This window comes from Ctenocephalides felis, unplaced genomic scaffold (assembly GCF_003426905.1).
Source record: "Ctenocephalides felis isolate EL2017-DRISC unplaced genomic scaffold, ASM342690v1 CF-g0.4_SCAFFOLD_01886, whole genome shotgun sequence".
Classification (NCBI taxonomy): domain Eukaryota; kingdom Metazoa; phylum Arthropoda; class Insecta; order Siphonaptera; family Pulicidae; genus Ctenocephalides; species Ctenocephalides felis.
The window spans coordinates 123,419,968-123,536,883 of record NW_020538040.1 but is presented as its reverse complement, the minus strand read 5'-3'; the positions used below and the strand labels follow the sequence as shown (position 1 = coordinate 123,536,883).

The 116,916-nt window shown below is 29.9% G+C and overlaps 4 protein-coding genes across 4 annotated transcripts; 2 read left to right on the top strand and 2 right to left on the bottom strand.

The window, feature by feature from the left end:
• Positions 1–4,422: 4,422 nt before the first annotated feature.
• On the top strand, positions 4,423–7,691 carry LOC113377072 (probable actin-related protein 2/3 complex subunit 2). The gene is made up of 8 exons (XM_026617252.1): positions 4,423–4,725; positions 5,353–5,446; positions 5,896–5,995; positions 6,089–6,275; positions 6,469–6,689; positions 6,808–6,899; positions 6,968–7,077; positions 7,254–7,691. Exons 1-8 carry the CDS (start codon positions 4,652–4,654, stop codon positions 7,279–7,281), a joined length of 906 nt encoding a protein of 301 aa, XP_026473037.1. The 5' UTR covers positions 4,423–4,651; the 3' UTR covers positions 7,282–7,691.
• Positions 7,692–18,844: 11,153 nt separating this feature from the next.
• On the bottom strand, positions 18,845–23,694 carry LOC113375852 (transmembrane inner ear expressed protein). The gene is made up of 3 exons (XM_026615802.1): positions 23,571–23,694; positions 19,009–19,161; positions 18,845–18,939 (listed from the first exon to the last, which is right to left on the bottom strand). Exons 1-3 carry the CDS (start codon positions 23,692–23,694, stop codon positions 18,845–18,847), a joined length of 372 nt encoding a protein of 123 aa, XP_026471587.1.
• A 9,445-nt stretch (positions 23,695–33,139) lies between these two features.
• LOC113377008 (UPF0047 protein YjbQ) lies at positions 33,140–36,736 on the top strand. The gene is made up of 4 exons (XM_026617162.1): positions 33,140–33,576; positions 34,346–34,400; positions 34,487–34,568; positions 35,219–36,736. The coding sequence occupies exons 1-4, from the start codon at positions 33,417–33,419 to the stop codon at positions 35,432–35,434; spliced, it is 513 nt and encodes a 170-aa protein (XP_026472947.1). The 5' UTR covers positions 33,140–33,416; the 3' UTR covers positions 35,435–36,736.
• A 4,677-nt stretch (positions 36,737–41,413) lies between these two features.
• LOC113376974 (uncharacterized protein MG328) lies at positions 41,414–115,190 on the bottom strand. Its single transcript, XM_026617114.1, has 10 exons — positions 115,120–115,190; positions 59,475–59,694; positions 54,041–54,250; positions 53,695–53,863; positions 51,807–51,980; positions 45,293–45,451; positions 42,946–43,099; positions 42,392–42,608; positions 41,970–42,135; positions 41,414–41,589 (listed from the first exon to the last, which is right to left on the bottom strand). Exons 1-10 carry the CDS (start codon positions 115,188–115,190, stop codon positions 41,537–41,539), a joined length of 1,593 nt encoding a protein of 530 aa, XP_026472899.1. The 3' UTR covers positions 41,414–41,536.
• Between the last annotated feature and the right edge of the window lie 1,726 nt (positions 115,191–116,916).

The following is a 116,916-nucleotide window of genomic DNA, read 5'->3' as shown; positions in this document are numbered from 1 at the left end:
AATTTATTGATACGATTCTAAGTAGTTTATAAGATATTTTAATATTTTATTGACCTATTGTCTTATGATTGTTCAAAAGAAATTTGATACTAAATGAAAAACAAATGTTTTATAAATACATTTTATATATTTATTTGCAATATATAAGGTTGTCAAATATCTCCCTTCCGCCTTTTTGTATTATAAACCAAGAGCAAAAAAGCGGAAGGGAGATATTTGACAACTTAATATTATCATCTAACATTTATTACTATTATTATTTTTATTATTACTATTATCTTACTATTTCTATTATTGTTATTTTGTTATATTTTATTATTTTTCTAGTATTATTTTATTATTCTGAAATTTTATTTATATTATTTATTAATCTTATTTTTATTATTATTTGCTTATATTTTACATTAAATCATATTACGGATATTATTTTCATGTAAATTTTATCCTTTGCTCTTTTATTTATTTAAATTTATATTATTATTTATCAATATTACTTGATGTTAATAAATTAGCAGTTGTAATAATTATTGAAATTAAAAAAAAAAACTAACATTTATTAATAAAACATTTATGAATTTCTTTGTTTTTATGAAATTAATTACAATGAATTGTATATTGCATACATGTTAAAATAATAAAAAATTAAGAAAAATTATAAAAAATTCAACGACTCTTTGAATGGATTAATTGATTATTTTTTGGGATAATACGGACAAAATGACACGATGTTGTTTTTCAACTTCCCGTAGGGCAAGTTATAGTAATCGCAAAAAAATCGAAAATGAAAATTTTTATATATCTTTACGTTTCAAAGGTTTCTGAACATTTTGGCATACCTTAGAAAAAATGGATGTATGTGTGTGTGTGTGTGTGTGTATGTATGTATGTATGTATGTATGTATGTATGTATGTATGTATGTATGTATGTATGTACGTGTGTGTATGTATGTGCGGATACAAATTTTCGTCGACGATTTCGGGAACACGGATCAACCGATTTGAATAATTCAAAAAACATTCGATTCGTATTGATAAGGAGACGTGCTGATTAGTTTTTGGCAGAGGCAGGTCTAGCCGTTCCGAAGATACGGGGCAAAAAGTGCCGAAAACGGTAACTCAGTTTTTAAGAGAACGGAGCGTCCGATTTGAATAATTAAAAAAACATTTCACTTGTATTGACAAGATGAAGAATCGATAAAATTTTCATGAAGGTAGGTCTAGCGGTTTCGGAAATATGGAGGAAAAAGTAAAAAAATGAGCCATTTGGCGGTCAAAAATGATCATTGGGCATATGCACATCAAATTATCAGATATTTTATAGAGATTTTAACAATAAGTATACATTTTGTTAACATTCCTATGGGTTCCGTACCAATGCTTATGCGTTAGACAGCGACGCGGCGCTTACGCGCTTTATATTTTGTCCCTATGCAGATAAAGCAGTACGATTGCTTTGAAAAAAAGTTCAGATCTTCCACAATATGTCAAAATAAAGAAAAAAATTTTTTTTTTCAAAAAAAAAAAATTAATTTTTTTTTTTTTTTTTTTAATTTTTTTTTATTAAAAAGTTATTTTTTGTCCAATTTATAGTTTCTCAAAAATCTTATTTTTTCAAAGTAATTTTTTTTCAAAAATGTTAATCGTTTTTAAAAAAATAATAATTTTTGGTACGGGAAGTTCCAGCAATTTGCCTTAAGGCACGATGCCTTAATTGCCTTAAGACAGAATTCCACTTACAGCTAGTTATGATATTTTTTTTATTGAATGACAATATAATTAGCCTCAATCGTTTTTATACATTTTAGATTCATTGATTACCAGTAACATAGTCTTTTAATTAAGTAGTCACTATAATAAAATATTTATTAAAGAATAGTGCAGCTAATTGCAAAAACAATTTTTATGCAATTTTGTTCATTTAGTTCGACGATCAACCGATTTGGCTGATTCAAAACACAACCGATGTCTATTGTTAAGGAGACGCGCTAACTAGTTTGGCAAAGGCAGGTCTATTCGTTTCGGGGCAAAAAGTGCCAAAAATAGTAACTCAGTTTTTGATAGAACGAATCATTCGATTTAAATAATTCACAAAAAAACATTTTATTTACATTGATAAAACGAAGACTTGAATAAATTTTTAGGAAGGCAGGTCTAGCTGTTTCGGAGATACAATATAAAAAGTAGAAAAATGCCATTTGGCAATTGAAAATGAGCATTAGATATATGCACATCAAATTATCCAACGTTTTATATGAGATTTTAATAATAAGAACAAAATTTGTTTATATTTCTATGGGTTCCGTACCAATGTCTATCCACTTGACTGCGACGCGACTCTTGCGCGCTAAGATAATTTGTCTTTAAAACAGCTACACAAGGCGTTTGCTTTGAAAAAAAGTTAAAAAGTTTCAACAACATTTTTTTCAAAAATTTCAAATTTCTTAAAAAAAAATTTAAGTTTTATATTTCGGTACGGGAAGCAATTTGCACGATGTCATGCGCCATTAGTTTACTTCCCGAAGGAGAAGTTTATGTTTTCATAAAAAAATCCGATCGCTAATTTTATGTTTTCTCGACGTTTCAAGCCATTCTGAATCGAATGAGACCAAATTTGGAAAAAATATGTGTGTGTGACGTTTTCTCAAAACCAGCTGAACCGATTTCAAAAATTTATAAGCCATTAGATGTATCGCGATGAGGACTAGCTTTTATCAATTTTGCGCGACGATCAGCCAAGCCGTTTCTTTGTAAATAACAGAAAAGTGAAAAAATTTTCATCCAAGTTTTAGCCCGCAGTTCTGAATCGATTTTGAAAATTCAAAAATTGTTCGAAAGATATTAGTTGGGAATGATACTGATTAGTTTTAGATGAAAATCTACCGAGCCGTTTTCTTGTAATTAACTGTTGAAAAAAAAATTTAAGTCGATTTTTATGGAGCTTTTATTGGCGATATATACCATGGTCTTATAGAACTTACTGAAATATTACGGCCTTACGACAAGTAGTTTAATTTTAAAAATTCATCAAAGTTTGAGAAAATGAGGAATGTTTTTAATCACTCATAAATTAATTTATTTTTTATTGATTAAGTCGATTATTTACACATATCGGGAAGTTCATGTATTTGCCTCAAGGAAAAATACCAATACCTACTAGTTTTTTCTTGTTCTCGAATGAACTACTCTTTAGCTAGTGAGAAATAGTACTATCATAGTACATAGTACTGTACTGTGTATATCACTTTGTCACTCAATAAGTAGGGTAGAGTGGGGCTTGAAGATAAAAATTGATCTCACTTGTGAGGTAAAAAAGACCAAGTGACATTTTTTTTAAAATATAGGTCTACAATAATGAATTACTTAGGAATTTTACTGAATACACCAGTTAGATAATTGTTTGTTTGATATATGTTATTTGTTTTGATGTAGTTGGTTTGGTTTTCACAGTATAATTGCTGAAAGTCAAATTGGACCTTTGTGTCTCGCCCTCCCCTAGATCATTTTGTCCGAAAGTAAACAAAAACCAATAAATAATCAAAATTCCGTCGTACAAAATCAATAGTACTGGCATAAGTTTATTGATTTTAATATAAATAATTAAAAATAACTATGAATAAGTCCCAAAAACAGCATGATAAAACCACCCTCAAAATAAACTTTTGAAGGCGCGATGCACGTTTGAACTGATTACTGCGATAAGTCTATGACAATAACGCTCAACGTCTGGTAGGATTGTGATGATAGCTTTCTCTGTGTTTGCGAAAACGTTGTTATAACTAGCTAATTTTTAAATAAGATCACTGTGTCATTTTGTCTATATCTGATATTAAAAGCAGCTTCAATTATAAGAGTGTAACAAAAAAAAATATGAAGCACCCATAACACTTCCCGTGAGGTAAGTATAGTAAGTACAGCTACGCAGCGCCGGCAGCTTTAAAAAAAATTTCAAAATATAAAATAAACTCAAATTTTTCAAAAAAGTTAAGTTTTTTCAAAAATTTCAAATTCTCAAAAATCAAATTTTTCAAAAGTTTTCAAAAAAAATTAAAGCTTTTTCTAAAAATGTAATTTTTGGTATGAGAAGTTTCAGCAATTTGCCTAAAGACACGATGCCATGCACCCCTAGTTTTGTGTCAATAAATCTTACGCTAAGCGAAAAAAATTCAGAAAATTCGAAATCTCATACATATTCATAATGCTTGAATCCACCTGAATTTCCCGATGCGATGAGTATTGCCCGAATGGATCAGTGATCCTGCTCGGGTATCGTTCGGCGTGGTTCGGCGCTCGGATCGGCGCTCCGATCGGCGCTCGGATCGGCACTCGAATGGTTGCTCGGAGGTCGGAGCTGCGCTCGGCCCGTCGCTCGTCGTCGCTCGTCGTCGCTCGTCTCTCGCTCGTCTCTCGCTCGTCTCTCGCTCGTCTCTCGCTCTCATCAAAGCATTCATGTGTCATAGGCGTTGCGTGTGTGTGTGCGCGTAGAATGTGTGGCGGCTCGAACGTCATTTTGTGGTCATTCTCATGACTAGTACCGCTTGGAATGGATTTGAATAAGTGAACGATAGTATTTATTTCGCGAAAGTTTATAGCTTTTATTAAATGTCTAAATTTATGAAATAATAACAAATAGTTAGTGATTATTGTTAATATAATGATCTTACTGGAGATCAATAATAGGATAATAGAGGAAACGTTGACACTTAAATACAAAAATGCTTTGGCCGGGTGAGTGCAGATTTCATTCAAAAGCTAGCCTATAAAATTTTTTTAAATGGGTTTTGAGATTTTTGAGTTTTTCAATGCTAATGTTATGTGAAAATCTAATTCGATATGTTTTTTCATGTGAAAAGTGATTAATATAGGCGAGTGAGCGTGTGTTTATCACATTTTTATCTTCTAGGAGTGTCATGCCAGATATTGAATATACGTGACAATATTTTCAATTCAAATCTCTCCAATTTGCTATTATTTGATGAAACTTATTAATATTCATTATAATTCGCACATTTCCGAAGTATGTATTGCATACCAGAAACTTTTAACCTTAATAATATAAAACAGTTATAATTTATCACTTCCTCTTAATTATGTTCTGAGCATAAACTTTCATTTCGTAAATAACTCTTTATTAAAATATTATTTTACTTGTTATTTGTCATTCTTTTTATTATAAATATTATATGCCCATAATGTGCAAGTATATAATATGTAGAAAATGTCATTTGCAAAACTTTAATCAAAAGTGTTAAGTTTAAAGTGATCATTATTTTTACATTATAATTCAAAACCATTTTAAATATTATTTGCATGTCTGTCTTTACAATTTAGCATATATTCCTTTTAATTTTACAGAAATAAACAGGAATCGACAGATCTTACAATAGCAGATTTTGATGGTGTATTATTTCATATTGCAAATTTAAATGGAGAAAAATCCAAAATACGGGTAAAAATAATTGATTTGTTGCAATATCATTTTGGTTTATGCATTTTCATAAATTAATTGTGATAGTTCTGCTAATAGTATAATTAAAAATATTATGGAGTTCTATTATGCATGTATTTTTGAAGTCTGTTTATATTCTTATCTGCAATTTTTAAATACAATGCACTTGAAAAGTTTTTAAAATAGATTAAACTGTCAATTGAGATAGTGTTTTTTATAAAAATTGCGTTTTTCTGTCGATAGTACACATACAATCATAAATTCATTTTATTTTATATATGGTGACAGACATAATGTTATCATGAACACAATGTTATAAAGTCTTATACTTTCTATTTTCTATATCTTACTTGCACACAAGAATTTCATATTACTTTTAAATTTTTGATTCAAACTAATTTACCAAATTTCGTAATATTTCTATAATCATATCGGTGGAATTTATCTAGGTTAGTATATCATTAAAATTCTATAAACAACTGCAAGAGCATGGGGCTGATGAGCTTTTGAAGAGAGAATATGGAGATCTTTTAGTGGAACCGGAAGATGGTATGTAATGAATGAAATTAGAAATTGTATTTTCTTATAACTGATTAAACTGATTATGTTATAGAATTAATTTTCTCATTTTCATTATTTTAGGATACAATGTCTCATTGTTAATAGATTTAGATAACGTACCTGGAAACTGGGAAGAGATAGTACGAAAAGCTGGTCTATTAAAACGTCATTGTTTTGCATCCGTTTTTGAAAAATATTTTGATTTTCAAGAGAATGGAAATGATGGAGAAAAGAGAGCAGTTATTGATTATCGCAGTGATGAAACTATGTAAGTTAAGTTTTATTACAATATTATTTAATTGTATATAAACTCGATTCAAACTCTGGTCTTAGATATCATTAGTTATAACAAAATAAACAATGATTTTATGTTTATTGCAATCAAGATTTATATCTTTTAGTTCAATTCAAAATTTACATCAATTTTTTGTTATTTTTAATGAAATTGTTCTTATTATTAGGTACGTTGAAGCAAAAAGTGACAGGGTGACTGTTGTATTTAGCACTGTGTTTAGAGAAGATGACGATGTTGTTCTTGGAAAAGTATTCATGCAGGAATTCCGAGAAGGTAGAAGGGCATCACATACAGCGCCCCAAGTATTATTTTCTCATAGAGATCCTCCACGAGAGTTAGCTAACACAGATGCTAAAGTTGGTGATAATATTGGTTACATTACTTTTGGTAAATCATTTTGTGTATTTATTACTCTTAATTAATATTTTATTATATTTTTGCAATAGTATAAATCTATGTATTGAGTAAATGGTGTGATTATTTTCCATAAAATTGAATGTTTTAGTGCTTTTCCCAAGACATACAAATAAAGCTGCACGGGACAATACAATAAATTTAATTCAAATGTTTCGGCACTATTTGCATTACCACATAAAGGTATAAATTTCACACATAGTCAGTACATCATTTTTTTAAATATATTAATTATACCTTTTTTTAATTAGTGTTCCAAGGCATACATACATTCTCGTATGAGAGCTAAGACGACTGAATTTCTGAAAGTTCTTAATAGAGCTCGACCTGAACCCAAGAATTTGGAGAAGAAAACAATCACGTAAGTAAATGGAAAATATGTTATTTTTCACACATGTACAACACTAGTTTGCAATCGAATATGCAAATATGCAATATATTTTCTGGTTTATACAAAAAAATTACTAGCTGTATTTGTTAATAATATATTTATAATAGTAGTATTTGGTAAATTAATTGTTAAATTTTTCATTGCAGAGGGCGAACTTTTATAAGAAAAGAATGATCGCTGATGTAATATAGTAAAAGAAGTATATACCTAAAATTAATTAAAACAGTCGCAACGGATTAATGATTTAATATTAGGATATTATTGAAAAGTACTACATGGCCAAAAATATGAAGTTTTATCTGCTTTCCCATGTTAAAATATAGCACAAAAACTAAGCGAACAGTGAGCAAGTAATACTAAAGAAGTAGACTAGCTATAAATAGAGTCAGTCACTTTATTTATAATCGCATATACTCTCATGAAAGAAGTTTAATGAAATTCAAAAATGCAAAATCATTTTGTATTTTTTCTATTGAGGGTTATGTCTTTGAATTTTATTGATTGAATTTGCTTATTACTTACCTTTGTCTTATTCAAGTTTTTTTTTCTAAATTATAACTTAACAAACATCAAATTAAGAAGTTCACACCTTGCCTAAATTTGTACTATAGCGATTGGCTTTATTCGATTTATAAATAAATTTTGTCTTTGACAGTGATATCATGCTTTTAAAACATCAAATTTATACAACATGAATTTGCATTGGCGGTTTTCTTAAATATAGTTTTGAACATGACAAATTTTATGGAAATATACCATTTAGTATTTTTGAAATGTGTTAAAGTATTTATATGTAATCCTTTATATAAATGAAAGCAATAATATATTTTTACATATTTCAACAAACAAAAGTTAATGTACTAAATTTGTACTATATGCTGCCACATTGTTTGTTTGAAGTGGGCATGTATGTGATTTTCTACAGAACTCATAAGTTTGTATCAAATTATTCTAATCTCCTAAATATTACCTTTATTAAATTATTTACATCTGGAGTATTATATTTGTAAGTGATTTTGCATGAGTCATAGAAATTAGTATTTGCATTTTATTTAGCTTACAATTATTTTAAGAATCAGATTACAGGGGTCGATTAATTAAAGTGAATGACTCTTGCATTGCATTTACTGATTGAAACTTCTTTATACAGAGAATGGTTGGATGTCCACATTTAGAATAAAAATGTGTGTTTTATCATGTGCGAATTATTTATATGTGAATGTTTTAATACCTCAATTTAAATATACAAAAGTCATAATATAAATTAGTCACTTTACTCCTTATAGAAATCTTACAGGAAAATTATATTTGTTTACAATTATTGCAGTCCTTCTCTCAATTAAATTACATTCTTAATTTTCAAAATTGTATTTGTCATTACTCAAAGCACACCTTATATTGTGCCTTACATATAAAAGTTGGCTTGAGATATATATTATGACGAGTGTATATAAAAATAAATGCTTGTATGTAAGAGTTTTGTACTTCCAAAATTTTTCAAAAGGTAATCCTTTATATTGAATTATTTTAAGATTTGTATTTCATATAAGTTACAGCTCAATTGTATATTTTAAATATACCATATGTTCATATTTCAAATGCACATAGACTTTTTATAACTAAATATATAATATCCTTACGAGACTTTCAAAATTAATATATAGAAATCAAATGTTATAACTCTTTGTAAAAGCGAATAGACAGTCCTGTTTCTGATAAACCTTAGATATAGGGTATAATAATTCTCTATTAATAAAATGGAATCCAAATGTGTTATATGTATAAATGAAACATTATAGTTTGGTAGAGTTTCTAAAGCGCTTCCTGATTACTTATCTAGTTCACTTTGATTGGAAAATTTTAATATCGCATGTACAATAATGTTGTATATATTATAAACATGATATGAGTTTTATTAGCACAGGTGTTTATGTTTATTTTGGATGTTTAAATTTATGTATATTACTGACTCACTAATATAATTCAGTTATTAGTTATTAAGAATTTTTAATACGATGTATTACAGCATTTATTAACACAGGCGATATGATAAAACACTGTTATAAATAAACCAATTTTAAAGTAATTTGTGTTTCTGTTTGAGTATTAGGTCAAAACGTATTTTTCTTTTATTTGTTTTATTTTGATAAATGGAAAGGCAATTTGCATTATGGCAAGGATTTTGTTAAAAGTGATCCAATTGTAATAGATAACAAATAATTTTAAGGCACTATAGTATAAAAATTAAATCATATTTCAATGTATGAGTAGAAATTGTGTTCTTATTATTATTGCACATTTTTATTCTCGTGTGACAAGAAAGTTTTTGCTTATGCCTGAAAATTATAGAATATACTTGATATTATTCCTAATTTAACACGTTGATGTCATATCGAAAATATTTCACACGTGGGGATCGCGGCTAAAAATTGTCAATGGTATGGGATAAAAAAAATAGAAAAATATATTAATTTAAAAGAATGTCATGTCGAATTTACTGATTATGAGTCTGATGATTAGCGAATGGACTACTGAACGTAATTTTAATATAAACCATTTCCATCTGTCTAGTGCTAGTGTATAATCGGTCCGGGTCACACATATCGTGTGCCACCGGTAGGCATGCGAACATGCACGTGTTAAAATGAATCACAATGAAGTATCAATTAGCAAAGCCATTAAAGCAAAATCACTTACATTTACACGACTATTATACTTTTTGATAAATCGAAAGATTTAACTATTTTTTCTCCTTTTCGTCATTGTTTTCCTTTGCGGCCAGTTTAACAAACGATGCCAGTTTGTTACGATTGTTTGGTCTGTTAACGGAATGGGGCGGATCCTCCATAGAAGAACCTGCAACGGCAATCGTTAATTGCATTGGTAATTTAAGGTAAAAAATGCATGTTTTTCTTAAATAAATAATGAAATTTTAATTAGACACTATATGATTTATATTTGTTCATCTATGATAATAAGATAGAATTTGCTAAAGTTTTTCATAGCCGTATTATTAAAACATGGTCAGAACACTCAACTTGTTAAAAGATTATTACAATATATTACGTTACAATTATTACAATATATACGTTAAGTTTATTAAAATATTTTGGTCGTACGTACGTTTGTACGTACGTAAACATTTAGTAAGGTTAAGTTTTATGAAATTTATCATTATGTTTCATTATTTTAGTAGAAAAACTGAGATATAATATATTGTTTTTGAAGAGCATTAACTCTAAATCAAGGTGAATTCTGAATTGAAAAGGTATACTGTTAGCTATTTATTAATAATTCGCAGGTAATTAGCGCATCTAAATCCAGTTGTGTTGTCGGGCTGAAACGCACCGGAACGTCGTTCCGGCAAATAAAAATTAAAAGGAATCGCTACATACAGAAAGTGATTTAATAAGTGAATTTTATAAATTATAATGTAACTAATTTTTATTAAACGTTTCTATTATTGTAATAAACATACATGTTTGTGCACAAAATGGGTTTTGTAATGATTTTTGTTTCTTACATTTTCGAACGGAACCGGCATAAACATGAGAACCGTTTTTTTAATTTTAGCGTTCCTGTAAAAAAATATTAGCTCAACACTATACTGTCTAAATTTATAGATTTGCATACAAAATATTGAAGTTGGCCAATAGAAAATGTTTGCTTCGTGCTGTATTAGTCGATAAAATATATCTATTGAGTAATTTTTATTAAATCTATCAATAATAAAATATCTGCATCATTCTAAGCAATCGAATATTTATTTGAGGAAAAAATTGCAATATTTTAGTTATTGCCCGCGCAATAACTTTGTTGTTAATAATTTTCAGAAGCAGATTTGTTATAAACTTTTCATAGAGTAAGTTATAATAATCGCAAAAAATCTAAAATTAAAAATTTTGCATATCTTTACGTTCCATAGGTTTCTGAACATTTTGGCATACCTTACATACGTTCTCTCAAAAAGCAGGTACAGCCGTTTCGGTGATACGGAACAAAGAGTGTTTGAGTTTTTGAGAGAACGGAGCATCAGATTTAAATGATTCATTTGCAACAATTTCACTTGTATGATGGAATGAAGAATTTTGGGAAGACATGACCAGCGGATTTGAGGATCCAGAGAAAAGTTAAAAAAATGCCATTTGGCAAACAAAAATAATCATTAGATAAATGCAATAGAAAATTTAATAATAAGTACAATATTTATTTCCATTTCCATGGGTTCCGTATCAAGAATTATAATGTTTAAATTCTACTCATACAGTTCAAATAAATGTTTTCGATATTTTCAACCGACATGAATGGGATTTAAAATGTCCAAGAAATTCCAGAATTTTCAAAATTTTCAAAAAAATCTAATTTTTCAAAAAAGACTATTTTTTCAAAAAGTTCAAATTTCTCAGGAATTTTTTTAATTCTTCAGTTAAAAAAAAATAAAAACGGTGCGGAAAGTTCCAGCAATGTGCCTTAAGGCACGATGCCATGCACCACTAGTTAACTTATCGTAAGGTAAGATATAATAATCGCAAAAAACTCGAAAATATTTTTTTTATATACCCTTATGTTTCAAAGGTTTCTGAACATTTTGGCATACCTTAGAAAAATTGGACTTGTGTGTGTTCGGATACAAATTTTCGTCGACGATTTTGGGAATACGGATCAACAGATTTGAATTATTTAACTAGCTGTAAGTGGAATTCTGTCTTAAGGCAATTAGGGCATCGTGCCTTAAGGCAAATTGCTGGAACTTCCCGTACCCAAAATTATTATTTTTTTTAAAAACGATTAACATTTTTGAAAAAAAAATTACTTCGAAAAAATTAAATTTTTGAAAAACTATAAATTTGATAAAAAATTACCATATTTTGAAAAAAAAAAATTTATTTGAAAAAAAAATTTTTTTTTGAAAGAAAAAAATTTTTTTTGAAAACAAAAAATTTTTTTGAAAAGAAAAATGTTTTCTTCATTTTGACATATTTTGGAAATTCTGAACTTTTTTTCAATGCAATCGTACTGCTTGAACTGCATAGAGACGAATTGTCACAGCGCAAGTGGCGCGCCGCCGCCTAACGCATAAGCATTGGTACGGAACCCATAGGAATGTTAACAAAATGTATACTTATTGTTGAAATTTCTATAAAATATCTAATAATTTGATGTGCATATGTCTAATGATCATTTTTGACCGCCAAATGGCTCATTTTTTTACTTTTTTCGTTAGATCTCCGAAACCGCTAGACCTGCCTTCATGAAAATTTGAACAATTCTTCATCTTGTCAATACAAGTAAAATGTTTTTTGAATTATTCAAATCGGACGCTCCGTTCTCTTAAAAACGGATGTACCGTTTCTGGCACTTTTTGCCCCGTATCTTTGGAACGGCTAGACCTGCCTTCGCCAAAAACTAATCAGCACGTCTCCTTATCAATACGAATCGAATGTTTTTTGAATTATTCAAATCGGTTGATCCGTGTTCCCGAAATCGTCGACGAAAATTTGTATCCGCACATACATACACACACGTACATACATACACACACACACACACACATACATCCATTTTTTCTAAGGTATGCCAAAATGTTCAGAAACCTCTGAAACGTAAAGATATATAAAAATTTTCATTTTCGATTTTTTTGCGATTACTATAACTTACCCTACGGGAAGTTAAAAAACATTTGATTGCTATTAATATGAAGACGTGCTGATTAGTTTTTGGACAAGGCAGGTCCAGCCGTTTCGAAGATACGAGGCACAAAGTTTCAAAAATCGTAATTCAGTTCAGATATCTCATTCTTTCAAAATTTTCAAACAATTTTAAGAATTTTTTAAAAATTATAATTTTTGGTACGGAAAGTTCCAGCAATTTGCCTTAAGGCACGATGCCAATGCACCATTAATTTATTAACTTCCCGTAGGGCAAGTTATAGTAATCGCAAAAAAAGAAAATTTTTATATATCTTTACGTTTCGGAGGTTTCTGAATATTTTGGCATACCTTAGAAAAAATGGATGTATGTGTGTGTGTGTGTATGTATGTGCGTGTGTGTATGTATGTACGGATACAAATTTTCGTCGACGATTTCGGGAACACGGATCAACCGATTTGAATAATTCAAAAAACATTCGATTTGTATTGATAAGGAGACGTGCTGATTAGTTTTTGGCAAAGTCAGGTCTAGCCGTTCCGAAGATACGGGGCAAAAAGTGCCGAAAACGGTAACTCAGTTTTTAGGAGAACGGAACGTCCGATTTGAATAATTCAAAAAACATTTTACTTGTATTGATGAAGAATTGATCAAATTTTTATGAAGGCAGGTCTAGCGGTTTCGGAGATCTAATGATAAAAGTAAAAAAAATACCATTTGGCGGTCAAAAATGATCATTAGACATATGCACATCAAATTAGCAGATATTTTATAAAGATTTTAACAATAAGTATAAACATTTTTTACATTTCTATGGGTTCCGTACCAATGCTTATCCATTAGACGGCGGCGCGGCACTTGCGCGCTTTGACATTTCGTCTCTATGCAGATAAAGCAGTACGATTGCTTTGAAAAAAAGTTCAGAATTTCCAAAATAAGTCAAAATGAAGAAAACATTTTTCTTTTCAAAAAAAAAAATTATTTCAAAAAAGTAATTTTTTGTCAAATTTATAGTTTCTCAAAAATCTAATTTTTTCGAAGTAAAAATGTTAATCGTTTTTAAAAAAATAATAATTTTTGGTACGGGAAGTTCCAGCAATTTGCCTTGAGGCACGATGCCAATGCACCACTAGCTTATTAACTTCCCGTAGGGCAAGTTATAGTAATCGCAAAAAATTCGAAAATGAAAATTTTTATAGATCTTTATGTTTCAGAGGTTTCTGAACATTTTGGCATACATTAGAAAAAATGGATGTATGTGTGTGTGTGTGTATGTATGTATGTACGTGTGTGTATGTATGTGCGGATACAAATTTTCGTCGACGATTTCAGGAACACGGATCAACCGATTTGAATAATTCAAAAAACTTTCGATTCGTATTGATAAGGAGACGTGCTGATTAGTTTTTGGCGAAGGCAGGTCCAGCCGTTCCAAAGATACGAGGCAAAAAGTGCCGAAAACGGTAACTCAGTTTTTAGGAGAACGGAACGTCCGATTTGAATAATTCAAAAAACATTTTACTTGTATTGATGAAGAATTGATCAAATTTTCATGAAGGCAGGTCTAGCGGTTTCGGAGATCTAATGATAAAAGTAAAAAAAATGCCATTTGGCGGTCAAAAATGATCATTAGACATATGCACATCAAATTAGCAGATATTTTATAGAGATTTTAACAATAAGTATAAACATTTTTTACATTTCTATGGGTTCCGTACCAATGCTTATCCATTAGACGGCGGCGCGGCACTTGCGCGCTTTGACATTTCGTCTCTATGCAGATAAAGCAGTACGATTGCTTTGAAAAAAAGTTCAGAATTTCCAAAATAAGTCAAAATGAAGAAAACATTTTTCTTTTCAAAAAAAAAAATTATTTCAAAAAAGTAATTTTTTGTCAAATTTATAGTTTCTCAAAAATCTAATTTTTTCGAAGTAAAAATGTTAATCGTTTTTAAAAAAATAATAATTTTTGGTACGGGAAGTTCCAGCAATTTGCCTTGAGGCACGATGCCAATGCACCACTAGCTTATTAACTTCCCGTAGGGCAAGTTATAGTAATCGCAAAAAAATCGAAAATGAAAATTTTTATAGATCTTTACGTTTCAGAGGTTTCTGAACATTTTGGCATACATTAGAAAAAATGGATGTATGTGTGTGTGTGTGTATGTATGTATGTACGTGTGTGTATGTATGTGCGGATACAAATTTTCGTCGACGATTTCAGGAACACGGATCAACCGATTTGAATAATTCAAAAAACTTTTGATTCGTATTGATAAGGAGACGTGCTGATTAGTTTTTGGCGAAGGCAGGTCCAGCCGTTCCAAAGATACGGGGCAAAAAGTGCCGAAAACGGTAACTCAGTTTTTAAGAGAACGGAGCGTCCGATTTTAATAATCCAAACAACATTCGACTTGTATTGACAGGATGAAGAATTGATCAAATTTTCATGAGGGCAGGTCTAGCGATTTCGGAGATCTAACAAAAAAAGTAAAAAAAAATGCCATTTGGCGGTCAAAAATGATCATTAGACATATGCACATCAAATTATCAGATATTTTATAAAGATTTTAACAATAAGTGTAAATTTTGTTTGCATTCCTATGGGTTCCGTACCAATGTTTATTTGTTAGACGGCGACGCGGCGCTTACGCGCTTGGACATTTTGTCTCTATGCAGTTAAAGCAGTACGATTGCTTTGAAAATAAGTTCAGATCTTCCAAAATATGCTAAAATAAAGAAAACATTATTTTTTCCAAAAAAAATTAAAAAAAAAAAATTTTTTTTGAAAAAAATTTTTTTTTAAAAAAAAAGTATTTTTTTGTCCAATTTATAGTTTCTCAAAAATCTTATTTTTTCGAAGTAATTATTTTTTAAAAATGTCAATCGTTTTAAAAAAAATAATAATTTTTGGTACGGGAAGTTCCAGCAATTTGCCTTAAGGCACGATGCCTTTATTGCCTTAAGACAGAATTCCACTTACAGCTAGTTAACTTCCCGTAGGGCAAGTTATAGTAATTGCAAAAAAATCGAAAATGAAAATTTTTGCATTTCTCGATGTTTCAAAGGTTTCTGAATATTTTGGCATACCTTAGAAAAAATGGATGTATGTGTGTGTGTGTGTGTGTGTGTGTGTGTGTGTGTGCGTGTGTGTATGTATGTGCGGATACAAATTTTCGTCGACGATTTCGGGAACACCGATCAACCGATTTGAATAATTCAAAAAACATTCGATTTGTATTGATAAGGAGACGTGCTGATTAGTTTTTGGCGTAGTCAGGTCTAGCCGTTCCGAAGATACGGGGCAAAAAGTGCCGAAAACGGTAACTCAGTTTTTAAGAGAACGGAGCGTCCGATTTTAATAATTCAAAAAACATTTTACTTGTATTGACAAGGTGAAGAACCTATAAAATTTTCATAAAGGCAGGTCTAGCGGTTTCGGAGATCTAATAAAAAAAGTAAAAAAAAATGCCATTTGGCGGTCAAAAATGATCATTAGACATATGCACATCAAATTATCAGATATTTTATAGAGATTTTAACAATAAGTATAATTTTGGTTTACATTCCTATGGGTTCCGTACCAATGTTTACGCGTTAGACGTCGACGCGGCGCTTACGCGGTTTGATATTTCGTCTTTATGCAGTTAAAGCAGTACGATTGCTTTGAAAAAAAGTTTAGATCTTTCAAAATATGTCAAAATGAAGAAAACATTTTTTTACAAAAAAAAAATTAAAAAAAAATTTTTTTTTCAAAAAAAAGTAATTTTTTGTCTAATTGTTTGTCAAAAATCTTATTTTTTCGAAGTAATTTTTTTTCAAAAATGTTAATCGTTTTTAAAAAAATAATAATTTTTGGTACGGGAAGTTCCAGCAATTTGCCTTAAGGCACGATGCCTTAATTGCCTTAAGACAGAATTCCACTTACAGCTAGTTTAATTTCATTTTTCGCAATAATGGGTTTCAGATGCCATATAGGTAACTTTGAAACATCGGATTATTTCTCCTTACAAACCCTGACCAGCTGGTTTCAGAAGATATTTTAAGTGAGTACCTCCATTGTCGATTCGTCAGTAAATTCAATGCGTGTCGAGTTTTCGTGTCTAATGAGGTGTATTTATTTCGGCGCTTTTTATCTTTAGCACATTGCGTGAGACGTGGTTTGTAAACTGTCACGCTGTTCACCGCAATCAATATCGGTAAAACACACTGAATATTTTAGATTACTTAATTACCGTTTTATACACTTAATTTGAAGAGATTTATCAATGATGATGTATGGATGATTTTCAATAATATATGACTAAAAATGTAGCAACGTAAAAATTCTGTAAGTTTAAATTAAACGTACAGAACTTTTACATTGCTATATTTTTAGTCATATATTAAAGGGCGCTTGCTTTAGAGGCTTCGAAAAATCGCTTTTTTGGGGTTTTTAGGGAAAGAAATAATTATCTAATTGGAACGAAACTTTCAGATTTTATAGTTATGTGTTTCAACATTCTTCTCAATTTTTTTCATTAAAATAAATGTCATAATATGCCGGGTAAAAGCATTTTGCCGAGGCGTCACGAGCGTGCATGTGTCCTGAATACAATCAATTTGACCTGCTTGACGCTTGCTCACTATTTCCTCTGTAGCTCTGAAAATAATTTGAATACGTTTCTGATATTTTAGGGATATATTCTTGGCTAGTTTTGGAAGACATTTCTGCAAAAAAAAAACGATTTTTTGCCTTAAACTGTTTAATAGTATTAATACAATATTTATCGCAGAAATATCTGGATACAATAGAAAGTACAATCATAGCATATTCTTCAGATTTTTTTGTGTTGTGTGAGGGTTTGGATAAAAAATATAAACAATGCATTTATTGGACAAAATGGTACGGTGGTCTTACTTAAATAGTGGATAACATCTACGCGACTGTATAACGTGAAGAAAGCCATAATTACAATCCTGTCAGATTTTGAGCGTCATTATCACAGTCAAGAACAAACAAAAATAAATTCTGTCAAGTTATGTCAAGGGTATATTTGGCTTTTAACTTCTACTCAAAGTCTACAAGAAATCATTGCTAAAACAGACCAGAATGAGATTCACCGGTAAAAACAAGAGACTTGCATTTGTTGCAAAATCCTCTTTTTCTGTTCTTAGCTTGGCGAATGTTGGTTACGATGTAAGACTTTGGGTCTATGGTTCAAGTGCTAATGACCCAAAGACAATGATACGATTTCTTTGTGAACTGTTTTCCTAAAAATTAGTATTGCAGTATAGTATGTCCTTACCCTATATTTCATTTTGTTCGTACTTTGTGGAATTCTAACGTCGCTTGTTCAAATGCCAAGTTGAAACCAAAGAAAGTTTTTGATAAATAAAATAATTATACTCAAAATATTTAAATAAAACACTATTCATATTATAGAATTAATAATATACATTTAAGATTATATTATATTGATATACAAATTCCATTATTTTTCATTTAACACGTTAATCGCCACGATAATATCAGAAAAAATCATGTGGTCATGTGCTCTGGTAACTTTATTAGATAAATACGTTAAAAATGTATCAAGAAAACTTAATGTATCAAAGAATTTTTTGCCTGATTCCTACAAAAACGCCATCTTTTATGTTACAGATATATGACTGGCGTGGTTCTATAATTATATTAACCCTTTGTCCTCAAATTAAATTTGGAGATGGATACCATGCCATTCGGACTTAATTTCTGTAGATAGTGAGTGAACAAAGGACCGGAAAGGGTTAACTTTTTTTTCTTGACTAGCCGTGTCAGTCTTATATCTAAACCAAGAAATTTTTAGGTTTTGTTCTTGGTAGGCCAAGCTTTCGAAACATACTGCAAATAAAACGTGATTGACATAGCCTTCTACCAAATTCCGTATGTCAGATACATATACTCGTATATCGTATGTTTAACATCACATATGACTGATATATGAACATTGACGTTTCAAAGAGTGTTTTTAGGGAGGGCAAGAGATTTCAGTTTTCGTTTAAAACATTTAAAAGAACTGTATCTTATCTATCTGTTTTTATTGAACCCTAAAATTGGACATATAATTTACTTACTATGCTTTATTGTTTGTATGGAGCTGAGAGAACCTTGTCCAACATCGCTGTTTTCTCTCGTAAAATCTTTTTGAACTCTTTCTAAAGCTATAATACAAAAATCAAAATTATTTATATGAATTTAATAAAAAAATTCTATTATCATATAAATATAACCTCCTTGTAGATCCATGTCATCTAACTCTGCGTTTTGTATTCTTGCCAGTTGTGTTCGGAATTTCCGCGCCAACTTCTTTCTCTGGTAATCGGCTTCGATGTCCTGTTTAGTGCGAGGTATTCTGAAACGGACGCAGCAACATAACATTACCACTGAAATATAGAAGAAAATAGACAACATAATAACATCGACTGGATAATTATAATGACAATTTTTTGCTTTGAAATTTTATTATCGCAGGTGACGAAGTATATAATATAGTAACATTAAATTTCCTAATGTTTGTTCATATTTAGACAAGAAATCTCGATTAACTTCTCGTGACGATAAAATAAAATCACTAGTGCATAATGTCTAAAAACAAATTGCTGTACCTTTCCGTACCGTAATTTAAAATTTTTAGGAACTATAAAATTTCTTGAAAATTTTGAAAAGAATTTTTTTTGAAGTTTTTGAATATTTTGTATTTGTTTTAAGACTTCTGATAATTTTGATTTTTTTCTTAACTTCCCGTAGGGTAAGTTATAGTAATCGTCCAAAAATCGAAATCAAAAATTTTTACATTTCTCGACGTTTCGAAGGTTTCTGAACATTTTGGCATACCTCAGAAAAAATGGATGTGTGTGTGTGTGTGTGTGTGTGTGTTTTGTATGTCCGCGTTTTTTCGTCCACGTTTTCCTATTGATAGGGAGATGTGCTGATTAGTTTTTGGCAGAGGTAGGCCCAGAGGTTTTGGAGTTACAGAGCTAAATTTAAAAAAAATGGCTGTTTTTGAGAGAACTAAGCGTCCGATTTAAATGATTCAAAGAACTTTCTGCTTTTTTCAACAAAACAATTGATTTTGGAAAAAAAAAATTTTTGTTTCTAATTTTTTTTCAAAAAAATTTTTTTGTAATTTTGGACTAAAAATTCAAAAAATCACCCAAGCTAAGCACAGTCTAAGCGCCACTCTGGTAGAAATGTTTACGCAAGTGCGTTTAGACTGTTTGTGTACTGGAGCACTTTTCCAATTTTGTGAAAATTATTGAAAAATGTGAAAATGCCGCCAAACTGAGCACAGTATAAGTAAAAATGTCGCACAGAATTATTTGCAAATGCGTTTAGACTGTGACTATGCGGGAGCACTTTTTCAATTTTGTGTAAATTTGGCAACTATTTTTTTTTGGAATTTGATTCGAAATGAAATGACGATTGTTAATGTTCTGGAGATCATAAATTGATTAATTTATAATTAACTTTCCATAGGGTAAGTAATCGCAAAAAAATCGAAAATGAAAATTTTTATATATCTTCACGTTTCAGAGGTTTCTGAATATGTTGGCATACCTTGGAGAAAATTGATGTATGTGTGTGTGTGCGTGCATGTGTGTGTGTTCGGATACAAATTTTCGTCGACGATTTCGGGAACACGGATAAAGCAATTTGAATAATTCAAAAAACATTCTAGCCGTTCCGAAGATATGGGGCAAAAAGGGCCAAAAACGGTAACTTAGTTTTTAAGAGAACGGAGCGTTCGATTTGTATAGTTCAAAAAACATTTTACTTGTATTAACAAGATGAAGATTTGATCAAATTTTCATGAAGATAGGTCTAGCGGTTTCTGAGATCTAGTAAGAAAAAACTAAAAAAAATAACATTTGGCGGTCAACAATAATCATTAGACATTAGACATATGCATATCAAATTATCAGATATTTTATTGAGATTTTTACAATAAGTATAAGTTTTGTTTACATTCCTATGGGTTCCGTACCATTGTTTTTCTGTTAGACAGCGACGCGGCGCTTACGCGCTTTATATTTTGTCTCTATGCAGTTAAAGCAGTACGATTGCTTTGAAAAAAAGTTCAGATCTTCCAAAATATATAAAAATGAAGATAACATTTTTTCCAAAAAAAATTTTTTATAAAAAAAATTGTTTAAAAATTTTTTTTTAAAAAAAAATTTTATTTTCAAAAAAAGTAATTTTTTGTCCAATTTAAAATTTCTAAAAAATCTTATTTTTTCGAAGTAAATTTTTTTCAAAAATGTTAATCGTTTTTAAAAAAATAATAATTTTTGGTACGGGAAGTTCCAGCAATTTGCCTCAAGGCACGATGCCTTAATTGCCTTAAGACAGAATTCCACTTACAGCTAGTTTATTTTTTTTTTTGTATATTTTAAAACTTTGATTTTCTTCAAAGCGATTACGCTCCGTAGCTGTTTTAGATATGAAATATCGAAGCCCGTAAGCGCGGCGTCGCAATCTCTAACGGTTGAACATTTTAATCTTGGTGTCATAGAAATATAAACAAAATTTGAACTTTTTATTAAAATCTTTAAAGTGTCTGATAATTTGATGTGTACATGTCTAATATTCATTTTTGACCACCAAAAGGCATTTTTGTTAAAACTTTTTTCATTGGATCTCCGAAACCGCTGAACCTGCCTTCCCAAAAATTTAATCAATACAACTGCAATGCTTTTTGAATCATTCAAATCGGACGTTCCGTTCTGTCAAAAACTGAATTGGCATTTTTTGCACTTTTATCTCGTATCTTCGAAACGGCTGGTCGAATTCTTAAATCATTCAAATCCTAAATCCATGCTCTCAAAATCATGATCAAAAATTGTATCTGCACATACATACGCACACACAAATACATTATATTTTTCTAAAGTAGGCCAAAATATTCAGAAACCCCTAAAACGTAATGATATGAAAAAAATATTTTCTATTATTTCGCAATTACTATAACTTACTCTGCGGTGGTAAGTCAATAAGAAAATTTACGAATGACCTCTTTCACGGAGCATTCTGTTTCTAGTTTATATATTATATTATAAAACGCTTGGTGTATAATAATTTACAATAATCATAGAATAATAGTCAAATTAAAAATAATGCAAATAAAAATAATATGATAAAATTTATTCATTTACCTTATTGTTATTAAAAAAAAATACTTTCCGATAATTTATTGCCGCTTGCCGTTCCGATTTAGCACGGATTTCATATAGCTCTATTATAAAAATATTACAAAATATGATTATAGAGTATAATCAATACTTTTACATTAATATTTCATTTGATTTGATAATTAGATTTTTAGCGATAGGCACACCTATCTCATCAACGCCTCCATGATTTCCATTCGCGCCATGCAAACACGATTCTATTGTATGTAGTGGTCGGCGAATTCTCAGGAATTTATTAATCGATTTATAGTGACGATCAGCCATATTTAATAAGTGTGATTTTCACCTCTAATCTATTTAAAACTACTATTTTTACATTTAAAAATCGATAAGTACGATGTTATTATCCTTATTTAGTCGATTGATTTGTAATAAAATGTCAATTGTGATAGTCAATTTTAATCCCATGTCTAATATGGAATAATAAAGTGTAATATTTGCTACAGTATTTTATAATTTTTCATATTATTTTTCATATATAATATGAAAAATTATAGTCTTAAAACTAGGAACTGCCCAAGATTTTTTTTGTTAGATGTAGGGTAAAGCGGAGTTTAAAGGCCCGCGGGTTAAAAGGCCCACCGCAGATATCTTAATAGCAGGTAAAGTTAAAGATTTTTTAACAACGATTTGAAAGTAGAAAGAAAAAGATAACACTATAGCCATCACCTTGATTCTTACGACGTCGCCTTCGGTAGATAAACGGCAATGTTTGAGAATCTATGACAAAAGCATTTTCTTTTGTTGTTAGTTTATTTTTTGTGAGCCATGTGGTTTAGTTTACGAAACCGTAAAATAATTGTTAAGTATGCGTTATTTAATTTTTGTCCCTATTACGGCTGACAATTGTAAATCAACAAATTTGCTAAATGTCTGGACAGTTGTAAATATAGCAGTGAATAAAAAAAATAATTATTTCATAAGATATATTGTTAATTTTAAGTTAGATTCAACAGTTTTTTATATAACCTTTATGAAAGCTCACATGTGGGTGGGATAAAAAGTACCATCTGATCCCTGACAAGGGTATAAACAATAAAAGATAGTAAAGAAAAAAGTAAATTGGGTTAAAAATACAATTTTACAAGAGATACGTCAAATAAATTGTTATTCCAACTCTGCTGATGATTATTTCTAGATCTAGGGTTTATAGATATATACTACTATTACTAGATCTAGGGTTTATAGATATATACTATAAAAGTTTATCTCTGTAAAAAATGTATCCATAAAACTTATATTTTGCATTGGTTGAATAATATAGCTATTATTTTGTAAAAACCCTTTAAAATTAATATAAGACATTTGACCTGTTTGCGCATTGACTGTCCCATTTCACCCCGCCTGTGGAGTAAAAAGGACCAGGATTCAAATTTTGGAAAAACAGCAAAAAACACAATTCTACAATGATGAATTAGCCAAAAGTTTATATATGTTATTTAATATATTGTCATATAATTGGCTTGGTTTTCACAATTTAATTGTTTAAAGTCAAATTGGACCTTGTGCTCTATCCCTACCCTACGTAATATTTTACATAATCCTGAAATTTAATTAAATATACCAAAAAAATGATTTGAGCAAAAAAAATTTTGTTTCCTTACCTAAGCTCAACAGCGCGGAGAAGCAAAAAAATAGAATGTGCCAGACTCGGAAACCAGCTATTGTTTGTTGCTCTAACCAAGCTGGCTCACCATTAGGAAGAGTCGTAGATGATGCTTCGGCCATTTTTCAAGCTTTTATAATATTGTTTTGAATAACGCGTCACAGTTGTAAAACTATTTTAAATGTAATTTATCAGTAGTCGTTTTAGATTCTTCTTAAATCCTAAAGCATTATACACCCAAAACAACACCTTAATCGAACTGTACTTAACTAAATGAATTATGATCAAAATATAATATTTGTAACACCTTTTGATGTTTTTTTCGTATTTGAGAATTTCATGTTTTATTCTGGATTAGTGAAAGTTAATATACAATTAAAAGTTGAATTAAAAATTTCATAATATTTAAAGCACTTCAATTTTTCACCAAACTAAACATTGGTTAAATGATGGTTATTTTATTTTGAATGGTTTATGAAAACGACACGTTTAGTCTACTTAAGTTATAATAACATTTCGTTTAGCACAATTATACTTTATGAAATATTAATTATTTCAAAACTTCATAAAAATTTTATTCACACAGACAAATCTGTTGGAGCGGCGGGTCGGGACTGCGTGTGCAGGGCGCCTGATGCCTGCGGCTTGTGGAATTAATTCTTTATACATCATTCGTGCGAGTAAATGTTATATCACATTTCGGGCTGATAAAGGAGTGGTGCTATGTCAAACGGCACCCTCGCACAAGGAGTGTCTTAGATAGCATAACCCACCCGCGATCATTTGACACGCAGAAAACACATAATAAAACAACACGTTATAAACTGAAACTGACTTATTATTATATTGAACTGTCGCAGGTCGCAGATGATTAGCAGGATACAACTAGCTGTAAGTGGAATTCTGTCTTAAGGCAATTAAGGCATCGTGTCTTAAGGCAAATTGCTGGAACTTCCCGTACCAAAAATTATTATTTTTTTTAAAACGATTGACATTTTTAAAACAAATTTACTTCGAAAAAATAAGATTTTTGAGAAACTATAAATTAAACAAAAAATTACTTTTTTTTGAAAAAAAAAATTTTTTCAAAAAATTTTTTTTTTTTTTTTTTTTTTTAATTTTTTTTGGAAAAAATAATGTTTTCTTCTTTATTTTGGCATATTTTGGAAGATCTTTTTTATCAATCGTACTGCTTTAACTGCATAGAGACAAAATGTCAAAGCGCGTAAGCGGCGCGTCGCCGTCTAATGAATAAATATTGGTACGGAACCCATAGGAATGCAAACAAAATTTATACTTATTGTTAAAATCTCTATAAAATATCTGATGATTTGATGTGCATATGTCTAATGATCATTTTTGACCGCCAAATGGCATTTTTTTTTACTTTTTTCGTTAGATCTCCGAAACCGCTAGACCTGCCCTCATGAAAATTTGATCAATTCTTCATCTTGTCAATACAAGTCAAATGTTTTTTGAATTATTAAAATCGGACGCTCCGTTCTCTTAAAAACTGAGTTACCGTTTTCGGCACTTTTTGCCCCGTATCTTTAGAACGGCTGGACCTGCCTTCGCCAAAAACTAATCAGTACGTCTCCTTATCAATACGAATCGAATGTTTTTTGAATTATTCAAATCGGTTGATCCATGTTCCCGAAATCGTCGACGAAAATTTGTATCCGCACATACATACACACACGTACATACATACATACATACACACACACACACACACATACACACACACACACACTCACACACACATACATCCATTTTTTCTAAGGTATGCCAAAATGTTAAGAAACCTTTGAAACGTAAAGATATATAAAAATTTTCATTTTCGATTTTTTTGCGATTACTATAACTTACCCTACGGGAAGTTAATAACACTCAATGACACTGCTCCAGAATATTACACCGGCATGACACGTCTTAAACATGAAATTTTTTATTGTTCATTAACTTGGGTGTAAGTTATAGTAATCGCAAAAAAACCGAAAATGAAAATGTTTATATATCCTTACGTTTCAGGGGTTTCTGTACATATTGGCATACCTTAGAAATAATGGAAGTATGTTTGTGTGTGTGTGTGTCTGTGTGTGCGTGTGTGCGGATACAATTTTTTGTCGACGATTTCACGAACACAGATCAACGGATTTGAATAATTCAAAAAACATTCCTACTGATAAGGAGACGTGCTGATTAGTTTTTGGCAAAGGCAGGTCTAGCCGTTTCAAAAATACCGGGCACAAAGTGTCAAATGTGGTATTGCAGTTTTTCACGAAAATCTTGAAACTGGTGAAATTTTTGTCAAGGCCGGTCTAGCGCCTGCGGAGATCCATTAAAAAAAGTAAAAAAGAATGTCAATTGGCGGTCAAAAGTGATCATTAGACATATGTACATCGTATTATCAGATATTTTATAAAGATTATAATAATAAGTAAACATTTCCGTATCAATGCTTTTACGTTAGACGACTACGCGGCGCTTACGCGCTTTGTTCATGTCGACTCTAGATTAGCTATGCAACGCGATTGCTTTTAAAAAATGTTCAAAATTTTACAAAAATAATCAAATTAAAAAAAAAAGTTTCAAAATTTTTCAAAAAATTTTAGTTTTTTTATAAAAAATATTTTTCGAGCATTAGATACCATTCACTTGCACTGATGGAATGAAAAATTTATTAAATTTTTTCGAAGGAGGATCCAGCGTTTTCCGAGATGTAAAAATGTATAAAAAATGCAATTGGTGGTTAAAAATAATCATTACAAATAATTATTATTGATTCATATACAAAAGGTAGGCGGGTAGACAGATAGATAAGTCTTATCGAGTTACATCGGATTTTAGATATTTGAAATTTGTGCAGCCGTTTTAGAGAAAACGTCGTTCTAAGGTCAAATTCCGGGTCACATATACACAAATCATACTTTTTATCTTTTTGCTAGACTAAGAATTCTAAACTTGAGTTTATATTTTCGCCAGAGAGTCTAAAATGCTAATTTTATATTTTCTTGGCGTTTGATGTCATTCTGAATTATTTGAGACTAACACTGGAAAAAGTGTGTGTTCGTGAGTCATATTTTGACATTGATGTTTTCTCAAAAAAGTGCCAAACCGATTTCAGAAATTTAAAAACCATTCGATAAAACTTGATAAGGAAGAGCGTTGATTTGCTTTGCGGGATGATCTGCCGAGCCGTTTCTTTGAAGACAGAAAAGTGCAAAAATTTTCGCCCACGTTTTCGTAAAAAATCTTGAACCAATTTTGACAATTTAAAACCCGTTATTAATAAAGTGAATCGTATTGTTATGTTTTTTGGTAAATATCTGAGATCTCTTTTTCGTAATAAACTGGTGAAATATGTTTTTGTTTAGTGCTAATCACTTCTTGTAAAACAAGTTTGCCTAAAAAATCTTAGCTGTTAAATACTTAATTATAAAGAAAAATCTCGATTGATCATCTCAAAACTATGAAATTTTATCAAACTACTATCTTTTTTTTTCATTGGCCTCGCTTACTCGAGCATTTAGCCACTTACATTATTCTACAATCATATCCTATACAATCTTCAATATCATGCTATCTTCTTCATATTCTTCATATACTTCTTAACTTATCTTCATTCTTCTTCCTTCTTCTTCACTATCTTCTTTATCTCATTTAATCTTAATACACTTCCTTTTCTTCTACTATATTTCTCATTTCATCTTCTAAATTCTTCTTACTTCAATTGATTTTAATTTAATTTCTAATTCTTTAATTTTTATACCTCGTTAATCGTAGCTGGCTAATCTCGCCACTACTACTATTAAAAATTTTTAATTAGTGGAAAACGCTCCGGTGAAAAAATTTATATAAATCTCGCAAATCGCGAGTTGAAAGGGTTATAAACGGTCATACAAATCGTCTAGGATTGCAAACTTCTTATCCAATATTCAACTTCTTCATTAAGTTAAGCATTAGATTTTTGCGATAGATTACAATGATATACGATTAAAAGGCAACTAATTTGTTTTTTAAGAGCTTTTTTCACTATAGAATTTTAATGTACAATTGTAAATTATTACTAGATATCATGTTAATGTATTAGTTAATTAATATATTTTTGGTATGATGCATTTTAGTACATAAATCAGCTAGCAAATAACTCAATTCTCGATAACATTTCTAAAATCCGTTAAGATGTAGAGATAATAATACGTGTCGAATTTATTTTATAGGCTTCATCATTTTCAGTAGAGGAGACTGGGTGCGGTTGTGTCACTTTTTTATCAGCAATAATTTTGTTAATTTACCAGTTAGCTGGGAAAAAGGTAAATTAAATGGTAATTTGAACATTTGTCTACGAGGCAATACTAAATTATCAGAAATATGTAATACAACACAATATAATCATTTACACAAAGCTTATGAATGTAATATAACAATATATTATATAACAAAATATATTTTTTATAATATATTTTTAAACAAGAAATCTTTGTGAATTTTTTTGTTTTCTTGTATTGAATTTTCCTTTCCCTTACTCTTTTGTATTTTGTCTTAGTTTATTTAGATTTTTTTATCTGTTTAAATTTCACCCAAAAAAGAAAAAGAATTATATGTTACAAGTCACAACATATACATAAAATAAAACTAATTGCTGAAAATTAACTGCTTGTTAACTTCCCGTAGGGTAAGTTATAGTAATCGCAAAAAAATAGAAAATGAAAATTGTTATATATTTTACGTTTCAGAGGTTTCTGAATATTTTGGCATACCTTAGCAAAAATGGATGTATGTGTGTGTGTATGTGTGTGTGTGTATGTGCGTGTATGTGTGTGTATGTGTGTGTGTGTGTGTGTATGTGTGTTCGGATACAAATTTTCATCGACGATTTCGGGAACACGGATGAAGCGATTTGAATAATTCAAAAAACATTTTGCTTGTATTAACAAGATGAAGAACTGATCTATTTTCATAAAGGCAATTCTAGCGGTTTTGGAGATTTAGTAAAAAAAAGTAAGAAAAATGCCATCTGGCGGTCAAAAATAATCATTAGACATATGCACATCAAATTATGAGATATTTTATAGAGATTTTAACAATAAGTATAAATTTGGTTTACATTCCTATGGGTTCTGTAAAAATGCTTATCCGTTAGACGGCGGCTCGGCACTTACGCGCTTCGATATTTCGTCTCTATGCAGTTAAAGCAGTACGATTGCTTTGAAAAAAAGTTCAGAATTTCCAAAATATTTCATAATACACTTTTCTTCGAGAAGTCTTTTTTTCCACAAAAAAGTAAATTTTTGTCAAAAAATTATAGTATCTAAAAAATTTAATTTTTCAGAATAATTTTTTTTCAACTAGCTGTAAGTGGAATTCTGTCTTAAGGCAATTAAGGCATCGTGCCTTAAGGCAAATTGCTGGAACTTCCCGTACCAAAAATTATTATTTTTTTAAAAACGATTAACATTTTTGAAAAAAATTTACTTCGAAAAAATAAGATTTTTGACAAACAATTAGACAAAAAATTACTTTTTTTTGAAAAAAAAAAAGTTTTTTTAATTTTTTTTTTTTGAAAAAAAAATGTTTTCTTTATTTTGACATATTTTGAAAGATCTAAACTTTTTTTCAAAGCAATCGTACTGCTTTAACTGCATAAAGACGAAATATCAAACCGCGTAAACGCCGCGTCGACGTCTAACGCGTAAACATTGGTACGGAACCCATAGGAATGTAAACCAAAATTATACTTATTGTTAAAATCTCTATAAAATATCTGATAATTTGATGTGCATATGTCTAATGATCATTTTTGACCGCCAAATGGCATTTTTTTACTTTTTTCATTAGATCTCCGAAACCGCTAGACCTGCCTTTATGAAAATTTGATCGGTTCTTCACCTGGTCAATACAAGTAAAATGTAAATGTAAAATCCGTTCTCTTAAAAACTGAGTTACCGTTTTCGGCACTTTTTGTCCCGTATCTTCGGAACGGCTAGACCTGACTTCGCCAAAAACTAATCAGCACGTCTCCTTATCAATACGAATCGAATGTTTTTTGAATTATTCAAATCGGTTGATCTGTGTTCCCGAAATCGTCGACAAAAATTTGTATCCGCACATACATACACACACGCACATACACACACACACACACACACACACATACATACATTTTTTCTAAGGTATGCCAAAATATTCAGAAACGTCGAGAAATGCAAAAATTTGCATTTTCGATTTTTTTGCGATTACTATAACTTGCCCTACGGGAAGTTAAAAATGTTAATCTTTTTAAAAAAAATAATTTTTGGTACGGGAAGTTCCAGCAATTTGCCTTAAGGCACAATGCCATGCGTCCCACTAGTTTACAGTTACAATTACAGCAAAATAACAAACAAAGTGGTCTAACTGTATCTGTATATAGATAACAGTTATTATTGAAACAAATCGAACAAGTAAACTTACTTTTGGCTCTTCAAAAGCAATTCGGTCTACAGATCATGTTATTGTAGGGCGCTGACTCAAAGCAATAATGGAAACTTGTTCGAACAAAGATACTTAATCTTTCTTCTATTGGACCGTATATCAAATTTAGTATATTTTAGCTGTTATGACGACTGTCCCTACCGTAACCTGGCACAACCGACACAAGTCTCCCTTATTGAGCTGAATGGTTATAACTAAATTGAGATCAGTGGCTGATCCAGCATTGTCGCCGGGGGGTGGGCGAGTTTCCACATAATTGAGAGGTTTTTATAGACCTTAATGAGTATGAATCGAACTTTTATATAATTTTATCAGTTTGTTTTTCACTTTTTGAAGTAGAAGTTTATGTTACCGCCAGATAATCTAAATTACTAAAACTTTGTGAGTTCTCGACGTTTCAAGTCATTCTGAATCGTGTGAGACAAAATTTAGAAAAAGAATGTGTTTGTGTGTATGTTGGCCAATTTTTGACGTTTTCTCAAAAGCTACTGAACCGATGTCAAACATTTAAAAGCCATAAATATAAGCCACACCTTTCTTAAATGGAAAATGCAAAATTTTCCATCACGTTTTACCAAAAATACTTAATCAATTTTAATAATTCAAAAACTGTTCGTAAGATATCAGTTGGAAGTAGTGCTGATTCGTTTTTGGTAAAGTATTTCTTTGTAATTAATTGCTGAAATTGCTTTTTTGACGTTTGAAGTTTGAAACTTCATATGATAATAAGAATCACGGTCTTAAAGAACGTACTAAAATATTTGGGCCTTACGACAAGTGCTATAATTTTGAAAGTGTATCAAAGTTTGAAAAAATTAGCTGCGTATTATTGACGTGAATCAAAGTTTGGCCATTCGTCGACGTTTTTCTCGGCTAAACCGATTTTAAAACTTACCCATTCGTTGAAATCGCACAAACACTTACGTTGATTAGTTTTTTGAGATAATCGGCTTTTCTTTACAAATGGAAAAAAATTGCAAAAAATTTTGTCAATATTTTTGTATAAAATTCTCAATCGATTTTAAAAATTCAAAAACTATGCAAAAATTGTTTGACGAATAAATAAATCTTTTCACGGCGATAGAGTTCTTTCTTTAATTGAACATTCTAAAATATTAAGGCATGTGGTATAGTTATGATAAATAAAATTTGAATTAAACGGCCGCGCTTTTAGAAAATACTTTGTGTTAGGCTCATGTTCGGTTTTCACTAATGTGTAATATTTAAACCATTTATCGAAAATAACTAACATATTTGGAAAATTTGTAAAAAAATAAATATTTGTTTATTAGCAGATGTCAGAAAGTCCATGCCTTAAGGCCACTTACACTTATTATTAGTTTAATTTTCCGATTTTTCCAAATTTTTCGTTTGCAAGTTTCCTAAACGATAATACCCAACTCTCAACTCAGAATAATGTATAAGGCCAATATTTGCAATACGATTACGAAACCCTTAAATTTTAGAAGTTTTACTCCGTCATTTACCTATATTAATTCAATTATCATTATAATTGATATAATTATAATATATTATTACAAAATGTATGTGGTTACATAATATACAGGGTGTCTCAGACCTTGACGTCAAGCCGAAAAGGGGTGATAGTATTGACCTTAACTGTCCTGAGAAAAATTAGAAAAAATTATTATCTCACATTGTTTGAAAATTATGAGCTTTTAAGTGCAACCAAAATATTACCATTTTTTGGTTATAGTGATTAATTTTTATTAATTTCGTTCATTTAAAAAGAAACACAGTGAAAAAAATTACACAATTTTTCCAAGTTTTTAAGAATTGAAAGTTTTTTTTGAACATAAATTTAAATTTTTTTAAGTCGGTCAACTATGAGACGCCCTCCTTCAAAAAAGTACTAAAGTGTATTGGCAAGTTTGATCAAAAGTTAGCGCATTTAATCAGAATTGTAAAATACTCGATCATTAACTTCCCGTAGGGCAAGTTATAGTAATCGCAAAAAAATCGAAAATGAAAATTTTTATATATCTTTACGTTTCAAAGGTTTCTGAACATTTTGGTATATCTTAGAAAAAATTGATGTATGTGTGTGTTTGTGTGTATGTATGTATGTACGTGTGTGTATGTATGTGCGGATACAAATTTTTGTCGACGACTTCGGGAACACGGATCAACCGATTTGAATAATTCCAAAAACATTCGATTCGTATTGATAAGGAGACGTGCTGATTAGTTTTTGGCGCAGGGAGATCTAGCCGTTCCGAAGATACGGGGCGGTTAAAATCTCTATAAAATGATAATTTGATGTGCATATGTCTAATGATCAGTTTTGACCGCCAAATGGCATTTTTTTTTTACTTTTTTCGTTATATCTCCGAAACCGCTAGGCCTGCCCTTATGAAAATTTGATCAAATCTTCATCTTGTCAACACAAGTGAAATGTTTTTTGAATTATTAAAATCGGACGCTCCGTTCTCTTAAAAACTGAGGTACCGTTTTTGGCACTTTTTGCCCCATATCTTCGGAACGGCTAGACCTACCAACGCCAAAAACTAATCAGCACGTCTCCTTATCAATACGGATCGAATGTTTTTTAAATTATTCAAATTGCTTCATCCGTGTTCCTGAAATCGTCGACGAAAATTTGTATCTGCACACACATACATACTACGCACACACACACACACACACACACACACACACACACATACATCCATTTTTTCTAAGGTATGCCAAAATATTCAGAAACCTCTGAAACGTAAAGATATATAAAAATTTTCATTTTCGATTTTTTTGCGATTACTATAACTTACCCTACGGGAAGTTAATAAAATCATTATGAAGTAATTTTATTGTTGGATTAGTGAACAAACTAAGTTTTAAACTCCGGCTCTGGAGGGGTCACGACTCCCCACAACTGATTGAGATTAAATTTAAATTGAATTATATAAGAAGATTGTACGTAAAAGCCAAAAACGTAATAATATAACGTCCAGATATGGCGCCGATAGGGTCTTTGTCGTAGACGTAGAGCCCGTAGAGCCAAGAGCAGTGTCCAAGTGCTTAGTTGTGACTCAATAGCGTGATATCCAGTGTTTGTTATTGGTGAAAAAAGCGCGCGCGGTGCCTGACATAGCGCCAGTTGATATTTGCATCAAAACACCCATCTGGTGGCACATTAGCTAACTGCTGCCATTTCACATTCCCCTATTAAGGAGGGTGTCGAATCATTAATCTAACCTTTTAAATAATACTTTATTTAGCGCTCGCCGTCAAGAAATGCTCGATTCGTGATGACATCGTACATATTAGCTTTAGTTTAAGTGCAGTGTTATTGTGATTATGTGGCTAATCGAGTCAAAATCGGTAAAATAAGTGCACTGTTTTCAACATGGCTTCGTCGAATCGCGGGATTCAGATCGGCTCGGCGTGGTTTCAGAGGAAAATAAACTTACGACCTCAGCACAGGGGCGTACATTTAGTGACAGAAGAAATTCTTAGGCAAATGCCGGAATTGGGACAATTCTCGGTCGGCTTGTGCCATGTACAAAGTGAGTTGAAAACTGTGTCAAATGTCTTCTTTCATTTGCATACCTTTCAACCCAGGAATGATAGCGGGATAAAAATTTACTCTCTATATCAGTAAATCGTATTGGCATTTGGATAATAACCATTACCCGATCCTTATTTTCGACGTGTACCATTGTCATGTGCTTTTTATCAATTGGCCAAAAATTTGAGCAGTTCATACTGTCTGGTTTAATCACGACTTTTCAGTAATTTTTTGGTCCAATGCAATTTTTATGATTGGCATTAAATATTCTTTGACAGTATATTGCTAAGTGATGACATAATATTGTATTATTGTTATTGTTACAAGATAATAGAAATCACCACATATTACAAACTAAAAATGTCAAAAATTCGATTGTAATGTTCATTAGTTTAAAACTAAAACGTTAAAATTTGTTTTTATTGTATGGAAATTAATACATTTTTGCTTTTTAAATTAACATATAGCTATTTTTTGTGGCAGTGCGATTTCAATATGATAGGAACAACTAAGTTCAAATTTATTTACCGTCTAGTAATGATTGTCGTGAGTCACGTATAATGCATTAAAGCAATTTTTTTAAATATTTTATTTCCTATTTTCATGTTAAGAACTCAAAACATGTATTAATGGTAGTTTTCAAATTCTTACGACACAAAACTCCCAGAAAATATATTTGTACATCTGTATTCTAATCTAGAACAAGTTTGTTTGTATGCCTTAATAATTTATCACAAAATTCTTATGTTATATTATTTTTATTTTAGTTTTGCACACATCAGCAAGTTTAGCTTTAAATGAGAGTTGGGATCCCGATGTCAGGTTAGTATTTTAAAAAGGCTGCTGATAGAAATGTCAATAGTCGTATATAGTTTAATAAAATTTATTAATTTCATTTTTTTTAATAGGGATGATATGGAAATGATGTTAAACAAAATTGTGCCCGAAGGATTACCTTATAGACATTCTTGTGAAGGACCTGATGATATGGTATGTGAGTTATAGTTTGTTACTTGTTATGCATAATGTAAATTAAAATTTTTCAGGATTTTATTTATTTTTAAAGTTGATAACATGAATATGTATGAGGTAGTTTTTTTTTTGTTGTTTCCTATGTATTTCCTATTTAATAGAATTAAAAGTACACACAACTTGATTAATATCATTTTACAACTGTTGTATCATATTTCTTTTTACTGATCAAAGGGTGATGCATGCCATATTTTTTACCTTAGCCTTGCAAAAACGTATTGGAGTGAAAGATTTGTACTTCAGAGGATAATGCGCTATATGTTATTAGAATAAACTTGTTAACATATTTCCAAACTGTTTTCTAAATATTTTAGAAAATTGTTCATGTTCAAAAAAACATAGCATAGAAGTTATTCCATTGCACCATCATTAATAATGAGAAATGTATTTTTAATTTGTGTTTTCACAAATTTATATATTCAGAATTTAAATATGTCATACCTATACTTTCTTTATATTGCTCAGAAAAGAAGTAAATAAATATTTCTAGCTCTTCTAAATAAGTTACTAATTATTTACTTCAATTTTTAATCAGATATCATTTAAATGCTGCTTAAACATTATTTTGATTATAACTTTATTTAATGGATTTTTAAACCTATTACTAGCCAGCGCATGTAAAAGCCTGCTTTCTGGGATCATCACTGACAATACCAATAGCTGATGGCAAGTTATCCCTGGGTACATGGCAAGGCGTATGGCTATGTGAACACAGAGACCATGCAGGATCTCGAAAACTAGTCATCACTTTAACGGGTTGTGCGCGAGATTCCGCGCGGTCTCCCATGTCTCCTGTTTCACCAATGGCAAGTACGTCCAGTTAGGGACACGCCCCCTCGGATAGAGGGCCTCCTTCTAGGGGGCACTCACAGCCACCCTCTAGACCACCGTCCTCTAGAGCTAGGAAGAGGTAATTAATTATTCAACAGATCAAATTATTAGTGAAGATAAATTTTAATATCGGCACATGTGTAAAATCTTATTAGATGAACAAAATATTAGTGAAGATACATTTGATTGTCGACATATGATTGTCAGTGTTACAGTTAAACAGCTATTGATTACCCTTAAAAACCTGATTTGTAGTGATTTATTGGCTTGCCTTTAGTTAAAATGTGATAGGCTTTGTGTTTGCGGGTTGCAAAATGAAAACATTGACTACTAAGTGGTTTTCAGAATAGAATCTTTGCTGTAAATTTATCTCATGGATCAGTCATTTAGCATTAGCTGAATATGTCTGAAATATTGTTTAATTTCCAGCAACATTAATTATTACTAAAGTCGACTGAAAAATAATCTTTGTACTTGTGAGGAGCATTTTATAATGCACCAATTTGTCGACATAACACTTGTTTTAGTTAATGAGCTTCAACTACAAATTTTAATTTTAGTACATTCAATTGATATACATACAGTTTTAATCATGTTGTACTATACATATTAATTTAATAACTCTGTGATATTCAGAAATTTGATATTTGAAAACATGATATTTTATTTAAATTTACCTTGAAATGAGTTGCATTATTGGATTTGTCATATCATAAGGAGTTTTAATCTATATATTCTTTGTGTACTTAAAAATTCTGTGCATATCACATATCATTGGTGTGATTTGAATGGTAGCAATATTTTTTTTTGTTTTCCGCGAGCTCAACGTCTTATCCAGTGTCCATTACATGTAGGATGTCCGTCACCCGTACATTGAAATGTGGAATATTATTTCAGTAATGTTTGTATAGTGTTTGAAACATTGTAACATTAACAGAGCACAAATTAATATATGAAGAATGAAGTTGCGTAGTGGTTTCAAATTGTGACATGTATCTTGACTGCAATTTGGCTTGATCTTTAAGAGTGGTTTGTGGTTCCTTGTATAACGTCCATGAGTTAGATTTCGGATTGTCTTTTAATTCCAGCCATTGTAATTAATTTATCCTAGTGATAAATAAAAGTTTTACTATTACAAACAAAAATAATTGATACACGTCCATCATACTTAAAATAATTTTATTACATGAATTATTTCAATGTTGCATCATGCTATTCAAAATTTATCTGAACAAAAGATGACATTGAGAAAAATGTTATGAGCGATTTAGCAATAAAATCAAGTAGAATTCTTTGCTGTCAGGTCTTAATTTACATTCAGGTCTTTCAATATTTGTATAAGAAATAGAAGTATTTATATGAACTTATATAGAGTGCATATAATATATGATGTATCCATTATGATATTAAAAATTAATAATACATTAATATTATTACATATGATTGAAGTTCATATAATAGATACAGGAAGAAATTCAAACAAATGTTTGTGTGAACACCAATTATATAGTAATAATACACTTGTAAATGTGGCTTCTTACTAGAAATATCCCAATGATAACCTCATTAAGGTGTTGACACCTTCTTGACAATTAGACCAATTATTCTATTTTTAACTACTTTTTATGATGAAGGAAATACACATTGTGATTATATCTTCAATGCCATATGAATAATATAAGTTATTATAGCCAGTTCACATTGGCAGTTAGATAATGTGATGATTCTAATTTGTATATAGGTATGCACTTGTTTTTAAAATTATTAGGATTTAGTTTGATACGAGAGTGCATGTGATGTTTGAATTTTGTTACTGCCATGTTATGTATATTATCAATAAGAAACTCTATTTAATTGATTTTTGATATATTATTTTGTATTGTATTGCTCTTTTATATTCAATTCAGTTGAATCGATATTAATTCACATTGAAATATGAGCAAAGATCTATTTCAAATTCAAAACATGCGTGTATAATATATATATATATATATATATATATATATATATATATATATATATATGTGTGTGTATATGCAAGAGGCTAATGGCAAAAATGTTAGTTTACAGATAAGATATGGCTAAAATGATAATTGAATTAGTAACCAAGTGGTCATTGAAGTATATTAAGTTTTGATTTGATTTTATGAATAAGTTACTTTACATCACCTCAAAAAAATTGTATGAGCAGTACAGTGTTATATTCTTCATTTGGCTTTTGAGTATGCAAACAACTCTTTATATTTCTCATGTTCAGTATTGAACTGATTATATACCTAAATTGCCATCAGCTTCCTAAAATTTGTGTTATTTTCACTATAATCAGTAAATTTTAAACATAATTTTTACAGCAGTTACGGAATAGTATTTTAATCATTTTTACTCTGAAAAAAAAAAAAAATGTAAATAAACTAAAACTATGAGTGGGGTGACTGTTTTTCACTAGGTGACTAAATAAAATAGTTTTGTTGTCAAATAAAATTTTGCCTGTGAATTAATTTGCACTAAAGTTGAATGCAACCATTTCTTTATGTACAGATAGTTACAAGCGCATAGTTTAGTCCTTTAAAATGTTTTTGAACATAGGTATGAATCAACAATTTGAAATCATTGAGTGAACAAATATTACAATTATTAAATAATAAATGAAAACACAACGACAATATGTAAATAGATCTACGTTAAATATGGATAATTAAAGTAATGCTAAAAAATGAACAAAATATGGTTTGTACATAAATTTTATGTAAATCGTTTAGAAGTTAAATTAACGTTATAAGTAGTTTATTGCTGCAATCAGAGTTGTTTTTATTTTAATTGCCCATTTAATGTTTGAAATTATTTTATATTATCAATAATTTGTTATTTAAGAAAAATTATTTGTTTCTTGATTTTGTTGGTTTCTTTTTTCTTTAATTCTGTTTTTATACTAGATTCAATCATGCTTATCCAAAGTGTTCTGGCAAATGGCCTATGTAAAATTTTGTAAATAACTATACATTTTAATAGCACTTGCAATTAGTATATTTTGTGGATTTATATGGTATGGACATATGTATGAAACAACAGAGAATATTTTGGATAAGTAATGCAAAATGTTTGAATTGTTATGTTTGTGTAAACCAATTAATCATAGTTTTGTGATATAATAATATTCACACAGCAAACATTTTTTGTTGATAACGATTAATTTTTAAATTATTTTAGTAAATAGTCTTACTATTTGTCAGCGTATGAAGAATCTATATCTATTCGAATCAACAAAAAGCACAAATAAACAATAGTATTTGGCACAGACTTGCAAATTCACTAATTATTAGAGGTAATATAAAAATACAAATGCCTCGGGCACAAAGCTTGTAATTCAATATGCATTTTGGTACATAATACACAATTCTTAATACAAAGCATATATACATACATACATACACACACACACACACACACACACACACACACATACATACACATATATATATATATATATATATATAAATTATAGAAAATAATGAATTTAAATTGAAGTTAATTTAATATTTTTAAAATTTGCTAATTTGGTATCTTTTGCTTTATCACATATATTTGTACTTTATTCTTTTCTTGTATTATATGTTATGACTGAATTTCGAGACAAAATAAATTTAAATTAAATTAAATTAAAGTTTCATGATGCATTTTTTAAGATAAGCAGATTTTATGATTTGTTTATATTATACCATATATGTTCACACATCATTCATACGTACACTTACACATTGTACAGTATACACATACATACATGTATGCATGTATGTGTATATATATATATATATATACATATATGTATATATGTGTATTTTAAGAATATATATGTATATATGCTTTTGCATAAATATGATTGCAAATATGTACACTAGATTGAAATTATTTAAAAAATTTAAAATTGTAGACTGATCTTATATACATATATCTACATATTAAATAATAAAGATAAGGGAATGACTTATTTCATATTTGATATTAGAAATTCGAAAGTTAGTTTTAGAAATCACGCTATGTAAGTTTATTATCAATATCAGGCAGCTACCTCTTAGATTGCAGAAATTTTTATGCCATTATCTTACAATTACATGCTTTTCTGACTATGAATGTGATTTCTTTCGTAATTTTTAAAAATCGCACTACCCTTTTTTTGTGTATGGTCTCTAAGCTTTTATCAAAAACTGAAAATTTTGTTTAAATAAACCTAAGATTATTTTCAGGGTAATCATAGATGTCTGAGCTACATCTTTTCAATGTAATTTAAGTTTTCTTTTACTAATGATTTCTAAGGTCGGAATTACTAAACATTTTTTTTATGAAATTACCAAAAAAGTGACAATTTGGGAAACAGAAAACTGCTTTGTCCGTAAACCCGTTTTGTATCACTGCTATCAAATCAAAGCTGCATTGGTTTTGTATTAGTGGTTGTATTTTTTTTAGTGTACCCTTTAGAAGAGAAGAGTGCATGAAGTTGTTATATGATAAACCAACTCAATAATAAGCGTTTTAACTATCTATTTACTCACCCCTGTTCTGTTGAATAAATTGTATTTAGATTATGTACAAACAAAATTGATGGTTGTATCATATCATGTCACCACTAATATTTTGTCAAATAAATCTGAACATTAGTTTCTACAGTAGCATAACAGCTCCCAACATACTATAGTCGCAAACTAGTGTTTTATTAAGCTAGCTTATTTTATTGTCGAAATAAGATTAAATTTGTATAACAAGATTTACCTATGAACGTTGATAATTTTATATTTCGGGAACAGTTTGATTTTTATATAGTGCGCGTAAGAAATCGTGAAGCAAGATAAGCTTAATTATAACTTCGTAATGCATTCATCTCTTCAATCGAGCTGATAATAAATTAAATCGAGTAAACCAATTCAAGTCTAGTTTTAATCTCGTGATCGGGGTGTACCGGCAAATTGGTGGGTTGGTGTCAATCAATTTGTTATTTGCAAGTCGGCTAAAGTGTGTTACTGCCACTGCCAAGAAAACAACACCCTCTGCCAATTCATTAAATATTTATTGCACTAACAGCGATTATTTATCGGACATACTTCCAAGTCAAAGTTATCGTTTTGCGCTCCATTTTTATGCTGATAATTCTTTTGTGCAATATATATTTAATATATAATTGAAATGATGCAACATTAGCAATGTGCTGAACTACTACTTCACACTTAATAATTGTAATATATTATAAATATAAAGAAATAACTAATATTGTTAAATTAGTTTAAGCCTCATGAGTCCTTTATCGTGTGTACTTTTTGAGTACATCATGGCGTATACTATGTAAGTGCAAATATTTTTTTCTATATAGTCGAAATTGAACTAAACACCCCTATTGAAAAATCTTATTCTTGTCATTAGGATGTTAAAATAAAGATGAATTTTACATCCATGTTATACGCATTAGTACAATTCACAAATTGTTATTCACTTTTGAAAGGTAAAATGAGAAATCTCATCTTTATTATTTTGCTGAATATTTTTATCATACAAATATGTTTTGAATTAGAAATAAAGGCAGAAATTTATTTATTATTTGTAACTAACTGTACGATATTAGGCATTCCATATATTATAAATATTTGCATAAATAATAAATAATAAACGATTGTTTTAATTAATTTTGTATTTTATTAATGTAAGAATTGTATCAAATTCATATGATAATGAGCTTAAAATATAATTGAGCATTTCAGAGACAAAGTATGAAGATGACAAATTTTTGTAATGGACATACAGGCACATCACACTCATTGTATTATCAAGCAGAAAATAAAATTAATTTAAAAAAATCTAGGATGAGGGCACGCTATATTTAATAATTTATTAAGTTATTCTCAATTTTAATTCAAAGTCATTAAACAGTCATATATATCCATTACAAAATGGTTCTGAATGATCTATAATAATATTTCTATATTAATACTATATATATAATGATGTTCTCTTATAAAATATATGTCTTCCACATTCGGACGATGAATAATCGTTTAATTATCTAATAATTCTCGAAAATAGTGAAAATCACTTTTCTTCCGTTTGATTATTCAGTTGATTTCCGACTTGGTGTTGGGAATATCGTGAGGACCTGGACCTACATCTGAATAATAAAATACGATTATTATCATACCATCGCAGTGCCTTCGTATATTAGAAATGCAAGAAAAAATTTGTTATTCACATATCACAATTAGTTTTAGTTTTAGTTAAAATAGAAAATAATAATTAATAAAGTTATTCATTTCATGGGTATATTTTACGATCTATACCCTTGTTTCCGTGAACAGTTTAATTTTTTTATTTATGTAATCTGATCCTTGAATTTGTTTCGCAACTAAATTTATTATATTTATTTATTGTAAATTGTATTAAAGAATATTATCTCTTAATGAACTGCGCGATCGTTTCAACCATTATAAAGAGAATCTTATAAGATCGACATTAAAATGATTTAGTATATACTGATTTATGAACACTCACCCTTTACTTTACTTTGAACTTCGTGAAAACTTGATCTGATTGTGTCTAGCGCATTTCCTAGTCCGCTTTTGACTTGATTGAATTCCTGCATTACAAGAGACAAACGCCCTAGCAGATAATTTAGGTTTTCGTCGACTTCTCCCATACGACTTGTGATTTTACCGACCTAATGAATGCATGAAGTATTTTTAAAAGCTAAATTTATCACATAAGAACTATAATAAACAAGTTTTATAAAAAAAATATTTAAAGTCAATTGTATATTCAAATTTCATCGTTTTGAGTTCCTTCAGATGTGATCAGTGCAAACAAATTTTAAGCAACAGTCACGAAAAAAAACTTAATGTTAAATATGAATACATCAATCATAGCAAGTTTATTTAAAATTATCATTCTGTATTTAATGTGTTTTTAACCTTTACCTTTCCTTCCATATTATCCATAGTCTGGAGACTACCGTTCGTGTAAAGCTCAGTTTGGGCTTCAAGGCGTTCCAGGACAGTGGCACTTGTTGACAACTGGCTGGACATGATGCCAATTTGACGCCAAACTTCTGACATTTCTAATTCTATTTTAGCTGATAAATTTGCCAAAGAAGTACTTTGGTTGTCCAAAATTGTCAACTCGAGCTCATCAAATCTAATTGTTTGCAAAATGATCTTATTTCAATTAAGTGATAATTGGTGGTGTCGTTGATTTTGCTCATTGAAATAATACATTCATAGTCGTTTTTTTTTTAAACTTATTTTAGTGAATGGTTCCAATTCGAGATAAGAATGATCAAATTTTAACCGTCTCATAGCCTAATTGGAGCATTGTTTTTTCTTTTATCATGAATTACAGAATAATAAATGAGAGAAGTGTTTTAATATCAGAATATTAGAACATACATATAAATATGAATTTATCAATTCCTTAAATGGCAAAATATTGTTGTATTGCATGTAATGTAGCAGTAGACAATTTACTTTTTTACCTTCTGTTAACAGTCGAATTTATATCTCTTCCTTGTAGTTTTACCAAATTTCCAACGTCCATTACAACTTGATGAACCCCGTATTCGACACGTTTTTTGGTATCCAAAATATTGTCAGCTGTTTGAAGCATCACACGTTCAACTTTTCCGATGCCTGTGAATTAAAATGGGTTAAAATGAATCATTTATTTGAATTAGGGAATGCAATACCGGTATACCGGATTACCGGTAAACCGCCCGATTTTTCGGTGGTATTTTTATCGGTTTATTCCAAAAATATCGGTATTTTCGGTATTTTTACATAAGCGCTGTTTGATACATAATACCCTAAAGTTTAAATTTCTCGGAACAAATTTATCTTTAAATTCCATTATTGCATAAACAGCTATATCTTCAAGTGATTCTATAAGATAAACAAATGCCAAATATTATCTCAACTCGTCATTAAACTGAATATTTATTGCTTTCCAAAGGGCTTCATATCGTGTTACAATAAATAGAATTGGACTGATAGATGAGCCGTTCAGTGCACACAGTGGCTAACTCCGAAAGTCAGAAAGTGGAGAAAAGCGATAAAGTAATGTATATTGCTTTTAAAAATTCCTGTTATAATATAAATTGAAAAATATATTTTAGAACGTATAAATACATATATAGCTTACATGTAACGGTATATAAGATTTATAACTATTAATAGTGAGAAAATAATTATCATTAACGTTAAAGTTTTGATATGACTTGTGGAGTTAATCAAGTTTTCAACTTTTTTTAAACTTTAAACTTTTTTTTAAAATTCGGATCTTCATTGTAGTCACACTTAAATTGTATATCGTTGGGTTTGAACCTTTCTATTCTAAATTCAGTGCATTTTAAGCCAATTTTCTGGACACCCTGTGATGGTTACTTTTCTGTTATTGATTTATTGTTCTAAATAAATAAAAAATAGATAAAAAATCTTAGTGAAGCATTTGGCTTAGCTACAATGGCGCTTTTTTCTTAAATGTTTTTATTATATTGTATCAACTATCTGGTAAAATTATGTCTCGATTTTTTTTTCGCACGTGACTCAATAATGACAAAATCTTGAGTCAATAGATTAATAACTATTCTCACCGACCAGAAATTTATTTTTAATTAAGTTAGCTCTTATTTCCGTACTTTGAACAAGTTTCAATAAACTTCAGGCAGTTTTAATATTCTTGTTTTGCGGGGTACACGAATTTTAGTATGTTATTTTTTCAAAGTTTGTAACGTCCTCGATGTCTTTTATAAAACTAGATGATTTTTTTTCGAGACCCACAACACCCTACAGTTCTGTGTTCTTATTCGTAATTCGTGAATTTGAAACCCGAAATCCAACCCAACCAGAATATATACACTACAGAATGGAGTTAATCAAACTGTCTTCTGAAATAAATGACTTATGGATTCAGTGGTAAAAAAAAATTTTCGTTTCACAGTGGCAATTTTTATTCTTTTAGAAAATTATTATAATCATAAAAAGTTATGATTATACCAAGTTCTTTCCCACTAATGTGTGCTCTGAGCGGCTCAGATAATGATGTTTGTTTCATATTTTGTAAAACTGTAACGGTTTTTTAAGTGATATTTGCGCCAAAATATTTTATATCATACAGATTACCCCTGCGTAATCTTCATTTTTTTCTAACTTTATACATAATAATTATGATAATTACTAAATATTTTTTGCTTCTTATTGCAATTATAAAATATTATTTTTTGAAAACGTTTCGAAGTTTGAAAATACTATAGAAGCATCACATTGTTTTAAATAACAATACTCAGTAATTATAGTAACTTATTATTTATTTCGACAAAGAATCCGATCTTAAATTAGTGTAGAAAAATTATTTTTTTAAAATATTGGAGCTTATGCTAATTTAACACATCGGATACAGACAATACAGTTTATTATGATAATGTAATATGATCTTTTATGAGTTTTTGGTCTTTTTTACTCATAAGTTTGTTTTTGGTGAAAAGTACTCAATATACTCGATAGTGATAATGAATTCATTAAATTGCATATACTTTTGTTAAATTATTATTTAAAAAAATAAACTTATTGTTTTATTTTATTGTTTAGTTGAATATAGTTGTAGTTGTATATATTTTTTATATTTGTACTAGTAACTTTCAATTTTGTTTACGTTTGTTTAAGATAATGAAAATACCGGTAATTTACCGGTATTCCGGTTTTAAAATGAAAAATTACCGAAATACCGGTATTGAAATTTTCCATTGGTATTGCATTCCCTAATTTGAATCATTCACCAAGATTATATTTTGTCATTTGTCAATATATTATTATCAACAAATATATCACCTTGTAATTCGCCATGCAACGTCTCAAATTGATGATAAACATCGGCCGCAACACCTTTGGTGAATTGACTTTCTTCCGCAATTGCACTATGCATCTTGTTCATGCTATTGTGCAGCGTTTCGTATAGATCGTGAATCTTAACAGATAGAACTTCCGCAACTGAAACCAGAAAAACATACGATAAAATATATTACATATCAATATTGTAAATTATTTTCGGAAACTAAAGTTATTTAGAATTTCGTTTATAATGTGACTCCATATTTATATATTGAGTCAGTTAGTTATTTCAGTTACTAAATGTGCATGTGCATGGCATTGTGCATTGAGGCAAATTGCTGAAACTTCCCGTACTGTACTGAAATAGATTATTATAAATACTTTAACTTTCATTAAGATTTGTATTTTGTAGAAAAAGGACTTACAAATTGAACGTTGACGTTTATATATATTTACATGAAAAGTAAGTAAATAAGCTCAAGCAAGCAATTAGAATGAAAGATCTCATATTTCCAGGAATTATGGTATAAACTGATTTGCAAAACGAAAATGATTTATTTTAAGTATATGGGTGAACTTTAAAATTTTAGCTGGAATTAAATTAAAATCCGAGTAATTTTTGATACATAAAAAAGTATTTTTTGAAATTAAAAAAGAAGTCCTATTACAAGTTCTATCAGCTGTTTGTTGAAGACTTAACCTAATGTTTCATGAGAGGTATTGGTTTACCATTCTCAGCGGGCTAAATGCGAAGTTGTTCGCTATCATTATCTAGGCATTACCAGATTTACATATGCGGACTCCGGGTTAAATATTACGCCACTCAATGTCCGTAGGCTAACACATAGATGATGTAGCTATGTAATTATCCATATGATTTATAGGAAACAACAATTTTAAGAAGATATATGGCAAAAGTTACAAAGGTTCAAGTAACACTACTTTTGTGTTTTTCGAAAGCATGAATTTAAAGCAATTTCCTGGGTTGATTTATCACTGCTTTTTGATGGGTAAAAATACCATTGATGCCAAAATATTGCATGATAAGTGTTATCTGGACTGTGCCAAATTGAGGCAGCGGTTTGTTGATTTTAAATGTGTCCGTACAGACACTGATGATGCTGAACGCTCGTTATACCGGAGAATATTAAAAAAGTCCTCCGAAACGTTTTGGAAAACCAAAAAGTGAAATTGCCTGATATAGCTGACACCCTAAAAATATCAATAGAATGTGTTGGACATATCGTTAACGAATATTTGAATAGGAAAAACCTCTGTACTAAATGGGTGCCGCGCGAACTCACATTTGATCAACGAGTTGATGATTTGTAAGAGTATTTGAAGCTTTTTAATAAAACTGAGTTTTTGCATTAAATATGTCACAATGGATATGGCCTAGCTTCACCGCTACACTCCGGAGTCGAATAGACAGTAAGCCGAGTAGACTAGACACGATGACGAGAAAAAATGCAAACAATCAGCTTGCAAGATTATGGCGTCAGTTTTTTGGTATTCGCAAGTAATTATCTTCATCAACTATCTTGAGAAACGCCAGACCATCAACAGTGACTATTGAATAACATTACTGGAACATTTGAAGATCAAAATCGGAAAAACGGCCCCATTCCAAAAAGATAACCGTGCAGCTTCATCAGGACAACGCACCAAGTCACAAATCCGTGAAAATAGAAGCAAAAGAAACACCAATTGGGCTCCGAATTGCTTATCCACTCATTATTTTTTTTAGATCTATTCCCCAACGACCATATCCTGTACTCAGTTCTCAAAAGGATGCTCGCTCTGATGAAATTTTTGCTAAATGATGAGATGATAGCCGAATTTTGGAGCAAAGTACAAATAGTACTACAAAAAAGTTTGAAATTCACTATAATCGGTATGTTGCATTCAAAGAAAACTATATTGAATAAAAAAAAAGAATTTTGCCAAAAAAATAATTATTCTTAGTTATCCTACGGACTTATTGAGTAAAGAGGTATGCATAAAGAATTTTTTTATGAATTTTTATTTCTTCATAGGATTGCACATATGACCTTAGGTAATCATCAATAGATATTTGAATCAGGAGATAATATAATTAGAACCAACACGTATCACTAAAATATATAAGTAATATATATACATAAATACACACACACACACACACACATATATATATATATATATATATATATATATATACATTATATTTATATATAGGGCCGGTCCTGGGGTCCTCAGTGCCCGCATGCAATTTTTTTTCTAGCATGCAATTTGGAGTATGCACCACTAGGTGTAAAAAAAAACCTAGAAAGTTAATTTTGCTTCCATTTTTCATATTTGCTCTATTACCATAAACCTAACCACATGTCTTCAAATTCAAAGTTGCGAAACATTTGCAACAAAACCAAAAGTTACAATTCAATTTCTCGTAATAAATAAACCATTTTCTAAGCACTGAATTACTGTTTATCATTTTTCTCTATTATAATTTGTATCTATTTTTTTTAACAAGTTTCGTTTCAACTAAATCAGCTCACAATTTTTCGTCAATAATGCCCAATAATTTAATCTTTCGCAGGTTCGCGCTTATGGGATTGAACACTAGATAATTTCTTGTTCGATTCCACGTTAACTTCAAACAAAGAAAAAAATTAATAAGTAGATTAAGCAATAGGCAGAACAATAATTTACTAATTAGCAGAGTTATTAATCGGTTAATTGTTTCTAGCGATATCACATTGCAAAATATGATTTTTGTCTCCGTATCCATAGTTAGATTGTTTATTATAATCTATTAAGAATTCTTGATTTTATATTTAAAAAAATATATTAATAATGCATATTAAATGACTTGTAAAGGATAACACATAATGCTAATTTAGGTTTCTATATTTTAAATTTTAAATTATAACACACTGATGATGAGACAAATCTAGTCTCGAAACGTTTGTGAAATTATTATTTAAAAAATAAGTGCAAAAAAGAGTGTTGTTTGTTCATATTTATAAATTAATATATATATATATATATATATATATATATATATATATATATATATTTGTAATATTTTTGCAGCCCAACCGTCGAATTAAAAAAGATTAAATAACAAAATTATTTATTCCATTAAACGTTTCGACACTGGATGTGTGTCATATATATATATATATATATATATATATATATATACAGGGCCGGTCCTGCCTTGCATGCGATGCATGCAAAAAATGCGGGCGCAAGCCTTAGGGGGCGCCAAAACGAGTTTCGGAAATTAAATTTATAATATAATTTTTATTTTTTTCTAGAATCTAGAATACTTAATAAATTATAATAAATAATTTAACTTAACTAGGGATACGGAGACACAAAAAGCATATTTATTTTGCAATGAAATATCAGTAGAAACAATTAACCAATTAATAATTTTGCAAATTAGTAAATAACAGCTCTGTTTATTGCTTAATCTACTTGTTCAATTTTTTTATTGTTTGAAGTTACCGTGGAATCGAAAACGAAATTATCTAGTGTTCAATCCCATAAGCGCAAACCTGCGAAAGATTAAATTAATTGTTGGGCATTATTGACGAAAAGTTGCGAGCTGATTTTGTTGAATCGGAACTTGTTAAAAAATATAAAAAAATTATAAAGAATGGGGGGTCAATGCTTAGAAAATGACTTGTTTATTCCGAGAAATTGAATTGTAACTTTTGCTTTTGTTGTAAATGTTTCGCATCTGTTGAACTTTGAATGTTGAAGACATGCGTGGAACAAATATGAAAAATGGAAGCAAAATTTACTTTGGAACGAAAATCTTGAGGCTTGTTTTATACCTAGTGGTGTCCATACACTAAATTTAATAATTATTAATTATACAGAAATAACACATATCAAATATAATAAGTTTTTTTCAATATTGTTCAAGAAATGTGTAATTTCTTTGCATTTTTTACTGATTTTTGAACAATACTTCTAAAATACGTTAAAAATTTAACTCTGAAACAACAAGCTGATACTCTGGATATGACGGCTCTTACGTTATCAAAAAGGAGAAGTTTACGACGCAATTTTGGATATTGTAAATGATGAAAAATTAAATTAAACTAGCTGTAAGTGGAATTCTGTCTTAAGGCAATTAGGGCATCGTGCCTTAAGGCAAATTGCTGGAACTTCCCGTACCAAAACTTATTATTTTTTTTAAAATCGATTAACACTTTTGAAAAAAATTTACTTAAAAAAAAATAGATTTTTGAGAAACTATAAATTTGACAAAAAATTACTTTTTTTTGAAAAAAAAAATTTATTTGAAAAAAAAATAATTTTTTTTGAGAAAAAAAATTTTTTTTTGAAAACAAAAAAATTTTTTGAAAAAAAAGGTTTTCTTCATTTTGACATATTTTGGAAATTCTGAACTTTTTATCAAAGCAATCGCACTGCTTGAACTGCATTAGAGACGAAATGTCAAAGCTCGCAAATGCCGCGCCGCCGTCTAACGCATAAGCATTGGTACGGAACCCATAGAAATGTAAAAAAAAATATACTTATTGTTAAAATCTCTATAAAATATCTGATAATTTGATGTGCATATGTCTAATGATCATTTTTAACCGCCAAATGGCATTTTTTTTACCTTTTTCATTAGATCTCCGAAACCGCTAGACCTGCCTTCATGAAAATTTGATCAATTCTACATCTTGTCAATACAAGTAAAATGTTTTTTTAATTATTCAAATCGGACGTTTCGCTCTCTTAAAAACGAAGGTACCGTTTTTGGCACTTTTTGCCCCGTATCTTTGGAACGGCTAGACTTGCCTTCGCCAAAAACTAATCAGCACGTTTCCTTATCAATACGAATCGAATGTTTTTTGAATTATTCAAATCGGTTGATCCGTGTTCCCGAAATCGTCGACGAAAATTTGTATCCGCACATACATACACACACGTACATACATACACACACACATACACACACACACACACACACACATACATCCATTTTTTCTAAGGTATGCCAAAATGTTCAAAAACCTCTGAAACGTAAAGATATATAAAAATTTTCATTTTTGATTTTTTTGCGATTACTATAACTTACCCTACGGGAAGTTAATTAAAGTAAAATTTAAAAAATCCAACATGAAATACGAGTGTTATGTTTGAAAATTAAATGCTAGTTTTTTAAAATATTAATATTGCACATACGTTAAAAATAATTGAAAATTTCAAAATACTTGATTATAATCAATCTCCGAATCGCCTCGATTTCGCCTTTTAGATTATATCTAATTTTTTGTGCACTAAATCCAGAATAATTAATAATTAATTTGTTTATTTTTGTTCAATTAAAGTTATAGAATTTAAGAAATGCATTTCAGAAATAGTATTTATTATTTTGATATCAAGATCTTTATATCAAAATAATAAATACTATTTCTGAAATGCATTTCTTAAATTCTATAACTTTAATCTAACAAAAATATTAATTCTTTTGCTATGGTAGTCGAATTTACATCCATAACCAATTTACTACATATTGAATATTACTAAAATGTGAAATTATGACAGGGATTGTTTTATTTATTGTAAAAAAATGTACTTTACAAATTTGGAGAAATGGCTGCTAATTATGTATATATGTATATAATATAGTTATATGTGGAAGGCTAGGGGCTTATTGTAACAGGGGTAAGTCGGTGAGGCGTTTTTAATAGGCTCTTGAACGTTTTTTTTCTTGGTTGGACATGTAAACCGTCCTGTATAATTTTGCCAAGCTACTATCTCGTAGGCCGACGCAATAAACAGAAATGTGCAGGTCCGTCATTTTTGTCATATCAAATTTTACTATCATAAAATTTCGGTTGCGATTATTATTATCAACTAATTAAAATTTTTTTATATCCTATTTTGTTTCAAATTTATCATTCTTTGATAATGTGTAACAATTTTTGTGAATGCTAAATTGTATAAGTAGTTATATTAAATAATGCAAAAAAGTCAAACTCGGGGTTAGTTGAAACATGCAAGAATAGTATTGTCAGGTATGCAGTGAAGCCTATACATGTTATATTAAATAATGCAAAAAAGTCAAACTCGGGGTTAGTTGAAACATGCAAGAATAGTATTGTCTGGTATGCAGTGAAGCCCATACATGTGCAAGTGATTACATGTATGCAAGAATGCAAGGCATTATACGATATATTTTGCGCTACGTTATGGCAACGCTATGCTACGGTCCTATCATCGTATGAATTGGTAGTAAAGGCTGTCATAATACTATGTATTTACTGTGCATTCAGGCGTTTTACACATTATTGTCAGAAGTATTATTGTCGTTACTACTTGCCCTGGTAGAAGTTATAACTAGCAAACACGGGATAACCGCACTTTTTCTAGAAAATGATTGATTGTGAATTATATATTTCCAAAGGATGTCTGAATTCTGAATGTATGATTTTGCGTGGTTGCAATGTAACTGATTACATTGTTCATCTAGAAAAAACACAAAACCAGATGATGAACTCACGTTTGTCGGATGTGCTGATAACAGCGTATTTAGCTTCTTGAATCGCTTCCAAAGTGGCGTTGCTCGAGGCCCCGTAGACATGATGGTCCAATGGCGCGCCGACTGTCGTCTGCTCGCGGTGGTTACTATTTCGTTCCAGGAGGTCGATCATTTTCGAGTTGGTTTGCTTGAGAACTGACAAAAGACATACCAAGTATTATGAATTGTAGCAGTTTGTAATAAAGTTACTGATTAGTATTCTTATTTCGCTTTATTGTCTGATATTCAAAAAGGAAAAAAATAAATACAATAATGACTTTATCAGATCAATAATAAAAATTGCTAGTTGGTTTCTTTTTTAATTTTGTTCCTGTATTTGAGTTCCTATAACATAGAATGTTATTCGTTTTCTAATCAAACTTATTCTAGGGCGCCTCATTAATATTTTTATTGATGTATCATGTTTAAAATAAAAATTATCAAATTGATAAGCTTTTTTTTGGAGAAATATTGAAACTTTTTTCATTTTTTGTAACTTTGTTAGGGTGAATCTTACATACAAAACGATTTAAATTGGTTTCTTATTTTATTTCAGAAATTAATATACGTAATATACAAATTGTTATTTCGTGTTAATTTAATTATTTCTTGGTTCGTATATAATATTTTTTCTTTAAAATAAATTGTATAAGATAAAACTGAACCTAAACTAGAATATCTGGCAAATTGGTGTGATTAGGTTCATTGATCATTTTTGACCACCAATTGGCATTCCTTTCACGGCTAAGTTATAGTAATTCGAAAAATGAAACATAAATGCAATTGTTTATAAATATTTACGTTTCAAAACCTTCTTAACATTTTGGCATACCTTAGGAAAAATTGATGTTTGCATGTGTATTTGCGGTTACATTTTTTTGTCGACGCTTTTGAGACGATTCAACCGATTGAATGATTCAATTGTCGGAAAGATGCGCTGATTACTTTTTGGCAAAGGCAGGTTCAGCCATTTCGAAGATACCGGACAAAAAGTGCCAAAAAATGGAAATTCGGTTTTTGAGAGAACGGAGCGTCCGATTTGAATGATTCAAAAAACATTTTATTCATATTGACGAAAAGAAGAATTGACCAATTTTTGAGAGGGCAGATTCAGCGGTTATGAAAATCCAATAAAAAGTTATAAAAATAACACTTGGTGGTGAAAAATGATCATTGGACATACGCACATCAAATTATCAGATACTTTATAAGAATATTAATAATAAGTACAAATGTTAACACTGCTTTGGAGAAAATACTCTAAATTTTCAAACAAAGTGCTCCTTCAGGAAGTTAATAATAAGTCAGCCCTAGTAGATAATTTCTAATAGTAAAGTAATCAAATATGAAAGGAACAACAGTCGGGTTAACATCTACAAAAATACGACATAAAAGGAAAAGATGCAGGGCGTAAGGTTCTGATTCTATTCGCTTTTTTGCTTCGTATTTTCGAAAGGGCTGGACCAACCTTAGCAAAAAACTGATCAGAATCAATGAGAATCGAACATACATACACACATACACATTTTGAGGTATACCAAAATTGTCAGAAGGCTTTGGAACGTGAAGATAAGAAAAAAATATCATTTTCGATTCATTTGAGATTAATGTATCTTACCCTAAGCAAAGTTAAAAATTATATCTAAATAATTTAAAAAAGAAAGTTTAATTAAAAAAAATAAATTTTATCTATTAAAAAGGTCGCTTGGACGAATAGGGCCTAGGGCGGCAAAGAGCTTAATCCGCCACTGTTGATGGCATTTAATTATTATAGAGTAAGATTTAGTAAAAAGAGTGTTTTTTTATACCGTTTGCTTAAGGTTCACAAAAACGAAATATATTTTTTATTAAAAATATATCTAATGAATACCTGAAACTATTTCATTTTCCTGCTGATTTGCGTCTTTGCTTAAATATTCAGACAGTTTATTTTCGTATTTCACTAAATACTCTTCGGATTTGTTTATGGCTTTTGTTAGGGCATCTTCTGTCCTCTGCATTTGATAAATGGTTTTTTCATTCATTTTATTCGTGGATTCCTAAAATATAATTTATGCAAGAATGAAACAAAAGTTAATCTTATTTTCAGCATTAAAATGTTCAAAATGCATAATATTTTTTAAAATGCCAAAAAGTGATTGTAAGTGTGGCTTAACTAACTAAGTAACTCAATTAATAATTTCATGGTTTTGATTTGTGAATAAAAAAAAACAAACCTCTAATTTTTCAGTTCCAGATTTCAGATCAGCGAGTTCCTGCGTTAGAGTTTGTACTTCAGAAGAAATGGCATCTAACTTTTCATCTAGGGGTTTAGCAGTAGGTCGTTGTTCTTTCTCAGACGCAAGTACCTTTTGAAGTAACGTTGACTCGATTCTTTCTAATGATTCAGCCATTTTTTGCAATTGGCTGCGCTCTCTGTCATCGCGCTAAATAGAAATGTTTATATATAATTTTTGACAAAGTACAAAATAAATTAGAATTTTTGAAATTTTATTTTGATAGAGTTTCATCGCGATAACCTCAAATGTACGGTGAAGAGATAACTTTAATTTGGTTATGAGAAGCAAGAAAACTTTGTAAATATTAAAACAATTTAATTTTAAAAAAATGCACAAATAATGCATTTCAATTTTAATAATAAATTGTCCTATGACCATCAGGGCATCATCCACTATTTTTTAGATGCCCTTTTCTAATAATCACAAAAAATCACTGCTTTATAATAATATAACGATAAAATACTGCCAAAGATAAAAAAATAATATTGTATTATGTTATTATTATGTGTTAATTAGAGTTTCTACAAAAACCAATGTTTTAGAATACCAATTTTCGAATGGTATTTTTTCGAATAACCGCCGATTTCACATTTTTACAATAAACTATTTGGTAGAATAATTTGAACAATTTTTTTTTATTTTGTTAATTTTTTTATATTGTTTTTGCACTGCAATCAGAACTTAAGAGTCCTATAAGCTGTTGGGTCAATTTGACTATTTACTTCATTGGTTCTACAGTTGGCAACCCAAACAGTTGTCTCATCTCTGTGTGATAAATATTATTATTACAATTTCTGCAATGGAACCGGATGAGGAATATTTTTATTTGAAAACACTGAATATTGCTATCTATATTTTTTTAGTAAAAACCAATGTCACTACTGCTTGAAACTGCTTGAAACGGGACCCGGGACCTATCGAGTGTTTAAAAGCAGTTTTTTACCAGGATTAAATAACTTCAAGAATTAATTAGTTGTTTATGCATGCGTTTTTAGATATAGGGAAGGGCAGAGCACAAAGGTCCAATTTGACTTTGAGCGATTATATTGTGAATACCCAACCAATTATATAACAACGAATGATGCATATCAAACAAACAATTATCTGACTATGTTCAGTAAAACTACTAGTTAATTCATCATTGTAGAAATAATGTCATATTTTTTATTTCAAAAATTTGTCATCTGGTGCTTTTTACTCCACCGGGGTGGTAAAATGGGACAGCCGGAGGGCAAATAGATCCAATGTCTTATTTTCAATTTTAAAAGGATTTTACGAAACAATAGCTACATTAATCAATCAATAAATATTATGTGTGCATTTTTTACAAGATAAAACTGTATATAACTTTGATTTAGTATTTTGTCGGAAATATACATCAGCAAAGTTGGAATGACTATATATTTAACTTATCTATTGTAAAATTGCTTTTTTAACTTTATTTTTTTTTAAACTATTTTTTATTGTTTACACATTTGCCAGGGTAAAGGTTTGGTTGGTCCTTTTTACCCCACGCACATGTGAGCTTTTACACAGTTTTAAAAAAGATGAATCTAACTTAAAAATAATAATACAATATTATGAAACAATTACAGAACGTATACTTGAAAGTTATACTCAGGTCTCAGAAACTAAACAGGAGTGCTCACAACCAAAAAACTAACAAGAAAAGAAAATACTTTTGTTATGGATGTTCGAACATTGCTCTCTCGATAGCGACGTCGTAAGAATCGAGGAGATGGCTGGTTATATATCTTTTCTCCTTCACTTTCAAGTATTGCTGTTAAAAATCCTTAACTTTACTTGTTTTTAACTTCCCGTAGGGTAAGTTATAGTAATCGTCCAAAAATCGAAATCAAAAATTTTTACATTTCTCGACGTTTTGAAGGTTTCTAAACATTTTGGCATACCTCAGAAAAAATGGATGTGTGTGTGTGTGTGTGTTTTGTATGTCCGCGTTTTCTCGTCCACGTTTTCGGGCGCACGGATCAACCGATTTGAATGGTTTAAAAAACATTCGATTCCTATTAATAGGGAGATGTGCTGATTAGTTTTTGGCAAAGGCAGGTCCAGCCGTTACGGAGATATGGAGCAAAGAGTGCAAAAAGTAGAAAGCGAGTTTTTGAGAGAACGGATCAACCGATTTGAATGGTTTAAAAAACATTCGATTCCTATTAAGAGGGAGATGTGCTGATTAGTTTTTGGCAAAGGTAGGCCCAGAGGTTTCGGAGATACAGAGCTAAATTTAAAAAAAATGTCTGTTTTTGAGAGAACTAAGCGTCCGATTTAAATGATTCAAATAACTTTCAGTTTTTTTCAACAAAATAATTGATTTTGGAAAAAAAAAATTTTGTTTCTAATTTTTTTTCAAAAAATTTTTTTTGTAATTTTGGATTAAAAATTCAAAAAATCACCCAAGCTAAGCACAGTCTAAGCGCCACTCTGGTACAAATGTTTACCCAAGTGCGTTTAGACTGTTTGTGTACTGAAGCACTTTTCCAATTTTGTGAAAATTATTGAAAAATGTGAAAATGCCGCCAAGCTGAGCACAGTATAAGTGAAAATGTCACATAGAATTATTTGCAAATGCGTTTAGACTGCGACTATGCGGGAGCACTTTTTCAATTTTGTGTAAATTTGGCAACTATTTTTTTTTTTGGGATTTGATTCGAAATGAAATGACGATTGTTAATGTTCTGGAGATGATAAGTTGATTTATTTATAATTAACTTTCCATAGGGTAAGTAATCGCAAAAAAATAGAAAATGAAAATTTTTATATATCTTCACGTTTCAGAGGTTTCTGAATATGTTGGCATACCTTGGAGAAAATTGATGTATGTGTGTGTGTGTGTGTGTGCGTGCATGTGTGTGTGTTCGGATACAAATTTTCGTCGACGATTTCGGGAACACGGATGAAGCAATTTGAATAATTCAAAAAACATTCGATTCGTATTGATAAGGAGACGTGCTGATTAGTTTTTGTCAAAGGCAGGTCTAGCCGTTCCGAAGATATGGGGCAAAAAGGGCCAAAAACGGTAACTCAGTTTTTAAGAGAACGCAGCGTCCGATTTGTATAGTTCAAGAAACATTTTACTTGTATTAACAGGATGAAGATTTGATCAAATTTTCATGAAGATAGGTCTAGCGGTTTCGGAGATCTAGCAAAAAAAACTAAAAAAAATAACATTTGGCGGTCAACAATAATCATTAGACATTAGACATATGCATATCAAATTATCAGATATTTTATTGAGATTTTAACAATAAGTATAAATTTGGTTTACATTCCTATGGGTTCCGTACCAATGTTTTTCCGTTAGACAGCGACGCGGAGCTTACGCGCTTTATATTTTGTCTCTATGCAGTTAAAGCAGTACGATTGCTTTGAAAAAAAAATTCAGATCTTCCAAAATATGTCAAAATGAAGATAACATTTTTTCCAAAAAAAAATTTTTATAAAAAAAATTGTTTAAAAATTTTTTTAAAAAAAAAAAAAAATTTTCAAAAAAAAGTAATTTTTTGTCCAATTTAAAATTTCTATAAAATCTTATTTTTTCGAAGTAAATTTTTTTCAAAAATGTTAATCGTTTTTAAAAAAATAATAATTTTTGGCACGGGAAGTTCCAGCAATTTGCCTTAAGGCACGATGCCTTAATTCCTTAAGACAGAATTCCACTTACAGCTAGTTATGATTACGGTTGAGGACCTTTTTATCTGCGGACGACTATCGATTAGCAACAGTGTTTTAATCATTCTGGTACATTTTTACTTTCCGAAGTTTATGTTTTCATCAAAAAATCCGAATTGCTAATTTTATGTTTTCTCGACGTTTCAAGCCATTCTGAATCGAATGAGACCAAATTTGGAAAAAGTATGTGTGTGTGTATGTGTGTGTGTGTATGCGTGTATGTGAACAGATTTTTTGCCGTAAATCGACGTTTTCTCAAAAACGGTTGGACCGATTTCAAAAATATAATTTTCGATGTATTTCGATGAGGACTAGCGTTTCTCAGTTTTGTGTGACGAAAATTTTTTGGTCCACGTTTTAGCCCGCAATTTTTAATCGGTTTTAAAAATTCAAAAACCGTTCAAAAGATATTGATTGGGAATTGTGCTGATTAGTTTTTGGTAAAGATCGGCCGGGCCGTATTCTTGTAATAAAGTTAAAAAAAAAAATCGACGATTTTTATGATTATTTTTTTGATGGTAGATACCATAGTCTTCTAGATCGTACTAAAATATTACGACCCTACGACAACTGGTTTAGCTTTAAAAATTCGTAAAAGTTTGCAACAATTAGTATGGTCTTTTAGGCATTTGTCAAAATAAGAACTTTCATCGACGTTTGCTTAAAAACACCTGAACCGATTTCAGATATTTAAAAAGCATTTGATGTATCTTGATGAGGATTATCGTTTCTCAGTTTCGTGCGACGATCGGCCGAGACGTTTCTTTGTAATTTGGAAAAAAAGTGTTAAATCTTTCGTCCACATTTAAGCTCTTACTACCGAATCGATTTTAAAAAATCAAAAACTGCTCGAAAGATATTAGTTGGGAATGATACTGATTAGTTTTAGGTGAAATTCTACCGAGCCGTTTTCTTGTAATTAACTGTTGAAAAAAAAATGTAAGCCGATTTTCATGGAACTTTTTTGGGCGATATATATCATGGTCTTATAGAACTTACTGAAATATTACGGCCTTACGACAAGTAGTTTAATTTTAAAAATTCATCAAAGTTTGAGAAAATGAGTAGTTCTTTTGACATTTGCTAAAATTAAAATTAGACGATTTACTTGTTGTAACGATAGAGTACTTGGTCTCAATGAACACTCTTAATCATTAAAGTCCTACGCAAACTGGTTCAATTATAAAAATTACCAATTTTCGAAAATTTGCTTTTAGAAAATACTCCGAGTTAACGTTAAGTGTTCGTTATGTGTAATAAATCCCCTCGGAATACTTTTAATCACTCATAAGTTAATTTATTTTTTATTAATTAAATCGATTATTTATACATTTCAAGAAGTTCATGTAACTTGCCTCAAGGCAAATTATCAATACCAAATAGTTCAAGTATTATTCATCAATTGAAAACTGGAATTTTTCCTAAAACCGATAAACTTATAAACTCCGTTTTTGAATACCGACAAATCTTAGTGCTAATATATATCAAGCAATTTACTAGTAGAATTTCACTATTACTGGTGAAGTAAATCTAGTGAATTTATAAGCAATATTCATAAAAATGCATGGTCTAGTCTTTTAATGAGGAAGAAACGTTATTTATCATTAGCATCCTTTGTAAATCAACTTTTGTAGGTATATATAATATAATATAATATAAGCATCGCCTATCCACTACTGACTTGAATTAGGATCGTCTCTATGCTATTTATCCGTTCGTCCAGCCTGGTTAATGTACCCTTGATGGGTTCCAAGCGGTTATGTCGTTTCTCCAAAGCCGCCAGCGCTTTCTTGACGTGTTCGCCCAAAGCTCGCTCTCTGTATTCGTGCCGCTCCAATTTGTCCTCGGCCGAACGAACCATGTGAACCATCGACAGCATCGCATCTCTAATGTCTTCGTGCCTTTGAGAAATACATACGATAAATATAAATATTAAAGATTATACCTAAATTTTAATAACATTTAAAAAATTGAAATTATTCAAGTGTTGTTTATATGAGTATTTAGAAGGCACATGTAGTAATGTTTAACTTCCCGTAGGGTAAGTTACAGTAATCGCAAAAAAATCTAGAATGATATTTCGTTTCAGAGATTTCTGAACATTTTGGCATATCTTAAAAAAATGGATGTATATGTGTGCGTGTGTATGTGTGCATGTGTGTGTGCGGATACAAATTGTAGTCGACGATTTTGGAAACACGGATCAAACAATTTAATACAACTAGTGGTGCATGACATCGTGCCTTAAGGCAAATTGCTGGAACTTTTCGTACTGTAATTAAATCTTCGAGGAATAAAAATCATCCATAATTGTTTTAAATAATTTGAAATAGATTATTTATTATAAATACATACTGTAAATTTATAAGTGTTAGGGCGATAAGCGTATTCTTCAAATAACTTGTGTATTTTTACAAGAAATTTGTTCAAATATTTTTTAATTTGATTTGCTTGATTATTTTCAAATTTTTTCAAAATTTTGAAAATTTTTTATTAATTTGAAATTTCTTGAATTTTTGGAAAAAACGATATTTTAAAATTATATAAGAATTTGGAAATTTTTAAAAATATTCGATTTTTTTGAAACTTTCGAAATATTCTCAAATTTTTAGAAATCAATTTTTTAAAATTATAATTAATTTATAAAATCGTTCTCTCAAAAACTGCATGACCATTTTCACACTCTTTGCGCTCCATATTTTTTAAAAATTTTCAAAATTTAGATTTTTTTTGCAAATGATGAAAAATTTCGAAAATTAAAATTATTTGAAATTTTCAAGATTGCGAATTTTTCTGTAAAAGCATTTTTTGCAAACCCTTCTACACAAGCAAATGGTTTTTTGAATGAATCTAATTGGATAATCCGTTCTCTTAAAAACTGCATGACCATTTTTACACCTTTTGCGCTCCATTCCTCCGAAACGGCTCCATACTTTCAAAACGTGCTTTTTGCAAAAACGCCTTGCGATCGAGTAGGAACCGAATGTTTTTTCAATCATACAAATCGGCTATACCATAATGTCGGGAAAATTTGTTTGAAACATATAGATAAACTTCAAAATTAAAAATTTTGGTACGGAACCTTAAAAAATTGACACAAAATGTGTACACATTTTTAAAAGCTGTATTAAAATATCTGATAATTTGACGTGCATATGTCTAATAATCATTTTTGACCGCCAAATGGCATTTTTTTACTTTTTTAATTGAAATTCCGTAAGCGCTGGACCTGCTTTTTCAAAAATTTAAACAGTTCTTCGTTTAGTCAATACAAATAAAATGTTTTTTGAATTATGTATTAAAATTGAACGCTCCGTTCTCTCAAGAACTTTATTACGATTTTTGGCTCTTTTTGTCCCGTATTTCGAAACAGCAGACCTGCCTTTGCCAAAAACTAATCAGTACGTATCCTTATCAATAGGAATTGAACTTAAAACTCCAAACAAAAACAAATTAAAAAAAGAACAAATTTCTTCTAAACACATAAGTTGTTTGTAGAATACGCTCGTCGCCCAATATTTTAAACATAAGTACTAATTTTGTTACATTCTTTTTGGGTTCCGTGCCAAGACTTTCAATTTCTAAAGTTCACTTATAAGGTTGAAACAAGTTTGAAACTTTTAAGTTTTTTTTTTCAAAAATACACAACGTTTTATATATTAAATATAAATTTTAAATTTACAATTCAGTTTAAAAATGTATATATTTCATATGCGTTATTGTAATTTTAAGAAATATATCTTCAGATGGATTCATTCGGCATCTCTTCTTAATGTAAAGTTTTTTAAGTGTTTTGAGCGATAAAATCGTCACTATATAATATATGAACAAATAAATATATGGTAATTATAATATTTTTTTTGAAAATATTTAAAATAATTGATGTTAATAATTGATCAATTTTGATTGATTCTTAATATTTTTTTGCTCGAATATTTAATTGTGGTAGGTAAATTCCAACAATTTTGTCTTAAGGCACGATGCCATGCATTTCTAATTTTATCTATATATTGCGGACAAAATATTTGTAAATATGTATACGATCTGTTTTTAGAAGTAATCAGAGTAGAAGTTAAAAGCCAATCACATTTGACAGATTTCAATTTTCTTTTTTCTTGGCCTCGAATAAACTTTCCTGTAGTTTTGATGGAATAGAACTGTCATTTTATCCATGTGTCTAAATAATTTTATCCAAAAGTGAACAAAAATAAATAATTAATAAGAATTCTATCAAACACCTGATAATTGGAATAAAATTGATCGGGTTGGATAAAATCACTAGTACTGGCAGAAGTTCATTGGTTTTAATAGTAATAATTACGAATAACAATAAATATGTCCTCAGGAAACATGACAAAATCACTCTGAACATAAACTTTTAAAGACACGTTAAACGGCGATACACGTTTGAACTGATTACTACGTTAGGACTGTGACAATGACGCTCAATATCTGACAGGATTGTAATTATAGATTTCGTCACGTTATGCAGTCGCGAAAACGTTACTAGAACAATCAAAATTTGTAATAACGCCGCTGTGTCATTAAACTGTTTTAAACTGCATCGCATTAATTGAATAATGTAGCTATTACTCTATAAAACCTTTTCATAATTATTAAAAATAAAATTATGACCCCTGGTTTTACCCGCTTAAGGGGTAAAAAGGACCAGAAAACAATTTTTTCAACAGTTGCAAATAAAACATATGTTTTACTACGATAAATTAGCTGGGAGTCTCAGAGTTTTACTGAACACACTCAGATAGTTGTTTGTTTGATATGTGTTATTTGTTGTGATATAATTGGTTTGGTTTTGACAATATTATTGCTCAAATGCAAATTAAATCTAAGAGAAAATAGAAATTTAAAATTGAAAGCATATATGAAATAAAATAGGATCTCAAATAAAAAATGCAAATAAAATTTACATTTTACAAGAAAACTGAAAATAAAAATTTCGAAAATATGTTTTATGAAAATCATGTACCTATAATCGATTTTTAGATTATTATTTTTACAGTTTATATTATTTTTGAATATATTATCTTACCTCAAATTTTATTCAAAGTGTCTATTTTAAATTTGTTTTAAAATTTTGTTTGAGAACAAAGTTGCCCCTCTATTTGCACAGCATTATATATTTTTGTAAATTTAGAATTCAATAAATATTATTTGAAGATGACTGAATAAATTCAATTTGATACAAAGAACCACTCTGTCTATATTTTAGATAGTCTAGTCTATAATTAGATTTCTTATATTAGATGCAACAGTTAGTTAGTTCTATTAGTTCTAGTTTTATTAGTTAAGTCAATAGTTTATAATTTCCAACGTCTCTTCATAATATAAAATATTTTCTTAAAGATTCAATTATCTCTTATTATCTAATCACATCTGATTCTAATTTAAAACTCCTTATAAATTACGTTATTATAAAATGCTGCTTCGATAAAGATGAGCAAAAACAAAAGGAATAAATGTTCTATGTAATAAGTTTATAAAAGTATGAGCATCTCGTTTAATAAATCTTCGAGTATATAAACTAAATTAGTACTGATTTTGATCGGCGTTCGTGATTTGCATAACTATTATATTACGGTGCCAGGGTCGAATTGAGAAAAATTGTATAGAGCTGTTTGAAACAACTTTTCGAGACTTTTACATCTAGCAAGGGCTTATTTAGCATTTTGCACACAATTATTTCGAAATATAGTTAATATTAATTATTATACTTTATGTGGACGGGGTCGTGCGTTCTAACCCCCGTTCTGAATAACCTAATACCATGCAGTAGTGATATCATTTTATACTTGAAAATATAGATCAAAAGTATGTTTTCAACTTCCCGTAGGGTAAGTTATAGTAATCGTCCAAAAATCGAAATCAAAAATTTTTACATTTCTCGACGTTTTGAAGGTTTCTGAACATTTTGGCATACCTCAGAAAAAATGGATGTGTGTGTGTGTGTGTGTGTGTGTGTGTGTTTTGTATGTCCGCGTTTTTTCGTCCACGTTTTCGGGCGCACGGATCAACCGATTTAAAAAACATTCGATTCCTATTGATGGGGAGATGTGCTGATTAGTTTTTGGCAAAGGCAGGTCCAGCTGTTACGGAGATATGGAGCAAAGAGTGCAAAAAATAGAAAGCGAATTTTTGAGAGAACGGATCAACCGATTTGAATGGTTTAAAAAACATTCGATTCCTATTGATAGGGAGATGTGCTGATTAGTTTTTGGCAAAGGTAAGCCCAAAGGTTTCGGAGTTACAGAGCTAAATTTAAAAAAAATGGCTGTTTTTGAGAGAACTAAGCGTCCGATTTAAATGATTCAAAGAACTTTCTGCTTTTTTCAACAAAACAATTGATTTTGGAAAAAAAAATTTTTTGTTTCTAATTTTTTTTCAAAAAAATTTTTTTGTAATTTTGGACTAAAAATTCAAAAAATCACCCAAGCTAAGCACAGTCTAAGCGCCACTCTGGTAGAAATGTTTACGCAAGTGCGTTTAGACTGTTTGTGTACTGGAGCACTTTTCCAATTTTGTGAAAATTATTGAAAAATGTGAAAATGCCGCCAAACTGAGCACAGTATAAGTGAAAATGTCGCACAGAATTATTTGCAAATGCGTTTAGATTGTGACTATGCGGGAGCACTTTTTCAATTTTGTGTAAATTTGGCAACTATTTTTTTTGGAATTTGATTCGAAATGAAATGACGATTGTTAATGTTCTGGAGATCATAAATTGATTAATTTATAATTAACTTTCCATAGGGTAAGTAATCGCAAAAAAAACGAAAATGAAAATTTTTATATATCTTCACGTTTCAGAGGTTTCTGAATATGTTGGCATACCTTGGAGAAAATTGATGTATGTGTGTGTGTGCGTGCATGTGTGTGTGTTCGGATACAAATTTTCGTCGACGATTTCGGGAACACGGATAAAGCAATTTGAATAATTCAAAAAACATTCTAGCCGTTCCGAAGATATGGGGCAAAAAGGGCCAAAAACGGTAACTTAGTTTTTAAGAGAACGGAGCGTTCGATTTGTATAGTTCAAAAAACATTTTACTTGTATTAACAAGATGAAGATTTGATCAAATTTTCATGAAGATAGGTCTAGCGGTTTCTGAGATCTAGTAAAAAAAAACTAAAAAAAAATAACATTTGGCGGTCAACAATAATCATTAGACATTAGACATATGCATATCAAATTATCAGATATTTTATTGAGATTTTTACAATAAGTATAAGTTTTGTTTACATTCCTATGGGTTCCGTACCATTGTTTTTCTGTTAGACAGCGACGCGGCGCTTACGCGCTTTATATTTTGTCTCTATGCAGTTAAAGCAGTACGATTGCTTTGAAAAAAAGTTCAGATCTTCCAAAATATATAAAAATGAAGATAACATTTTTTCCAAAAAAAATTTTTTATAAAAAAAATTGTTTAAAAATTTTTTTTTTTTAAAAAAATTATTTTCAAAAAAAGTAATTTTTTGTCCAATTTAAAATTTCTAAAAAATCTTATTTTTTCGAAGTAAAATTTTTTCAAAAATGTTAATCGTTTTTAAAAAAATAATAATTTTTGGTACGGGAAGTTCCAGCAATTTGCCTCAAGGCACGATGCCTTAATTGCCTTAAGACAGAATTCCACTTACAGCTAGTTTCTGATTGAAAATAGTCCATTTTGAGCCCTGCGGTGTAAAACGACAAAGGAAAATCTTTCACACTATTCTTCACTAAATCGATTTGGGACTTTGACTGCTTACGGACAGATTGCAATAACTTACCTTACGGGAAGTTAAAAATGTTTTTATAATAATATATGTATGTTTCAGATTTTTATAATAAGTGATACGATCTGTTTTTACATAGCACCGGTGAATGCCGTCCTACCAATAAAAATCTACAGAATGTTTATGCAATTTTAGAACATTTTTTTTGTTATTCAAGTCAGCTAATTATCAAGCAAAATTAAATAACGCGAGCTTTTTAATTTTATCAAAAGTTTCACAACAAATTGAAAGGTCGATAAAACAAAATTAGTGAACTAGATTTTTGTTGAAAACATAGTTTTTCCTGTGAGAAGCTTAGGCAAAATTGTGCACCCTTTCAGAAATAGAAAGGCTAACTTTTAACTTATATTATTATATAATCAATATTATTACTGTGATTGGCAACAATTTTACTAATTTTTACCACTATTGCACTAAACATAACTGATTTCAAAAGAAGCCAAAAAATAATAAATATTGTTAATGTCTTTTCGACGCAGATGCAGAAACAGAACAATAATGGCTATAGAAAAGTACTAAAAAGACAATTTCTAAAAAATAATCTAATTATTTCTGATAATGAATCTTGAAGAACTTACAATATTTATCTCTGTTTCACAATATCAAAAGAATATGCAGACTTCAATTAAAACATAAATTATTAAGATCGTTGTTTTAACGCTCTCATCCTGAATGAGATTTAAGATACGTTGACATCGACTGCAGATGGAGAATTTGACATGGCAAAAATAATAGTGGATCTGGAACTTTCGAACATTCAACTCAAAAGCTACGCGTGAGGCAAACTTCATTTTTTTATTCTCATTTCGGGCACTGACACATTCTAATGTGAACACAAAAAAAGAAACACGAAAACACTAAAAGACCAACAAACAACCTAGATTTAGATTACTACATAAGTATGTATATATATTTCAGACTTTCAGTACTTATGGTATACTGCCTAAACCAAATAAACTACCTCGCAACACATAACACTTCAAGCAACGATTAAACTATATTTAAGAAAATTAAAATATGCAAATATTTCCTAATTATATAAATATGCTTTTTAATATTTCTCTAAAATTTCATCTGAGAACCAGGGGGCAATAGGATCCAATGTGTTATATATTCAATTTTAAAACGATTTTACGAAATAATAGCTACATTATTCAATCAATGCAATAAATTTTATGCATTCATTTTTTATACTGTCTATGGCATTTTTTACACTGCATATAATATATATGAAAAAACTTATAAAGCAATTAAATAACGTGTATATAAAAGTTATATTAAGGTCTCGTAAAGTAAAGAACTGTGATGTAAATCATGTAAAATCATGTCGATAATTATAACTGGACATATTTTTTTTAAAAAAATGGTCATTATAAGCGGCATGTCAATATAAGCAAAGTCAATATATCCGACTGTTTTTTAAGTAATTTTATATGAAAGCCAAACTTCTTAGTACGATTACGTCAATATAAGCGGTCGGTCAATATATCCGGTGTCATACTTAGCGGATTCTACTGTAAATATGTACAATATATATTTAAATATATACATCATAATAACAAATATTTTCAAACAATCATACCAAATGTTTATAAACCAAAAAAAATCGTCAAATCGTGCAAATAATGTAAAATTTTTAAAAGCTTTACAATTTTTTGAAAACTTTAAAAATATTTAATAGAATTTTTTAAAAAGTTGTTTTTTTTAAATTGCATTTTTTATATTTTAAATTTTGAATTTTGAATTTGTTTTTAAAACATTAAACGGTAAAGCAAAAAAAAGTATAAGTTAAGTATTATAATTATATTATAAATCTTGGTACAAAACCCATATAAATAGAAGCAAAATTTGTACTTATTATTAAAATCTTTATAAAATATCTAAATATTTGATATGAATATGTTTGATAATCATTTTTGACCGCCAATTTTTTCTTTACTTTTTGCTTTTTACTCCCAAAATCGCAAGACATGCGATGTATTGTACTGCGTATTTTGCGAATGGAGACATGCATTCCCCAAAATTACCATTTATTATTTTGTTAATACAAGTAAAATACATTTTAAACCATTCAAATCAGACACTCCGTTCTCTCAAAAACAAAATTACTCTTTTTGGCTCTTTTGCCCTGTATCGTCAGTCAGTTATATAAAATATAAATATGTAGGTTATATAAATAAACTGTTTAAAATAACAATATATCTTATAAAATAATATTTATATTCGAAATTATATTTTCTTTCAGATTTTTTTCTTTTTATTCAGAGAATCACTAATATGTAATAATAAATTTTGTTAATTTTGCAAATGAATTAATATAATGTGTGAGCTTGTAAAATATTTTGTACTAACGGTGTTCTTTTACTGTAAAAATGTATGTTTCAAATTAAAAAAATATGAATAAAACATCTTTGGCCACTGCTCATATGTATATAAAAAGCTTTAAACAATTTTAATTGTTTATCTACCTGTATTCTAGATTTGACGTGCTAAAATATATGAATAAATTATAATTAATAATTATAGCAGGCAGAATATTTTTTTTTCTTCTAGTAAAGTTGTGAGAAGGACATATGGTATAGCCAAACTTGATTGGATTATTCAAAGTATATTTTAATTCGCATTATTCTCGAACATAAAACTATTCTTTCAATAATGACTTTAATTTACTCATAACGATAAGGAAGTAATTCATATATTTCTATAAGTCTTTTATTTCATTCTCTAATAAATATAATATATAGTCTCTTAAACTAAGTGTATTTATCTATTTGCATACTGGGCGCCTTTGTAGTGCAAGATACTCCACGCTATTAGAATTATATCAATGTACTCAATAGGATAAATTAGATTAAGCATTCCTCTATTCGACAACCATTATTTGAAATTAGGCACACATTAAGCATTTTTTTATACATATATTATGACTTTGGGTTTTTCCGTGACTATATTGTAAAAGCTTGGGTCCTTCAACCACAAAGTGGGTTGTAATCCATCTCGGCCATTCAGATATCAAGCAATAGTAATGTGCAAATATGATTCCAAGTGATAATAGCAGATCTTTTTTGTTCCAACAATTTTGTTTATGTCCAAAGGCATTTCATAATAATAATAATATTCATTGGGATTGATTAATTTCGGGCAGAATGAGTATTAGGGCGTATATTTTTTAAGTAAAACTTCTGAAGTGAAACTTCTTTAGGCGCGACTAGGTTATAAATCCGTACAAATGCAACGGAAATGCGTTACGGCAGATAAGAGTCGATAAGATTAGAGTCGAGTGCCAATGATTCGTCATTCGCTCTCGATGATATCATTTCTATACGGGTCGATTGTGATTAGTCGTCGTTTATGTGAATAGAGATCTGTCGTTGTATGCGTACCGGCATCAACGTTGTATGCGTACCGGCGTCAACGTTGTATGCGTACCGGCATCGACTTTGTATGCGTACCGGCGTCAACGTTGTATGCGTACCGGCATCGACGTTGTATGCGTACCGGCATCGACGTTGTATGCGTACCGATACCAACAAGGAAATCGGCACGGCAAATCGGCAGATAAAAAAACATTTTAAAGTTACATCGCAGTACTAATCTTGATTTAATATAAAATGCTTGAATGAGAAGAATATTTTATCCTGTTCCTTGAAAATAATAAAACAAATTGAACATTGATTAGAAATTATTTCTATATTATTCGTAGTTTCTATAAATCTTTGAAGTTATTAAAATGGAAAATATTTCTTAGGCAAGGCAGATATTACAGCTGTTCAAAGAATGAGATTATATCGCCAGCAAAACAGTAAAAAAATACAAGCAGTCAATGAATGTATGTTAATTTTAATTACATGAAGTTTTTCAAACACAATTACATGATGAGTGAAGTTGCGAAAACAATATTTGTTTCGGCGTTGTTTAACATAATCAAGCGATGTTTGAAGTATGACTTTAATTACATTATTGTTTTTAAATATTATACATATTTTTAATGCTATTATAAATATATAATTTAAAATTTATCACTATATAAATGTGTATAATGGTTGACACTAATAAATGTGTGCATCACGAGTGTTACCATATTACTAATAAACAATATTCAAAATTGTTAAATGATGCATTTATTTTTACTTAACTTAAACTTGCTACTTTGTACAGTAGCAAATAAGTTTTACTTCAATTGCGTGTGATCCTTACGCGCACTTTTTTATTATTAAGTCTAATATTTTAACATGAGTGTTTAAAGTTTAAATACACAACTAGAAACTCATGTTAAATTTTAAACCATATGTTAAAATCAGATAATGTAACAGTATTCAGAAAGATTTGTAGGCATTCTTTGAATACAAACTTTTAGAACAGGGTCATATATTTTCAATTGTTATAATGTTATATTTAGGGTACCTAGGGGCTTATTGTAACAGAGGTGAGTAGTAACAGGCGCTTCGCAGTAGGATCATAAACGATAGTAAAATATTTTTTTGTCTCAGTCGGGCATTTAACTTAACTTATAAAACTTACATGTGGGTGGCATAAAAAAACCAACTGAACCTGTACTTTGGCAAAGGTGTAAACAATAAAAAATAGTTCATGAAAAAGTGAGTTAAGTTTATAAAAGCAATTTCACAAGAAATAAGTTAAATCAATAGTTATTGCAAATATGCTGATGTTTATTTCAGACGAAATACCGAATATACCAAAGGTTATATACAGAATAGTCTCAAAATCAGTGAAAAATATGAAATTTATATTTTGCATTGGTTGAATAATGTAGCTATTATTTTGTAAAATCCAATTAAAATTAAACCAGGTTTAAATTTTTGAAAAACAGCAAAAAAAAATTATACGATGATGAATTAACTGGGAGCTTTACTAACTCTGTTAGTTGTTTATTTGATGTGTTATTTTTGTGGTATAATATAAATAAGTTTAGATTTCAGAATATAATTGCTCAAAATCAAATTGGGCCTTTGTGGCCCTTATCATATTATATAACAATTTTTATGATATCTAACTTGTTCAAATGTTCAAAATCTTGATTGATGTAAAAAATCACACCTGGGTTAGTTGTAACAAAGTCTGGAGCTGGTTGTAACATGCAAAAATGATATTGTCTGGTTGTCTGGTATGAATGGTAGTTTATACTGATTCAAGTGAAAAATATTGGATGGAATATATAGTTTGTAAGATGTGGGCCCATGGAAATTGTGTTACAGGAGAGACTTTATTAGGAGAGATTTATTGTAGTTTACGTTGATTTATGAGAAAAATTTCTTATGAGCAGAATTACTGACTTTAAAAACGTGTTCATTTTCTTAAAAATAAGCAAAGAATTAATTATCAGCGATATTGTTGTCGTTCTTCTATCGTTAAATAAACCGATTTCTATATTGATTACACTGCTGATATATTTCAACATTCAATTACTAAGCATGTTTAAATAATATCCCTTTGTGATGTCGTCTCAGGGCCATATGGTTTTACCCTGCACATTTATGGTTGTATTTATTTGTGTTGGTGTCGTCGCAACAGCTGTTCATCAAATACAATATCCTAGACAACGAGAATAGAACAGAGATGCCATCAAAGAGCGTTTTTATTTGAATCCCACATTGCTCATATTTAAAAGCCGCACATCAACTAGATGACTGATGGAAAAGCTCGTCTATTCTTTATTCCTGTCGAAACTCGAAAGCCGAAACCGAGCGTTAGTTAAGTTCTAATGAAATTTGTTGAAAATGTTCTATATCGGTAAACATAACGTGGTTTATGATACGAGATAGGTTCAATCCAACCCGAGCTTTCGGTATTTCAATTGAGCTGTGATTGATTCAACTGAATAGTCTGACGAAACTAGAGAAAAAAGCTCGACTTATTGCGTCATTTCGAGTTGTTCATGTTTAAATTTTCACTTTTTACTTTCTTAAATTATTATAAAATATGGTGGAGCGGGGCACAAGGTTCCAATTTGACATAAAGCAATTATACTGTCTAAACCACATAAACTATGTACATCACAACTATTCACAATTCATAACGCGAACTAAGTTCAGTTAATTACTATTTTTCTAAAATTTGTCATCCCTTTTTCCCCAGCAAACAAATGCAATGTCTTGTTTTTAATTTTAAAGAGAAAACAATGCAAAATATATTATTTGGGCACATTTATGGCAAAGATAACACTATACATAACCTTAATTTGGTATTTTGTCAGAAAAATTCATCAACAGAGATAGAAAAAGTGATGGAAATGTTAGCACCTTTGCCAAGGTAAAGATTCAACTGGTCCTTTTCACCCCACCCACATGTAAGCACCTCTTCAGGTCATACGAACATATCGTCGAATATAACTTCAAATTACAATAAATGTTATAAAACAATTAAATGTCGTTTACCTAAAAATTAATTAAAAATATTATTCGATTAGTATTGTTAAGGAGACGTGCTGATTAGTTTTGGCGAAGGCAGACTTAGCCATTCCAAAGATATAGGGCAAAAAGTGCGATAAACGGTAATTCAGTTTCTAAGAAAACGGAGCGTCCGATTTTAATAATTCAAAAAACATTTTACTTGTATTGACAAGATGAAGAACTAATTAAATTTTTGGGAAGGCAGGTTCAGCAATTATAGACTCTCAATAAAAATAAGTTAAAAAAAATTCAGTTAGCGGTCAAAAATATTCATTGAACATATGCACATCAAATTATTAGATATTATAGAGCAAGGATGAGCAACTCGCGGCCCGCGGGCCGCATGCGGCCCGCCGAGTGTTTTTCTGCGGCCCGCCAAGCATTTCTCAACAACTGATTATTTTTCTAGATATTTTATCAAATACGGCTGTAGAAGCTAATTTTTTCGTCAGACAAATTCTGGTAAAAACTGTTGTTCTAGGAAATAGAATTTCCTGATAAAATATATATTAATTTATTTACATATTGTTTAACAAGCTTCAATATTGCAAAAAAAATGGGAACTTGTCCGAGAACATAGCAACAACGCATTTCTAAATTTAAAATATTTAAATAAGTGAATCTTATAAAGTCGCAAGGGTTAAATTATCGTAAATTTAAAGACTTTCTGGCAATTTAGTTCGTGAACATGTCGATTTTCAATAAAGTACGTTATCTCCATAGTGATGCAATGCTTTAAGGAGTAGACGACTCAAATAGCGAATTACAATTGTTTTTGGATATGAAATAATAATTATAGTTCTTTCGTCATTTTGGTAATACAGAATATCTTTTGCAGAATCTTGTGTTTCTTTTTTCATATTGAAAAAAAGAAAATATGAACAAATTTTAATTGTGATTCTAAATGTTCAAAGCTAACAAGACAGCTGTTTTCATGTAAATGTTTTCTTCGCCATTTAACCTTACAGATTTAAAAAAATCATTTTTTCAGTAAACATCGAATTTTTTTTATAAATCTTATGTCAGCCCTGAGACATTTTCGCTGTTGAAAAAAAGGTAAATCAAATTACGATTCAAATTCTTTTTTGGAAGTACATATGTGCGCGAACAATTACACAAGTCCACAAAAGAAAAGTCGCTGGAAAATAATTAATTCATTTAGAAAAAAATCTAGAACAAAGATTGTGCCAGTTTTTAAATGTTTTTCAATTTTTTGTGCCCCAATTTTGACTATAGATTTATCTTCAGCGGTAAAAGGTACATTGGAAGACATATATATGTCACACACCCAATTCAGACAACTCTTTTTTGTGGACCTGTGTTAATTTCAACCATAAAATTCATAGAAAATTAGCACCTATCAAAACTGAGTAAAACATGTCAAAGCTGCATACGCGTTGCTACGTTCCGCATTAAAAAAATTAAAATAAAGAACAAAATCTAAAAAAACGGCTGATATTGACCAACTTATGTAAAAAATGCAGTGCCATTTTTTTTATTAGAGGTATCAAGTAAAATTGTTTTTCTTTTCAATATTATTTGTTTTCATTTTATATTAATATTTATAAACACTTATTATATAAAATATATACTTTGTTCAATTTTATATTTTTGTTCTCTTCTTGTGGCAATTTTGTAATTTTGTTGCAAATACATTATTCCCGCACTCAGTCAATAAATCTTTTGACTTAATTTTAGATCAGACTTTTATCAGAGTTTATGAAAAAGCTTCAATTTTATTTAAAAAAAAACAACTTATTTTCATCATGGCTTGTACGGCCGTAACAATTTTTTTTAATTTTTTTATGCGAAATGGAAAACTACATACAACTCCAAATTTTTATTATTTTATAATGAACATTTTTTGTATAGCTCGGTAATTGATCAACTAACTATTATCGCCTTTTTTGTGAATGTTTTTAATTGAAATTCGATCAAGATTTTTCTGAGCTTATAAAAAAGCTTAAACTTATCCACATCATCCGCTGCAACATTTTAAAAATGGCAACGAAATGGTTACCTCCGATAAAACTAACTGATTTGCAAGCTAATCCTATTGTACAAATATTTCCCGATGTACATAAGAAGTACATAGTTTTTGAATGTCTCACAAAAGGAGCTATTTCAGCAAAAAAATTAGAAATTTAATTTTAAAATCAGGAGATAAAACTGTTTTTGAGAGGACTGGATTTTTTTTTTCAGAATACAACATAATTACAATATGAATGTTAGTATTTTAGCGTTGCTGTGGGTAAATTATCAATGTAATAATATTTATACATTCAGAATTGGTATTCTGAATATATAAATATTTGAAGAAGTCATTTCTAATACTAATGATTTTCTAAAAATATTTCTTGTGGCTAAACGTTTGCCGGGTCAGCTGGTATATATATATATATATATATATATATATATAAATTACGTGCGGCCCGACAAAAAATTTGAAAATGTAAATTGGCCCGTGGGCTAAAAAGGTTGCTCGCCCCTGTTATAGAGATTTTAATAATGTGTATCTTTATGTAAAAATCAATGCATATATTTAAGTCAAATAAAGCAAATTTTCAAATTAATTAATTTTTTTCAATAATATGTACACAATTTGTGTCAATTTTGTTGGTTTTAAAATTTACGTATATGGTTCAAACAAATGTCCTCGACATTCTTTGCAGTATGGGATAATCGATTTGTATGATTGAAAAATCATTCGGTTCGTACTCGATCGCGAGGCGTTTTTGCAAATGGCAATTTTGCCGTTTAGGAGGTATAGAGCGCAAAGGGTGTAAAAACGGTTATGCAGTTTTTGAGAGAGCGGATCATCCGATTAAATTAATTCAAAAAACACTTTGTTTGAGTAGATGGTGTGCAAAAAATGCCGAAATTTCGTAATTTTTAAAATTTTCCAAAAAAATATTCAAAGTTTCAAAAAGTTAAAATTTTCGAAATTCTTCATTATTTTTTTAAAAAAAACTAATTTTTGAAAAATTTAAAAAGATATCAAAATTAAATATAGAATATTCCGAAATTTTCAAAAAAATCGAATATTTTTTTTATGTATTTATAATAAATAATCAAAATTCAAAACAATTATTGATTATTTCTCGAATGTTTAATTACGGTACGGGAAGTTCCAGCAATTTGCCTTAAGGCACGATGCCATGCGCCCCATTAGTTTAATTTTTTGTTGACATCGAGAGTTTAGATAGTATGATGTGCATTACACGGAGAAAATAGGGTTTTTTCGGTGGATTATGTGTTGTAATTAGTAAAAAGTATGTTGTATTTTTGTAAGTTGCCCGGAATTCACAATATTTTGAATGAATGTATCTTCAACAATATATTTATGTAAAATATTAATTGTGCACTTCTTTCTTCAAATTATCGGTAATAATTATCTTCAAATTATTTATCTGAAGTTAAGAATTACATTTTTGAAAACCAGATTTGATTGGAAATCTATTAACGCTTGAATATGATTTTTTGGTCCACTTTATATTTCATATTGTAATATCAATAAGTGTGTTTCTATAAAAATTACACTCGTCAAAAGAATCAACGATGGAATTAGTTGAAAACTAATTATTTTTACAAAACGGGTACCAATTTCTGTTAGTTCGTCCTTTGGCAATTAACCATCGTTGCACGTAAGGCTCTGTGTGTAATGACAATAATGAGAACAATTGCTTTTACCGAGCAAGAATGATTTCTAGCATTGACCCAATGAGTGGATCGCGAGTTCGCATTCGGTCTTAAATATTAGGTTGATGCGTAAGTAGTAACATCAAGAACGAGACTCGAAACGCATCAGTTTGTGAGCAGCTAATGACACGCGGGATACTGCAGTCGCCGATATAAGCTATTATTAGAACAGGGATAGTCAGGCCGGCATCGGGACAATATGCTCAAAAACCTATTACAATTATTATTATTATAATCCGATTCGCTAATTTTATGTTTTCTCGACGTTTCAAGCAATTCTGAATCGAATGAGACCAAATTTGGAAAAAGTGCGTGTGTGTGTGCGTGTATGTGAACAGATTTTTTGCCGTAAATCGACGTTTTCTCAAAGACGGTTCGACCGATTTTAAAAATTTAAAAGCCAAGGCCGAGCCGTTTCTTTATAAATAGCAGAAAAATGAAAAATTTTTCGTCCACGTTTTAGCCCGCAATTCTGAATCGATTCTGAAAATTCAAAAACCGTTCGAAAGATATTGGTTGGGAATCGTGCTGATTAGTTTTTGGTAAAGATCGGCCGGGCCGTTTTCTTGTAATAAAGTTTTTTAAAAAAAAATTCGACGATTATTATGATTTTTTTTTGACGGTAGATATCATAGACTTCTAGATCATACTAAAATATTACCGCCCTACGACAACTCGTTTAGCTTTAAAAATTCGTCAGTTTTCAAAAATTGGTATCGTTTTTTTGGCATTTGTCAAAATTAGACCTTTCATCGACGTTTGGTCAAAAACGCCTGAACCGATTTCAGAAATTTAAAAGCCATTCGATGTATCTCAATGAGCACTATAGTTTGTCAGTTTTGTGAGACGATCTGCCGAGCCGTTTCTTTGTTATTTGCAAAAGAGTGTTAAACTTTTCGTCCACATTTAAGCTCATTCTACCGAATCGATTTTAAAAAATAAAAACTGTTCGAAAGATATTAGTTGGGAATGATACTGATTAGTTTTAGGTAAAAATCTATCGAGCCGTTTTCTTGTAATTAACTGTTGAAAAAAAAATTTAGGCCGATTTTTATGAAACTTTCTTTGGCGATATATATCATGGTCTTATAAAACTTACTGAAATATTACGGCCTTAAGACAAGTAGTTTAATTTTAAAAATTCATCAAAGTTTGAGAAAATGAGTAGTTTTGTTGTCGTTTAGTATAACGATAGAATACTTGGTCTTAATGAACATACTAAACCATTAACGTCCTACAAAAACTGGTTCAATTATAAAAATTATTGATTTGTGAAAATTTGCTTTTAGAAAATACTCCGAGTTAACGTGTTCGTTCGCTTTCAATTATGTGTAATAAATCCTCTCGGAATACTTCTAATCACTCATAAATTAATTTGTTTATTATTGATTAAGTCGATTATTTACACATATCGGGAACTTCATGTAACTTGCCTCAAGGCTAAATACCAATACCAACTAGTTAATTTTTCATTATGTTACGCTTGAATACTATCTCCCTATTTCCTACGGAATGTAATGTCAACATTTACGATTCAGTAAATAGGGGAGATTAGATTGGCCATTTTTATTTGATCAGCAATAATTTTTTTAATTTACCAGTTAGCTGGGAGAAAAGTGAAAATATTGAAATACTCTCCTTAAATCAGTCATAAAATAAAATCATGCAATAAAAAGCACGATCTGTCCACACCCCCAGGACGGTGGTGACCGGCATGGGCATAGGTTAAAAAATTGACTTTTATTGTCAGAAATATGTAACACAACACAACATAATCATTTAAACAAGTCTCATGATTATAATATAACAATATAAAGCAAAACATAATTTTCTAACAAGAAATCTTCGTGAAATCTTTTGTTTTCTTGTATTGAATTTTTCTTCGCTTTTCTTTTTTATATGTTGTCTTAGTTAAGTAAGTTTATTCTTTATTTGTTTAAATTTCATCCAAAAAGAACAAGAAATACATGGAAATTAACTACTAATGTACAACTTACGGAAAAATAACAAACAAAGTGACCTAGTTATTATTAAAAGAAATCGAACAATGAAACTTAGATTAGACTCCTTAAAAGCAATGCGGTCTACAGATTATGTTAATTTAGGGTGCTAAATCAATGCAATAATGAAAACTTGTTCGAACAAACATACTTCATGTTTCTCCAGTGATTTGTTTTTAGCAAAAATTTTAATTCATGTTTTTTTTTTAAATTTAATTTTTGGTACGGAAAGTTCCAGCAATTTGCCTTAAGGGACGATTTCAAGCACCAGTAGTTAATGCACCTAAAGTTACTCTTTATCAACAATAGCTTATAACTGTACTAACAAATGCGGTAAAGTTGCCATCTCAATAAAATAAACAAACACAAATATTGTATACAAAAAAAAAAACAAATATAATTAAAACTAAAGTTATTATGATAAAACAGTGCAGATAGTAAAGAAAAAATATCAAATAAATTTCATGCCGGGCGGTGCACAACGGTCCACTTTAATTTTTAGCAATTATACTGTGAAAACCATACCAAAATTCTTCAAAACAAATAACACATATCAAACAAACAACTATTAACTATGTTCAGTAATATTTTTAGATAATTTTTCATTGTAGAACTTTTTTTTTATATTTTCCAAAAATTTGTCGCATGGTCTATTTTACCCCAGAGTTTATTTTTGAGATAATGACGGTGGACGTTTTTACAGGCGGACGTTTGAGCCCCGCTCTTCCCTATACTTTATAACAAGAAGAATAAATTTATAAAAAGGAAAAGTTTATGTTATGCTACTTGTGTGTTTTCTCGACGTTTTGAGTCATTCTGAATTGTTTAAGACTAAAAATGGAAAAAAATATGTGTATGAACCCAAATTTGTCCTTTCGTCGACGTTTTCTCGAAAACGGCTGCACCAACCGACAGATGAAACTAGATAAGCACTCGCATTGATTACTTTTGCAAGACGATAGGTCTCGATTTGCAATATAATTTTCATCTACATTTTGGCCCAAAATTCTGAACCGATATTAAAAATTTTAAAATCCCTCAAAAGATATTAGTTTCGAACAAACAAACGTTTACCAATATATGTAACATTTTTTATACTAAATAAAAAATTTATTAAAAGATAATTTTATATTTCAAGCAAAAATAGAATAAAACTATTTTTTATAGAATTATAAATAAGTTTAGGCTTATTTTTAACTTTTCGTAGGGCAAGTTATAGTAATCGAAAAAAAAACGAAAATGAAAATTTTTTTATGTTTTTACGTTTCAAAACCTTCTGATAATTTTGGCATACATTAGAAAAAATTGATGTGTGTGTGCGCGCGCGTGTATGTATGTGTGTGCGAATACAAATTTTCGTCGACGATTTCGGGAACACGGATGAAGCGATTTGAATAAATCAAAAAACATTCGATTTATATTGATAAGGAGATGTGCTGATTAGTTTTTGGCAAAGGCAGGTCTAGCCGTTCCGAAGATATGGGGCAAAAAGTGCCAAAAACGGTAACTCAGTTTTTAAGAGAACGAAGCGTCCGATTTGAATAATTCAAAAAACATTTTACTTGTATTAACAAGATGAAAAACTGGTCAAATTTTTATGAAGGCGGTAAAAGTAAAAAGTCAAATAATGCCATTTGGCGGTCAAAAATGATCATTAGACATATGCACATTAAATTATCAGATATTTTATAGAGATTTTAACATTAAGTATAAATTTTGTTTACATTTCTATGGATTTCGTACCCATGTTTATCCCTCAGACGGCGACGCGGCGCTTACGCGCTTCGATATTTTGTCTCTATGCAGTTAAAGCAGTATGATTGCTTTGAAAAAAAGTTCAGAATTTCCAAAATATTTCAAAATTTTTAAAAAAAAAGTAAATTTTTGTCAAAAATGTATAGTTTCTCAAAAATCTAATTTTTTCATAGCAATTTTTTTTTAAATGTTAATCTTTTTAAAAAATATAATTTTGAAACTGTAAAAACTGTAAAAAGGTAGAAGTTAAGTGAAACCCACATTCCTAGAGGTACCTTTTCAGTTTACAGAATCCTGTTTTAGATAAATTAATAAGACGCTGTTAATTGTGAGATTTTTGTATTTAAATATACTCCTATAAACAACTGCAATTGTGAGACATATTTGAGGTATATAATTGCATATGCTACAATGACATATGGCCATCAGAATAATAAAACAATTTTAAAGTTATCTTGTATCATCTGTTGCTTCAAATTTGCCAGTTGCCTCTCACATTATTCAGTACGCCATATTTAATACACTGTTTGAATATATTTTCGTGTTATTAAGGGGTCACTGAATTATATCGGAATATGTTTGTTGTCAAGTCGTTGAATGCTATTTGGGCTGCATGTGCTAACACTATTTGTGTATAAATAATGAATGTTAAATATAATCTACGAACATCTAATTCAAATCTTGTGGCCACCGAGCTGTGCCAACGTCCTCGATTTTCGGTCATTCAGTGTTCTTCTTTAATGTGATGCAACTTGGTGAATAAGGATATTAGAAATTAAGAGAAGAAATTTATGAATCAGGATGCAAGCATATCATATATTGCATTGCTAAACATCATTGAAGAAAAATTCTGTACAAATATTACACCAAAATTTTATATGTAATATTTAATATTAATACCTTTAGTACCTTTTTAATATTAGTACCTTTTTGAATTATTCGAGAAATATTAAATGTTTTCAAATAGATTATTACAAATAATGTAACTTTCATTATTCTTATTTTTTAAAAAGTAAATAAACAAAACTTAATCAATTGAATTTGAAATAAAGAACATTGTCTAATATTTCTAAGTACTATATAAAATAAAATGCTATGTTAAAATTATTTATTAGAAGTATATAAGTGGTATTTAGAACTTTAGCTAGAATTAGAATTAGAATTCGAATTATTTTTCTTAATAAATAAAAATTTCTTTCCCCAAATTTTTTCGTCAACACAAGCAGAAACTTCTTTCAATCATTCAAATAAAATGCTTAGTTCTCTCAAAAACTGCAATTGTTTGTTTTAGTTCGGTATCGCTGAAACGACTGAACCTGTCTTTGCCAAAATCTAATCACCACTTCTCCCCATCATTACGAATCATTCAAATTGGTTGATCCGTTCTCTTAAAAACTGTCATTTTTAGCACTTTTTGTTACATATCTCCAAACCCGCTGAACCTGTCTTAGTCAAAAACTAATCAGCACGTCTCCTCATCAATAGGAATCGAATGGTTTTTGAAACATTCAAATCGGTTAATCCATACGCCCGAAATCGTCGACGAAAAACTGCCTTCACACATACACACACATCAACTTTTTCTGAGGTGTGCTAAAATGTTCAGAAATCTTTGAAACGTGAAGATATGCAAAAACTTTCATTTTAGATTTTTGACCCATTATTATAACTTAACCTACCGGAAGATAAATTTACTACAAAATTTTATAACTGATTATTAAAAATAGGAAAAAATCTATTTTTCATATTCCTAAGTACATAGTTAGTTTTGGCTATTTATTTTATATTTTTAGACCAATTTTTGTTTTTTTTTTTGTTATTCCTAAAGAAAAGATCACACGCAGCCCTAAATTTTGCCAAAACTTTAGTTCTATTTTTTTTTTGAATTTATGGAAAAGCTTAAATTTTACTTTAAAAACAATTTATTTTTATCAAGGGTATTATTTTTTTTAATCTTTTTAAATTTGAATTTTGATTTAGAACAATACATACAATTCTAAATTTTCACTCTCCTCGTCTCTCTTCTATTTCATAACAGTCATTTTAATATGCTAATCATTTTTATATATCTCGATAACTGATCAATTATCGTCTTTTTTGCGAACGCTTTTAATTGCAAAATGCATAATGCATCCACTATATCCGCTAAAACAATTTCTAAACAATTCTTAGATATTGCCGAAGAAATGATTACCACTGATAAAGCCTATGGGTTTGATGCAATATCAATGCTTTGCAGGATTTTCCTATCGTGCGTCATAACAGTTAAACTATACGTATTTTGAGATAGGGTCCAAAGAGAGAAAGATTTGATGATTATTCGAACAAGTTCCCATTGTCTTACATTAACATGATCAGTAGGGCGCATTGCCTCTAAAGAGCCAAAAGTAAGTTTTCATGTTCGAATTCTTTTAATCATAACTGTTAGTTGTATACAGATATATCACATTTTTATTATTTTGTTGTAAGTTGAACATAGTAGTTATTCAACAGCAGTTAATTTTTATTTAAATAATTTAGCTCAGCCATAAGGATGATTATTGTTTTCAAAAGACAAATTTTGGGGTACGGTTGTGACGTATATTTTTTGTCCTTTTCGGATGAAGATTAGACAGGTAACATAATTAACTATTGTAAGACAAACGGCGAAGGAAAATTCAATATAAGATAAAAAAGATTTCACAAAGAATTCTTGTTAACTTTGTTCAAAAAATTTTGTTTTGTTAACTTCCCGTTTCAAAACCTTCTGAACATTTTGGCATACCTTAGAAAAAATGGATGTATGTGTGTGTGTGTGCGTGTATGTATGTGTGTGCGGATACAAATTTTCGTCGACGATTTCGGGAACACGGATGAAGCAATTTGAATAATTTAAAAAACATTCGATTTGTATTGATAAGGAGACGTGCTGATTAGTTTTTGGCGGAGGCAGGTCTAGCCGTTCCGAAGATACGGAGCAAAAAGTGCCAAAAACGGTAACTCAGTTTTTAAGAGAACGGAGCAAAACATTTTACTTGTATTAACAAGATAAATAACTGATCTAGCGGTTTTGGAGATCTAAGGAAAAAAGGAAAAAGATGCCATTTGGCGGTCAAAAATGATCATTAAACATATGCACATCAAATTATCAGATATTTTATAGAGATTTTAACAATAAGTATAAATTTTGTTCGCATTCCTATTGGTTCCGTACCAATGTTTATCCGTTAGCCGCCGACGCGGCGCTCACGCGCTTTGACATATCGTCTCTATGCAGTTAAAGCAGTACGATTGATTGAAAAAAAGTTCAGAATTTCCAAAATATGTCAAAATAAAGAAAACATTTTTTTTTCAAAAAAAAGTAATTTTTTGTCAAATTTATAGTTTTTCAAAAATCTAATTTCTTCGAAGTAATTTTTTTTCAAAAATGTTAATCGTTTTTGAAAAAATAATAATATTTGGTACGGGAAGTTCCAGTTAAGGCACGATGCCATGCGCCCCATTAGCTATATATTGTTATAGGGCAGAGCAGGGCTAAAAATAAAAGATCCACCATCGATATCTCAAAAATCAGTAAAGTTAAGACTAAAGTAAAGTTTCAACAGCAATATTTGAAAATAGAGGTAAAAAGACGATGCTGATGTTGGGAAAAAGCAATGTTTGAAGATCCATAACAAAAGTACATATTTTCTATCATTGTTAGTTAATTTGGTTGTGAACACTGTTGCTTGGTTTACAAGACCAAATTTTAAATATACTGTATTTAATTATTTTATAATATGTATTTTTAATTTTAAGTTAGATTCAACAGTTTTTTATATAATCTTTATAAAAGCTTACACTGCGGTGGAGTAAAATGGATCAACTAAACCTTTACCCTGGCAAAGGTGTAAAAAATTAGAAATAGGAATTAATAAAGTTAATTAAGTTAAAAAAATAATTTAACAAAAGTTAAATTAAATAAATAGTTATTCCAACTCTGCTGATGAATATTTCTGACAAAATACAAGATCTGGGTTATTTGCATTCACGGAATAATGCAGCTATTATTTTATAAAACCCTTCAAAATTAAAATGAGATATAAAACCTGTTTGTCCAGTAATTGTTACAATTTATCCCGCCTATGGGGAAAAAGAACCAGCTTACAAATTTTTGAAAAGAAGCAATTTTAGCAAAAGAAATGTAGAATTTTAAAATTAAAATCAGAAAATAAAACTGTTTTTGAGAAGAAACTGAAATTTTTTCCAAAATTTTTGAAATCTGACTCGATTCGGTAAGCATGGCACAAAACAATATTCAAAAATAAATGTTTATATTTTGCGCCGTAATTCAAAAATTAATAAATGACTGAAATGACTGAACATCAAAATATGCCGATTCAATTTAAATGAAATCAGTTTCAGATTAGGCTGGCACTTGCATGACTATTAAAATGATCCAGAAACGTTTATATGTGGCATGCCTTGCAGTGGGTAAATTATCAATTTAATTTGCGTTAGCTGTTACTATCACTTTTTTATGACACTTATATACTACATACTTCTACATTCAGAATTAGTTAGTTATATTTATACTAAAAATTTTCTAGAAATATTTCTTATTGCTTAAGAAAGATTTCCAGGCCAGCTAGTATATATGTATAGAGTGTCCCAGAACTATCACGAAGTGATAGTATTAATGGTAGCTATTGTAAAAAAAATTAGAAAAAAATGTTCCGGGTAGTTTAAAAATTATGAACTTCAAGAGCTTCAATTGTTCGGTTATTGTAGTTAATTTTTATTAATTTTTCTCATTTAAATTTTGAATCGTGGCGGAATTAGCTCATGTGCAGCGTTTCCGATTCACACGCCAGAGGTTCGAAGTTCGAATCCCCGGCATAATATAGAAATACTATTAAAAATAGTTTGAAATAAAGTTAAAAGCAGTTTGAAATAGTATTAGAAATAGTTCAATCTTATATAAAAAGGTTTGAGAATAAAAATTAAATTGAATAGAAGTAATGAAAGAAGTAATGGAAGTAAAAATAGAAGTAATGAAGACGTAAGAAGATAGAAGATATAATGATAGATAATAAAGAAGAAAAAGAAGAATGAAGTTACGTTGATGAGTACATAGAATAGGATAGAATAAATAGGAAGAAGAATAGGATTTATATAAGAAAAATAGTATGAACATGAAGATTGTATTGAAATTGAGATATTGTAATGAAATTAAAATATGTTGTAGGTGGCTAAATGCTCGAGTAAGCGAGGCCAATAAAAATAAACAAAAAAAAAAAATAATTTTTGAATCCGTAACTGTATATAACATATCCAAGATAACAATAAAAATATATTATTAGTATATTTTTATGTCATTTGTGATCAATTTAGTGAAATATTAGTTAATTTAATTAATAAAATCTGGCGGAGAAAAGTGTTAGAATCCATGGCTTATATACTTTTTATCATGGAAACTGTGTTGAAAATACTTTCTACACAAACTTGGAAAATATAATAGCAATATGTTTCTCAAATAATATCTCAGAAAAAAAGTTTTCAGTTCAGAAAAAATATATTCATTTTTTGTATAAAACCTTTTGCTTATTACCGAACAACACTAGATTATGTTTAAAATGAAAAATATTAATTGTTTTAATTTTATTTTGTTTCTTTATATACAATAAGGAACATATTAAATTTTTATCGATTTATCAATAAAAATGAGATTTAGCTACTTGATAAAAATATCAGCTGTTTATTTCAAGAATGAATTTTTCACTTTTACTAAAAACAATTAATGCGATTTTCAATTGATATACATATTTAGAACAAACTTATAATATCAGTAATTGAATTAATTATAGTGCACAAGTTCAAGTTTATATCTGTATGTCCTAAAAGCGTTGTCCACTATTCCAAACCTTAATATTTTTTATAATTCGACCACTTTTTATAGTACTCTAATATTTTAGAATACCCGTTTAGACCATGAACTCTATAGCCATTGTAAGTTTCATTGATAACATATGTTTTTACATTTAATTACAAAAAGCTAATCAGCACGCTTTCCAATTGATATCTTTCGAACAGTTTTTTAAATTTTAAAATTGATTCCGGATTTAAGGCTGAATAAATAATTTAATATTTTTCTGCTACTTATAAAGAAACAGTTTGGTCAATCATGATGCAAAACAAGCGATATATTGAGTTGCATCAATGAATCAATGAATCAATTGAGTTACAGATGGTTTTTAACTTCCCGAAGGAGAAGTTTTCATCATCAAAAAATCCGATTCGCTAATTTTATGAATTTTCGACGTTTCAAGACATTCTGAATCGAAAGAGACCAAAATTGGAAAAATTATGTGTGTGTGCGTGTATGTGACCAGATTTTTGTCGAAAATGGACGATGAGGACTAGCGTTTCTTTGTAAATAGCAGAAAAGTGAAAAATTTTTCGTCCACGTTTTAGCCTCGCTGATGATATTGCAGTACTTTCAACACACATCGATGCATCTGTTGCATCAACCAATCTGCAAAGCCATCTTAATATTATTGAGGAATGGACAAGGAAATGGCGAATAAAAATTAACGAAGGTAAATCGAGTCATATTTCGTTTACTCTCAACAAGTCAACATGCCCAAGTGTTTACTTTTATGGACGAAAAATACCAAGTAATAATTGTGTCAAATACTTGGGTATGCATCTTGATCGTAGACTGACCTGGAGAGATCACATTTGCTCAAAAGTAAAAGCGATAAAAATTAGAACTGCAGAAATATATTGGCTATTAGGACGCAAGTCAAAATTATCCCTTGAAAATAAAATATTAATTTATAAAACGGTGATAAAACCTATATGGACTTACGGTATTGAATTATGGGGATGTGCCAGCAAGTCGCATATAGCATTAATGCAGCGTGCCCAATCAAAAATACTCAGACAGATAGTTGATGCCCCGTGGTTCGTCAGTAACAAGACCATACATGACGATCTGAATATTTTATATATCGAGGAAGTAATAAGAAACTTCAGTGTCCACCACTTTCAAAAACTAGAAGCCCATCCAAATAAAATAGTTGCACAACTGCTTGAGATGCCACATTCCAGGAGGCTCAAGCGTAAATCACCAATGGATAATATCCTGATCTAGCAAATTGTTTAATGGAACAATTTCTATATTTTTTAGAGTAATCATCAAAATATGTTAGTTAAGTTAATTTAAATTTTTTTTTTGTAGTATTATTATATTATTTTATTATTTACTATTATTACATATTACTATTATTATTAGTTACTATTCTTATGTTATTATTTTTATTTATTCTTATTTAGTTTATTCTTTTTAGTTCATATATATATAAGCAATGCAGCTCATAGAATATAAGTACTGTTCTGATTGCTGTAAAATAATAAATGAAAAAAAAAAAAAAAAAAAAAAACGTTTTAGCCTGCAATTCTGAATCGATTTTGAAAATTTTAAAACTGTTTGAAAGTTATTAATTGGAAATCGTGCTGATTAGTTTTTGGTAGAGATCGGCCGGGCCATTTTCTTGTAATAAAGTGTTGAAATTTTTTTTCGACAATTTTTATTATTATTTTTTGACGGTAGATACCATTGTCTTCTAGATCATATTAAAATATTACGGCCCTACGAAAACTTGTTTAGCTTTAAAAATTCATCAAAGTTTGCAAAAATTAGTATCGTTTTTTTTTGTCAAGCACCGAATGCGTCAAATACTTAGGTATGCATTTAGATCGCAGGCTCACGTGGAAGGACCATATTCGCGCCAAATTAAATACTATAAAAATTAAAACCGCTGAACTATACTGGCTACTGGGACGCAAGTCAATTTTATCCATTGACAATAAACTTCTAATTTACAAGGCAGTAATAAAACCCATATGGACTTATGGCATTGAATTGTGGGGCTGTGCAAGCAAATCCAAAATAGCGTTAATGCAACGTGCCCAATCAAAAATATTGAGGCAGATTACTGATGCTCCGTGGTATGTTAGTAATAAAATTTTACACGACGATCTTCATATTGATTTTATAAACAGAATAATACAAATCAACAGTATAAAACACTTTCAAAAACTACAACATCATTAAAACCATACTCAGCTTCTTGAGACATCAACTTCAAGAAGACTGAAGAAGAAGCTGCCCGAAGATAATATGGAGGAACCTTAGAACTACCACAACCTTATATGAACAGAATAGTAGAATCACTTATTGAAGTGATTCTCTAAATATGATTGTAATATTGATCCGATAAATTTATATGTGTGTTTGAAAGTATGCGTGTATGTGTGTGAGTGAACGACATAAGCCAAATAGCTCATAGAATAGTCATGTATTCTGATTGCTATTGAAAATAAAAATTAAAAAAAAAAAAAATCAAAATTTGACGTTTCATCGACGTTGGCTCAAAAACTTCTGATCCGATTTCAGAAATTTAAAAACCATTTGATGTGCCTCAATAGGGGTTATCGCTTGTTAGTTTTGTGCGACGATCTGCCGAGCCGTTTCTTTATAATTTAGAAAAAAGTGTAACATTTTTCGTCTACATTTAAGCTTATACTACCGAATCGATTTTAAAAAATCAAAAACTGTTCGAAATATATTAGTTGGGAATGATACTGATTAGTTTTAGGTAAAAATCTACCGAGCCGTTTTCTTGTAATTAACTGTTGAAAAAAAAAATTAAGCCGATTTTTATGGAACTTTTTTTAGCGATATATATCATGGTCTTATAGAACTTACTGAAATATTACACTCTTACGACAAGTAGTTTAATTTTAAAAATTCATCATGAGTAGTTTTTTTGACCTTTGTTAAAATTAAAATTAGACGATTTATTTGATATAACAATAGAGTGTATAAAATTTCCTTCGGGAAGTTAAAAAATAACTATATCAAAAACACCTCATTTATTTTAAGTAATTAATAATTGAAACATTCGATTCGTATTGATTGGGTGACCAAAATAGCCAATTTTTTTTCAAAAATTTCGAAACTCAAAATTCTAATTTTACCAAAGTTTTCAAAAAAGATTAAATTTAAAAAAAAAATAATTTTTGGTACAGGAAGTTCCAGCACTTTGCCTTAAGGCACGATGTCATACACAACTAGTGTCATAATTGCATGCAATAATTTGATCCTGATCCTGCTAATTCGTGTTCATCCATATCATTTTGCTTTCAATGCTTTTATGTGGCAGATGCGCTTCTATTTCAGGATAGGTGCCGCGTAATTCTCCCCGCGCGGTGCCGGAGCAGAACACCATTATAATAAGAGTAGTTATGAGTAACACACCGCGCCGGACAGCGCCGAGCCAGGATAAGTGCCACTTGTAATGGTAATTGTAATTTAAGGCGATTAATACGTTCTAGGAACATGCCGTAATACAACTGACATATAAATGGGCAATACGCGATTAGCTTGTTATAAATAATAGATTACCAAAGCCCGACATCACGGATCTTTGATGTCAAATTTTCACTTGAGATTATAAATCTCAATATAAATTCAATTTCGTAGGCATAGCTGCAATATTCAATCATAGGATAACTATTAGAGCTAATAGAAAACCCCACACATAGGGGAATGAATAACCGATGGGTTGCCTCTTATAAAACATAAGTCAGCAACAAACTGCTTATAGAACATGAAAAGTTAAAGTAGTTCTGGTTGTTGTTTGTACAAAAAATTAACATGACCTGCTGCACACATTGCTTTTAAAGAGTCAAAAAAGTTTCTTTGTTCGATTTCTTTTAATAATAACTGTTTCTTGTATACAGCTAGATCACTTTAATTATTATTTTGCTATTAACTTCCCGTAGGGTAAGTTATTGTAATCATCCAAAAATCGAAATTGAAAATGTTTGCATATCTTCACGTTTTGAAGGTTTCTGAACATTTAGGCATACAAAATGGATGTGTGTGCGTGTGAGTATGTTTGAATACAATTTTTCGTGCACGTTTTCGGGCGCACGGATCAATCGATTTGAATCGTTCAAGAAACATTCGATTCCTATTGATAAGGAGATGTGCTGATTAGTTTTTGGCAAAGGCAGGTCCAGCCGTTTCGGAGATACGGAGCAAAGAATGCAGAAAATAGAAAGCGAGTTTTTGAGTGATCGGAGCATCGGATTTGAATGATACAAAAAACATTCAATTCGTAATGACGGGGAGAAGTGGTGATTAGTTTTTGGAAAAAGCAGGTTTAGCGGTTTTGGAGATATAGAGCCAAATTTGCAAAAAATGGCAGTTTTTGAGAGAACTAAGCGTCCGATTTGAGTGATTCAAAGAACTTTCTGCTTGTTTTAACAAAATAATTGCTTTTGGAAAAAAATTGTTTCAACTTTTTTTTTTTCAAAAACTATTTTTTTTTTGTATATCGAAAATAATTCAGATTTTAATTGTAATTCTGACTTAAGTTCTAATATACTTTAAACAAATATTTTCAACTTGGCAATTCATTTTATATAATCCTTATAAATATTAGACAATGTTTCAGTATTTATTTATAATAATCTTAGGTTACGGTACTGGAAGTTCAAAGCAATTTGCCTTGAGACACGATGCCATACACACCACTAGTTTAGTTTTTGCGTTAGGTGCGGTTGTGACAAATTTTGTGGGTTTGATTGTGGCATATATGTTATAATAAATCTTATATTTTTTGCGTACGGCAGAGTCACTTCTGCGGAAAACACCGTCTTACAGAGTTAAACCATATAAAAATAACGGCTTACCAAGAGACTATAGTTAATGCAATAAACAACCTTATCAAAAAATACCCAATCCAGTTTCTTTTTCATCTTAATACCGTAGAAAACACGGGACTTTACTCTTGAATTATACACGATATTTCTTGTTTTACCACTTTATGCATCCAATCATTTCATATGTCCCATTCTTCTTCAACTGGTATATTTATATGGATTTAATTGTTTTAACATTTCTGCGTGTAAGTAATAATGAGTATGCAGAGATCGCTTTGTCCGCGTACTAAATTACATATAGCAACATGGTAATAAATGTCACCGTCAGAATTAATAATAGTTAAATGATTATTAATGATCATTTTGATGCGATGTATAATGGCATGTGTGTGCGCTTAAAATGCATTAAGAAGATGCAAGTAAGCAAGGACATTACCCTGTGTGTCATATAAAACTATTATAAACTCAATTTGATACGTGCTTTATTAAGATAGACGATTGATCATTTCCCAGATAAATTGATTGAAATTCACTGGGGGTTTAGTTTCATATAATATCTATATATACTAAAATGAATGTACGTTTCACTGATACACTGTGTCAGTTCCAGTGTAAAATTAGCCTATCAGCGGCCACTAATTTTTTTATAGATTTTTTTTATTAAATTCATTTGCTTGGGAATTTTATGAGGGTAGAGCGGAGCTTGTAGGTTCGCGGGTAAATTGGTCCACCACCATTATCTCAAATACAAGTAAAGTATAATTTTTTTAAGGATACTGTTTTGAAGTAGAATACAAAAGAAAAGATGAGTAACCAGCCATCACCTTAATTCTTACGACAACGCTATCGCCAAAGATAAACGACCAAGTATAAAAATCGAAAGTTTTTCTCGTTTTGAGCACTGTTGTTTAGTTTACTAGATTGTAACATATTTCTTATGTATATGTTATTAAGTATAAGTATGGAGCTTTTTATCATGTGTTATTTTTAAGTTAGATTCAACCGTCTTTGTTGTATAATCTCTAGAGTAGCTTATTACATGTGGTTGAGGTATAAATGTTCACGTGAACTTTTGCACTGGTAAAAGAAAGCCAATAAAAAATAGTAAGTAAGAAAATAAATTTAAATAAGAAAAGGAATTTTACTAGATGTTAATATTCATTTTAATAGTTATTACAAGTCTGCCGATGAATATTTCTGACAAAATACTAAATTAATGCTATATATAGTATGACTTTTGTAATACTAAATTAATGCTATATATAGTATGACTTTTGTAAAAAAACGCGCCAATAAAATTTGTGTTTGGTATTGGTTGAACTATATAGATATGTATATTTAGTAATATTCCTTTAAAATTAAAACTGTTATGACATTGAAACTGTTTATTCCTTGGCTGTACCATTTGTTAAGAACTATTATGTATTTATTATAATATTTTATGTTTAACACATTTTCATTAAAATATGTTTGTAATTTAATCTTGTATGTCGGTACCATTTATATAAAACTTTTATAAAGCGACCCTTATCCGACAATAAGGGTCGAATCAGGTAAAAACTGATTATTATTAAGCGGGAGTTAGTTATGTTTGAACCGCCAACAAGGACAAATTAAAAATATCAACACCCAATAATGTAAGTTACAATTTAAAATAAAATCAAAAAATCTTGAAAAGTGTTTGTTTTTACATATCAAGAGAGAACCAATAATTAATATCTCTTCACATTATACCCTGTCTATGGGTAAAGTAACATTTGATTCGCATTTTTAATGCTTAATACCAAATTGGTTTGTGATAAATTGGTTCTTCCTATTTGGAAACAATAATTTGAAAGTGACAAATAAGTATTTTTGCACAATCATATAAAATTTTTCATTATTGAGATTTTGGTTATATATATTTGTTACAACAATTGTTTTTTATTAAATATAATATTATATCTATTTACAAAATTTTGGATTCTGTACCAGCTTATGAAAGAAATAACGCAAAATACTACTTTTTAGATTCACATTCAAGAGTTATAACATTTATTCTATGCAAATATTTAAACCATTCGTGTAGAATTTTTGAGCCATTTATTAGAATTTCTATTATCATTTTATTAACTTCCCGAAGGAGAAGTTTATGTTTTCATCAAAAAATCCGATTCGCTAATTTTATGTTTTCTCGACGTTTCAAGCCATTCTGAATCGAATGAGACCAAATTTGAAAAAAGTATGTGTGTGTGTGAACAGATTTTTCGCCTTAAATCGACGTTTTCTCAAAAACGGCTGGATCGATTTCAAAAATGTAAAAGCCATTCGATGTATCTCGATGAGGACTATTGTTTATCAAATTTGCGCGACGATCAGCCAAACTGTTTCTTTGTAAACAGCAGAAAAGTGAAAAAATTTTCGTCCACGTTTGAGCCCGCAGTTCTGAATCGATTTTGAAATTTCAAAAACCGTTTGAAAGATATTGGTTGGGAATCGTAGAGATCGACCGGGCCGTTTTCTTGTAATAAAGTGTTATAAAAATTTTTTTCGACGATTTTTATTATTATTTTTTTTCATAGTCTTCTAGATCATACTAAAATATTGCGGCCCTACGACAACTTGTTTAGCTTTGAAAATTTGTCAAAGTTTGCAAAAATTAGCATCGTTTTTTTGGCATTTGTCAAAATTAGACCTTTCATCGACCTTTGCTCAAAAACTCCTGAACCGATTTCAAAAATTTTAAAATCATTTGATGTATCTCGATGAGGATTATCGTTTGTCAGTTTTGTGAGACAATCTGCCGTTTCAATTTGGAAAAAAGTGTTAAACTTTTCGTCCACATTTAAGCTCATACTACTGAATCGATTTTGAAAAATCAAAAACTGTTCGAAAGATATTAGTTGGTAATGATACTGATTAGTTTTAGGTGAAAATCTACCGAGCCATTTTCTTGTAATTAACTGTTGAAAAAAAAATTAGTCCGATTTTTATGGAACTTTTTTAGGCGATATATATCAGCGTCTTATAGAACTTACTGGAGCATTATGCCCTTACGGCAAGTAGCATCAAAGTTTGAGATAATGAGTAGTTTTTTTGACGTTTGTTAAAATTAACATTAGACGATTTACTTGGTATAACGATAGAGTACTAGGTCTTAATTAACATACTAAACCATTAAAGTCCTATGAAAACTGGTTTAATTATAAAAATTATTAATTTTTGAAAATTTGCCTTTAGAAAATACTCCGAATTAACGTGTTTGTTCGTTTTTGTGTAATAAATCCACTCGGAATACTTTTAAACACTCATAAATTATTTTATTTTTTATTGATTAAGTCGTTTATTTACACATCAAAGCAAAATTCCAAATACCAACTAGTTTAATATAAGAGCATAAGGATCAAATTATCGATGCTAGTCGGTTCTAGCTCCCACTTCACGTTTTTGGATCTTCATCGAATGCAAGGGCTGTAGACGTACTATCTATAAACCAATAATAATAAGCACTCTCGATAGATACTAGCGGTATCATAAATTTAAAACAAAGTGCTTGATATTATATATAGCTTTTGAAACTACAACTTGAACTGACGTTTGTAATCTATCTGTGTTAATAAATCAGAAGTAGCATACTAATTGTCTATTGCACTTGTATAAATTGACCAATTCCATTTCCTCTAAATATAGTTAGAGTACTGAAATACTGTCCTTAAATACAATGTATTATGTATTAATCATAAAATCAAATCATACAAGAATAGGCCGAGTGTCCACACCCCTAGGACGGTTGTGACATGCATGAAAGCTTAAAAAACAATAGCTGTAAATATCAAAATGATTTATAACGACTTTTATCGTAGTTAATAACAATAATATGTAACACAACACAACATAAACTTTTAAATAAAGTTTATGAATATAATATAACAATATGTAACAAACATATTTTTTGAAACAAAATTAACAAGAAAACTAGTGGTGTGTATGGCAAATTGCTGGAACTTCCCGTGCCATAACAAAATGTTCGATGTTCGAATATTAAATGTTTTCAAATAGATTATTATAAATAACATTGTCTAATATTTATAAGAATCATATAAACTGAATTGCAAAGTTGAAGATATTTGTTTAAAGTATATTAGAAGAACTTAAGTCAAAATTACAATTAAAATCAAAATTATTTTCTATATACAAAAAAAAATATTTTTTTGAAAAAAAAAATAAGACATTTTTTTCCAAAAGCAATTATTTTGTTAAAACAAGCAGAAAGTTCTTTGAATCATTCAAATCGGACGCTTAGTTCTCTCAAAAACAGCCATTTTTTGCACATTTAGCTCTGTATCTCCGAAACCGCTGGACCTGCTTTTGCCCCCTTCTCCCCGTCATTACGAATTGAATGTTTTTTGGATCATTCTATTTTCTATTTTCTGCACTCTTTGCTTTGTATCTTTGAAACGGCTGGATCTGCCTTTGCCAAAAACTAATCAGCACATCTCCCTGGAGATCAGCACATCCAATAGGAATCGAATGTTTTATGAACCGTTCAAAGCGGTTGATCCGTGCGCCCGAAAACGTGAACGAAAAATTGTATCCATACATATATAAACACATCAATTTTTTCTGAGGTATGCCAAAATGTTCAGAAACCTTCAAAACGTCGAGAAATGTGAAAATTTTCAATTTCGATTTTTGGACGATTACAATAACTTACTCTACGGGAAGTTGATAAACAAACATGTATTTTTTTTCTTGTATTCAATTTTTCTTTGCCTTTCTCACTAATCTTCGCCCGAAAAGGGCAAGAAATACTTGTCACAACATATACACAAAACAAAACTAGTTGCTGGCAAAAATAATAAACAAATTGATCTATCTGTATACAAATAGCAATTATTATTGAAAGAAATTGAACAAAAAAACTTACTTTTGACTCTTCAAAAGCAATGTGATTTACAGATCATGCTAAAGTAAGGCGCTGACACAATATACAATAATGGAAACTTGTTCGATCAAAGACACGTCATCTTTCTCCCTATGGAGCCCATCTCAAAATCAGCATGGTTTAGCTGTTATGACGACTGTCAGTACAATACCCTTGCACAACCGTACCCAGTCTCCAGAGGCGTTACTAGACCCTCCGGGGCCCGTGGCAAAGTCTTCCGATGGGGCCCCATCGTGGTACTTAATTTATCTAATTTTGTTTGATAAACGTTAATAGTCATTTACACGCTATTTTACTACTGGCTAAAGCAATTTTTAATAAATTTTATCACAAGCAAACCAACTTCGACTAATTTATCTTTTATGGCTTTAAATTATAAAATTATACAAAAGGTAGAAAAGTAAAGTATTGATTTAAAGGCATAATTATAATTTACTTGTAATTATATAAAAATAGCAAAAAATACATAAAACTTAATTTTTCTTGAAAATCAAACATGAAATATTGGTGAATATTTTCAACTTTAGAATAAATGGAAATTAAAAAACGTATTTTTTTAATAAAAATTTAAAACAAATACCACTTTCTTAAATTTAATTATTACATCAGTCGCTCGTCAGCTACCGAGCAGGTAAGACCTCCCGGTAAATATTGTCAAGTGTACAAGTGGAATAGTTTATGTGAAATTACGCAATAGTGTTATTATCTAGTTCTAGTGTGTTCAGAAAAACATACACTATCATTAGTGCAGTGTTTTAAAAAGTCATAACAAATGTTACCCGTGAGGGTATACATTTTGTACAATCGTACAGTTTGTAAATATGTTAGAACCATCAGAAAATAATAATATAACAGATCTTCAATGTTCACTACCGCTAGTAGAAGCGAGCGAAGTACTTTATGATACTTCACACACCAATAGTGAATTTGTTCATCGTCACCTCGAAAGAATAAAACAAATACGCAATCAACATAACCTGCACACAAATGAAAACAATATGGAACTGGACTCTGACCCCTCAACTCTGAGGCAAACACACAATCCGTCCGTTAACAAATGCAATAAACAACCTTTGAACTCTGCTGAATCTTCGAGGCAGGTACCAAAATCTACTATTAAACACACAAAGCAAAATAATAACATTCAAAATAATGCGGTATTAGTTAGCGAACCTTCTACTTCGGGACTGATTTCTAAATAGTCCGTTGTAAATAATAACAAACAAAATATGAATCACATTGAAAACAATATGGAGTTAGACACCGAATCGTCAGCTGCTTGTCAGGTAGCCAATCCGTACGCTATTAAATACAGTTCACAAAATCTTGACAGCAATCAAGAATGGAAAGTTGCTACGAATAAAAAACGACATCAAAGTGAATCATTATCTAATAATGACACTGCAAAAAAAGTGACTTCCAAGGATTATTGGCTCAATCCGACGCCCAAAAAAATTATTATGAAGTTCTAGCCAAAAATACCGCCTCACCATCAGAAACACAAAAGGAAAAAACGCAACCCAGCAGACCTCCTCCAATATTTATCCACGAAATTGGAGATATCAAGCCGCTAATGCAATTACTCGAAGACGAAGCCCCGAAACAATATAGCCTAAAACTGATCAGTTCTTCTCAAGTAAAAATCAATCTGGAAAATAGCAAATCTTATAACAAAATCCTAAAGATGCTAAAGGAAAGAGATACACAACTACACTCATTTCAAGAAAAAAGCAAACGAACGTTCAAAATTGTGGTGAAAAATCTACATTTCAGCACGGACACCAAGCTGCTTAAAGACGAAATCGAAGAGTTAGGTCACAAAGTAGTTCGTATCGAAAACATGAAAAGTAGAATTTCAAAATATCCTTTGAATATGTTTACTGTTGAATTAGAACAAAATCCGAATAATAAAGACTTTTACAAAATCGACTACTTATACAAAACTAAAGTGCAAATCGAATCTAAGAGGTTTTCAAGGGAAATCGTCCAATGTACACGTTGCCAAAGGTACGGCCATACACGTAATTACTGCCACCGCACCCCAAGATGCGTGAAATGTGCTCAAGATCATCTTACAAAATCGTGTAAATGGGAAAAAAAGGTCGATCAAGTCAAATGTGCCCTTTGTGGAGAGGATCACCCCTCCAACTACAAAGGCTGTAGCATCTATAGAGAACATTTCCAAAAAAAATATCCTCCTTTACGACAAAGAACCGCAACGACTCCAAACTCAACTTCAAATCCTATCCTAAGACCAGGACTAACTTTCGCAAACATTACCAGAAACAGCGCAACACAGCCCGAAGACGCAACGAACACAAACAACAACAACATTGGCCACAGTAATAACACTGATAACAATACAAATAATATAACAAACGACTTTACCGAACTAAAAAATATGATAAAAACATTGACAGAACAAATGAGCACAATGCTCAATTTACTTACGACCATGTTAAAAAATAAAAAATTATAATGTCTATACAACTAAAAATTTGCTTATGGAATTCGAACGGCTTGAGCAATCATGTCCAAGAACTTAAATATTTTCTATCCAACAATAACATAGACATTATGTTAATTTCCGAAACTCATTTCACCGATTTACACCATAGCATACGTTTTCAAAACTACCGACTATACTACACTAACCATCCGGGTGGCAGACCACATGGCGGTACGGCAGTTATCATCAGGGCTAATATCAAACATTACGAGATGGAATCATTCAACACCGACTTCCTACAAGCGACAAACGTCTCAGTAGACCTTATGACTCACCAACTCATTGTGTCGGCAATCTACTGTCCGCCGAAACACAAAATTACAGAAAATCAGTTTTCAAAATTTTTTGACAGCCTTGGAAATATGTTCATTGCTGGCGGAGATTTTAATGCCAAACACACATTCTGGGGGTCGAGATTGATCACCCCGAGAGGCCGACAATTATATAATGCGATTAATAATAATGACCTCAGAGCATTTTCAACGGGTGAGCCCACTTACTGGCCAAGTGATTTAAGCAAAATTCCAGATCTTATTGATTTTTTTATCACTAGAAACATTAAAAAAAACTGTACGGAATTAAAATCAAGCTTGGACCTGAACTCTGACCACTCGCCTATAATTCTTCAATACTCGACTCAAACACCGGCCAAAATTTCAAGTTCAATCACAAATAAATTCACAGATTGGAATCTTTTCCAAAAAGAGGTAGAAGACAATATATCTTGTAATATTCGTCTGAAAAGCGAAACTGATTTGAATAATGAACTAAAAAACTTTACAAATACAATTATTGAAGCAGCCAAGACATCAACTCCTCAAATGGATCATTCAAACGACCACTCCCTGCCAATTGACATTAAAAAAACTATAGCATATAAAAGAAAACTACGAAAAATTTGGCAAATTACCAGATCACCCAAAGACAAACAAAAATTTAACAGAGCGTGCAGGGATCTCAAAACATTAATAATAAATTATAAAAACGATTCTTTTAAAAATTATCTGCATAATCTTTCAGGAAGCAGTGATACAAATTATTCTCTCTGGAGAGCGACCAAAAAACTAAAACGACCCACTATACCTATTCCACCATTAAGAAAATCAGATGGTTCTTGGGCAAGAAGTCCTAAAGAAAAGACTGATGAATTTGCCAAACATTTACGCCTCACTTTTCAGCCCTACCCGAGTACATGCGATCCAAATGATACTACGTTCATCTACGAGTTTCTACAGAACTCGCCGTCGACTGTAACACAGCCTGTTAAACGTTTCACAGTGAATGAAGTAAAGCAACAAATCCTGAAAGCAAATCCAAGAAAATCTCCAGGGCCAGATGAAATTTCTATCACAATGTTGAAAAAATTACCCGATAAAGCTATCAGAATGATTACAATAATTTTCAACTCAATACTGAGGCTAAAAACTTTTCCCCAGGCATGGAAAATAGCAAAAATCATCTTGATTACTAAACCAGGAAAGGACCCTCATCTCGTTTCATCTTACAGGCCGATCAGTTTGCTGCCTTGCATTTCAAAACTTTTTGAAAAACTGATCCTTTGGCGAATCAAAGATTTCCTGCAGGATCAGGATCTAATTCCAAACCACCAATTCGGGTTCCGCGACCAACACTCTACTATAGAGCAAGTTCATAGGATTGTAAACATAATCAACAACGCATTTCATAGAAAAGAGTATTGTTCTGCAGCCTTCTTAGATCTCACGAAGGCATTTGACAAAGTATGGCACACAGGCCTAATGTACAAAGTAAAAAGATGTCTTCCAGATACTTTATTTCAACTGATAAAATCCTATCTACAAAATAGAAAATTTTTCGTCAGTATAGCTAATACAAACTCAAATATCACTAATATAAATTCCGGGGTGCCTCAAGGGAGCGTCCTTGCCCCTACATTATTCTTAATGTATACTGCAGATTTTCCAATCTCTACGGATACAAGTGTAGCCACATTTGCTGATGATACGTGTATTATCGCCGTAAACAAAGATCCATTGGCAGCATCGTGCAGTCTTCAGCAACATCTCATCAAAGCTGAAAAATGGTTTTTACTGTGGCGAATAGAGGTCAACAGCTCAAAATCGGTCCATGTAACATTCACACTATGCAATCAAACATGTCCTGCAGTTAAACTTAACAATACAATGATTCCTCCCAAAGAGTCGGTGAAATACCTTGGCATCCACCTGGATAGGAAATTAAATTGGAAACAACATATAATTAATAAAAAACAGCAATTAGATCAAACCTTTAAAAAATTCTACTGGCTACTAAACAAAAATTCTGAACTCTCAGTTTACAATAAACTGTTAATATACAAGGTGATACTCAAGCCCATATGGACCTACGGTCTCCAACTTTGGGGTACAGCAAAAAAAAGCAATCTGAACATCATCCAACGTGCTCAAAACAAAATCCTGAGGCAAATATTGAACGCTCTTCGCTACACCCCTTCGTGGATTATCCATCAAGACACAGGCTTGCTCACAATAGAGGAACAAATTTTAGTGGTTGCTTCTAAATATAAAAATAGGATTGACGTACATCTCAACGAATTGGCCAGCAGAGTTTACCTGGACAGTCAGCCCACCAGATTGAAAAGAAAGTTGCCACAGGACCTTATCTAGTCCAGTTAAACCTAATTACTATTCCTTTTTATCTTTTAATGTTTTATTTGAATGTTTGATTTTTCTTATTTTTTTTTGTTTTTCTTTTCTTTTATTTATTATTATTATTATTTCTTATTATTATTAACATGTGTTAGATATACCTAGTAGACACGCCGCTGGGTGTTGCTACTATCTTCTTGTTTATATTACATGATAATTATTGTTAGCAATCTCTGCTTAATGTTAATGTATATGTAACAGATTGCAGAATAAATTAAATTAAAAAAAAAAAAAAATATATTACATAATCTTCCATTAACAATTTATTTTTTACTGTGTTTATGAAAATTTATGATTTAACTAGTTGCTATTGGTATTTTGCCTTGATGCAAGTTACATAAACTTCCAGATATGTGTAAATAATCGACTTAATCAATAAAATATAAATTAATTTATGAGTAATTAAAAGTATTCCGAGTGGATTTCTTATACATAATTGAAAACGGACAAACACCTTAACTCGGAGTATTCTCTAAAAGCTTTTAAATTTCGGAAAACGGTTCAGGCGTTTTTGAGAAAACGTCGATCAAAGGTCTAATTTTGACAAATGCCAAAAGAATACTAATTTTTGCAAACTTTGACAAATTTTTAAAATTAAACGACTTGTCGTAGGTTCGTAATATTTTAGTATGATCTACAAGACTATAATATCTACCGTCAAAAAAAATCATAAAAATCGTCGATTTTTTTACAAACTTCATTACAAGAAAACGGCCCGGCCGATCTTTATCAAAAACTAATCAGCACGATTCTTAACCAATATCTATCGAACGGTTTTTGAATTTTCAAAATCGATTCAGAATTGCGATTTACAAAGAAATGACCCGGCCGATCGTAGCACAAAACTCAGAAACGCTAGTCCTCATCGAGATACATCGAATGGCTTATAAATTTTTTAAATCGGTCTAGCCGTTTTTGAAGAATCACACACAAACACATAATACTTTTTCCAAATTTGGTCTCATTCGATTCAGAGTGGCTTGAAACGTCGGGAAAACATAAAATTAGTGAATCAGATTTTTTGATGAAAACATAAACTTCTCCTTCGGGAAGTCAAATAACACCCCTGATTGAAAACAGTATTGAAAAGAATTCATTTTCTCGGCAATCCAATCCGTTTCAATACATTTTGAACGATTTTTTTAACGAAGATGAAGACATTTGTCATCTAGCTTTTTCTTAAAGAAACAATAGTTAAACCCTGCATATATTCAAAATAAAATAAAAATAAAATGTTAACTTCAATAAGCTATTTAGTAACTAAAATCTTTTCTTACGGCTTTCAGTTGCGTAAAAGTGTCTATTCTGAAGAATTTCCTATTTCCTAGCAAATGGTTCAGAATCTGAACAAAAGTTTTTTTATGGTGTTGATCTAATAAATAATAATTTTAAAATTTGTTTATTCTGAATTTTTGATGTCTTTTTTATCTAAACAAATTATAGAACTTTTATTTAATTGATCAGTATCATTGAAAACTTCTATTGTAGCAAAATACTGAAATTTGGAATATATTAATTCATCGGAAGAAACAAGGTTTAATTTGTTTAATAATAATTTCAATACTCGATGAAATATATTCACTTTGAACAAACTTTCAGTATCTTGAATATGAATTCCCAAAGCCCAAAAATAATTAATATTTAATATTAATACATAACTATAACAGTAATGCATTCTTTGAATATTGAGCAGGAGCTGTATCAAAAATACGGGGCCCCGGGCCAGGGAAGCCCAACGAGTGTAAGCAGAAATTGATAAAAAATCTAAAGCAAAACAGTGATTTATAAAAAGTTAAATAACTTAGACGTAATTAGCATTTCCTTCTGTTATCAAGAGGTATTCAACTTTAACTTGTAAGCTAATGCTTTAAAAGAATTTATTTCTTCTGCAAAATATTTGAGAAAGATTTTAAAACTTTGTATGTGCTTCACGAACACGACGATATTCAAAATTAAAACTAAAAAAATACGTAAAATCTTTAGGACAGAAATGTCTACCGGACCTGTCACTATTGTTCCTAGAAACTTTAGAAAATCTAAAGATCACTTAATATTTCAGTTTTTCGAAAAAAGATAAGGGGAGAATATTTTTATCTGGATGAAAAGCTCGGAAAATTATAGAAAATTAGATAGAAAAATAATTAGAATGATAAATAACTATTCTTCTAATTTTATGTATTTTTATATTTTGTAATAAAACATTTCTTCTTAAGGGGGCCCCAAAACAAATTTTGATACGAGGCCCTGGAAGGCACGCTACTGATATTGAGAAAAGATGGGTGTTCGATTTTTATCTTAAAAGTCGATAAAGTATAAATTATTATATATATAATAATAAATTTATTAATTCATTCTTGATATATCATATAAACTAAAGATTTTCCAATACAGATCCTTCGCAGCCCTTCGCAAAAAAATCTTTTATCCTATCGCATAAAAGATAAAACACAATGCTTTCGCTGTGCGGCGGCTACTCCTATGGTCTTAACTAACTAAATATTCCGCCGAATGTAAGTCCGAAGCAAGCTTGGTTGAATAATTAACTCCGACTTTAAACTTAAAAAATATAAAATATAAGTTTCAAGTGAAATAAAATTTATGTACAATGCAAAAATGTATTTCCGAGTCCGCGGTTTCCTGGGCCGGGGGCCCGTGGCATTTTGCCACCCACCGTAGTTACGCCACTGCCAGTCTCCCCTACAGTGTGGATTTTTTTTAATAACACTATTTCAAAGTAATGCGTAATCAGTCAACGCCTTAAATCGAGCGACATTGCAATTAGGAGATAAGCGGACAACATTGCCAAATTTTTAGCGAAAGTTTTTTTCGTTGTTACTCTTTTTACCGCACAGGCTGGGTAAAATGGAACAGCCAGGAAGCAAACATGTTCAATGTTTTATTTTTAATTTTGAAGGGATTTTACGAAATAATGGCTACAATATGCAACCTATGCTAAATTTAAAATTAATGGGCACATTTTTGACTAAGATAACACTGTATATAACCAAGATCTAATCATTTATCCATAAAATGGTATTTCGTTATAAATATTCATCAGCAAAATTGTAATAACAATTGAATTGCTTTATTTCTTGTAAAATTGTTTTTTAACTGAATTTATATTTTTATTTACTATTTTTTATTGTTTACACCTTTGTCTGTGTAAAGAAAGGTTCAGTTAATTCTATTTACCTCACCCACATGTAAGCTATTATAAAGGTTATATAGAAATATGTGTTGTATCTATCTTAAAAATAACAATGCATCTTATAAAACTATTTAAAAACGTATACTTAAAAATTGTAAATTAAACAACAGTCCTCATAAACAAGAAAACCAACAACTAAAGAAATACTTTAAGTTATAGATTTTCAAACATTGCCGTTTATTTCTTGACAACGGCGTTGCTTAATTTAAAGCGATGGCTGATTACACATCTTTTTTCCTCTACTTTCAAATATCGTTGTTACAAACTTCCTAAATTTGCTTGTTTTTGAGATATTGGTTATAGATATTTTTACCCGCAAACCTTTAAACCCCGCCATACTCTAAGTAAAATAACGCAATAATAATTATAAAAAAAAATTAACAAAACGGAGACTTGTATTCTAATATGTGATGTAAAAATATATAAATTAGCTCGTTGGGAAAAGGGCAGACAAAAACTATGGGAGGAAATAATCAAACAAAAAATCTTCCTTCCAATTAATTTTATAACAGTGCTGACAGATACAAGATTATATGGAGCTCTTTATATTTACATCAAATCTAATAATATAATATTATAAATGCAATATACATAAAACAATGATATATATGTAAGAGATAGTGTAGATATTATGTAATTTAGTTTATGGCTAATGTACCAGTTTATAAAGCCAATAAAATAATAATAAAAAAAAAAAAAATTAGCTCGTTAATATATCAGCGTAACCCGCGAGCTGGTTTCAATAAAATATCATTTTGTTGAAAATCAATTGATATTATAATTGTTTATACAAATCTTTAAAATTTATATTTCTTTACAAATATTTCAAGTGCGTAAGTTATCATTTATATTTTATATTAATTGTTATGTGATCGCTGTATCATGAATGAATTATTAAAGGAGTACAAATGAATATGCAGATTAGGTAAAGAAAAACTTGGAATAAATTAAGTATTAATATTCTATTAATGTTGTCAGGCATAAGATAAATAATATTTGAACATTGAACTTGAGCTTCAGTACACGCTTCAGGCAAAGTCTGAGTCGTTATCAGTTTCCTCATCGATTTTATGTAAACAGCGAAACGTGCTTTCAATATATTTTTTTTCTTATCTGGGTCCGAGAGGGCTTAAAAAATAAAAACTACACCAGATAATGGGTTTGGCTATTACGTATTATTACACATTTTGCTATTATGAAATAACTAGTGGTGTATAGCATCGTACCTTAAGGCAAATTGCTGGAACTTTCCGTACCAAAAATTATTTTTTTTAAAAAAGATTAAATTTTTTTTAACTTTGAAAAAAATTAGATTTTTGAGAAATTTTACATTTTTGAAAAAAAAATTTGGAAAAATATTTTTGAAAAAAAATATCTTTTTTTATTTTGAAATATTTTGGAAGCTTTTAACTTTTAAACTTCCTGTAAGGTAGTTATAGTAATGGGCCGAACATCGAAAATGAAAATTTTTGCATTTCTCGACGATTTGAATGTTTCTGAACATTTTGGCATTTGGCTCAGAAAAATGGATTTGTGTGTGTGCGTGTTTTGCATGTCCCCGTTTTTTCGTTCACGTTTTCGGGCGCGCGGATCAACCGATTTGAATGGTTTAAAAACCATTCGATTTCTATTGATAGGAGATGTGCTGATTAGTTTTTGGCAAAGGCAGGTCCAGCCGTTACGGAGATACGGAGCAAAGAGTGCAGTAAATGGCAGTTTTTGAGAGAACTAAGCGTCCGATTAAAATTATTCAAAGAACTTTCTGTTTGTTTCAACAAAATAATTGCTTTTCGAAACAAAAAATTGTTTCTAATTTTTTTTTTATTTTTTTTTTTATCAAGAATTTTTTTTATATCGCAAATAATTCAGATTTTATATACTACTTTTATATACTATAATATACTTTAAACAAATAATTTTAACTTTGCAATTCATTTTTTTTGTTTTTCTTTAATTTTTTTCATTTTTTAATATTGGACAATGTTGAAGCAATTTGCCTTAAGGCACGATGCCATGCACTACTAGTAGGGACGAAATATTAAAGCGCGTAAGTGCCGCGTGGGTCTTTAACGGACAAACGTCGTTACGGAACCCATAGAAATGTAAAGAAAATTGATACACATTATTAAAATCTACATAAAATATCTGATAATTTGATGTGCTTATGTCTAATGATCATTTTTGGCCGCCAAATATCATTCTTTTTACTTTTTTTGCTAGATCTCCGAAACCGCTAGATTTGCCTTCCCAAAAATTTAATCAGTTCTTCACCTTGTAATACAAGTAAAATGTTTTTTGAATTATTAAAATTGGATGTTCCGTTCTCTTAATGACTGAGTAGCCATTTTTGGAAATTTTGCCCCGTATCTCCGACCTGTTTTCGCCAAAAATCAGTCAGTACGTCTTCTTATCCATACGAATCGAATGTTTTTTTAATTATTCAAATTGGTTGATCTGTGTTCCCAAAATCTTCATTTGTCTTAAAACATCCATTTGTTTTAAGGTATATCAAAATATTCATAAACCTCTGAAACGTAAAAATATATAAAAAAATCATTTTCGATTGTTTTGCGATTACTATAACTTACCTTACGGGAAGTTAAGAACATTTAATTTGTGATTTTTGTAAACAACTAGTGGGGCGCATGGCATCGTGCCTTAAGGCAAATTGCTGGAACTTCCCGCATCAAAAATCATTTTTTTTAAAAAGATTAACATTTTTGAAAAAAATTTACTCTGAAAAAATTAGATTTTTGAGAAACTATAAGTTTTTGACAAAAATTTACTTTTTTTTTGAAAAAAAAAATACTCCTTGAAGAGAAATTTATTTTGAAATATTTTGGAAATTCTGCACTTTTTTTCAAAGCAATCGTACTGCTTTAACTGCATAGAGACGAAATATAGAAGCGCGTAAGCGCCGCGTCGCCGTCTAACGTCGCCGTTTTTTGAATTATTCAAATCGCATCATTCGCGTTCCCGAAGTCGTCGACGAAAATTTGTATCCGCACACACATACATACACGCACACACACACACCTATACACACACACACACATACATTCATTTTTTGTAAGGTATGCCAAAATATTCAGAAGGTTTTGAAACGTAAAGATATATAAAAATTTTCGTTTTCGATTTTTTTGCGATTACTATAACTTGCCCTACGGGAAGTTAAAAAACAAATGGCATATATGGACAAAATGATACTATAACCCTATTTAATAATTTGATAGTTTCAGTAACAAAACTGTTACTTTAAAATAGTGTTAAGGAAGCTATAATCAAAATCCTGTCAGATGTTGAACGTCATTGCAAGTCTCGCGGCAGTAATCAGTTCACACGTGTATCGCCCCTTGACGGTGGTTTTCTCATGTTTTTTTGCGGACTTATTTATTATTATTTGTAATAAAATCAAACCAAAGTCCCACAAACTGATGCCAGTACCAGTGATTTAGATTATTTTTATTGTAATAAGTAGGTGTTTGGTAAAATTTTGATTATTAATTCATTTTTGTTGACTTTCGGACAAAGTTACACCATGGACAATATCACATAGTTCTATTTCGAAGGTACTACAGTGCTGTTCATGCGAGGTCAAGAAAAAGAATCTTGAAATCTGTCAAAAGTGATTGGCTTTTAATTTCTTCTCTATTTACTTTTAACAACAGAGCAAAGAATTCACCGGTAAAAAGAAGAGACTTGCATTTACAGCAAAGAACTCTTTTCCTCCCCTAAGCCCAGCGAAGACTGTTTACGATGTTCCTTTTGGTATCATGTGTTATGTTGATGTCCCAAAGAGGACCAAACGTTTTATTTGTGAACTGTCTTCTTAAAAATTAGTATGGCAGTATGTCCCTAACTAATATGTCATTTTGACCGTACTATATGGACAAAATAGTTTTTGTAATTAGTTGCGTTTTTTCTTAATAAATATATTATTATAGTTCCTACTTAATTAAAAGGCTATGTTACTGGTTGTCAATAAACGATTGATTGTATCATTAAATAAATAAATATCATTAAAAAACAAATCACAATGTCATTTTGTCCATGCATTCCCTATGATATTTAATATCTTTTATTTATTATTGAATTTTATTTTACAAATAAGTTGATACATGACCCATTCTATTAAATCTCTACCTGTTTATCAAATAATTTTTAAATTATTATATACTATAAAGTTCTAAATACTTTTACAAAAACTTTATTTCTTTTTCGAAAAAATCACTGGAAAAACTATTGAAAATGTCATGATATCAATATAAAAATATATCTCGCAGCACATGTTCTATATTATGTTTTGATTAATACAATTATCAGATAATGATATATAATTAAATTATTTTCAAACAAACTTTCTGAGAATTTCTAAATAATATATATTGGCAGGTCACATTGGTGCAAGTCAACATGACGTTTGACGGCACGTTAATCAAGCAATGATCTTGTTTGGGAAATGAAATCGAGATAATATATATATATATATATATACTAGCTGACCCGACAGACGTTGTTCTGTACTCATGTCTACAATTTTTCAATTTTTTCTACTAATATTTACTGCTTAGTTAAAAATAATAATTAATATTTTTTGAATTACTATTTACACCAATATATGAGTGATGTTGAATGTAGAACTATTTCAAATAAAATGATTGTTCTCAATTCCCACAGTTAACACTTTAATTATTCATTTAACAAATATTAAAAAATGTTCAATAAAATTGTATATTAAAAATTATACACTGCGATTTATAAAACAAATTTATTTCCAATAGCTCAATTTATTTTATTGCATTTAAGCGTTACATAGTATTTTTAGTCATACCTGTAGATGCGGATGTATAAATGAATGATTTTTTGTTTATTCACGACTAAAACATTGATTTTCCAAATTTATCACACTAAAAATAATCGTCTGCCTTTGTGATTTATGGTTATAGCATAAGATACACGTGTTGAAAATTGAAATCTTTTAAAAAGTACAACAAATTCAGAAAGAATTAATATATAGCATTCGCGGCAAAGGTGCAATATCACCTTTTATTTTTCTACCCAAAATATATGCTTCAATAATGTTGCCTATAATTTTTATAATTTCGTACCATATTTTAACTGGTTTTTAGTAATTTTAATATCTAAATTACATTTTTTTCTCTAATAAATCAATATACATTATTGCTTAAGTTTATATTTGAAGTGAATTAATTTGTCAAATCCTGTTCACATGTGCTCTATTCAACTTACAATCAACAAAATTATTGCTCTGTGAATTTTTTTTACTGTGCTCCAATTTACTTGATATTTTGGAAATAGGCTAATCTTTATCTTAATTTCAATGTTTTTAACAATTTGCACTCCGTCACCATCCACAGCATTAATTGGATTATTACTCTTTTAATTCTGATTTTATCAGAACTTGTAATACACTATTTTAAAGGTGATTAAATGAGCTACAACTTTCTCTATCATTAATTTTACCGTAACTTCTCTCATTGTAAAACGGCGAAGGGTTAAAGTGCTCGAAAGACCTCTGGTTGGATAGCTCCTTAATTAATCATACATCTATCAATATTTGTGTAACGAAAAAATAATAAACAATAATAATTAGTCAGAAAAATAGCTCGAATTTTCTTATATATATACTTTTATACGTATTCTTTCAGAGGTATTATGATGAGAAATTGGTTGTTTTTTTTAAATGTTTTTTTTTTCATGAAATCATGAGTTTTTTGAGAATCATTTGTACTAAAGTTGTGGTATTTTCTAGAATCCATCAAGATCTCTTAAACCAAGTTAATTCTAGATTGAATACGATTATTTTTAATTTTGGTGGATATGGCACTCAAAGTATTTGATTTAAATGAAAAAAAAACATTGCATGCGTCCTTTATCTGCATGATAGCTCACTCATTTTACACGCAGAAGTACTCATTTTAAAGCTTATTTTGAGCACTATAAAAACCCATTTTCATATCTAGCCTATATAATGTTCCTAAAACACTATAAAATAACGTTTTATTAAGATTTTAATTGATATAATTCTGTTCATTACATGATTTTCGTTAAAATGTATATTTTTGAAGGTGTTAGCAAAAAATGATGAAAAACGCAAAAAAGAAACAAATATCCAGTAGCCAGTAACTTGAAAAGTATTTCCTTTTTTGAAAAACATTATTAAATATTTTTCTCGTAAATTAGTTCTTTTATCGATACCCAACGTTATTTTGAAAAAGTAAAATTACACCACTGAAAATAAAAGTCATCCACCCGAGAAGTGGTAAAGGAGTCTAAATTGTTTTCACTTCTGGAGAGTAAGATGAACCTAGTTCCAAAATTCCAAACGAATTGGAAAATAGTAAAAATTTCAGACCCAAAGCGCTCCATTGAGTAAATATTCCGTACCCAATGACAAACATATGAATTTTTGACACAATGAAACTTCTAAATAATTTTTTTTGTATTGTGACTTAGTATAGTAAGGAAAAACGACTGCAAATTGAATATGTTTGAGCGCAATCACTTATGGCTCGCTCCTTTGCGCGAATTCGTACGGCGAATCTGTTCGCAAAGTGCGCAAACAAAATTATTGCAAGCAAAAGCAAACCACGCGCACGTTAGACGCATGCGCAGACTGCATCACTTGTCAAATGCATGTTATATTATTTGCATCTTATATTAATTTAATTTTTGGCACATCTCAGCTGCTTTTCGGCATTAATAATGTAGACATTACATTTTCCTTATTCATAATTATGAATTTATCGTATTCTAATATCGCCTTAGCCTATAAGTGAATAGAAATGTTTGGCAAATGACAGTCCTCAATTGTTTTTAATGTCAAACTAAGCTTCAAATATTTTCAAGGGCAAACAATGATAAGCGGTTTTTTGTAATTTTTTCTATTTATTTCTACAATTTAACTATATTTCTATGAATCAAAACATTCTAAAAAATTTCCCGAACAAACTTCAGGAAGATTAATGAAAATCCGAATTATAGTTTAGGAGGAAATATGAAACTTACATTGTTACAGAAGAATTTTATATATAAGATATATATATATATATTCTTGAATTTGATGTTGATATAATACATATTAGTTAGATAATAAAAAATTATATAAATGTTTTCCTTTTTTTGAAATCCATACGTTGCAGCTAGCATCCTAGCCTTCGCCTATCTTTATTTTGTGGAAATATAAACAGTGAATCTCAAGATATATTGATTTTAAAAAAACCGTTACAAAAAACTCCGAGCCCCCTACTTGTGGTTGTACTACAATTACATAGTAAACAGAGTCCAATTTTGGATTGAATGAAATGAAACTTCACAATTCACATTTGATAGAATGTGAAAACAATTAGTTTTTCATATATATATTTTTGAACTTAATTTACTTTTTCCTTTTCTATTTTTTATAGTTTACACCTTTTACAGGCTAAATGTTCAGTTGCTCCTTTTTACCCGACCCACGTGTAAGCTTTTACAATAATAATTAAAGCTTAAGAAAAGTATACTTAAAAATTATATTAAGGTCTCGTAAACTAAGCAACAGTGCTCACTACTAAAAAACTAACAATAAAAGAAAATACTTTCGTTGTAGATTTTCAAACATGGCCGTTATCTCATGATAACAACATTGCTTAATTCAATGCCATTGCTTACACATTGATTACACATCTTCTTTCCTCTACTTTCAAATATTGTTGAAAAATGACTTTACTTGTTTTTGGCATATTGGTGGTGGACCTTTACACCCATGGATCTTTAAGCCCCGCTCTACCCTAGGCGTAGTTTTACAAAGCAAGCTCAAAATTCATTTGAAACTGGAACATAACATACGATATAATAAAAGAAAACTGGAAATGCAGTAGTATACTATTACCACAGGATATGTCAATGCATTATGGAAGGACAATAGTAACAAAGAGTCTTTATATGGAATCCTGCACACGCGATATTTCGGTTAAGAACAATGCACAGTATTTTGTCTCGACGTACCCGCCGCGAACTAAATTTACTTCAGAGAAGCTTAATGTTGGTGCAGGATAAACAAACATTGGGGTATATGAACCGATGCCTTTGAAAGGTTTATTAGTTGCCGCTCGCCATGCACGAACATATGTTTTATACATAAATTTTGTTATATTTTAGTTTATTGTCTTGTTGAGGAAGGCATTAAATTTATTACATGATTCTGTTTATGCTCCGAGTGTAAAGACCTCAGTCGCTCACTCGCGCGCCTAGTACGCGATCGTGTACGGGTGTACCTCGATTGTATTGTATTATGTACTAGCGAACGTCTTAATAGGAACCAGGAGGAATGGGATCCAAGTGAAAGGACCTTCATACAAAGCGTTCGTGTGGAAGTGAAATCAAGTTACCCAATAACTAGTGGTACATGGCACCGGGTTTTAAGAGGCACAACTAGTATGAAATTTAAAAAAAATTGAATTTTCAATTTTCCCATATTTCGATAGGTTATACATTTAAAAATAACATACCAAAATTTTAAATCGATGTCTTAAAGAGTTTTTGAGTTACAGCTATTTAAAGAGTATATATATGGTATATAGCATAACGATCATTTAATCTTTAAACGCGGTTTTCTCGAAACAGCATTTTCCGAATTTGCTGCAGCGATTACTCAAAAACAAATGATCCGATCACTATCAATTTTTTTTACATGTTCTATATATAGTTCTCCGTAAAATGAACTATCGATTTTTTGATCGGAACAAAAATCGAATTTTGGCAGACCAAAAACGACCAAAATTTTGGGTAAAATTCGACTTTTTTTTAAAAAACGCCGTCATTTTGTCAATTTTTCATTTTTTTCTTCATCGTAGTTCATTTTACAGACAATATTATCTAGTTTAACGAGATTTTTTTTTCTAAATTTCATCCACGTAGAAGGCCGCAGCAGTGAAGGGCCTTTTTTTTGTCGCGCCGTTGGAGATCGACGCTAACTTAAAAAATATTCAATTTTTTTCTTCAAAAATTTTACTATGTATTCTTAAAACATGTATAAATATATTCCTAAAATTTTGAAATGATTGATAACGTAGTTTTTTCAATATAAATTCACAAAAATCACCTTTTTTGAGGCGGTTACACTAGTTGTGCCCCTTAAGGCAAATTGCAGGAACTTCCCGTACCAAAAATTTTTAAAAAACTTTTAAACAATATTGAAAACTGAAAAAAATTAGATTTTTGAGAATTTTGAAGTCTTTGAAACTAAATTTTTTGAATAAATTGGATTTTTTTAATTCGATTTTTTATACTTTGAATTTTTCTGAAAATTTTGAACCTTTTTCAAAGCGATCGTGCTGCGTGGCTGTTTTAGAGAAGAAATGTCGAAACTCGTACACGCCGCATTTCAGTATAACAGATAAACATTAGTGCGGATCCCATAGAAATATAAACAGAATTAATACTTATTATTAAAATCTCTATAAAACATCTGATAATTTGAGGTGCATATGTCTAATCTTTGGAATGACTTGACTTGCCTTTGTCAAAAACTCATCAGCAAGTCTCCTTTTATCAATAGGAATCGAATGTTTTTTACATCATTCAAATCGGTTAATCCGTGTTCTCGAAATTGTCGACAAAATATTGTATCCGCACATACATACACACACGGATACATATACACATACACACACATCCGTTTTTTTCTAAGGTATGCCAAAATGTTCAGAAAACTTTGAAACGTAGATATATATATATATATATATATATATATATATATAAACATTTACATTTTCAATTTCAATTCAATATTAAAAAAATTCAATCTCTTCATTTTTTTTTATCTTAAATATACGTATACTAATGTCTATGCTTGTATTCTTTTCTATATTTTTATTATATACTAGATGACCCGATAGATGTTGTCCTGTACCCATGTCTACAGTTTTTTAATATAATATACTAATATTTACCGTTTACCTAAAAATAATAATTATTGCTTTTTAAATTACTTTACACGCCAAAATGCATATACATTTATAATATGAGCGATGTTAAATGTAGAACTGCTTTAAATAAAATTATGAGTCTCAATTCCCACACTCTATTGGAAATTAAAGTTTTTAAACGGTATAACGTAACCATATCCATAACAATACACTGGTACTTCATGTTGGATTAAATTAATTTAATTTTTAATTATTTAAGATATCTAAAATTGTATCTTAAACTTCTCCTAATCGATATCGTGAGGGCCGAATTGTATGTATTCATCTCTATTTTCCCATTTGTTGTTTTAAAGTAAAATTTCTATGCATTTTTAAAATATTGTGGAAAGATTAGTAAAAGATGCAAAGAAATTATATATTGAAAAAAAAAACTATATTGAAAACTTAATATCCGAATCTTGTTTTGGCGCCCCCTAAAGCGTGCGCTCGTATTTTTCGCATGCTTCGCATTAAAGGTAGGCTGATTAATACTTAATTTTATATTTTAAGTGAATTAATTTGTCATATTTGTTCATATGTGTATAATTCAATCTGACATACATATATTGTATTTTATATTATTTTAATTTCTGGCACATCTCAGCTGCTTTTCGAAAATAATAATGTAGACTTTTCATTTTTCTTATTCATAATCATGAATTTATTATGCATATTCTATTGCATATATTGTCTAGGTTCATAAGTAAATTGAAATTTTTGGCAGATTATAGTTTTCGAATAATCGTTTAGAAGGAGTATACAGTGAGTGCTTGTAATTGAATATGAACTTTAATAAACTTTAATAGCAATAAAGCTCAAATTGATTCTACGTTTTAGTTAGAAAACGTTTGTATGTGAAAAAAGAGCTGTTTTCAGGGTTTTTCCTTCAATTCGAAACATTCGATTTCTATCGATAGGGAGATGTGCTGATTAGCTTTTGGCAAAGACAGGTCCAGCCGTTTCGGAAATCGAGTTTTTGAGAGAACGGAGCATTCGATTTGAATGATCCAAACAATTTGTAAAGATGAGAAGAAGTGGTGATTAGTATTTGGTAAAAGCAGGCCCAGCCGTTATGGAGATACGAAGCTGAGTATGCGAAGAATGTCAGTTTTTAAAAAACGATGCATCCAATTTAAATGATTCGACAAACTTTCTGGTTTTGTTCACGAAACGATTGCTTTGGGTAAGATTTTTTTTTTAATTTTCAAAAAAAAATGAATATCGAAAATAATTTGGATTTAAATTTCAATTCTAGCTAAAATTCTAAAGCTCACTTATATACTTTTTATTTATTTACTTTTCATTAAACATATATAAACGCCGTCGTACAATTGATAAGCTCTTATATTTTATTTATAAAATACAAATATAGAAAGTTTCAATGTTTATAATGATCTATTTGAAAACATTTACTATTCCTTGAATATTCTATTACGGTAAGGCAGGATGCAATACACCACTAGTTTATATTTATATTTATATTAAATTAACTGGCCTGTCAGAAATAAGCTTATAAGCATATATCATATTGCAATTATCTACGGAATCGTATTGTAATTTCAATAGTTCAATATGTTATAACTCGATACGTATGTTATAATACCAAATACTATAACTGATGGTTCTACTTTTAATGCCAGTGTGTTAGATACGAGTATATATGTAATTAAAAAGACTTACGTGACATCACGAGCTTTTACTGCAAACGGCGCGATCAAAAACGCACAAGCCAGGGCAAACGCCACCCTCATTTTGCCTGCAAAACGAATAAGTCTTTTTAAAATAATAAATAAATTGAGAAACCCTATATACTATTTGCATATTTATAAATTACTAATAAAAAGTTAAAATTTTAAAATTGTTTTATTTCGTAAAAATCACGTTTAAGGTTTATTTAAAAAAAATCTAGAAAATCTGAATATGAGTAATGTACATAGTAAACAAAATTGCCAGATATGCGTAAACAAATTCAACTATTACATTTAATTTTCAAACTATTAATTTCAATAAAAAATGGTATCGGAAATCTTATATTTTTTCATAGCGTTAAATATATACAAAGTAAGATAATTGATTGTCTTATCGTATAAGAAAAAAACAAAGTATCTGCAAAACAAGCAAGATTTTTTTGTTTATTTTTTACGTAAATTTAATTCAATTCGCAGGTCGGCCTGTGACCTGCGAATAATCGCGCTCCTAAGATAAATAAGTTCAAAGGTCACGTGCTAATGATGCGTGCTAGTTTAGAATTCATTTTTCAAACAGCAAATTGATCGATGTCAGTAAAATATTAGAAATATTTTAATTTAAATTAAAAAAATATATAAATGTTCTAGTATAAGCCAATAATTATTATATAAGCGACACTTATTTGAGTAATGAACTTTATAATAATATTGAACTTTGAAAGCTTTATGCAAATTGATGTGATATGAAAGATAGAAAAAGCGAACTCGTGTTTCATTTATAGTAAATACAATACAAGTTCATCAGAATACGAAAATTAAACTTCGATTTAAAAAAAATAATGCAAATTAGTTTTTAAAATAGTTCGCAAATAAATTATACTATAAATACACTTTATATTGCAAGCTTTCTTAAACTTTTATCATTCAAGAGCCCATTTAAAAATACGAGTTTTTTAGCGACCCTATACAAAGATAAAAGATAAATGAATTAATATTTTTTGATGATTAATTTATCAGGTAACAATTACATACATACATATACATATGAAAAAAGTTTCAGAATTTATTTCGAAACATACATAAATCTAAAATTAAAAGTTGCACAGATAAGTATAAAATTGTATTTATTATAATTTTAAAAATTATTTGCTCGACTATATTCAAATAGTTGCGTGGAAAAAAATTAATTAAAATATAAGAAAAAAAAATAATATTTGTCATTAAAATCTTTCGCGACTGCATAGCAAAACCTCAAATTTTGGATGTGAAATATTATAAGTGAAATCTGAGGTTATGAAAATTAGTGAATATCAATTTTTGTTTTTAAAATATAATGTATTCGTTTAATACAATTTATATATTTTGAGAGAGATTTGTAGAATACATTAATATTTTCAAAAAATATGAGATCTATTATAAATTAATTATTTTATCCTTAGCAAAACCTTAAGGTTAGGATGTGAAATATTATAAGTAAAAACTAAGAGAACGAAAATTAATATAAATATCGATTTGTGTTTTTAAAATAGAATTTATTTATGTAATAAAAATTTATAAATTTTAATACAGATTTTTATGATATATTAATATTTTTTAAAAAATATGGGATCCTTATAAATTTATTATTTTAGAAAAATATTTCGAAAAAAAGTAATACACGACTTAAATTAGATTGGAATAGGAATATTGAAGTTAATAAAAAAAACGAATACGCATTATTAATTTAATATTGTGAACTTCAAAAGTACTCCAACAAATAATAAAAAATTCAATACTAAAATTTGTCAAA

Bases quoted from the DNA above. Each gene is read 5' to 3' on its own strand.
- LOC113377072 (XM_026617252.1), top strand. From the start codon at position 4,652: ATGATCTTACTGGAGATCAATAATAGGATAATAGAGGAAACGTTGACA. The intron at 5,447-5,895 runs GTAAAAATAATT...GAATTTATCTAG, and splicing joins GAGAAAAATCCAAAATACGG to GTTAGTATATCATTAAAATT. The intron at 5,996-6,088 runs GTATGTAATGAA...TCATTATTTTAG, and splicing joins TTTAGTGGAACCGGAAGATG to GATACAATGTCTCATTGTTA.
- LOC113375852 (XM_026615802.1), bottom strand. From the start codon at position 23,694: ATGGCCGAAGCATCATCTACGACTCTTCCTAATGGTGAGCCAGCTTGG. The intron at 19,162-23,570 runs GTAAGGAAACAA...TCTATATTTCAG, and splicing joins CTCCGCGCTGTTGAGCTTAG to TGGTAATGTTATGTTGCTGC. The intron at 18,940-19,008 runs GTTATATTTATA...TTTGTATTATAG, and splicing joins TGACATGGATCTACAAGGAG to CTTTAGAAAGAGTTCAAAAA.
- LOC113377008 (XM_026617162.1), top strand. From the start codon at position 33,417: ATGGCTTCGTCGAATCGCGGGATTCAGATCGGCTCGGCGTGGTTTCAG. The intron at 33,577-34,345 runs GTGAGTTGAAAA...TTTTTATTTTAG, and splicing joins CGGCTTGTGCCATGTACAAA to TTTTGCACACATCAGCAAGT. The intron at 34,401-34,486 runs GTTAGTATTTTA...TTTTTTTAATAG, and splicing joins AGTTGGGATCCCGATGTCAG to GGATGATATGGAAATGATGT.
- LOC113376974 (XM_026617114.1), bottom strand. From the start codon at position 115,190: ATGAGGGTGGCGTTTGCCCTGGCTTGTGCGTTTTTGATCGCGCCGTTT. The intron at 51,981-53,694 runs GTATTCATTAGA...GTCTTTTGTCAG, and splicing joins GGAAAATGAAATAGTTTCAG to TTCTCAAGCAAACCAACTCG. The intron at 42,136-42,391 runs GTAAAGGTTAAA...TGCATTCATTAG, and splicing joins TGGATAATATGGAAGGAAAG to GTCGGTAAAATCACAAGTCG.